At 41.5% G+C, this 140,051-nt stretch overlaps 11 protein-coding genes, 3 long non-coding RNA genes and 1 pseudogene across 43 annotated transcripts; 7 read left to right on the forward strand and 8 right to left on the reverse strand.

Annotated features, from left to right (window-relative positions):
• Nucleotides 1-1,955: 1,955 nt before the first annotated feature.
• Nucleotides 1,956-4,544, reverse strand: LOC115249564 (uncharacterized). The gene is made up of 2 exons (XR_003888239.1): nt 4,164-4,544; nt 1,956-2,830 (listed from the first exon to the last, which is right to left on the reverse strand). It is a non-coding gene; the product is annotated as an uncharacterized lncRNA (long non-coding RNA).
• On the forward strand, nt 2,692-17,441 carry ikzf1 (IKAROS family zinc finger 1 (Ikaros)). 3 transcript variants are annotated; one of them, XM_003963672.3, is made up of 8 exons: nt 2,692-3,025; nt 6,843-6,896; nt 7,017-7,130; nt 11,895-12,164; nt 13,506-13,673; nt 14,815-14,940; nt 15,459-15,593; nt 15,956-17,441. In XM_003963672.3, exons 1-8 carry the CDS (start codon nt 2,731-2,733, stop codon nt 16,651-16,653), a joined length of 1,860 nt encoding a protein of 619 aa, XP_003963721.3. In that variant the 5' UTR covers nt 2,692-2,730; the 3' UTR covers nt 16,654-17,441. The 3 variants fall into 3 exon arrangements, with proteins under 3 accessions (XP_003963721.3, XP_011601219.2, XP_003963723.3); XM_011602917.2 differs by lacking the exon at nt 15,459-15,593; XM_003963674.3 differs by lacking the exon at nt 11,895-12,164.
• A 2,273-nt stretch (nt 17,442-19,714) lies between these two features.
• fignl1 (fidgetin-like 1) lies at nt 19,715-23,031 on the reverse strand. The gene is made up of 2 exons (XM_003963708.3): nt 22,784-23,031; nt 19,715-21,977 (listed from the first exon to the last, which is right to left on the reverse strand). Exon 2 carries the CDS (start codon nt 21,958-21,960, stop codon nt 20,101-20,103), a length of 1,860 nt encoding a protein of 619 aa, XP_003963757.1. The 5' UTR covers nt 21,961-21,977; nt 22,784-23,031; the 3' UTR covers nt 19,715-20,100.
• A 585-nt stretch (nt 23,032-23,616) lies between these two features.
• On the forward strand, nt 23,617-30,790 carry ttl (tubulin tyrosine ligase). The gene is made up of 7 exons (XM_011602916.2): nt 23,617-24,313; nt 24,454-24,532; nt 24,655-24,887; nt 25,091-25,226; nt 25,304-25,573; nt 25,831-25,974; nt 26,858-30,790. The coding sequence occupies exons 1-7, from the start codon at nt 24,145-24,147 to the stop codon at nt 27,054-27,056; spliced, it is 1,230 nt and encodes a 409-aa protein (XP_011601218.2). The 5' UTR covers nt 23,617-24,144; the 3' UTR covers nt 27,057-30,790.
• A 3,855-nt stretch (nt 30,791-34,645) lies between these two features.
• Nucleotides 34,646-36,026, forward strand: LOC115249704 (E3 ubiquitin-protein ligase RBBP6-like). Its single transcript, XM_029835824.1, has 5 exons — nt 34,646-34,706; nt 34,791-34,887; nt 34,976-35,091; nt 35,163-35,329; nt 35,400-36,026. The coding sequence occupies exons 2-5, from the start codon at nt 34,879-34,881 to the stop codon at nt 35,621-35,623; spliced, it is 516 nt and encodes a 171-aa protein (XP_029691684.1). The 5' UTR covers nt 34,646-34,706; nt 34,791-34,878; the 3' UTR covers nt 35,624-36,026.
• Nucleotides 36,027-38,242: 2,216 nt separating this feature from the next.
• Nucleotides 38,243-42,913, forward strand: LOC115249641 (protein bicaudal D homolog 2-like; annotated as a pseudogene).
• A 6,471-nt stretch (nt 42,914-49,384) lies between these two features.
• LOC105416322 (uncharacterized) lies at nt 49,385-50,251 on the forward strand. Its single transcript, XR_003888155.1, has 3 exons — nt 49,385-49,440; nt 49,668-50,035; nt 50,198-50,251. It is a non-coding gene; the product is annotated as an uncharacterized lncRNA (long non-coding RNA).
• Nucleotides 50,252-52,020: 1,769 nt separating this feature from the next.
• Nucleotides 52,021-52,672, reverse strand: LOC105416321 (uncharacterized). The gene is made up of 2 exons (XR_964489.2): nt 52,524-52,672; nt 52,021-52,408 (listed from the first exon to the last, which is right to left on the reverse strand). It is a non-coding gene; the product is annotated as an uncharacterized lncRNA (long non-coding RNA).
• Nucleotides 52,671-54,027, forward strand: cox5b2 (cytochrome c oxidase subunit 5B2). The gene is made up of 4 exons (XM_003963671.3): nt 52,671-52,770; nt 53,477-53,547; nt 53,620-53,719; nt 53,800-54,027. The coding sequence occupies exons 1-4, from the start codon at nt 52,671-52,673 to the stop codon at nt 53,910-53,912; spliced, it is 384 nt and encodes a 127-aa protein (XP_003963720.1). The 3' UTR covers nt 53,913-54,027.
• Nucleotides 54,028-54,170: 143 nt separating this feature from the next.
• Nucleotides 54,171-68,633, reverse strand: herc4 (HECT and RLD domain containing E3 ubiquitin protein ligase 4). 3 transcript variants are annotated; one of them, XM_011602913.2, is made up of 26 exons: nt 68,441-68,633; nt 67,752-67,842; nt 67,016-67,105; nt 66,311-66,560; nt 66,062-66,221; nt 65,014-65,090; nt 64,703-64,924; nt 64,522-64,613; nt 63,580-63,710; nt 63,319-63,473; nt 62,388-62,464; nt 62,181-62,296; nt 62,009-62,068; nt 61,700-61,811; nt 59,615-59,804; nt 59,356-59,528; nt 59,163-59,282; nt 58,709-58,807; nt 58,444-58,608; nt 58,165-58,308; nt 56,887-57,053; nt 56,664-56,730; nt 55,418-55,500; nt 55,000-55,183; nt 54,796-54,898; nt 54,171-54,697 (listed from the first exon to the last, which is right to left on the reverse strand). In XM_011602913.2, exons 4-26 carry the CDS (start codon nt 66,534-66,536, stop codon nt 54,489-54,491), a joined length of 3,132 nt encoding a protein of 1,043 aa, XP_011601215.2. In that variant the 5' UTR covers nt 66,537-66,560; nt 67,016-67,105; nt 67,752-67,842; nt 68,441-68,633; the 3' UTR covers nt 54,171-54,488. The 3 variants fall into 3 exon arrangements, with proteins under 3 accessions (XP_011601215.2, XP_011601217.2, XP_011601214.2); XM_011602915.2 differs by lacking the exon at nt 67,016-67,105; XM_011602912.2 differs by lacking the exons at nt 67,016-67,105; nt 67,752-67,842.
• A 3,949-nt stretch (nt 68,634-72,582) lies between these two features.
• LOC101075440 (androgen-dependent TFPI-regulating protein) lies at nt 72,583-74,962 on the reverse strand. Its single transcript, XM_011602911.2, has 6 exons — nt 74,193-74,962; nt 73,994-74,113; nt 73,823-73,924; nt 73,253-73,368; nt 72,806-72,957; nt 72,583-72,724 (listed from the first exon to the last, which is right to left on the reverse strand). Exons 1-6 carry the CDS (start codon nt 74,343-74,345, stop codon nt 72,696-72,698), a joined length of 672 nt encoding a protein of 223 aa, XP_011601213.2. The 5' UTR covers nt 74,346-74,962; the 3' UTR covers nt 72,583-72,695.
• An 88-nt stretch (nt 74,963-75,050) lies between these two features.
• Nucleotides 75,051-83,565, reverse strand: fam83ha (family with sequence similarity 83 member Ha). The gene is made up of 6 exons (XM_029834624.1): nt 83,308-83,565; nt 82,227-82,675; nt 81,642-81,806; nt 80,932-81,056; nt 75,938-80,807; nt 75,051-75,858 (listed from the first exon to the last, which is right to left on the reverse strand). The coding sequence occupies exons 2-6, from the start codon at nt 82,665-82,667 to the stop codon at nt 75,847-75,849; spliced, it is 5,613 nt and encodes a 1,870-aa protein (XP_029690484.1). The 5' UTR covers nt 82,668-82,675; nt 83,308-83,565; the 3' UTR covers nt 75,051-75,846.
• Nucleotides 83,566-89,541: 5,976 nt separating this feature from the next.
• Nucleotides 89,542-94,997, forward strand: mlh1 (mutL homolog 1, colon cancer, nonpolyposis type 2 (E. coli)). 6 transcript variants are annotated; one of them, XM_029835030.1, is made up of 21 exons: nt 89,542-89,806; nt 89,881-89,973; nt 90,272-90,388; nt 90,595-90,685; nt 90,795-90,893; nt 90,963-91,036; nt 91,119-91,191; nt 91,278-91,369; nt 91,442-91,484; nt 91,614-91,702; nt 91,801-91,913; nt 91,993-92,086; nt 92,165-92,318; nt 92,394-92,710; nt 93,565-93,698; nt 93,812-93,920; nt 94,007-94,070; nt 94,139-94,303; nt 94,405-94,497; nt 94,574-94,684; nt 94,774-94,997. In XM_029835030.1, the coding sequence occupies exons 3-21, from the start codon at nt 90,282-90,284 to the stop codon at nt 94,927-94,929; spliced, it is 2,178 nt and encodes a 725-aa protein (XP_029690890.1). In that variant the 5' UTR covers nt 89,542-89,806; nt 89,881-89,973; nt 90,272-90,281; the 3' UTR covers nt 94,930-94,997. The 6 variants fall into 6 exon arrangements, with proteins under 6 accessions (XP_029690890.1, XP_029690891.1, XP_011601203.1 ...); XM_029835031.1 differs by having other exon boundaries at nt 89,885-89,973; XM_011602901.2 differs by lacking the exon at nt 89,881-89,973.
• Nucleotides 94,998-95,307: 310 nt separating this feature from the next.
• Nucleotides 95,308-113,388, reverse strand: lrrfip2 (leucine rich repeat (in FLII) interacting protein 2). 21 transcript variants are annotated; one of them, XM_029835009.1, is made up of 27 exons: nt 113,182-113,388; nt 112,022-112,177; nt 108,674-108,760; nt 106,519-106,578; nt 105,855-105,920; nt 105,709-105,744; nt 105,513-105,575; nt 104,409-104,456; nt 104,227-104,295; nt 103,933-104,022; nt 103,447-103,503; nt 103,054-103,107; nt 102,880-102,936; nt 102,447-102,518; nt 102,072-102,185; nt 101,654-101,695; nt 101,094-101,225; nt 100,604-100,708; nt 99,420-99,590; nt 99,118-99,210; nt 98,703-98,795; nt 97,481-97,582; nt 97,022-97,154; nt 96,672-96,842; nt 96,518-96,597; nt 96,326-96,430; nt 95,308-96,106 (listed from the first exon to the last, which is right to left on the reverse strand). In XM_029835009.1, exons 2-27 carry the CDS (start codon nt 112,109-112,111, stop codon nt 95,996-95,998), a joined length of 2,301 nt encoding a protein of 766 aa, XP_029690869.1. In that variant the 5' UTR covers nt 112,112-112,177; nt 113,182-113,388; the 3' UTR covers nt 95,308-95,995. The 21 variants fall into 21 exon arrangements, with proteins under 21 accessions (XP_029690869.1, XP_029690870.1, XP_029690871.1 ...); XM_029835010.1 differs by having other exon boundaries at nt 100,604-100,675; nt 113,182-113,387; XM_029835011.1 differs by lacking the exon at nt 106,519-106,578.
• Nucleotides 113,389-128,909: 15,521 nt separating this feature from the next.
• On the reverse strand, nt 128,910-133,283 carry dact2 (dishevelled-binding antagonist of beta-catenin 2). Its single transcript, XM_003963703.3, has 4 exons — nt 132,887-133,283; nt 131,641-131,773; nt 131,227-131,505; nt 128,910-131,140 (listed from the first exon to the last, which is right to left on the reverse strand). The coding sequence occupies exons 1-4, from the start codon at nt 133,181-133,183 to the stop codon at nt 129,279-129,281; spliced, it is 2,571 nt and encodes an 856-aa protein (XP_003963752.3). The 5' UTR covers nt 133,184-133,283; the 3' UTR covers nt 128,910-129,278.
• Nucleotides 133,284-140,051: the final 6,768 nt, after the last annotated feature.

Below are 140,051 nucleotides of genomic sequence, written 5' to 3' on the forward strand. Positions count from 1 at the left end.
TGCCCATAGTCTTCTCTTCACATCTGTCTCTAAACAGCAACCATCCAAACCAAGAGTTTCATTATTTGGGTGAATAATCAGATTTCATGGACTTCATGGACCCCCTGTTTGCCAATATGATTATAGTCAGACTTGAATCTCAAAACCCAGGTGGTGACGGGGAGACTGTGATGGGTTCTATATTGGAAACAATGGTGACAATCTGAACTTCATATGGAAGCAATTCCGAAACCTACCCTTTATTCTCACAGCCCCTGAAGTTACACTTCCAGGTCTCAACATTAGAAATGAAGCAGATGCAGGTCCTTTCACTCGAGGCTCATTCTCAGTGGTTTCCATTTATTTGGTGAACTAATGTCAATGGAAAAGTTCCGTAACTAAACGCTGAGCGTGAACGAGATGGTAAACGATAAATGAGCCTCAGCGATGTCCTGTCAGATCAGTTTACCCTTTAATCAGATTTTTACCTGTGAGCTTGTGAATATCTCATGTAGTGCTCAAACAACTGGTACAACCTGTGTTTAAAGCAAATAATGCTGTGATTTGTCTCACGGCACTCGTGACTACATTTGCTAAAGGAGTGTCGCTGCCCCCACCACAATTTTCCAGCCTGTGGACTGAATCTCATTAGTGACTTCTTTTCAAAACAGGCTCACAAACATCATGATTGATTCAGCCACTATCCTCCAGGATCTCTCAATGCCTGCCTGGGTTGCAGATTAATTTCTTTCCCCTCGTCTTAATTTTTACTCAGCGCCCTTCCAAAGAATGGCTAAATGTCAAGCATGCCTGACTCCTTCTACTGACAGGGCTATTCCAGCAGATAATTACCATAAGGAAATAGATGCTTTAGTGTGCAGAGGGGAATTTAATTTACTCTGACATCCTCACAGCATAATGCATTCCTAGAGAAAGGGAGTTTTTTCAGTTTGCAATTGACTTTTTAGATAAATTGGACTATTTAATGTGATTATCAGCCTTGAACGTCTTTGACTTATTAAGGTGCTGAAACCAATTAAGGGGTACATGCTGCTCATACTTCCAGATGTGAAACAGTGAATACTGCTTAAAGATCCATGAAATAAGAAGAAGCCGGAGCCTTTTGTGTGGTAGTGGAGCGATTACATTACCCGATGATGTTTTGAGACTTGCCAGGTAATGATATTAATTGTAACGACATGGTTTGCTCCAGGTTGTGGATTAACTCAGAGGAGTGGAGTGGTGCTTGGCTTGATTTGCAGTCATGGGTTGCAGCGCTTTAATGTAATCTACATTTAAATGCAGAGGAATTAAGTACATTTATCACTTTATAAAACACTTTTTGCAGAAAATTGCTTCAATTTGTATGCCTGTACACATGACCAGTACCAAATTATGGAAGAGTTTCTGGCATCAGGAGGATGATTGACAACCCCATCATTAGGGAATACTGATCCACCTGTGTACAGATCTCCAAACCCTCCTGACTTCATGGTGTTTTGAAGAAAACCAGCATGTGTTACTGCAGGGCTGAACAGTATCTCAATCGAGACCCAAAGGCGTCTGTTTTTGTTGATAATGCTGAGTCACATTGCAGTCCCAGCATTCCCTTTGGGTAGCCTCTGGAGCCACAGCGACAGATTCTGAGCAGAGGATGCAATAATGCTGACCGTGAGGCTTAAGGAAGTCGATGAGAATTGCTGCAACTTATATTATGGTTCTTAAAATACATGACACCACAGTCCAACTGCCCATAGTTCCTACTTTTGCAACAAACTGCCTGAATGTGGTGCTTCTTAGGAGATAAGGGCAGCCTCCCATGAAAGGTGACTAAGCAATCCAGCACAGGCAGCTTCTCCTGTGATAAGAGTCGCTGCTTGGGGCCTGAGGGCAGTGGAATAGAGGGAAAATCAACCAGAAAACAGACTGAAAAATCAGTAACACCAGCACTTAAGGAATTTAAATTAGCAATGAAATGAGGGTGACAAAAGCTCAGCTTTAATATTGTGGACTTGAATTTGAAACACCAATTACAGCAACGAAGATATAGGCAGGACAAGAGTCTGAAAATGATAGGAGAACGTATAGCAGCCCGACTAAAGGTGCATTACTTATTTACGGTTACAATCAATATTAATCCACAATTTACATTTATCTGAATAATCTCGAACAGATCAGGTAGCTGTCTTGCCCGCTTTTAGCACTGTGTGCAATTAAAAGAAAACAAGTTCAATGTTGAGTTAATACACTCTTTACATGTGCTGCGTGAGCCGTGGCTGCAAGAATGACAACTGGCAGGAGGGAGCTAAAGTTTAACACCCTCATCCAGTCATATGCACTGGAAAATAAGGTTAACGGACACAGTTTACCTACATTTGGAAAGTTAAGCACATCTTACATAAATCTTCTATATGGTGCATTAAATATTATAGTAACGGCTCTGTCTAGATATGCAAGAAGTGTCAATATTTTTTTTAATTTACATACTGAATAGATTATTAAGTTGTTTTGAGGGCATATAGAAACCCACAGAGGGGAAAAAAAAACAAAGTCAAAAGTATTTAAGACAAAAGAAGAATTATAGATTAAAAGGAAGCCAGTGCTGATTACATGTGCTTTAGCCTGCCAGAGTAGGTGACAGAAGGGGACATGTCCAATATGCAAGTGAGGAGACCCCGGCAGCTTCCCCGAGAATGAAATAAATAAACAATGAATGGACCACTCTCCTCTGCGCCTCATCCCATCTCATGCATGGCTGCCAGTAATGGTCTACTGGGTGTCAGCTTTTATTGGCACGGTACAAAGCAAGTGCCAAGGGTTTGGTGGCTCGACTCCCCGCCGCACACTCGGCCTGTGGATAAAAGCAAGCAAAATGCCTCAGTCGAGCTCAGACACCAAGTCATGTTGGGCTGGAACGAGGAAGTGCAGTGGAGAGGGGAGGGACTCCGGGCGCAGCTCCATGGGGCCGCCGCGGCGCTGCGACCTTCTGCACATGGAGCCGGGGAGAGTTGGAAGAACTTCATATTGCAAACTCAAGGAATAGCAGGTAATGTGACTTCCACCGCGTGTATTCTCTTAAGCCTTTCCCTTCCGAGACACAACACTTTAAAAGTCAAAATGAACTACTTTAATCTTTAAAAAAAAGGTTTAGGAAACATTTGCGCCTCGATGGAAAAAGACACCGCTCGCAGTTTCGGTGCAGGTGCGTCGCAGCATCAGATCCCGCTTTCTTCTGGGCTCCAACGGGACATGCAACTGCTTCACCAACAGGTGTATCGCTTAGATTCAATTCAATCAAATAGCAAAAGAGTATTTAAATGTCTAGATCGATTTATTTATTTTTAAATTACCAGCTTATTGGCAAATGAGAAATGTTCCCATTCTCCATGGGTTTTTTCTTTAGGAATATTTGGATTATTTTTAATAACATACTTTTATTTCTAAACCATTTCTTATCTCATTTATAAATATCCCGATCATGTTTTAGTTTTCAAATGTTTCCTATAATTTACACAGTAGCACCTGTTGCAACAGATGCGCGCACTCAGAAAATCTAAAAAAAAGTGTTTCCCTTTCGAAAACGACAGTTTAAAAAAAATACACATTTTTTAAACGCCAAATTTATAGTGATTAAAACTTTTTTTCAGACGTATGTGCGAGAAAGTCGTGCGCGACAGGATTTTCTGTCTGCCCGCACTGACGCTCTTTTCTGAGGATCGATTGATCTTTTCTGTTGAGCTTTGTTTTTATTGACCCTGTTCTAAGTTGCTAAACGTCTGTGCGGGATGGAAAAAACAGTAAAAACTGCAGGACTAAAGAAACTTTTTTTTAAAGGTGGTTCGTCACCTGACTCTCGAAATGTTGAGAAAATAAACGCGTTTTAATTTCTTAAACTCTTTGCAACATCAGTAGTTCCCAGTTTTAAAAGTTATGCAAAAAAATGGGTCCCGCGGAAGTAAGTTTAAGTGTTGGCCTGTTAGCACCAGTGCGTTAATCCTCTTTAAGTATTTAATGTAAACTTCCTTCTGTTCACAGTGAAATGATCAGTCAATGAATTTAAAATTATAGTGTCAACTTGTGTAAATTCCAGAGAACATTCAATAAAAATCAACGCTTTTCAAACACAATAGTTTGACAAAAATCGACCATTTATTTAAAACACGAACCAGTAGCGGCACACATACTTTTTCTTTATCGTTCGGTGGGAGCGAGAAGAGCAGATCTGACTGTAGACGAATCATCTCATCTTTCCTGAGCGTAGAAACTGTAGCAGGAGGAAGAGGAGGCGGCGGAGGGGCAGACGAAGGCAGACAGTTATTAAAATGATTGTACTGTCTGAATAGCTGAGTAGTGAAGTGTGTCAGATGCAAATGAAGGAAACTTCTCCTGCGAGCGGCCCTCGCCCCCCTCGGTGGCTCACCATAAACACCGACGCGCTCGCATGTGCCTTCCATGCATTTCTGATGAGAATCCTCACATGCGCGCGTATGAACAAAGGTGACAGTTGCTGTGTGTGTGTGTGTGTGTGTGTGTGTGTGTGGTGGTGGTGGTGGTGGTGGTAGTGGGGGGGGGGGGGGTCATCACCTTTTCTATATTAGAAGAAAGTGCCCAGTGCGCCCCCAAGTCCATGAACAGCCCCAATTATTCATAGACGTGACCAATAATCTTCCATAAATCTGTTTAAAGTGGAAACTTTAGTAGGAACTTTAAAGATGCTTCAAATTATCTCATTAAATCAATCCTGAGCTTTAAAGCAATATGGTGTATTTTAGTTCACTGTGTCCAAAGCAGAAAAAGTAGAGCTAAGTTACCAGCTTTGACTTCAACAATGTGATTCTTGAAATTTTATAATTGTGCATAATTATCTATTTACCTCACATGACAATTAAACAAAAATCGAAAACAATGAGAATACTTTAATCGTCTTGACCCATATTTATTGTCAAATGTGCAAAATACATTTTTATCATCTTTGTACACACCAGAGTTTGCAGCTTTGTCCTGGATATCCAAACTTTGCTGGTGTGGTCCTCAGTATCTGTATCTCTAACGGTTTTGCCGTTTCTCATCTCCACCCTGCTGTCTGGTGTAACTTTTACGCCTCACCCCCACTGCAATGCAGCACCAGCATTTCACACACACGCACACACGTACTCGCACACATACACACATGCACACTTCAACCCACAAGCCTCTTCCTGCCCCCACCCCACCCCCCACCCCCAAACTGCACATCTAAGGCCTGTTCTATCACTTCCAAAAAAACAAAAAAAACAAACAAAGATTCCACCTGTCACTTCTTACACATGGAGACACACTTCGGTCTGATTTGAATATGAGTCAGGGTGATTCCAGTCAGAATGAAATGTTATTGGCACAGTGCTTGCTCTTATCAAAATGCTGCCTTTGATTTTGGAGAGCATTTAGAAAGAATGTAAAGGCACCACTGTAAAAACCCACAAAACACAATTTCAAATCTTATCAAAGAATTAATAACTTGTTGAAACTAAACAGCCACTACCTGAAAGGTCTATGAACTTCTTTGCACGTGGCTACAGAAGTGGGTAGCAGCTGCATGTGGATACACACACACACACACACACACACACACATACACACACACACACAAACACATACAGATTCAGTTCTGTTGGAGCCCCACGCTGACACATCCGTGTTTCCCCTTGTACCATCTGCCTAGAAAAAGGGGCACATGAGAATATCCCCTCTTCCATCCCTCCAGATGCTAAAATGCTGTGCTGTGTAGTTGCAGCTCAGCAGATTAGCATGCAACACCCTGCTCAACAATTCATCTGCACCAGTGACCTTTGCCCCCCCGCCTCACACTTGTGTCCTGGGCGTCTTCAAGCCAGGCTTTTGACTTGACTCCGCAGATTGCCGTGCATTGCAACAGAGTGGCCTGGTTGCTTCCCACTATTTGTTCCAAATGTGTGGAGCCATCTGTCTGTAAAACAGGAAGGCCTTGGTTCCCCTTCTCCCTTGGGCTCGTTTCGCTATTTTCAGGAGCTTCACTTCTCCCTGAGTGGCTGCTGGGACTGGGCAGCAACCCCACCAAGGGCTTCTTGAAGTGGTGGAGCTGGGGCTGAGGCTGTCGGGCCCATCTGCTGCAGGCTTGAGGGCCATCCATTATTAATGGGGCCACGAGCACTGGTGACTCCTCAGATATTCAGCTCTGGCCGAAGGATCGCTTCTGAAAAATAAATAAAGAGAACTTGTCAGTCCTCCAGCCTGCTTTTCTGTCACCGCTCTTTTCTGCGCACCTTCCTGTTGCCTTTGCTCCTCTGACTTCTTGCCACCCAATCGCTACCCACCTCTCTGCCTCCACGTCCGTCTCAGTCTGTCTCTTATTCTCCCTCTCTTTGTTTCTCATTGCATCTCGTGTGTGTCTGGACGTGGGCTCAGTGATGCATGCTCAGTAAATTAGAAAGAACATGAGTGCAGATCAGCTGGGCTCGGAGGACGCCCGCATTCTTGTGACCCTGGGCCAGTTAATTTTCTGCTTAATTTTGCGGCAGTCAGTTTAGATTTTTGGATGATTACGTGGCAGGAAATTAACAATAAATAACAAATGTGGTCTGAAAGTCCAATCTTGGCACCCCTGCTCTACCAGTGGCTCTTATCTGAAGGGGCCACAGGGCTCTCCAATGATCAGTCTCTCTGTCAGACTTCTAATGAAAATGTCTGTGATTCTTTGTAATGTAAAGCGGTCAGACAGCAGCGTGTCTGCAGCGGCGACAAGAGCGATCTCGCCAAGGTGGCCCAATAATGCCAAGAAGTAACACTTTTTACTCCATGCCTTCACTTGATTAAACTTACACATGTCTACATCTCTCTTCCGTTAGAATACTTGCACCACATGGAGACAGAAGAGGCCCAGGAAATGACCCAGATGCCAGGTAAAACACAGCCACCTGATGTAGACACCACGAGCGCCAGTAAAAGACACAATAGGCAGCTCCAGCAGAAAAAGAAGTTTCTGATTGGGGTGTCTAATGAATGGCAGTGTGTGTCTGCAGGCAGGGACAGCCCTCATGGCAACGGAGCAACTGAAGAGGCAGAGGAGCCCATGGCTGTCCCCGAGGACCTGTCAGCCAACTCCATCCACCAACAGAACAACAGAGCGGACAAAGGTGCGTGGCAACTTCACGGCAGACAAACCCAGCACCCCATTGACACAGATTCTACTGAAGAAATAAACGATTACTACATTGGCCTGTCCCAAGAAATGATGTAACTCTTCCTAGAACAGTTAAATGGAAGTAATGTCAGTGTCATAGCAAATATATAGGGATTAAAGTGTCTTTTAAACGTAATACCATCCCGTGGGAGCTATCTGCCATTTCAAACAGCCGAGAAAACCCAATCAGAAACTGCAAACGGACACATTTAGGTCATTGGCACAAAAGGTTAAAAAACTCTTTGATCCATGGCATGTCTTTAATAAGATGAATCTTAAGGAATAGCTAATGTGGCCTTGATTTCAGTTCGCAAACATGAAGCCAGGGAATGTCGTGGTGTAAATAAGGATGCAGTGAGCTGGAGGGGGCTCACATGGGTGGTGTACATGTATGACAGGCAGTCTGTTCATGAATTACCTCAGAAACAGATGATCCAATAAAGTAATTTTGCGTAGAGGATTACTGTCAGGTGTTCATTCAGGTCAAAACCTAGTATCCACAAAACGCCAAAGATTCCAGATAAACTAAAAAGTAGCTTTGATTAAAAATAGGAGATCGAGTTATGAATACTGATATTCAACTGATAAAAGGGCAATAAAATGGATTCAATTGTTGTTGTTTTTCACGCAGACAATGAGATTAGAGGTCTTGAGTAATTTGAGAGAAAAATGAAATAGGATGTGTAAGAAGAACTTGCCATTCAGGAATGGGCCATAACACACACACACACACACACACACACACACGCCCACACACACACACACACACACACACACACACTCTGACAAAAACTGAGATGTCAGATGATAAGCTTGGTTTATGGTTTTATAAGGATTCTCTTAAGGTTAACAAGCAAGAGTTGCAAGCTATACTATTAAAACATGCTACACTAAATTAACGATACAAAAAGCTCGTCATCTCTTCTTTTTTAAATCAGTGCTGGTAACCAGAACCTGCAGCTGGTAGAGCACATTTACGTACTGCAGTTTCTGTTCATTCCCTACATATCATCACTTCACACATTTCTATATGGGGAGAGAGCAAGGGCCTAGATAGAGAAGTGCAAGTACCTGGTACATTTATGCATGGCTGCCTTGGTGATAAAAGAAGGAGATATAACTATCACACAGGCTCATGTTCTGCTCACTTCTCTGTTGTTAAAAAAAGCAACAAGCAGTGGAACTACATAGGAGACTGGACCTCAGAGTTTCAAGACTTTAAATCCTGGGTTATTTCCTGTTGCAAATGTGTGCTCTCAGTGTGGAATTGTCATTTCTGTTGCACATTTACACCGCAGCAATCTACACTGCTATAACTCAGCCCAGCAAACTTCCCTAACATGAAAACTGGAGTTTGTCCTCTTAAATTCCCACCTTGGTATTTCCTTCGGGACCTCAAGCTTAAATACAACTTGTTTTCTCACAAAACCTGAAAACATGACAGAACACCACTGTTAACATCCCAACGAGAACTCTTTAGATTAAAAAGGTCCCATAAGTTAGAGTTTACTTTGGCCTGAATGAGTAAGAAGATTGACCGAGATATCCCAGTGAGAAGACTATCAGATTCAATGATTCAGGTGGGGCCTTCAGAGACTGAGGGAACTGAGTCCAGTTCCTTATAACATGACACGGAGGTGTCTATTTTTAAAAAAAAATGCAAAATGTGGGGCGAAAAAGGGGGCCGTTTTTGGTGTTCCTGCAAGTTGTGTTGCTAACGCGGTTTAACACATGTGGTTCCACTATTGTGCACACAGGGTTATTTTCAGACAGTGCGAGCATAGTCAGTAACAGGAACTTCCACTGGGTTCCTGGTGTTTCCACTCTGTTGACCCAACCTGCTCAGCTGAAGTGGTGAAAAGTGACTCCTTCTAAACTTTAAATTCTCATCTCACTCTTTATTCTTGGCAGGTTATGTTTAGCAACAGGGCTGTTTCCTCTGTATTCGTAGCATTAGATCCATATTCAGATTATTGCAACCTCATTTGTTTGCTTATGTTGCTACATTTGCTTCCCAAAACGAGTAAATCAGGATGTGTGACTGAGACAAACATGATATAAAGTAAAGTCTTCTTCCTACTCCCGGTTCAGTTGCAACTTCCCCATATCCATGAGAAGTTAGCAGTAGCCCATGTATGGTTCCCTTCTGTAGGCTTTAGTCAGCTGACCTGATAGGGGTGAAATTACAAAGGATCATTGTTTCAACATCACTGCAGCATTGAAATTATTCATAGGATATGTTTGATATTTGGAGAATGTATTTAGGCACAAGCAACGCATGAGGAGATAAATATAAACAGCTAACCAATTAACAAGAGTGTTATTTCAGAGCCTCAACGTGTATTAAAATAGAAAAGAATGACAATATATTATTTTACTTCTACTGGTAAGCACTTGCAATTGTTGTCATCTTGGGTTGTTATTGGCTTTGGCGTGTTGTATATGTCTCATATTTAGTGTTTGCAGGTTAAATAGAAAGCAGAATGTGCTTTCTTTCCCTTTGCCTACATGTCTCACTGGGTCCTATCTCATATCGTGTCTTGTGTTTTTTTTAACCTACGATAAAAAAAAAAAGCAACTGAGGAGATTAGGCAAGCAAGTTTTAAGATAAATGCAGGAAGATAAACAATCAGAAAAGCATCTAGAAGTATTTCAGTGGCGTTAATCGTGTTCTTTCTCAAATGGGGAAACATTCTGCACATTGGAAGATTTAAGTTCTTTTGGTGACTCTCAGTGAAAGCAGGACTATCTTAAAAAAAAAAAAGTTTCAGTTACAGGCTGTTTTACAATTCCTTTCCCGTGCTTCCCTTTCTGTCACTTCTCCATAATTCTTGGTATTTCAGTTTGGCAGGCCTTCTTTCTGAAGCTTCCCCTTTTCCATAGATTCCTATATTTCATGATTTCCGCTTGTTCCTCTTCGGTTGTACAAAGAGAGATGGCGGCATGGGGAAATCAGGCTGTTGCCGTGACATGTAAACCACAGGCTGTTTCAGCTCGGGACTGGCACGACATGTCAGTTGTGCTGGTGAAAAAGTTAGGAGGTGAGGTGACTGAGGGGACACCTTGGGGACACCCGAATAAAAAGAAATAAGACACCTATTCTCGCCACAAATAAGTTTTTACCTTGATCAATTATGAATGATTTCCTTCCCTTAAGAAAAAGAGGCAAATATGAGCGTGTTGTACGTTTTCAGGTCGACACCGCTGTTGTCCCAACCCCTACACACAGTTTCCTGTGTCTCTGTTTCCTGTTTATCTTGTCGTTTGCTTCACCAAACTGTGATGGTGTGAGATTATCTGCATGTTTCTTCATCTCATCAGTGACATCCTTAAACAATCCACCTGCTTGTTCTCCTGAAATAAGGTTTTTGCGTGAAATACATATATATTTACCTAAATGTGCTTCACTTTAGATGTTGAATCCAGGTGGTAATTCAGATTAAAGTTTCATGTGGTAGACATAGTTTTTCTAGAGCTTCACAGCAGAGAATGTATAAACTAAAAATAATCCACCTTAATACTAACTGAAGTAATGAAGAAAAGTGTGTAAAATCCTGCAGACCATTAACCAACCAACCAACCGACGCACTCTTCATAAATGTTCATAAATAAATGTTCCAAATTCTCACAAAACAAACAAAATTATTCAATTCACTGTACTAAATGAAACATGAGCAGTTGTCACACTGTATCCAGGAGTTGTTCCAAATGGGGCAAAATAAATACCACCGAAGGGGAATTTGTTAGCGTAAAAAACAATAAGTGCGAACAAATGCAAAACTTCTTTGCATGTCAACCAAGGAAGTTAATGTATGGAACAAGCGTAGTGAAGAAATTAAAACTTTGTGAACTGAAAGGCCTATTTAAAGAAAATAGCATAGACAAATACAAGATGGATTTACATACAGTTTAGAGAAATATTTGAATTAATATGGTGTATCCTTTAGCTGGAGTTTCTTCTGGAGCTTTTGTTGTTTTGTCTTTTACTTTCATTGCTTGACTTGTCCTCTTGTTGTTGCTTTGCTCCTTTCCCTTTCTTAATGATATAATGATGAATCTGATTTTTTTATATACATAAAGAATTTAGAAAGAAACAGATAGATTAGAAAAGATACTGAATCCATCCTACTTATTTTTCAAACCAAAACATTGTCATGGCCAGCAGAAAACTTGCTGTCTGTCGTTTGCTCACATAAGTTTCTTTAGTTTGCTTTTTTATTTTAACCAGGTCAAAATAAAGTATAATGAATGAGACAGACTTTACAATGACATCATGACAGGTTGACGTTAACTATCATAACTTGAAATGAAATATATTAAACGTGCAAAACATGGAATGTTTTGTCAGTGTTATCTTAATATATTAAGCTTAATATAAAGATAGAAATTATGAAAGCAGGAATTTAACAGCGTTGACTGGTTCAATAACAAATGAAGGCATAGCAGCCACATTAGTGACTATTGAAGTTGAGGAAGAGGCTGAACTGTAAACAAAAAAAATATGAGTCTTCAGATTAAACAGGATTTATGCATTCAATTTCAAATTTCCCTCTCCGGATTTTAAAGCTATCACTATATTCCATCTGTTCCAGTGTTGCAGCATCAATGTCTCTCTGACAGTCTGCCCGTCTTTAGTGTTTGACATCATTCTAAAACCATGCTCGTATTCTAAACCATGGCCACCCATCCTATCCCCACCCCTTGCCCTCTTTTCCAGTCTGTAACATTAAAGTTGAGGCTCGCAGTGATGAGGAGAATGGGCTGGCCTCTGACATGAATGGCGTGGAGGAGGAGGAGTGCGCGGAAGACTTGCGCGTGATTGATGCTTCGGGGGCCAAGGTGAACGGCTCACAGTCGAGCCCCCAAGCCAAGGCCTTCTCCTCGGCCGGAGGTACACGGCTGCCCAACGGGAAGCTCCAGTGTGATATCTGTGGGATAGTTTGCATTGGTCCCAATGTGTTGATGGTGCACAAGCGAAGCCACACTGGTAAGCTGTCTGCAACACTTCTTGCCCTTTATTTGTACCCACATTCACTGTTACCAGCTTAGAGAGGGTGGATCAGGGTTAAGTGGTGTCGCCCGAAACAACTTAAATGAGAAATGAATTAATGTATAAAGATATATAAATAAAACAGCTGTGTAGTTTTTTTGCATTAAGACAAAAGGTTAATTTTCAAGTATGTTTGTACGTTTGCCATTAAAATAGTCTGTACGCACAACGCATGAAATAGACTTTGAACATGTCATTAATGTCCATTAATATTTAGAAATGACTGCAGAACATCTCAGGAAGGGAAACAACAACTGAGCGATAGCATGAATGTGGACATACCCACAGCTGAGAATCAGGATATGTGGTGAAATTAAATGGAATCTTTGTGAAATGACAATTATCTGAGTGGCAAAAGTTTAGTTTTTCAAAATTGATATTCTATTGTAATGAAGCCAAACCAGTGGTGGGGAACATCGCTGAAAAAGGCACTTAACTGTCAAGCTTTAGATTCTAATGAAACTCAAAATGGAAGAAAGGAACGCTAGACTGATGGAAATGCAAAAAAACTACAATAAAAGATATAATGAAGTGCCTCCTATTTAAATAGAAAATATTCTGTGGTGATTTTTGCTTCCAAAATGCATCTTTAATGATTTTCCCTTTTTATATATTTTTGCTGCTTCACTGGTGACTCTTATTTTATGGGGGAGGTTTAAAAAAAGTCATATTAAAACGTTCTCACAGAATGACACAACACTCAGAGGGGCTGGATATTGGTTTATTCCAGAGGCGCTGATCAGGAAGACTGGCTCTCAGCACAAAGTGTTTCCTTCGTTTTATTCAAATGAGGCTGAATTTGCATTGTGATGTGCAGCTCTTATTTTAGAGACGTGGGGGGGGGGATGAGATTTTCAGATCAAATTGACCTAGGCAATGGTGCATTACGGAGCTGGCAGGCTGAGTCTGAAAGGCTCTTGTTCGATCACAGTGGCAGAAGTCAGTGGGGCAGGCGAGAGCATGGAGAGATGGAGTCACACTGCTACCCCCCACCCCCCACCTCCCAAAAGTCTACTGGATCACACTCTGAGGTGCTCCATCATCCAGCTTGTTCTGGCCCCATGAAATCTTGTAGCGCAGTGTCCCACGGATTGCAGAAACACTCTTTCATCCACTTATTGTTGTAACCAACATGAGATTAGGGAGAGAAGTGCATTCAAATAAAAAAACATCTTTACCACCACATGTATAGTTAATTAACAACAATTTATCCCTCTTTCTTTCTTATTGATGTACCTTTTTTAAAACAATGTGCTCCTCCTTGTGTTGTGTCCTCAGGGGAACGTCCTTTCCATTGCAACCAATGTGGCGCCTCGTTCACTCAGAAGGGGAATCTCCTGCGCCACATCAAGCTCCACTCGGGGGAGAAACCCTTCAAGTGTCACCTGTGCAGTTATGCCTGTCGAAGGAGGGATGCCCTCACTGGACATTTACGCACCCACTCTGGTGAGTATCCCTGCTGCTGCTGTGCCCGTGGTTGCTCCGCAGCAAGCATGAGAGCATCAAAACCTTTAAAGTTTACTGAGACTTTTTTTTTAATTCTATACATTACAAGTACAGTGTGTGAAATGAAAATGTGGCAGTATTGTGTTCTGAGAAAGACTGAGAATAAGCTTTAATAAACAGTTGAAGAATTTTTTATAACAGCTGGCAGGACACTGTAGGAAAGGATTGCATGCACCCTTTCCCTGTGCAGTGCACTCAGAAGAGCACACACGGGTGGGTTAGTGGTAATTCTCAATTTAGTTATTAGGACAATTTAGATTCTAATAATACTTCATGCCTGTAGATATATTAGCATTAACTTAAAAACGGGAAAAAAACTGAAATGTATTTCAACTGTGATTCATTACATTTTAATGAATGTTTGTCTCATTAGAGAAACTACTTTAAAATAGAAAGTGCAAACTCTCCCAAGTTGCTTCCTGAAATCTTCCCCCAAAAGTCACTCCAAACTTTTGTGACCTCAGGAGTAATTCCAGTCATGCACATGCTGAATCAAGAAAAATCGGATTTTTGTGAAGAGTTGTTGTGGTCTCAACTTCCTCTGGCAATCAAACTACATGCTTATTTTATGTTTCTTCACACAAAATTCCCATAATCATCCTTACTCTTTTAGAGTCAAATAAAAACTCAGCGCTTTTCAGACTTTTTAAAAAAAATGCTCTTTTATACTTCAAAGAAAAGGGCATTATGGATTATTTTAAATCTCATCTCGTCAAATCTTCTCCCGCTTTATCACAAAATTTTAAATTACAATCTTAAATCTACATAAATATGATTAATAATATAATAATTAATACGATTTCCTCCCCATTACAGAAAAAGTGATGTCACAGACAAAAGAATGTGAGAAGTGCCATTATGAACTAGGGTAAATCCAAAGTCTGGGTCATGGGTTTGAATTGTGATGGAAAAGAAATAGATGGGATTAAAGTTGGAGAAAACAAATAGTATGTGCTAGGGTGAGAAACCAGGAACTGATTTAATATTAGCACATTACATCAAACTGAAACTAAGATGTTACATTTGAATCTTACAGAATATACTAAAGCCTATATTGTTGTTTGTTTATTTGTTTATGCAGTCGGGAAGCCTCACAAATGTGCTTACTGTGGGCGAAGCTACAAGCAGCGCAGCTCCCTCGAGGAGCACAAAGAGCGATGCCACAACTACCTCCATTACATGGGGCTGCAGAACAGTATTTACACAGGTTGGTGATCTGTGTCTCATCAAGCTCTTTAACCTCTCAACTTCAGCCTCCACCCAAACGTGACAACCTGTTTTACTGCAACCGTCTCCAACTGCGACCAGAGTTTAGGCCCCATTGCCACTAGCGTTTCTTTCAACAAGACCTTTCCACGTCAATTTGCCTTTGCCGAGTTGCACTCAAGTTGAATCTTGGGGCAAATGCGCATCGGCTCTGCCCCAAAGCAGGCCGGGGTGATGGTGAATGGCTGTCAACAAGCTATAAGCCAGCAAAACTAACACAACTCCCTGAGCGGCAACGTCACGGTGGCACCAACCAAAAAAATCCACACTTTACTGTGACTCTGTATAGTACACGGTACGGTTCGCATGTGTGAGTGCGCCCTAGAGACCAAGTGCTATGTATGTGTCAGAATAGTCCGCTCTGGGCTCTGTAAGTAGGAATACCATCCCCACTATAAATAAGAAAAAATACCTAAATAACATTGACTCTGAAATCCACTTTTCTGTTTTGCTTTCCAGTAATAAAGGAAGAAAGCAACCAGAATGAGCAGAGGGAAGACTTGAGCCAGACGGGATCTGACAGAGCCTTGGTGCTAGACAGATTAGCTAATAATGTAGCTAAACGTAAGAGCACTATGCCACAGAAGTTTGTGGGTAAGGGCAGAAATCTGCTTCCTTTGTGTGATAAAAATGTCTCTGCTTTTGGTTAGAACTGTATAGCGCAATCTTAGCTGCAGCTCTTTAATTTTGTTCAGCCTGAACATGAAATGGACTTTTGTATCTGTGTTGTATTTAACTGTTTTAGGTGGGGGGGAAAAGCGTGTGCTTGATTACGCAATAGTATATGGATTTAAACAGTATATGGGTTTAAATGAACATCTTTATTACTCAACATTTTGGAGTTCTTTCACTAAATAGGACAGAATAATATTTGAATTCAGGTTACCAGGATATAGACTCTTCACAGGATGTTTGTGAGCAGAGTTTAACCTTTAGATGGATCTTCTGCTCCTTAGGTGACAAACGCCTGTCAGATCTCTCCTACGATGGAGGAGCAGGTGAGCTGACCCAGCCGCAGGGCATTGACCAGACCATCAACAGCGCCATCAGCTACCTTGAAGCCGAGTCACTCCGGCCTCTGGTTCAGACCTCCCCTGCTTCCTCTTCTGATGTGGCCCTCAGCTCCATGTTTTCCCTCCACAAGACAGCCTCAGACGGCCAAGGTGGGACGGTCATGTCAGCCAAGGATAGCGCAGCCGAAAACCTGCTGCTGCTCTCCAAGTCAGCCTGCAGTGAAAAGGATGGCTCACCCAGCCACAGTGGCCAGGACTCCACAGACACCGAGAGCAACAACGATGACCGTCCAGGCGTGACAGCGCCTGGCCTCATCTACCTGACCAACCACATCACGTCTAGGATGAGAAACGGCGTGCTTCCTTTGGTGAAAGAGGAACAGCAGAGGCAGTACGAGGCCATCCAGGCCAGCATGGAGATGGCCTCTGAGGGGTTCAAGGTGATCACAACAGACGGCGAGCAGGTGAGGGCATACAGGTGTGAACACTGTCGTGTTCTGTTCCTGGACCATGTCATGTACACCATTCATATGGGGTGCCATGGTTTCAGAGACCCCTTTGAGTGTAACCTCTGTGGTCACCGGAGTCAAGACCGATATGAGTTTTCTTCTCACATAACACGAGGAGAGCATCGCTTCTGAGCACACATACTTTTAACATACCCCATCCTCATGAACATGCACCTGTGGCAACACAGGAACGTCCATCAATAAACGCTGTTTAATACAATGTATGCATGTTATCTGAATTATTCAATATGCATTTTTTTTTTTTATTATTTCAAATGTCACACTGGAAAGAAAAAAAAGACCATTTGATAATCAAGATAGTCGAGACAAAGCATCATCCTCTGTCATTGCCCTAATGGTCACTTGTACAAATTGTATAAATGTGTTTTGGAAAAGAAGAAGGGGAACAAGTGATTGAAAAAATGAACATATATCCAAAGTCTTACTTTTGAAAAATCTGCTCATTGAAAGGACTAAAATAAAGGAAACATTTTATCCTGCAGTGATTATCTGTGGAGTAAACAATGCTTAAACATGAAAAATAGTGATCGGTGTAGATAGGAACACGCGTCCTCCTATGGTCTGTATTTGTAACAACCCACACATTATTTATATGCATTTAAACACCTGTCTGTTTTTGTATTTATTACAGTAATGGATGTATGTCTGTAGAGTAGGAACTAATAAAAGCTACATCTGTTTCTGTCTGATTGTACTAAACATGTTTGAGATGAAAACATGACTGCTGCTGGAAGCTCATTTTTATTTTATCCTGTTTTTTATGTTATCCTGGCCTTTTGTTTCCTTTGTGATGACTGCAAATTGTGTCAGTCACAAAATGTAAAAATAAGTCAGTTTAGTGTTGAAAGAGCTCTATGCTTGCAGAAATATCAATAAAGAATATTTTATATAAATGCAGATTGGAGATAGTGTTGTGGTGTTTTTTAAATTAGTTTAAAGAAAATATGAATTTAACAGCTTTCAGTCTATCCACGGTGTTCTAAATATGAAAACCTTTTTGAAGCCTGCTATAAATACGTGCCAGGCTTCAGGTTTTTTGATGGAAAGTTTTACTACTTGATCTTCAGAACTATTATTTTTCCACACCTCGGAACCTTCTGGAATAATGGAAATAAAGTGGAATAAGTTAAGCCATTATTTACTGTCCTGCATTTTCCCGTCTGTCTAGAAAGAGCAAAAGATGAAATCAGGAAAGGCTACAATAAACACTGAAGAATTCAATCCTTCCTTTTGAGCTTGTAATTAATATTATTCTATAAATATTATTTAAACTATAAGACATGAAAGCAGCCAAGAATATTTGTTTTTAGGTTAATATCATTGTCACCCATCAGAAATAGTTTGGGTGGAGTTAAAACCCTGTCAAATCAAAGGAGCATTGACGAGCGAGCGTGCGCGCGCGCGCGCACACACACACACACACACACACACACACATGACCTGAAGTCACAGAGGATCAGGCACTGGAGCAGAAGGTAGGGGACGGAGGGGCTCCGAGGGGCCAACGGGCGTCCGCGGAGCCTCTGCCGTGGCCAGTGGAGCAGTTCAGTAGCGACGGCTTCATCCAGATGGCTGCTGTATGATTTAGCAGAAACAGGATGCAGCTGTGACCAACACTGGGTCCCACACGCACGCACACACACACACACACACACACACACACTTATCTGGGACCTAGCAGCAGAGGGGAATAATCTGGCCAAACAACTGGACAGAGTCCCAAATCTCTCAAATAAAAAAAAAAAGAAAAGTCCTTTAAGAATAGCACGGAACCACATTGTGCACCACTAAAACATGTCTTTGACTATTTTTGTGTTTGAGCCTTTTTTCCTGTCTGAAAGAAGGTACGCTTCATTTTACCTCCAATATCAAAAAGAAATTTAAAGACAGGGTTAAATTTGATGGCTGTTAAAAAAAATCAATGACATGAAAAATACACACAAAAGAAGCAAAAACAACAAAAGACATGTAGTCATCACAGATGTATAACCCAGCCATATAGACAGCAGTCATGTGTTGCATTTTATGTGACTGAAAAATTGCACCATATGGCACCATTTTAAATCCATACTTGTTCCAGTGAGCACCAGAGGAATCCTCTACATCTGTCCATAGTCCCTCTGTACAGAGGTGCCATGGGGGTGGGGGCAACTATTTTCACTGCCGGCTAATTAAACAGAGTTTTACTGGCCAACAACACATCTGAAATATTTATCAGGGAACTTGACAAAAAGATGAAAAATAAATGAAATTCCTTTTTCATGGGCTTCCAGATTTTCAAAGATCGTTGCATTAAAATAACATGAGAATTTAGTTCATGCAAGCACGATAACGGTCCTCTGCAGCTCGTGTGACATCAACACCAGCCAGGACCCCATGAGTATTAAAGCCAATGCTAAAGAGGGGGAAATACTGCAGCACTGAACTTTCCTGCTGCGTCCACCACTATCATAATGAGCAGGAATATACAAAACACAGCCATGGGGAAACCCCTGTCAGATGACAGCAATGATTATTGTTCTCCTTAGAGAAACATTTAAGGAAAAATTATGAGTATTTGTACAGTCCTTTGTGGCTTAGAGTGGGAGGGGGGTTGAGCAAATTGAAGCACACTTCCTCATGTATTCTACAGGTTTATTTCATTTTCGCTTTTTGAGGTTCAGTATTTCCGCTTGTCATATTACACCATTCAAACGTGCTTGAAGGCAAAAAAATTCTGATCTTCTTTCTTGTATAACAGAAAATGGAAATTCTTCAGTCATCATTTATGCACCAAGCCAGTGCAAAGTGGGTGATGTTTCAGAAAAGCCTTGGATTCCCAGAGGTACCTGGAATTAAAGGCAATTCTGATAAACAGCAAAAGAGGAAGCAAATGCAGGAAGAGTTTTGAGGTTAAAACGTAAATGATGCAGACGATACGTTTTCTCCTGTTGTCTCCTTTGAGGAATTGCACCCAAGGCAACAATTCAGATGTTTCCCTTTTTTCTTTACAGTAAACATCACCTTAAAATAGATTTTCTTGACCAGTGGAGTTTTATGTTTTAAGATGAGGTTCAATAATGATATGGATTTTTATAATAATTCAGTTCTTAATTAGAGGTTTTATTTAATAACAGATCTTGTATTTGTTCAGGATATGCATCAAAAATATGGCATGTACAATACAAACCAATATTGGAACACAGTAAAGTTTTATTTACCAAAAACAAAATTGGAATATAAATGTGAAACAGAATTTTTAAGCTGAAATTGCTGCATTTATAACACTCAAAACATTTAATGAGTGCAGCCACATTTCAGGCTCTTTCTTATTTCTTTACAGTTACAACAGGCTTTGAAGAAGGAGAAGACTATTAATACCTCATAAAACATCGGCCGTAATTTTGACAGATTCAAATAATCTGAGAAAATTTTAAAAAGTAGGAGTAATAGGGAGTTAGTAGTGGCTGAACAGAAGCTGCAGGGACTTGGGTGAACCCCCATTTTTGGTGTGAACAATTTTAAATTAGAAGACATTGTTGTGCCATCTTGCATCAATAACTTCTGGTAAAGTGTCCTTTACCGCCCGCATCCAAACGTCTTATTCCACTCATCATACAGCTCCAAGTCTTTTGACGAGACGCTGGGCCTGACGGTATTTAGGGCTTCCAGGAAGTCGCTATAGAGTATGGGTCTAACCTGTTCTGCAGTGATAGTAGTGATGTCACTAAACTGGATGCTGCGGATTGGCCCCAGTGCAGCCTCTCTACAGAGCTGAGTCATATCCGCACCAGAGAAACCCTGCGTGGCAGTAACTACGCTGTCCAGCTCTTGGTCTCTCAGCTGGTTCTTCTCTTGAGCCATCAGGTTAGTAACTATCTGCAACCTTGCAGTCGCCTCAGGCAGGGGAATGTATAACCTCTTAGCCAGTCGTCGCCGGGCAGCCTCATCGATCTCCTGAGGTCGGTTGGTGGCGCCCACTACCAGGATGCGATCTTCTGCTGCCGTGGCAGCCCCATCTAACTGCACCAAAAACTCGGTTTTTATTCTCCGAGATGAATCATGCTCCCCGTCTGTCCGCTGGGACAACAGGGAGTCGATCTCATCGATGAAAATAACAGCAGGCTGATGGCAGCGAGCGATGGAAAAGAGGGCCCGCACCATTTTTTCGCCTTCGCCCACCCACTTGGAAGTGAGCGACGATGCACTGATGCTAAAGAAGGTGGCACCTGACTGACAAGCTATGCATTTACCTATGAGAGTTTTTCCAGTCCCTGGAGGCCCAAACAGCAGGATTCCTTTAGGAGGACCACGGAGCCCAGTGAAGATGTCAGGTCGCAGCATGGGCCACACCACAATCTCCTTTATAGTGGTCTTTGCAAATTCCAGACCAGCTATGTCATCCCACACAACAGGAGGCCCGTGATCCATGATTTCACTCATGATCAGCTCAATTATCTTTGGTTCAAAGTTCTTGAGTCGTTCATCCAGGATCTGAGGTTCTTTATTGCTACCCGAAGTCTTCCCACCATCATCTTCTTCCTGTCGTTGAATAGGTGACACAAATTTTGAAAATGCACCACGTGGCCTGTTGGCACCGAGAGATTTCTTAACGGTCGCTGAGACCCCAGTACTCTGACCTCGCTGGAGCTGAGTGGAGTGTTTTTTCTGTTGGTCAACAATAAATTGCTCGTGAGCCGTTTTGAAGTTGGTTCCTGCTCTCGAGTCAGTGCCTGCTTGACCTCCACCATCTTGGTTGTAAAAATTCTTTCGCTTAGATCGATTTGAAGTGGAGAAAGTCGGGGGATGATAGTTTAGTGTTCCCTCTGCATGAACAGGATTCCCCAGAGGAGGAGGACTAAAGACAGGCTGATGTAGAGACACTGGTTTTGAACTACTCAAGGTCACCTCAGAGACTTTTGGCTCTGTAGATGTAATTTTAGTTATAAGACTGTTGGTGGTAAAATTAAATTCTGTTTTTGGCTGTAGTGGTCCTAAAGGTTTACATGGTGCCTCTAACCTGCCTCTGCTTCCTTGCCCCACGCAGATGTTCACATCTCCTCCTGCCACCTGGGAATCTCCTCCCTCTGCTTGCCTCATCCTCTGTAAACAGGGCAGATCCAGCACATTCTCCATGGTCAGAGATGACACCCACTTGTCACTGTGGTTCCTTTGACTACGAGCAAGATGTAGTGCACTCTCTGCATAGTTATTAAGTCCTGTGCGAGGGTCATCCGAGTCCATTACATTGGCATAGCGTTCCGAGTAGGTCCTGAACAAGACCGCCATGCTGGCCTGAGAGAGCTGAGAGTTTGCCCATGCATACTGAATGGAGAGTATATGGGCCCGGTAGGCATCGGCCGTCTGTTCAGGTGTACAGTTGCCAGATGAAATGTCAAAGGACCTCCTCTGCCATTCGTCCAGGTGTGCACCACTCATGCCTGGCCTGATCCAGTCTGATAAAGGAAAAGGGGGCAATGGTTATTAAAAATAAATGCTCAAAGTAAACACAAGAATAAATATCACTTTCCAATAGACAGAAAAAATAGTGTCAAACTACAAGAAAATATGTGATATTGCCTTAAAGAAAAGAAGCAGGAACTAAATATTAAATATAAAATAGAGAAATGCTGGCACCAACCAAGAAATGCTTAATTAAAAATAAGTGTATAGTTTGTGTTAACCATTTTGTAGTTAATAATAATACATTTTATTTATAGACATTGCGATGTACCCCATTCGACACAACCAGCCCATTCAACATATTTGGCAAGCTATTCAAATGTGTACTGGATATATTTATAAGAATACTGAATATGTTTCCTAAATTCCTGATGTTATTCTGTATGACTTTAGATTTCTAAATCACAAGAACTGGCTATTTTCTTTGCTGCTTGCAAATAAAGATAACATATCATGTCTTTCACTTGCAAGTCGAATAAATTTCATATATTTGAAGTTGTCTGAAACGTAATGTGGCAGGAAATAGTGAAGCATAAGTACCATACAAATGTTGTAAATGTATCTTACGTAACAGCATCACTATTATATGTACAATTGATGTCTAAAATGTTTGAGTCGCTGTTGCAAGGATTTTTGCCACATGCTACAAACAAACATCTAATTTTTACGGATGTGTTACTCTATTAGAGATTTTCAACAGAGGCATTGGCGCACAGCTACAAACAACGTTCACGAACCATGCAACAGGCAACAATAAACTACCCATGACGCGAAAGCACCAATGACTGACATGACTTACACGGTCTAAAGTCTTCTTATAACGATATCTGAAACATCAAACGCTCAAAAGTTAAAAAACAAACAGTGGTTTGTAGATTTATATTAAAGCTGCTGCCACCACACAGCGTGAGGATTACGGTTCGGTTAACCCGCCACTGGTTCAGTCAATATACTCGCACTTCCGGTAACGATCCATCTCGTTCTCCAATAACCTTGGTACATCGATTCCACCTAAAGTTTGTTATTGGGCATGACTTGACTTTAGGTACAATTCACATTTATTAAATTTATCTGTTACTAATTACCAAAGAAAAAAAGAGAAATTGTAAGGATTTTTGGCTGGTGAATAAATGGACCATTCTCGGAATGCGTCATTTCCGGGAGAGTTCATTCATCCTCTGTGTGGAAAAACAGATGTTAACGTTTCAAATTGGGAGGTCTACAAAAAAGCGTATCGTTTCAATATATCGGTTAACTTAATGCAGGTTATTACACGTAATCATTATTGGAAAATTGGCATTTCGTCTTATTGTAATGTCCTTTTTACGTCACTGTAAAGCCAAGTACGGTATATCCGGTTAAAGAGGTCTACTACCCCATCTTGTGGACAAATTGGGACATTACTAATAGGATTTGCTGCTTCGAAATACATTACGAAAAACGCAGAAAAAAATAGTTAATTACACTATTTCTGTCCTCATGATGTAGGGATAACAGACAAAGTGATCCAATTAATTTCAGTGATGGTAATTTACTGTCTTAAAGCTAAAAATAAAAAACGATTCTTTGATATATTACCAGCATTGTTCGGTGTCCATGTGTGAACTACACTACCCACAATGAAGGCAATTTGTTGACGTCGTCGACGCGGAAGACGGCAGCAGAAACCGCAGTGCCTCATAGAACGCCACCGGTGGAATAATAAACTGCGTGTGATGGTGTTACTAACGGGTTAACAGGTTAAGTTTATCGTTTCTAGACCTTTGGTCAAAGAAGTAACATCACAGAAATATTTCGTCAGTCTTTGAAGTCCGATAGCTAACATTAGAAGCTAAACCGGAGACCGGATGTAAGTAATCGTTAATCCAGAAGGGACCAACCCCAGGAGATGGTAGCAGCAGTCACACCCTAGTCTGAAGTTACTGGAGGAACCCTGCCTGCTACACAGAGTACAGTTACTACTTTACAGGTTGTATTGTTTGTTTGATAGGTTAGTGGGAAGTTCGGACCACCCGATTCGTCAGTATGGCACAGTCAGAGGGGACAAACCTCAGTGGTCTGTCTGCAGCAGTGCCCACTACATAGCTTCAAAACGCAGTTTCACAGCTAGTTCTTAGCACGTTAGCATTCGATATTACACTTTATAGTCAGCCCAGAGTCATGAATTCCCCCGTGTACACCTTTGTAAGCCGTGACGACAATAGCACGGTTTATGCAGAAGTTTCCAAAATCCTTATCTCAACTGGGCATTGGAAGAGGCTTAAAAGAGACAATCCCAGATTCAACTTGATGCTTGGTGAAAGGAACAGGCTTCCCTTTGGGCGCTTAGGTAAGGACTGTTCTCATTCTGGTTGTATTATTGCTCACAGCAGACAGAAAAGCTCGGGATATATTTTTAATATACTCGTGATGCACATCTTATTGTGACCATTTGGTGCGTGTTTTTGTTAAAAAGGTCTGTTTTTCCAGGTCATGAACCAGGATTGGTGCAACTGGTGAATTATTACAGAGGAGCAGACAAGCTTTGCAGGAAGGCATCATTGGTGAAGTGAGACTTTGTCCTTTAACTGAAAGCTCTTTGTTTTGTTCCATCTTGATGTTAGTTGTGAATTTTTCATATCCAAATAATTCAACGGTTGGTGCATTGGCTGACCCTTTCTTTCTTGAAAGGATGATAAAGACCAGCCTAGACCTTTCCGACTCCTGCAACTGGTTTCCAGAATCCTACATCATTTACCCCACTAACCTCAACACCCCTGTGGCTCCAGCCACAAATGGCATCAATCATCTGAAGAGTAACCCTAAAACAGATGAGCGAGAGGTTTTCTTGGCTTCTTATAATGCTAAAAAAGAAAGTGGAAATGGTTCTGTGTGGATAGCCAAATCTTCTGCTGGAGCTAAAGGTAAAACTCAGTAAACCACATTGAAGAGATTTATTGACCAAGTCGGAATTATTTTGTTAATTTTATTTTGTTGGAAAATCTCAATTTTTCCTTTTATTTGTAATAACATTTTAACATGTCCGTTCCAACTTTAAATTGCACAAAAATATATTTCATAAAATAATATATTATAAATATAATATTAATATATTGTAATTCCACAGGTGCTGGAATTTTAATATCACGCGACGCTAATGAGCTGCTGGACTTCATCGATGATCAGGGACAGGTTCACGTTATTCAGAAGTACTTGGAGAAACCTCTGCTTTTGGAACCAGGACATCGAAAATTTGACATTAGGCAAGTGTTTTAAGTTGAACTTGAACACAATTGGAATGTGCACTAGTCTGAACCTTTTCTGTGAATGCTATTCTTAGGAGCTGGGTGCTCGTGGACCACCAGTACAATATCTATCTGTACCAGGAAGGTGTGCTGCGGACCTCCTCGGAGCCGTACAACAGCTCTGATCTCCAGGACATGACAAGCCATCTAACCAACCACTGCATCCAGAAGGAGCACTCCCAGAACTATGGACGATACGAGGAAGGGAACGAGATGTTTTTTGACGAATTCAGGGTGTACCTGCTGAACAATCATAATGTGTCCCTGGAGACCTCCATCTTACCTCAGATCAAGCAGATCATTAAGTAAGTTCTTGTTCCAATTGCTTCTATCTTGTTAATATTAGGTAAACACATCACATTTTGGTTGTTTTCTTCCAGATTCATTGTGATGTTGTGTAAAATATTACAGACTCTGTGCATATGTATTTCCTTTAAAGTAAGTCTGTTAAAGAATCTATGGAAATTTGCAATCACGTCATTTTGCCTATTTGTCCTACTTGTACTACTGTTGTCCTCTGGTACTTGTCACATGATGGGACATCAATCTTGTGCTTTTGCAGGAGTTGTCTGACTTGTATTGAGCCAGCAATCAGCACCAAACTCTTGTCCTACCAGAGCTTCCAGCTCTTTGGATTTGATTTCATGGTGGACAAAAGCTTCAAAGTGTGGCTGATTGAGATCAATGGAGCTCCAGCCTGTGCACAGTCAGTAACATTCACTTCATTTTTCACATTAAAAGACATTCTTTAACACTGTTGTTTTACACACTCCCCGGCCAATTTATTATTTACATCATGATAGTTGAAAGTTGGACCTCATTTGCCTTCAGAAGGCAAAATTGGTTACTTCTATGTGAAGTAACCTTTCAGAAGGTGCACCCTTAAAGCAATAAAATTTATGTCACAAATAGTCTGCTGCATGTGTTAAGTAGGAACTTTCAACAAAGTGTTGTAGGCTATGGCTATATAGGAATGGATGAGTGTGCGAGAGAGTTTAGCTGAACTGGTGTAAGGCATAATAATGGGTTAATGCCACACCAGTCCTGTAATCAATCTTTCATATCAATCTTTATTTATATAGCGTCTGTTACAATCAAAATTGTTTTGTTGTTCACACCAAGCGGAACTTGAGCATCGTCAATCATCCGAACAACTCTTCCCATTCTCCTCTGACTTCTCACTTCAATGAGGCATTTTCCTCCACCCAACTGCCGCACTATTATCTATCCCGCTATTATGTCTTTTCAGTCCATTCTCTGTAAACTCTAGATGGTTGTGGGTGAAAATCCCACTAGATTAGCAGTTTCTGAAATATTTGGACCAGCAAAAGCCAGGACACAATTGATGTCATTTAAATCCTCTTTCTTCAGCTTAGGTTAGCTTCAGCATATTGTGTCGACCAAGTCTCCGTGCCTAAATCCTTAGCTTCGCAGCCATGATTTGCTGTTTGTCTTTACAAGGTGGGCCTGTTCAATGAAAATGCATTCAAAGCTCATGTGAATTCATTTTTTCTTTCCTTGGGGAATGTTTGCTGTTATTTAAAAGATGTGAGGAGACTGACAACTGTTTCGTCCCTTCACCCTGGCAGGAAACTCTATCCAGAGCTATGTCAAGGTATTGTGGACGTGGCTATCTCCAGTGTCTTCGCCCTGAACACCGGTGTTGACTCGTCATCTGCATCCTCCTCTCCTTATTCTTCCTCTCCATCCTCCACATTTTCCACCAACTCCTGCTCCTCTCCAAAACTGAGAGCACCTCTTCACGTGGGTCCTTTCACTCGACTGTAAGCTTTCAGATATTCTTCCCTCCCTCTCAGAAGCTCTGTTGTGCTTAGCACCCTCTCCTAACCTTATCATTGTGAGTAGCACATCCCAGCCATCTGAGACAACGTGCCTGTCTGGGCTGTCTGCACAGCTGCAGAAACAAATTGACCTGTCTTATGCATATTCCTACAGTGAGGATGGTTACAAAGGTTGTGGGTAAGAAGTGACGCCCTTGTTTTTAAGTTTCACTATCAAACAGATGGATTCAGCTTGGAAAGATGCTTCACCTCAGACTGTAGTGCCTTATGTTTTCACGCTTCCTTAATCAGACTGACATTAGCTCACTCTGTTACTGTGACTTATTCTAAAAGCATTTGCACTGTTCCCTGTAGTCATTGTGGTCATGAGATATACTCATTTTGCAGATGTAAGTCCTTTCAATTCAATATTTATTTTAAAGCCGCCTGATTGAAGACAAACTTTTTTATTTATTTGAATTTTTTTAATTTAAGACTAACGTCCAACATGTAGAGATAAAAGCAATTCTTGGACAATGCAAAAATGCCCCACAGTCAATCAAGGTAAAATGCAGCTGTAAACAAAGGGTTTATTGCACAGGTGGATTTCATCTTAGCTAGAAGTACTGATTTCAGGCAAAGTAAGTATGAAAATAGAAAGGGGCACTGATTTAAGGAGCAGTATGTAAGAAATGTAGTTAAAGTGGCCCTGATGTGTCAACAGAAATTAAGAATTGTGTTTATTTCAACTACTTATATCCCTGAAAACAGTAGTCCAGCCAGAATTTTCTCTTTTCAAAAGCAAATTGTCAGCCTATGAATGATGTCCATGTTGTCATTTGATGTTTTGGTCTGTTGTCCACCCACCACCCATCTCAGTAGCGCTTTGGCATCCATGTTGCCAGTCACCACTGAGCTGCAGGTGCAAAAGGTTCAAACCACAAACGTTACTCAACCTAAAAGGCCTCTTTATAATTTCCCAACACTGTCATAAACAAAGGGTCTGTGTAGGAGTTGCCTTTGAAAGATGGAGGAAAGAGCTGAAAAGAGAATTTGAACACTGATACTGAAGTTGCTAAATTGTCCGTTAACTTTAGCTAACTTAATTGTAATTTATATAGATACATTTCAAATGTTCGGTGCAGTCAAATAGCATTACGTGTGTTCATTCATAGAGCCCTAGCACATGAGAAAGAAAAAGCTAACTCATTGCTATGAGGGTGGGGGGGGCCAGAGGCTTTTCATTGAGTTTGTGGTTCCATCTTTGGCCACGAATATACATGCTGCTCCTTTATATAAGCAGTGATGGCCAAAAGACAAGTTTTAAAGTCAATTAACCGCAGTGGAAGGACCAAGTCAAGCTGATGATCATGTCACATGTTGGTGGATATTTCAGTACACATCAAGAGCTCCTTGTGTCCAAGATGTTAAACATGAAACACATACCGGTAATCAAATGTGCTAGAATTTGCTATATTTAGCAGTTGTGCTCTCAGTTGCTTATCTTAATGAAGACCTTATCGTCATCTTCACTGTTTTATCAGATTGCATTCATGAGGTAAAATTCTTTCTCATTTATGAATGCGTCAAACCAATAATGTCTCAATAATAAAAAGGACTGTCTCATAAAAAAGGACTGCCCTGAGCTTTGTGACCTCCCCAGTGGGATTCAGACTTGGGGTTTCAGATCAAGTTATAAAATCGTCTGAACAATCTAAATTCAGATCTGCCTCAAAGGTGATGCAAAATAAAACAAATAATGTCTTATTTAAAAATCTATTTGTTTTATTTTGCTAAAATTGAAATCGACACTGTAAATACAGGAGAACTTTATAGGTGTGCTATTAGTAAAAGTTCAGTAATAGAGCTCTTTAGCTAGAGAGTCAGGGAGAGCTGGGTCTGGGCGTTTTACAGTCTGTTGGCATGGGGGAAATACTGGTTATAAATGCTGCCTGTTGGAGAGCACATCGCACGGTAGGGGGGTGTTTAGTCCCAGACAATCCTCCTCTTAGTTCTGATCAGGCTGCAGCTTTTTCCAATGTCCTGGATGGACTAACGCCTTGATAGTCCTTTGGGCTGTCCTCACCCCTCTGCAAGGACTTCCAGTTTGTGACCTTGCAGGCTCCTGACCGTACAGCGATGTGGCTGAGTGTGCTCGCTATTGTCCCCTGTAGAATGCTTGAGAATGGGATGGAGAATGTGTCTCCTCCTCATCCGATGTAGGAAATGCAAATCTTGCTGGCCCTATTTGACCAAGTCCTCTGTGTGAGAGGAGCAGGAAAGGATGTTGATTATCCTCATTCTCAGGTCCCTGATGCTGTCAACGGTTTCCTCTGCAGGGTTCTCATCAAGGAGTAGAGTATGAATGTCAAGTCCTTGGTTTTACTGACCTTCAGGCTGAGGTTGTTGGTGTGGCATGATTCAAGCAGGTGGTTTCCCTCCTCTCTTTAGGCCAGATTGCCTCCCGTCTTGATTGTGATTAGAAGAGTTCTCAAAGAGTCATGCATCATCAGAAGAAAGAGCCAGTTAGTCCTTGTAAAGGGAGGGAATGACTGAAACAGGTGAAGTATAGAGTCAGCCAGGGCTTTTCAAAACGAAAATTAAAGCTGCCGGGAGAATAAAGGAAAATCTAATTTAAAGATTGTAGCTATAGTAAAGCCACTTCCTCCATTTCTGTGTAAATCCAAGAAGCTTTACTGGTTTTATTATGAGTTTCATTGGTCCCATTTAAACAATGTTTGATTGCTTCCCCCCCCCCCCCTCTTTCTTCTTAACCTTTTTTCCCCCTCTTGACTCAATTTTTACGAGACCCTAGAAGTGTATCGTAGTTACCTTCCCTGTTTGGACTATCAGACAGGAGCATTATATCTGTACATTTATGTTGTGCTTGTTGGAGCTGCATGTTGGATATTTGACCTGTCATTCATTTTAAACCGGTAATGATGGAAATGTGATGTGTTATTACTCTTTATGATTTCACGTTTTAGTTGATTTAGTATCTTAAGGGAGTGTTTATGTAGTGTTTTAATTACTGTGTATTTGTGTTTACATGAAGACTGAAGAGTGAAGGCTGTGTTACACTTTGAATAATCAGATGTGTGGTAGAACAGTGTAAACTGTTCTTTTATAGCAATGTGTTTGTAAATGAGGGTCTCTGAGAACATAGCATGAGTGAGTTTTATAATGTGAGCTCTGATTGGAAAAGAAAGAAATGTCACATAGGCTTTTTTGGTATTTGCTTAATCACAAGCAAAATAGTATTAAAAGAAATAAATTGGAAAATTTCTTTCCATGATAGGTAAGGGTGCCTTAGAGGGAAGCAGGAGACCTCCAGTATTTGAATGCGCCTTCATTTCTTTGTTTTGGCGTAAATCTGTCTAATAAGTATGACAGCTTTTTTTTTTTTTTTTTTTTTTTTTTTTTTTTTTAAAAGAATTATGCCATTTCTTATTTTGGAGTTGTGACTCTAGTTTGTTGTTGTTTTTTTTCCTCAAGTATTTAATGATTTTCCTAAATTTCCTCACCAAAGATTGATCTTTTGTGGCATCAGGGGATGATTTGTATGTTTGTTAGATTCTAGACATTCTCACATTATCTAGCCGTGTTGGTCCTACACACAAGTACCACCATAGGGAGATTTGTCTTTGTCTTTGTTTGCTCTACCATCTGGCGTGTACATATGTTTTGGGTTTTTTCCAGAAATATATGTATACTGTTCTAGAATAAAAACCTGCTACCACCAACATGCTCTTGCTTGGAGAGTTATTCCATTTTAACCAGATTCATTAGCAGCTTAGTACTATTTGGAGAAGAAATTGACAGCATTAGTCTGAAGAGAGAGGTAAAAATGGTTAATTTCCTTTCATATTTCAAGTTACACTTCAATGTACATATACAGGATGCCTTCAGAGCACTGCCAAAGTTTCAAACCAAGTTAGGTCACTAAGGTCAAAGAAGAGGGGTCTGTGTGTCTGTCTGTGTGCATACATGTGTGTGTGTGTGTGTGTGTGTGTGTGTGTCACACAGACTGCAAAAATGTTACAATTTTAGTTTAGAAGAAAAACAGGTTTAAGCCATCTGTCACAAACCCCACCTCCTTTATAGTGTATAAAAAGTGTTTAACACAAGGGTGCTCATTACATCGATCGCGATCTACCGGTCGATCGCGGCGTGACATTAAAAAATATCAGCCTATCATTCATCCCGTCACTTGATTGATAGACAGGGCAGCCAGTTAGATGACAACTGAATTTGACATTCAGGTGACCAATCAAGCGCAAACAATGGCGCTAAGTGCAGCAGAACTTACGATGTCAGCCTATCATCAATCCCGTTACTTGATTGACATACAGTCAGATGACACCTGAATTTTGACCTTTAGGCAAACAACGGCGCTAAGCTATTCAGCGAATTACCTCTGATTTTAAGCCATCGCTAAAGCTTATGGTCATCAAAATGAATGAGGGAGCGGGACCAAGTAAGAAGACAAAAACATCACTTTCATACGGAATGGGAGGTGGACTTTTTTTCACGATGTCAATTTCGAAGTGCGTTGAAGATGATTAAGTACATGAAGATTATTAAGTCCAAATACCGTTCCACCATGACTGATGAACATTTGGAAGTGTGCTTGAGGCTGGTGGTCAGCAGCTACTGTCCGGACTATGCGTCCCTGGCTGATTCAATTCAGTGCAAGTCATCAAAGTAAACTCTGGCAATTACAAAAAAAATGGTAATAGTTAATTATCATGTGTGTTTTGCAATATTGGCTCATTCGGTGATGCAAGGTACATCAACATACATTGTACATACAAAGAATCCTCAATACATTTGAAAATACTTACGGTAGATGTTTTGCATTTTTGTGGTGGGTGGATCATTTTGACTTGGTCATTTTGTAAGTAGCTCGCATGCTGAAAAAATATGAGCACCCCTGGTTTAACAGAATATTCTTCCAAAAAACTAATGCCAAGAATGCACCATGCCTGGACCAAAAATGGAGGAAAGGATTTGTCGAGGGGAATATCTGAAATGGCAAAGGTACAGCAGAGTCTCTTTCATCTTACATCACATCTTAATTTCATCAGTATTTTTAAGTACAAATATAAAATGAAGACCTGAGAGTGCCTTTTTCTCAATCCCAATTTGGTAAGTAAACCATAGTTGTGAGCTTAGTAAAGGGTGTTAGAGAAGCATAACAGGACATAATTTACAGATAATCCTGGGCAGAGAAGGACCATTGATTCCCAACTAAGCTCTCCACTCTGCCTCTTCAGGTACAAATGAAATTTGGTGCGAGACACGAAAGTGAGGAGGTGGATTTTTCCGGGATTTGAAGAGGACAAAATGAAATGAACCAGGGGCCAATTTGTACGCAGAAATGTTAGAGCTGCTAAAGCTTTGCATGTTTTTTAAATTTCTCAGAATATTATATTTTCTTAGACAAATCAAAATATTTAATGCATGCTTGTATATCATGAATACCAGTAGAAAATGAGGGGGAAATGCTTTTCTATTAGCGAGAGAGTCAACATGACCAGAAAGCTCCTTGTGAGGTGCTTGAACACGGATGGTTTAAAAGACATGGTTGACCTTATGAAAAGGTATCGGTAGAAGGATTCTTCCAACAGGCTGACCTTTAAAGTTGCAAGTAATACATTTATTTACCATAATATATGATGTGGTAGATCATGTTAGATCTGAAACAACAACAGAGTGGATTAAAGGAAGGCACTTTTCCCCACAGGAAGCCAAACACAGATGATTGATCACTTTGATCATGGACTAAAAGTCGCCTCAAATAACTGTAAAAATGTAATAATTGTTCTTTTCTTCCTCCATTGCATTCTGTGAATGACTTTTGACAGATCAAGGTTAGTGGCAAACTAATGAAAGACCTGAGGTGACATGTAACTAACAGCATTCCTGTAATTAAGAGTTCTTCACTCTGCATTTGTGATATTTACATTTAACTTTGTCATAATCTATGCGTATTTTCTTAGGATATAACAGTCAATGACGGATGACAGAACAGAATGATTAAACCGGGTTTAATTATTTGTATCCACTCACAGCTGTTAATGAGTCATCAGTGGTGTCATGGTAACTTGTCGCCAGTAGATAGAGCAGTAGGACAAGCACCGTAAATTATTGTGTGAACGATTCTGTTCTCAAAGAACGAGTGATGAAGTTGTATAGCGACACTCTTGCTGACGGTGTATAAAAAGACTGGGTCATGTTGCGTTGCTCAGGCTGAACTACGATTCCACTACTGAGCGGCACAAGGGCTTTGACCTGCTCCGTTGCCGACCTGGGTCGGTGCACCCCTCCTTAGAGGATCTGGAGGCCCCGGGCTCCCCCAGGAGCACCACATCTATACCGAACTTAGTGCGGACACCCGATCCACATAGTCGCTGAAGCTCAGAGCTCCTGAGCTCAAACGGTCCTCCAGCCTCAGCCTCCAGGTAGCGTTGGATTACAGATGCGTGCCACCGCGCCCGGCGACGGGCACAATAATTTATAAATGGTTTCCAATGAAAATAAAAGAATACTGCAGAAAACGGATTTAAACCCAGTCACCCTCCGAGGTTCGGCTGGGGGAGTCGCTGCTGTTGACAGCAAAAATCATCGAAAATACCTGAATCATGTCGAAAAATATTAATAGAATTATCTTACTGATGAAAAGTCACATTGTCTACTTACTTATTCTTTAATTTGGTGACTTTTGAAACTAAATTCAGAGGCTTTTACACTCTCATGAGTGTTCTTTGAGCTTTTAGTCCATTTCCCTATAGCATATTCATTGTGCTAGATATTCTGCAAGTGAAAATTATAAGAAAACGTGGGAAGGGAGAGTAGCTGCAACATGATTGTCTAGAGGGGCTTCTTTGATGTTCTTTGATGTTCTTTGATGTTGAGCATATAAGTAACAATACCTTACCACTCATTCCAGAGCTGCCATCAACTGAATCAGACTTGACTTTTCTCCTCTGATTGTTGATCACAACAACTTTTAACAGAAATGGCCTGTATTCACTACAGGTTTTCTTTTCAAACTGGCTACAAGTTCATTCCTTTTAGTGGACTTCACATGACAGTTGGGGATCTAAAAGCCCAAATTATGAAGCGAGAGCGCCTAAAATCAAACTGTGACCTGAAAATCTGCAATGATCAGGATAAAGGTCGATAACAAATTTGTCTCTCTATGATTGAACTGTCAGTTATTTGCTGTTTTTTCCATGAGAATACAGTGATGCAAAAGGGCACATTGTAGCACCAGTGTGAAGTAAGAATGTGATCTTAGTTTTTATATTCTTAATTTGCAGAATACTTTGATGAAACAACACTGTTAGAGAAATACTCGTGTGTGATTGTCAGACGAATTCCTATCCGTGCACCTGTACATAAAACAAAGGTAAGGTGATCGCTGTTCCTTTCCACTGCTAAAAATATGCATTTGATATCCTGTTTTAGTTTGTGCTGATTCTCTTGCAGACTGATCCCTCTGCATCTTCATCTATGCTGCAGTTTTTTGCTGCTTGTTTCAGTAGAGACTGTCTAAGTGCATAAAGATTTGGACTTTTGGGGTGCTGACCTTTCTCGTTTCTGTCTTTCAGACTGCTGACCTGGTGTCCTCCTGTTTTTATCAAGTTAAAGAGTCAGTACATTCATATCGTTACTGAGAACTTCAATGAAGCAACATATGCTATTGTTTTTAAATGACGACCATTTGTCTTAACAGTGGATCTCAGAAGTACTTTGGGCGTTCTTGTCCTCACCGTGTCTGTCGTGACTGTGGACAACCTGGGCGCTATGTCCAGCAGTGCCCAATGATGATGGTAGCTATTTTGTTTACTCTAGCTATTTATATATACTCTCAATTGTTGCAGTTTGCAACATTTACATGTCGTGTGTTTCAACCTTCAGGTCAAAGGTCAGAGTGTGAACGCTCCCCAAAAGATGGAGATGTATAACGGCCTTCCTCAGAGCATCAAAGCAGAGGAAGGGGCTAAGGGAGCCATGTTGGCCAGCACTGTATACAAGTACGTGCCAACCAAACACAACATTACATTTGACTTTTCATGTTCCCACAAGTATCTGTCTGTGGATACAGGAAGGGCCTCAAGCAAAACAAGAAGCGTCCTCTGTTTCATCCACCGATTCAACCAGACTTTAAAGTTGTGTCAACTGTCCCAGTTGAACTGATGTGTGTCATCTGCACACGGCTGATGGTGGACGCGGTGATCGTACCCTGCTGTGGACACAGTTTCTGTGACAACTGTTAGTTCCTCCTGAGTCTTAAACATTTAGAAAAATGTCATCAGCCTCAATTTTGCCTTTGTCTTTTCAGGCATCAGGACCACTCTGATTGAGTCAGAGGAAGGCATGTGTGTGGCCTGCCAGCAGGCTGCTTCCCCAGAGTGCATTTATCCCAACCTTAGCCTTCGACTGGCCATAACAAACTTTAAAAGCAACACTGGGTACATCAAATGCAAGAGGAGAAAGACTGAAACACAAGGAGACGAACAACAGTCCAGGTCACCCAGACACCCTCCCTCTTGTGTCTCCCATTGATCAGGCTCCCGTTCAACCATCTGTGAACTATCATATCAATGATAACATGAACTGGAAATGTTGAGATGAAGGATAAAATAATCAAAGAAAAATCAGATGTCACCAGTTGTTGTCACATGAGCAGAGGATGTTTTCATTAGTTTCTATTTTATTTTGGGAAAAAATGTTTTTCTTGAAATAAAAATCAATTGTATCTTGTCTTATAACAGAGAAATATCCATGGGTCAAGCAACATTAAGCTCCAACTGGATATTTTATGAAACTCTTTCAGCATTATTAAAGTTAAGAATGAAATAAAAAGAAATTAAATAGTTATTTTATTTGAATGATTGCAGATGGCTAAAGAGGTTTTCATGTAGAGGTTACAGGATCAGCAGGTGGCGTTTGGTTTTAGTTCAGTGTCACCTCGGGTCTTTCATTGGCAGGTGATGCTGGGGTTCAGCACTGCTGCAGCAGGTTCCTTCAGTAAGGATTCTTCCAGCAGACATGAGTGGAATAGATACCCTGCAATGGAAACAAGTAAGATTAAAGTCACTAAGGGTGACCCCTGTCATGAACAGTAGTTTTATAGGTAGGTTTGGAATCATGGGCCCTCTGGCTTTAGTCCTTTGAGGATCAAGGAAAGTGGCCATAGTACTTGATCTTAGTATCGCCTTATCGCATTTGCGATCATCCTAAACACATGCAAACAGCTACCGGTCCTCTGCGTGGACAAACGGCGGGTTGACAAGATGAGGGTTGTCCGATCAAATCAGAATTGTGAGGTGGCCTGGTCGATTGGCGGAATGGGAAGCTCTCTGAGATGGGTGTACTGTACTTCCTTTGCAATGCCGCAACTAGGTATGAGTGCTCAGTGAGGGCCAGACCTAGGGCAGTGAAGGTGTCTGAAATCCGGTACCTTCTCGACAGCCACAGTAGCGACTACGCCTTCAGGTAAACCGAGGCTCCTTGAAGCCACTCAGTGTGCTGGTACACAGTCTGTAAGGGTAGTGTCTGGGGCCTGCAGGCAAGGCAGATCTGTCACACCACTTCAGGGAGCATGATTGTTCTCTCAGCGTCGTCATCGAGTACAGCATAGGTCTAAATCCTCAGGGCACAATTGTGGAGGGTGACCTTGTCCATCTTCAGCATCAGTTTCTGGGATCCATACAACCATTCAAGTTATATCCTGGCTAGGCTGCTGACCATGACCATGAGTTGGCATCCTGGGCCAGCTCGTGCAGGACAGTGAGTTCCTGCATGAGATCAGATCAGACTGCTTCCGTGTGACATATACATGCTGAGATTAATCTTGAACATGCCCTTTATGTCCCCTCTGCTCCTCTGAGCTGGTCATCTAGTCACTCACACTCTCCATTGTTCCTGGTTTCCTCCTTAACCCAATATCACATTTCCTCCAGCTCCGTCAGCCTCACGTTCTCCTCCAGGGCTGCGGCGTGTGAGGGAGAGAGGCCCTCCGTAGAATAGACTCTGCCGGAGAAGCCAGAGATGACCGACCGCCTACTGGACCCTCCACGGGAATGCAGAGTCCTGCGCGACTGCTCAATTGCGATGCTGCTGCCATGAGAGGCGGCGACTAGTACAAGTGAGCATATTGACAGCTGAACACATCTGCTCATGGGGGACGACCTGCCCATCCACGTGCTTGCATCGGGAAGTCGTTCATATTTTACAGCTACATATACCCCTCAGGCTGCATTCACTTGAACTTGTTTTTTGCGCACCCTGGCATCTTCTCTGCCTTGTGAAAGGTTCTTCTCTAAGGCTGGAGAGGTTGTCTCAAAAAAGGAAATGGTTTAAAACCAAAAACTATTGAGAAACTCTTGTATTTGAATAAAAATGAATAAAACTTCCACTGTCCGTACATCAGTGTCCAAGATAATCCCTTTTCCTAGTTCCACCAAGCCCTTTCTCTCCTCTGATAATTACGCCCATGTCATTTTCAGAAAAACATTGCACAACCTGCCATATCAGGAGGATTTTACCACTTTGGAAAAAAATACACACAGAATACATTCAATGCACATATGCGATCATTTATGTACAAAAAGAATTTGGTCATACATTTAATAATTCATAGTCATTCCCATTGTAACTAAAAGGAGAGATTTGGAAAGGTCATGGAATTTAACCCCCAGTTTGAGGGCCCATAGCTCCGACCTACATTCACCCAGAAAGACCTTTCAAACTCTAAAACGTAGCCACAAGGTTCTGAGTCATCATGTAAAATATGAAAGCCCTGGGTCAAGAAATGCCCCCCCGCAGGAAAATCTTCCAAACAAATTGCCATAACTTTGTCCCACAAGCTCCTAGATTAATAAAAACAAAAATATATAATTTTGTAGATATAATTCTTGACTAATTTGCAATCGTCGTTTGAGGACGCTAAATTAACCAGCGCCGGCTGGTCCGCTCAAATCTCCTAACTCACACGGATGTACTTTCCACGTCTTGCGATTCCAACAAGCCTTACCTTGATAGAATTGGATGACGTTAAGCGGTCCAAATAGGCGTTTGAAAAATGGGTGGCTCTGATCGCGAATCTGCGTGTGGGGGAGGGATGGAGCAGATCACAGGCAGTGGGCATGGTAGGGGCTGCTCGCAGGCATTGTGCACAACATGGCGCTGCACAAAATGCACTCAATTGCCTTGGTGGAGGGGCATCAGGCAGACATGGTGGGGGCAGGAACCAGCCAGAGGTTGAGGCACACCCTCACAATTTCTGCAAAATTGTCTAGTATAGCTTTATAATTTATAAATTAAAGCCTAACTACTGGAATATGAAAGCGATTTTACATTGATGCTGACTCATAATTGCTTTTAACTTTGACATAATATAGTCCCTGATGTATCAAAGGCTTTGAAGGGTTAAATAATGTACATTATTTAAACCAGTATTCAACAATTATCCCAACAGACCACCTACCTCAATTATACAGGACTTAAGTTGTTAAAAAAAAAAAAAAAATAACCCAGAAGCACAAATTGAAATGATAGTTAAAGCTCCTTGTTGCCAAACTGAACGTTTTTGGAAAGAGATGGAACAACAAGAAATAATGGTCAAGTTTCTGACCGAAAGCGTTCTTTTTCAAATCTACAGACATGCACAGACTGTCCCTGTCAACAAAGTGGACATCAGTGAACGGCTGTTTGAAAATGTCTGGGCAGCAGTCAATAACACAAAGTTGGATCTCCCTCCAAAAACCTACAAGAAGCTGTCCAAGGAGATCTTAAGAGACCTGTGTGGGATATGGAGTGGTGCGCACCACCTGGTGTGTTTGATCAATTTAAACGATCCGGTCATTGATTCAACCATTGCCTCCATTTTCAAATTCCATTTGACGAAACCACAAAAGCCACCAAATGCTGTGCACCTCTTCTTCTCCTCTTTTGGTAAAACCATGTCCCAACTTTTCAGAGGACCAATCAAAACAGAAACTGAAAAGAAAATGTTACGGAACGGTTAAGGAGGCCAGGACCCAGAGTGCAGAGTGCAAACAAAAGGTTCTTTATTAACAAAGTATCCAAGGCGATCGAACAAAGTAACAACAAAACTCCGAGAAAGTAACAACTGAAAGGGCGAACGAAAAATCACCATCAAAAATGGGAAAAACCGACGGGAAAAGAAACAACAGAAAGAAGTGACGAAGCACTGAACAAACTCACTCGGCAAAGGAATAAACGATGCGAAGGGCTAGTGATCACGGGGAGCTGGAGCTTGGTTCAAAAGACACGAACGACAATCGGGCACCGGCTGCTCGGAGGGGCGGCCTTAAGTAGGTGCTCGTTAATGCGTAACAAGCTGCAAGTGCGCTGGAGGCTCAGCGCTCTTTAGAGCTAGGCCTGCCCCCGGATGCCGTCCAGAAACCGAACCACGACACAAAAGTTCCTAATTCATCTGCGCCCACTGGTGAGCTCCTTCATGGACCCGTTGCAGTTGGCCTACCAGCTGAACATCGGGGTGGACGATGCCATCATCTAACTCCTTCACACCTCCCTCACTCACCTGGAGAAGGCTGGAAGCACTGTGAGGATCATGTTTTTTGATTTCTCCAGTGCATTCAACACCATCCAGCCCAGGCTGCTGGGGGACAAGCTGCAGGTAGCTGGAGTGGATCAATACATCACAACATGGATTCTGGACTACCTCACACAAAGACCACAGTTTGTGAGGGTGAAGGGCTCCGAGTCACATCGGCTTCTCTGCAGCTCCTTTCCTGTTCACCCTCCACACAGCGGACTTTTCATACAGTTCATCATCATGCCTCCTCCAGAAGTTCTCTGACGACTCTGCTGCTGTCGGCCTCATCACTGATGGGGACGATTGTTAGGTCCAAACTGTTCATATAGCAATGCTGTAACCGCTTATTATCACTACTGTGCAGAACCCCGTGACCTGCTTTAACTGATGTTCTATCACCGCGGGATAGCAGGGGACAAGCTGTCCATCCTGTGACACTCCATCCCCCATTTTCTTATATGTTCCTTTTGTATATATCATGTTTTATCATGTGACGCTTACGCTTTATCATGTGACGCTTACACTTACGCTTATTGTAATCTTACATGTTCGTGTGCTAATATAAAATAAACCTTGTCAAGGCTCACACTTTGTAGCTAACACTGCAGACGTGTGGTTGCCCTTGCAGCAAGTAAACTGAAGCTTCCGTCTCATTCCTCTGAAGGCAACAGCACGGGGAGAAAACTGATCCTTTTCTCCCCAACATATAATTTGGTCCTTCGAGCCGGATCTCTTCTGAGCAAGGATGCCGAAGCCTGTCAACAGCCACTCGTGAGGACGGATAAGAGAAAGACCCGAGGACGTGAATTTGTTCCAGGCCGGCGGTTGGAACTGTTCCCAGCGCTGGATGGTGACCGACGGACGCATCTCCTCGCAACAAATTGTTGCCTCAGAGGGTGAGAACTGGTTAGAGTTAGCCGTAATTAACCGTGCTTAGACTTAGCCGTAATTAAGTGGGTTAGACTTAGCCGTAATTAAGTGAGCTTCACTTAGCAGCGGATAAGTGGGTTAGACTGTTGCCTGAAAAGTGGGTTAGACTTAGCCGAAATGAAGTGGTTTACACTTAGCCACAATTAAGTGGGTTACACTTAGCCGCAATTAAGTGGGTTATACTTAGCCATTAATTAAGTAGGTTACAACTTAGCCGTGATTAAGTTAAGAAAATAGGAAATTGTGTTTGTGAGTGAATGGAGGACTAAGCCATTGAAAGAGTTGATAGGAGAACTCTGCTAGTCCTGTGTTTTATTATTTTCCTAGAAGAAAACGAAGTACTGGTGATCAGAGGACAAAAGGATGGGTTCCGCCCCTGAAAACTGGCACCGCTGTGTGAGTAGCGCACAGTAGAAGGGCGTGTCAGTGTCCTTCCTCCTATTTGTGTACCAGAGAAGTTTTCTGACAAGACCCAGTAGTGAGAAGTTAAAATGCCACTGTTTATGGAGGGTTGTGTGACAGGGTCAGGAACAATAAGTCAAAAAAGGTGGAGAAGAAAGTTCAATTTTTCAGGCAAACTCTGCACTGCAGACATACTGGACTGTCGGTGGCACACCAAGATGTCTATGGAGGAGCAGGAATGTGCCGACGCGGTGCTTGTCACAGTGGCTTCGAGCCGAGGTAGACCGTCTCACCCGAGAGCTTCGTGAAACGACCCATGAAAAGATCCAGGCAGCTGAATATGGACTGGCGGTGCTGGAGGACAAGCAGCAGCTGAGGGAGAGATTTGATGAGTTGGAAACAGACTACGAGGCGGTTCGACACGAACTGGAACAGCTAAAAAAGGCATTTGGACAGGCTTACTCGACTCACAGGAAGATGGCAGCTGATGGCGAGAGCAGAGAAGAGTCACTGATCCTTGAATCTGCCAGTAAGGAGGCGCTTTACCAGCAGAAGCTCCTGGAACAGCAGAATGATCTCAGACAGTCCAAAGCCTCCTTCACCAGAGTGCAGGCTGAGTGTCTGGCTTCAATCATCCTGGACATGAGAGAGAATTCAGAGCTGGCAGAGTTGCAGAGAGGTCAGCTGCGGGATGAAATCAGAGAGTACAAGGTGCGGGAAGCTCGTCTGCTGTAGGATTACAGCAAGCTGAAGGAGGAAAACATCTCCCTTCAGAAACAAGTGTCTGTGCTGAGACAGAACCAGGTGGAATTTAAAGGTCTCAAACACGAGATCCGCAGGCTGGAAGAGGACTCCCAGTGTCTCCACAGTCAGCTGGAGGAAGCCGTGCGCCTGAGGGAAATCGGGGAGTGACAGTTGACAGAGGCCTTGGAAACGATTAAAACAGAGCGTGAGCAGAAGGCCACCCTGCGCAAAGAGCTCTCCCACTACATGACAATTGGCGGATCGGTGTACAACGGCTCATTCAGCATCTCCATCGACAACCTGAAACTCCATGAGGATCCCTCAGCCGCCATCGAGCCCGACAACGACGATCTAATCCGAGGCTTTGAAAATGGCTTATTGAAGGCGAGTGGAGATGACGAAGACAACAAGAGATTGGGAGCTTTCAAGCCGGCTCCAAGCCTGGTGGATGACCTGCTGAGTGAGCTCAACACCTGCGAGATTCAGAAACTGAAACAGCAGTTTATGCAGGTGGAGAGGGAGAAAGTAGTCCTTATCAACTCTCTCCAGGAGAGCCAGAAGCAGCTAGAACAAGCCTACGGGACAGTTTCTGAACAAAAGGAAACTGTCAACAGACTTACTGAGAATCTCAGTGCAATGAGGAAACTTCAGGCCAGTCGGGAGCGCCAGTCTGCCCTCGACAGCGAAAAAGACAGAGACAGCCACCATGACGGAGACTACTATGAGCTCGATATAAACGGGCCTGAGATTCTGCAGTGCAAGTACACGGTTGCCATGTCAGAAGCTGGAGAGCTGAGGCAGGAGCTGAAGACTCTGAAGGCTGGTGCCTCTCTCATTTCTAGTAACTTGGCTAATTTTATTAGACCCAAAGTGACCTGACAATCCAGGGTCCAGACCAGGATGCAGAGTTGTAGTCTTACACACCTCTCTGCTGCTTCCATAGAACCCTCATCCACCAACAATAACATATTTAACACTATAGAGGTAGTCTCTGTTCCACGGTTAAAAGTTCACCAAGCACAGAGCAGGGGAGCAGTCAATCACCATAATCTTATTAAAATTAATACCAAAGCACAAGTTGGGGAAACTAATATCACAATTAAGTGTGGACTGTTAAATATTAGATCTTTTTTGTGTAAATCCCTGTAAATTCAGTCATTCATTGTCTTACTGTCTGTGTCATAGATATTTGAAAGAACAAATTCTGACAGAGCTGAGGATCCCTTGAAGTACTGGGTGGCACAAAAGACTTTATATCCTACGCTGTGGAAACTTGCATGCAAGTATCTGTGCATCCCAGCATCATCTGTTCCCTGTGAAAGGATATTTTCCAAAGCTGGGGAAGCTGGTCAGCCAGAAGAGGAGCAGACCGAAGCCTGCAACAGCAGAAAAAAATGATATTTCTCAATAAAAACCTATGAAGAGGAAATAACTTGTCTGCTTCTGTGAATATTCATTCCAAATCAATCATACAAGACCCCAAATGACAAACCATTATTGTTAGAGCCATTATTTTAAAGTTATCTCTTATTTGCTTTTACCTTGTTATATTCTTTATTCTTGTTATATTGTTTCTCATTACTTAATGTTTCTTATTATTTGCTAATGCTTAATGTTCATGATGCTTGATATGTACTTCGAACTTCTCTGGTCAAGGGCGACAGAAATGCAGCTGCTGTGAGGAAGTGACATTGACTGGAGATAGAGCTGCAGGGCAAGACACAGGAGGTGTTCTTTTAATCTGTCTGATAGGGAAGAATGTGCTGTGTGCGAGCTAAGCTAATCAAATCAGTGAAGACCGACATATAATCTCACCATTATGATTTACAGTCTTTTGCTTTGTTTGGGACCTGCTATCTTGTGTTTTCTCCCTCCCTTTAGACACATTTGAATTCTGTGTAACTAGGGGCCTCCTATTTTCAATAAAAGAAGGATGGCAGGAGGTGTGCCTCAGAACGTGTTGGAGATCTGTAACTGAGCACATATCTCCGCTCTCCTTGCAAGTAAAATTCAAAACTGTTGCCTTTGCCTCATTTGTTTTTCTCATGTTTCAGGTCGTTTGAACCTAACAATTATCTTAATGAACAAAACACCTGGATGAGCACACAATGAACTTTTATTGGTGTCATGGGATCGAAACAGTGCCAGTGCTTCAGTCGTGCTCTTTAGAGGTTGCTGTGGCTTCAGTTGTCCACCAGATGTCAACATCACCGAAGTCTTGAAGCTTTGAATCTTGTTCGGCACAACTGTGAGGAAAGCCTCAGTGCTTCAATCAAGCTTCACTTGCCCACCACGAGGTATCGCAGATCTTTCCTGCCGGCTGCTGTCAGACTGCAGAATAAACATAATGCCCACTAGTCTGCAGACTAGCAGACATAAATAACTGCTTTTACCACTGGACTCACACAATAACATTACAATTCTCTAATAGCATTTCAACCATTCTGCACATACTGAATATTAGATATTCTGATGTGTATATTGTATACACTCTCTGTACTATGGTCAGGTATACAAAAGGCTGATTATCCATTTATCTTGGACACACACACACACACACACACACAATATATATATATAGAGAGTATATATATATGACAGACGGAATCGAGACAAGGGCAGCTGACCTGAGAGAGAGAATCATGGAGTCCTGGGAGAACTCAACTACCTCCCTGCCAAGGCTAACACACAAAGTACCAGACGAATCTCTACTGGAAGACTTGAACACGGCGCTGTCAACCATCCCTACCACTACCATCACTGAGACCAATCAGCTGATGTATGCAGCGGCAACGGTAATCCTACAGATGCTTGGCTATAAGATGAAGAGCATGAATGGCCATAAGGAGCAAATGGCCCCATGGAGGAGAAGGCTAGAGGCAAAAATCATGGCAACACGGTATCGCAGATCTTTCCCGCCGGCTGCTGTCAGACTGCACAATAAACATAATGCCCACTAGTCTGCAGACTAGCAGACATAAATAACTGCTTTACCACTGGACTCACACAATAACATTACAATTCTCTAATAGCATTTCAACCATTCTGCACATACTGAATATTAGATATTCTGATATGTATATTGTATACACTCTCTGTACTATGGTCAGGTATACAAAAAGCTGATTATCCATTTATCTTGGATGATATACTGTACATACACACACACAAACACACGCACACTATATATATATATAAAAAAATCTCTTCCTCGCCCTCCTGGGCGGTGCCTCCTTCCTTCAGACTCGGGTCCTCTACCAGAGGCCTGGGAGTCTGAGGGTTCTGCGCAGGATCTTAGCTGTTCCTAGGACTGCGCTCTTCTGGACAGAGATCTCTGGTGTGGTTCCTGGTATCTGTTGGAGCCATCTACTCAGGTTGGGTGTTATTGCCCCTAATGTCCTGATCACCACTGGGACCACTGTTGCCTTCATGCCCCACATTCTCTCCATCTCCTCCTTCAGCCCTTAGTACTTCTCCAGCTTCTCGTGTTCCTTCTTGTGTGTCTCCCACCTGGTCCCTGGGACCTCCAGCCCATACTCAGTGCAGATGTTCCTGGACACTATGCCAGCCACCTGGTTATGCCGTTCCATGTATGCCTTGCCTGCCAGCATCTTGCACCCTGCTGTGATGTGCTGGACTGTCTCAGGGGCATCTCCACACAGTCTGCACCTGGGGTCTTGTCTGGTATGGTAGACCCTGGCCTCTATTGCTCGGGTGCTCAGGGCCTGTTCTTGTGCAGCCATGATTAGTTCCTCTGTGCTGTCTTTCAGCCCGGCCTTTGTCAGCCACTGGTATGTTTTCTCGATATCAGCCACTTCCTCAATTTGTCGGTGGTACATTCCATGCATGGGCTTGTCCTTCCATGATAGCCCCTCAGGTTCCTCCTCCTTGGTGGGCTTTTGTTGCCTGAGGCATTCACTCACCAGTGGGTCAGTGGGGGCCATCTTCTTGATGTATTCTTGGAGGCTTGTTGTTTCCTCCTGGACAGTAGCTCGGACACTTACTAGTCCTCGGCCCCCTTCCTTTCGCTTTGTGTAGAGCCTCAGGACACTGGACTTAGTGTGAAACCCTCCGTGCATGGTGAGGAGCTTCATTGTCTTGGCTTGTCAGTGGCTTGTATCTCTTCCAGTGGCCAGGGTATTATGCCAGCAGGGTATCTGATTACTGGCAGGGCGTAGGTGTTTATGGCCTGGATCTTGTGCTTACCATTCAGCTGACTTTTCAGGACCTGTCTTAACCTCTGCAGGTATTTGGCTGTGGCTGACCTCCTAGCTGCCTCCTCGTGGTTACCATTTGCCTGTGGGATCCCCAGGTATTTGTAACTGTCTTGCACATCTGTGATGTTCCCTTCAGGTAGTTCAACCCCGTCAGTTGCGATCACCTTTCCCCTTCTAGATATCATCCGCCCACATTTGTCTAGCCCGAATGACATCCCAATGTCTTTGCTGTAGATCCTAGTGAGGTGAATCAGGGAGTCAATGTCAAGCTCGTTCTTGGCATACAGCTTGATGTCGTCCATGTAGAGGAGGTGGCTGACGATTGTTCCACTTCGGAACTGGTACCCATAGTCACTCTTGGTGATGATCTGGCTGAGGGGGTTTAGGCCTATGCAGAACAGCAGGGGGGACAGAGCATCTCCTTGATATATGCCACATCTGATGCTCACCTGCGCAATTGGCTTTGAGTTGGCCTCCAGAGTCGTGTTCCACAGCTTCATGGAGTTCTGGATGAACTCTCTTAGTGTCCTGTTGATGTTATACAGCTTTAGGCACTCTAGTATCCATGTGTGCGGCATTGAGTCATAGGCTTTCTTGTCATCAATCCAGGCAGTGCACAGGTTGGTGTGCCGCATCCTACAGTCTTGGGCGATTGCCCTGTCGTCCAGTAGCTGGTGCTTGGCACCTCTGGTGTTGTTCCCTATGCCTTTCTGTGCTCTGCTCATGTATTGATCCATGTGCCTGCTGATCTTAGCCGCTATGATGCCTGATAGGAGCTTCCATGTGGTGCTGAGGCAGGTTATGGGCCGGTAGTTGGACGGTATTGTGCCCTTCTGGGGGTCCTTCATTATGAGGACTGTCCGGCCTTGGGTTAGCCACTCTGGGTGGTCCCCTGATGTTAGCAGCTGGTTCATTTGTGCTGCCAGGCATTCATGGAGTGCAGTCAGCTTCTTAAGCCAGTAGGCGTGGATCTTATCGGGCCCTGGTGCTGTCCAGCTCTTCATTTTGGACACTCTTGTTTGGATGTCTGCTAAGGTGATGACTACTGGGTCTTGTTCTGGGAGTTGGCTGTGTTCAGTCTGTAGGTCTTGCAGCCATCGGGCAGTAGTGTTATGCGTTGCCTTTTTCTCCCAGATACTCTTCCAGTATTGTTCCGTCTCAGCCCTGGGGGGTCTGTTGTCATCTTGTTGCCCTGCCATTAAGAGTAGACCTTTGCTGGGTTAGTGGAGAACACCCTGTTTATTCTCCTTTCCTCTACTTCTCTTGTGTACCGCTTTAGTTGGGTAGCCAGGGCTGTGAGCCTTTGCTTAGCAGTCTCCAGTGCCTCAGGTATGGACAGTTTGTTGTACTTCTTGGGCCGCTCTGTCCTTAGTTTCACGCCTCTACTCAGCTCTGTTAGGAGGCTGACTTCTCTCCGTGTTGCCATGATTTTTGCCTCTAGCCTTCTCCTCCATGGAGCCATTTGCTCCTTATGGCCATTCATGCTCTTCATCTTATAGCCAAGCATCTGTAGGATTACCGTTGCCGCTGCATACATCAGCTGATTGGTCTCAGTGATGGTAGTGGTAGGGATGGTTGACAGCGCCGTGTTCAAGTCTTCCAGTAGAGATTCGTCTGGTACTTTGTGTGTTAGCCTTGGCAGGGAGGTAGTTGAGTTCTCCCAGGACTCCATGATTCTCTCTCTCAGGTCAGCTGCCCTTGTCTCGATTCCGTCTGTCATATATATATACTCTATATATATATATATTGTGTGTGTGTGTGTGTGTGTGTGTGTGTGTGTGTGTGTGTGTGTGTGTGTGTGTGTCCAAGATAAATGGATAATCAGCCTTTTGTATACCTGACCATAGTACAGAGAGTGTATACAATATACACATCAGAATATCTAATATTCAGTATGTGCAGAATGGTTGAAATGCTATTAGAGAATTGTAATGTTATTGTGTGAGTCCAGTGGTAAAAGCAGTTATTTATGTCTGCTAGTCTGCAGACTAGTGGGCATTATGTTTATTCTGCAGTCTGACAGCAGCCGGCAGGAAAGATCTGCGATACCTCGTGGTGGGCAAGTGAAGCTTGATTGAAGCGCTGAGGCTTTCCTCACAGTTGTGCCGAACAAGATTCAAAGCTTCAAGACTTCGGTGATGTTGACATCTGGTGGACAACTGAAGCCACAGCAACCTCTAAAGAGCACGACTGAAGCACTGGCACTGTTTCAATCCCATGACACCAATAAAAGTTCATTGTGTGCTCATCCAGGTGTTTTGTTCATTAATACCAAATAATGATTATATCGTCTTTACAATAAAATATGCAGATGCTCTCCCCCTTACTCTAAAACACATTTAAGATTAACCTAAAGAATAAATGCAAATTATATTAAGGGTTCAGTGTTGGTTAAGGGTTTATTGAACACTTTGAGATTTATTTAAAAACTGTTCTAAAATCCCTAACAGGATTAGAGATCCTTCCTACTCTGCAAATGATTATGTTGTTTGAATTCAGAAACATTGTTTTTGTGTGTGTGAAGTGTTTTTAAGGAAAACCTTTAAAGATAATGGTTTGTCATTTGGGGTCTTGTATGATTGATTTGGAATGATTATTCACAGAAGCAGATAAGTTATTTCCTCTTCACAGGTTTTTATTGAGAAATATATTTTTTTTTCTGCTGTTGCAGGCTTCGGTCTGCTCCTCTTCTGGCTGACCAGCTTCCCCAGCTTTGGAAAATATCCTTTCACAGGGAACAGATGATGCTGGGATGCACAGATACTTGCATGCAAGTTTCCACAGCGTAGGATATAAAGTCTTTTGTGCCACCCAGTACTTCAAGGGATCCTCAGCTCTGTCAGAATTTGTTCTATCAAATATCTGTGACACAGACAGTAAGACAATGAATGACTGAATAAAAAAACGGATGTTTCAACACAACATCTACAATAAATAGACACACACATACATATATACAGTATATATATATACACGTATATATTTAGCTTACTGTCAGGATTTACAGTGTTGACAGGGTCACAGGTTTGCTGGGTATGATTGTCGTCATGCCTAGCACGCAAGCGTCTCAGCAATCTATGATGTGTTGTTGCTGTAAGACAACTCTTGTGTGCATTGCAAACACCACACCTACGAGCAATTGTAATTTTGAGAACCATTTAAAAATTAAAAATACAATTCAATTATGGAAACATAAAATGTATGCTATGAACTGCATTACAGTATGACCAAATTCTTTTTGTACATAAATGATCACATATCCATTTTTTTGAATGTATTCTGTGTGTAATTGTAACACAGCCTTTGTGTTATAATGCGTTATAAAGCGTTTAATTCGACAAAATATGGTCTGTTGCATGCTCAGCTGTCAGAAATACAGAATTTCCGGTGTTTAGTAATGGGTTTGAGAACTCCGTCCTGCATTTCTTCTTCTGTGGTGCCCCTATAAAAGTGATGGCGATCTTTCCGCCTCTCCCCTTTAACGCAATACTCTCGTGGGAGAGGTGGGTGTCTCATTTTCCATCACGTCAGTTCAGATTAGTTACGTTTGGTTCTGTGTTCATCCATTTATGTATTCTAATTGAATGTTTAATGTGTTTGTTTATTCATGTTAGAAATACAATAGAAATATATCAGCACTTAAACATGATGTTTAGACAGTGTTGACCGCTAGCTTACTCGCCATGACGATTTTCGCTAATGTTCGTCTTCCCACCTTGTCTGTCTTTAGGAACTCGAGCGGGCTGTTAACTGTCGATCAATGTTATTATTTGTTGCTGCCAGAATAAAGAGAATCCTGGATACGAGAGTCTCATTAAACACAACGCAGAGTTCCACCAGTTACATAATTTCCGCAGAAATTGTGAGGGTGTACCTCACCCTCTGGCCGGTTCCTTTCCCCACCAGATCTGCCTGTTGCCCCTTCACCAAGGCAATTGAGTGCAGTTTGTGCAGAGACTGCGCAATGTCTGTGAGCATCCCCTGCCATGGCCACTGCCTGTGAGCGCGCCCCCCCCCCCCCCACGCAGATTTGTGATCAGAACCACCCATTTTTCAGCCACCTATTTGGACCACTTAACATCATCAAATTCTATCAAGGTAGGTCTCGTTAGAACCGCAAGACGTTGCAATACATCCGTGTGATGTTTCATAAGTTAAACAAGTTAGTCGAAGATTATATCTACAAAATGATGTATTTTTGCTGTAGATCCTAGTAAAGTGAATCAGGGAGTCAATGTCACGCTTGTTCTTGGTATACAGCTTGATGTCATCCATGTAGAGGAGGTGGCTGATGGTTGTTCAACTTTGGAACTCCATGAAGCTGTGGAACACCACTCTGGAGGCCAACTCAAAGCCAATTGTGTGGGTGAGCATCAGATGCAGCATATATCAAGGAGATGCCCTAAATAATGGCTAAATAATGCTGTTTGATGATGTGTCTTGAATTGCAGGAGTCCAGCAGGGGGCTGACCTGGGGTCTTGTTTGGTATGGTAGACCCTGGTGTCTATTGCTTATCCTTCCATGGTAGCCCCTCCGGCTCCTCCTCCTTGGTGGGCTTTTGTTGCCTGAGGCATTCACTGTGACTTCTACTTCGTCTGTTTTGTAAGTACAGTGGGACCTCTACTTACGAACGTCTCTACATGCGAAATTTTCAGGTTACGAAGCGTCTCAACAGGAAAATATTTCCTCTTGTTCCGAAGGAAATTTCAGGATACAAAGGTCAAAAATACGCTACCGTTGCTGCTCGCAGCTCGCGGAGTTTAGCAAATGCAATCTTGCTGGTAGCTGCTCTGCCATTGGCTATCGCCTAGCATTTTCCTGTCATCCCATTGGCTAGGAGGGATGTCAATATGTACAGTTTGTGTGTGTCCCAGCGTCGCCTTCGTTTAACTTTTATTTATTGTGGGTGTTCGTATGTTTGTCCATTAGATGGCGGTGTTACCACAAGTTTTAACGTTCGTTGCTAGTAATTACGGCTAATGTAAGATTAGCCTGTAATAAAATTCATTTTGTTCCTGGAGAAGCCTTGCACTGAATTCCTACATTTATTGTGCGGTAATCTAATTGTAACATGTATTTGTTACGTGTTTTGATGCATTTTTATGGTTTATAAAAAAAAGTATGTCCGAATTTTTGGGGGCTTGGAACGGATTAGGGCATTTACATAGAAAACGTGTCTCTACTTACGTAATGTTCAGGTTACGAAGCAACTTCTGGAACGAATTAAATTCGTAAGTAGAGATCCCACTGTATTATAAAAAGTTTGCTCTAATAGAGGTGCGCATGGTGAAAAAAATTCCTGTCTAATTTTTGTTTTTATTTTTCTTTATATCCATAGGATTGTCAGTTTTCTTGCGCTGGCACTTTTTCTTTGTGAAGCTATTCAATGTCTGTCAAGTTGACACAAACAAAATCCTACCATGAGTAGGAAAGGGGCATTATGAGAGCCTTTTTTTATATGATTTATTTTGACATTTTTGAAATGCATACACACCACCTTCGGCCATCAATTTGTCTCTCTCTCTCACACGCCCGCACACACACACTTAGTTGCACATACTTGTACTATTCTTTTACTCTTTTTTGGAAACATTTTGTGGAGAAAAAATGCTCATTTTGCCCACTGGGTCATACTGGTTTGTTGCCACACTGAATGTTGTTGGAAAGAAATGGAACAACAGGAAATATTTGTCAAGTTTCTGACTGAAAGTGTTCTTTTTCATCAAAATGGCGCTGTCTCAGGCGGCAGCCAGTAGTAGCAGCTCCCTGCACCCAATTGTTCTTTTTAAAGTTTCTTAGTGTTTGGTATACTTGTGTATATACTTTCTCTTTTGGTGTGCAGTATTGTACCATTGCTTTTTGTAAATATATTTGATTTGGTAAAAAATAAAGAATTGGTCTTGTGTACTAACTATTCTTTGTTGTGCTCTTCCTGCTCTGGTACAGTCCATCAACTGCTGACATTTAAATATAATATAATGCTCTATAATCTAAAATAATCTTTAAATATAATCAACATATTGCTGCGTTCATGACTAAATTTTATTTAACTGTGTGTGTGTTTTGTGTCCTTTCACAACAGTAATTTTCTGCTGAAGGTTACCAGTATTGGGATGATGGAGAGAGGTTGCGTCCTCATACCTCCCTCTTCTTCTCTTCCTCCAGAAGAAAATCCTGGGATTGGAAAGAGGCTAAACTGGTGTAACAGTCCCCTTAATCATGAAAGTGGGTTTTCCAAACATAGTGGAAAAAACATACAAACGAACATAGTGGAGTGTCCAGTGCTTACAATTCAGGTTTAATGACACACCCCAAAAAAAATAAAATAAATATATATATATATATACACACACACACACAGAAGAATTTTCTTCTTCCATATATTTATTTTCTTCCATGTTTTAACTGGGGTCTGGTTCCTCATCGAGAAACTAATGAAATCAGAGGAGGGCTGTCATCTTGTTTTATGTCTGTATATTAATAAATTGGATAATTATAAATATGATCAACAGTCACAACAGCGTTCATATATCGCGAAATAATAGCTTGAATGTTTTACTTTCACATTTAGCCGCTAATCCCCACCTGTCCGTGCTCCCTCTACTGGTTAATCCGAGGTCCTGGATCCTCTGATTGGTCGGACCGCTTGTCACTGTGATCGCTGTCGGGGTCGTTTCAGTCCAATTTGCCGTCATTTGCAGGTCATTCTCTGTACCTGGAAGTCTGACCACGATGGCGGGGCGATTTCTTCGAGCTTGTCTAACCTCGACGATGCAGTTAAGGCGCAATTTGACAGCCAGACCCCTCCACCGGGCGATGGCCACCCTCAAAGGTGCGTGTGACTGACGGCGACAGGCCGCGCAAGAAGCGCAAGTGACATCTGTGGCAACCTGTCCGTGCGCGGTACAGACTTTACCTTTGATTTGTCGCGCAGTTTACAAACTAAATTTCTCTCTGGAAGAACGAGTGTAGCACCCAGTGACGGATATTTTACGGGAGCGACTAACGTTATGAATATATTGCAAATACACATGTGTTTAGACGCAGTTAAAATGCGTTAATGTTGATTCAGAGAGGTCGGAGAGCACACGCGAATTGTCCACCTTCATACTGAACGTGCGGATCAAACACTGAAGGTCATTCGGACTTTAACTGGCAGTCAGGCCTTGGGCAGGTCCACCTTCTCTGGAACACACTTGGTTCGGTGCCAGAATCCTGATATGGAGCAGCAGCAGAAGGGCGGTGTGGATGGCGCAGTTTAGGGTGGCCAATAAAAAGGGGTTAGGGTGCGTGTTCGTCCAGTTAAGATAGGAGCCTTGCAAAGGAATTGGGTTAGGGTCAATAAAAATGAGGCTTTTACTCAGAAATGGAAGCCTAAGAAGAGGAAATAATAAAGAAATAGTAAATGAAAGAATGAAGTTAATTTGCAGTTGTTTTCCTACAAAAGCTGTGAACAGGGTTGCTGTGATAGTTTTAAGATGAATTATGTACATTTGTTGGACCAAATCAAATCAACATATCCAATGTGTGTATTTCAGGAATTCCCACGGATGAAGAGCAGGCCACTGGTCTGGAACGGCGCGCACTGCAGGCCCTCAAACTTGGAAAGGTATTCTACATGAGCAGCATTTCTCATGTAATTGCAATTTTTATACGCTAACTCACTGAATTTCATTTGAAGGATCCCTACAGCATGCTGAAGCCCAAAGAGTACGCTGGCACCAAGGAGGACCCCCACATTGTGCCATCCACTGTCAATAAAAGACTGGTGGGCTGTCTGTGTAAGTGGTGCCCATTCTGGATGAGACATTCATGTACCAGTATATTACAGACAGCCAAGTTATTATAGAATTATGTGCAGGTGAAGAGGACAACACAGCTATCGTGTGGTTCTGGCTTCATGAGGGACCGTCCCAACGCTGCCCTTCCTGTGGTTCCCACTATAAGCTGGTCCACCATGAGCTGCCCCACTGAACACAAACTGTACAGACAATACAGGAACCACGTGCCTTTGTCATGGCTGTATACACCAGGTTGTGGATATCATTTACCACATCATTTTGTCATTAAAATATAAACCTGACCTGAATTGTTTTGTCTGGATTTTTTTTCCATCATGGATTCTCATTTATTCAACTCTTGTAAAGAAAAAAGTTAACGTCAATTTAGGTTGACATCTTTTCATGTTAAATTTAGATTTAATGTGAAATAAAGCATACCAACCCAACTGCATTACTTAATCATCCCCATTTATTTCCGATGCCTTATTTATTTCAACTCTTTGAGGACTGCTGTGCACACTTTGTGTCAGTAGGTGATGACCTGATATTTGTCATAGCATTAATGAAAGCATATCTACATAGGTGCATAAAATTTTGCTTGCTGGACCAAAATTTGATAAAACAAAATCAAAGCTAGGCTTATTGTCAAAGCTTACACATCCATCTAACTATTTCTGCTGCTTTAATTCTTCTAACGGGATTTAAAACTGCAGAATCAAACTTGGGAATGTGTTGGGTCACTGACAGCCCAGTCACTGCATATGAGGGTTCAGGCAAGATTAAATCCTTGATTGTGATCTATAGCATGTAGCAGCTTCTCCCGCAGAGTCTCAGTACTGGTGTATTTGGGTAGATCCAGCAGGTTGAAGCAGGTGTGAGCAACAGGTAAGTAATGCTCCCCTCCACCAGTGGGCTGAATCACCAGCTTCAAGCTTTTCATGCCCAAGATAGGTATGCGGTCACTTCCTGTGAGGAACACTTAAGAGACCAGAGACATCGTTAATGAAATTATAAACTGCGCTTGGCAGAAAGTAATCCAATTTCTTTTATTTTTTTCATAAAGAGGGGACACTTACAGAGAAACTGTTTTTTCTTCTGTAAGGGGAGACTGTGGAATACCTCCCAGAAAAGCTTGATGGTGGGATGGTCCTTCCAGTATTCTCCTTTGTATTCAGTACTCTGGAGAGAGGGGACACAAATTGCACCATTCCAATGGATGAGTAAATGTTTCATGTTTATACTACATTAGCAAAAGGCAAAGAAACAGGTGTTAAAGAGACCTTCTCAAGCTCCGCCCAGTCATAGCTGGTGTTGCCAATGACCATGGCTTGCAGCTCATTCGGCTGGAACAGTTCGAGAACTTTTCCACCACACACCTTGTGAAAGCCTGCATAGAAGTACTCAAACAACGGCGCCACCGATGTGTTGAAAACATAGTCAACATATGCGTTGACAAACTCTTGCCTAGAGGAAGGAATAAATTAATAAATTCCTACAGTAAACCCTTTAAAAAAAGTAGTTCCTGGAAGAAAATGATTTGTTAAATATCTTTCAAAATTAAGCAGGACTGAGTTAGCAACATGATAAAGTTTTATTACTATTTAAATTTGTCATGTGACTTTCTATTTATCTGCGGTTGGATTGGGAATAAACATAGAGATAAATAAAAAGCTCCTAGCTGAAGCAGGAAACACTTACCTGTTTGATTTATTGACACTGATGTTTTCACCATTAGGTATTAGTTCAAAAACTTCTGTGGCACCATAATTTTCCTCTGTGATCTGAGAATTAATTAGATATTAATTATGTTATTGGCAAAGTTGTGTTGAAAATAACTGAAGTGTTTAGTAAAGTGAATAAAGCTTAAAATAGTTTTAACATTCACACAGGAACAAACATTAGGAACACTGCATATTTTTTTCCCAAATCAAGAAATGAAGAAAGGTGACTCAATTTTATAATTTTACAGAAAAGTTAAGAATCAGATATTTAGTGAGGACAATGATTGGAAAATGGAAACAAATAAGAAGTAGAGAAAATAATAGTTCAAATGACCTGAAATTGCTTCAAAATGACATCCAAAGCCAGAACAATGCGGAAGAAAACTGAAATCCATGGTCAGAATGGACGGACTAATAGGACAAATAGCAAAGACATCCAATGTTAGCCCTCGGGAAATCAGAAACAGCCATGATGGAACTGATTAAACTAAATTGTTCTTTTTGTGTTGGTCTAGGACCCTCAGTTTGCCAGATGACCCTTCAACACTGAATTCAAGCCACCGTGCAGCTGTGAAGGCTGTGGAGTCTGGCGGCAAATGCATTATGATCCGGGGGCGTATCATACTGCTGAGACTTGCCTGATTTAAGGGGTCAAGTTGCATTATTCCAGTTGAATGGGCATTTCAACAAGCTCATGACCCTGAACACATCAGTAAGTGAGCAGCATCCTGGTTCCAGACCAGTGTTATGGAGTGGCTAGGTCAGTCCCCAGAACACGAGCCCATAGAAAACAAGTGTGGTGATTAAAAAAATGCTGTTCATGAGACAAAACATGCGGACTTGTGTTGTAGTTAAATTGTTGGAATGCCTGTTCACAGTTGGAAGAAGTTGCTCAAGTCCATGCAACACAGAGGTCAAGGTTATACAAGTAAATGTTAGAAAAGCTACAGCTTCAAGCATTTTTAGTTTATACAGTAATGGATAAGCTATCATTTTAAACACCCCCATATTCCACTGTTTTTCTGTAAAATAATACAAATGATGAGTTTTCTTCATTTGAAAAGAATGCAGTGTCCCCAGTGTATTACCATGTATGAATTTAAAAGCTTTTATCAATATTTTATTTTTTATACACTTTTTTTAGACACTATTATTCTGAACACAACCGCATATTGGGTAATTATTTTACACTGAATAAACCAGATACAGTTGGTCAGTTTTACTGTAAAGTTTAAGCAGAATGTTTCCTCAAGGTCATCTTCTGGGTAATCCAGTAGTGCCTGTAGACTCCTGGTGTGAGAGAACACAAATATACACCTTTTACAATATTATTAGCAGCTCTTGTGACATCTTCTATTCTAACAGCAGCTTTAAATTCAGTTCAAAAGATACTGAGGCTGAAAGCGACACTCTAAACACTTCTAAAGTGTGTGAACCTTTTCTGACCTTCCGACATCTGGCGTGAGCTCTTTCAAGTCATCAAGTGTTGGTTTCTTCTTCAGGAGCTTCTTGTAAAGGGCAACGGGGAACTGGAGCTCCACTATAGTGAGATTGTAGATGGCCAAGCCACAGATGATCCCAATGAGATTGAACAAGTCAAACTCCTCAAAGGTCTGCAAGCAAGAGAGCACATCAGCCCGACAATATTTAGAGTCAAAATATTACACTGCGTTTTCATTAACTAATGCATATGGCCGCAACTACCATCACAGTAATAAGCCAATAATAGTTCTTGTTGCTGTATGCATTAGTTCAATCAATGTTACAATAATGAGAAGCATTTGAGGAGTGACATCATGACACAGTTTGTACAATGGATTCTGTTAGGACCTAAGAGATCATTTTAGGGTATCTTATCCACATTAGAGTGAAACGTTTAATTTGCAAGTGATCGTAAACTAAAAGGATCTTACAAATGGGTGTTTCACATCCAAAAGCTATTGAAACAAACTGGCACATATAAGTGACTGTTCCCTGGGAGCAGGAACGAGAGCCAGCTGTTTTGTATAATAAAAATAGAATTGGAAAAAATACAACAAAAGGTGGAGCACTACAATAGCAAATCCGGAAGGGAAACACATGACTGATAAGAGACTAAGGGCCTAATCTACTAAGATCTTAAATAACAAGCGCTAAATTGCACTTTAATATACAACGTACAACTGTGTTGCAGCCTATTTAAATGAGAATTTTGCGTGTACTACTGGTTGTCACCTTGGAGCAGAAATATTACTCTGGCAGCTGCCAGCAGTAGCTATGGTGACCGTGTTTCTCCATAGGAGATGTGGTTGATTTTTAGACTGGCTCCAAATCAGCCCTTCGGTCATCCAGGTGCAAAAACACCCGCCGAAATCAGTTTCAGATTTGGTAAATGAAAAACTCTGCACATCTGCACATTTTATTTTGCACATCCTGACGATCTACCGTACATACATACTACATATTCATGAAGGCAAACATGATAAATGGAGTGCGTGGGCTATTTTGCTCATTTGACAGATGCAATCCTCAGTGCACCCAGTTAGTAGATCACATTTTGTGTGTGCCATCAAGTTTACACTTGTTTTAACACACACAAGCCTTCAAATTAAAACTTAAAAAGAATTGTTCAATCTTTGGGTTTGCCAGGAGCTTTTGTAAACTCGTTGTTATGAATGTAGCCACAAACTATAGTTAAATAAATATTTAATCAGCATCAACACAAAAACATCAAACATTAAGCACCTTGTTAGAAAACCAGATGAGCCTGGACTCCTCGTAGTATCGAAACATTCCATATTTTGGATCCATTAGCTCTTTCATGATCAGGAGGAAGAACTCCTTTCTCACCCCTCCGGCATCAACTGCCTCCTCAGCCACAAAAATTACCTGTTTTGAATGACACAATACGCAGACAAATCAGAAGAAATTTTCTTCACATAAAAAAATTAAATCAATAATTAGTGAAGAACTAATCAGGTCTCATATGGAAAGCTACAAGCATTTATTTTAGGTCTCTTATACCTTGAGTGGTTTCTTGTAGTCGACATTCTTGGACTTCCTGAGCACTTCCATGGTGTCTCCCACAATATTATCCCTGCGTACGATGAGAATGAGGCACGGGTTGACCGATTCCACTGGCATGAACAAAGAGCTTAAGTTCTGCATCTGTGCTTGGTCCACTGCCATCTATCAATAAAATAGGACAATGCTGAATGCATCTGCAGAAGTCTTGGTCCATTGTAACATTGAATGAAACCAGTAAGACCGTCAAATGATTCACTCTTACCTGCATCTGTAAGACAGCATCAGTCTGAAGTAGTGTGGTTTTTGCTTGGGCATCAAATACAAAGGGATACCTGCACAGAGTCACCAAGCTGTCGGGACCCTGAGGACACAAAACTACAATCAGACAGTCAGTCAGTGAATAAACCCATAAAGGAAAATCAGAACTGGAATTCCAACCAAGTCTGGCACACAATAAACAGGACTTCACGTGTAGCACCCTCATTCTGGCACTTTCTCTTTGGATACTGAGCAGGTCCGGGAGAAAAGCAGTGGTACTTTATTTTAAAGATCATCCAACTGGTATTTCATCTAAGTTCACAGTTCCGTTCCAGTCTGGTACACCTTTTAATCATCCTCCATATCCAATTTCTCAGAGAGCTAAATATTTAGCAGTAAATGCTAGAGTAAAGAATGAAATTGTTGGAAAGATAACTGATGATCACCGATGGACTCACCGATGGGAACATCTGCCTCTGAAACCATGTGATGTAGTCATTCCTGATGTCTACCAGGTCATCCAACTCGTGGATGTAAAACTTATCATATTCAATGATGTGTCCTGCTCTCTCACTCACCTGCAGCAACAGGACATTTGTTAGCAATGACTTGCAAACGCTAATAATATTGTTTTCCCTTTCTTGTTCTTACAGCATGCAACATTTTCAGAAATCGGAGCGATGTGTCCAGGAAGCAGTTGAAAATTCTCTGCTCAATAGATGGAATTCCAAGTTTGTGCATCCGAAGCAGGTAGACCACAACTTCCTTGTACAACTCCACCAGCCTCTGAAAGAGCATGCCCTCAAATGTAGACCACCAATTTCCTGATGAGAACAAAGCAATCAATGAAAACTCCTAATTTTAAAAAGTTATCAACACATCATTTATGGGGAAAACTGGTTTTGCCTACCTAGCACTTTTAATGCAGCCTCTTTTAACATAATAATGGATTTGGCAAAAGGAATGGTGATGGTCACGTAATTATTTTGGTCACTGAAGAGTGGGCACTCTGGCAGGGTTAGATAAAGTCTCAGGGATTCGATGTCTGGAGGTGAGTTGGTTAGTCTAGGCAGTAGGTTCTTCTCCAAGCTGGCAGCAATCTGCAACCAGACAGACGTAGTCGGTTTGTACTTACGTAAAACCTTCTGTTGAGCCGCCCTCTTAATGAACACTACTGTTTATCTGCCAAGTGCAGATGGAGCAGGATTGTCTCGGTACAAAATACACAGCGGTTTTAGGGTAAACACATTTTAAATATTCAGCACTTTGGAATAAAAAAAAAGCAAAGTGAACTGAGTAAATATAACAATGTTCAATAGCCCAACTAGTGATCTGCCCAATATCCCAATTCTCTTATTTCACATCCTCTGGCAACATTATACTGTCAGCAATTAATCTTTAGCCTCCCAACTTACTGGCAATGATTTGATAAAGTGATGATACTCTCTTCTATTTACATGGGTGTTTGAGGCTTGCATTAGGAACAGTTAAACATACAGTAGGGGAAATGATTATGTAATCCTCTGCTGAATTTTAAGTTTGCTCACCTACTAAGAAAATAATGGTCTCAATTTTTTATAGATCATTTTTAATTAGCACTTATAGAGAAAGCTTGTTGGTCTGCAGAGATGAGCCAGATCTTGCAGTTGGTCACCAGATTTGCACACAGCTCAGGAGGGATTTTGGCCCACTCTTCTTTATTTAAACATTCTAAATCCTTCAAGTTTATTGGCTGTTAAGCAGAAACTCAAAGACTTTCTATTGAGCTGAGGTCTGTAGACTGGAGAACTCCATGACCTTAATCAGCTTCTTAAAGAGCAAAATTGCTTTCAAAAAGGAAAATGGGAATGCTGGGTGAAAACATTGTCTACCTGGTAGGAAAGAAAACCTGGCTGGATTACCGTTGGACACCCCGATTCTACAGTCACTCCTTTGTTGCCCTAACAGCATGTTTCAGGTCATTATGATGGTGAAACAAACCTCCACGAACCATTTTTAGTGCTGTTGGAAAGGAATTTTACAGAATATGGCCACTCAGCATGGTGAAGTCACCCTGTACCCTTTGCAGAAAAACAGCTCCCAATCATTTTTTCACTGTGCGGATGATGTTCTTTGGGTCTGACTAAGATTTATTTCATTCTACGTACACAGCTCATCTTGATGCCAAATAGCTCAACTTTAGTTCCATCAGATCACATCCCAAGCCTTCCTTGATTCATGTAGATTCTAACTGGCAAACTTATGGCAGGTGTGTATAGATGCCTTCCTGAGCATGGGGACCTTGAGAGCAGTTCAAGATTTTAGTCCTTAATGGCACATTAAGCTGTCAAATGTTCTTTTGCTGACTGATGCCACAAATGCCTTCATACCATTAAAAAGCTCCAGCTGTGTAGGTTTAGGCTGCTCCTTTAGTTTTCTCATGATCATCCTCAATCCGCATGAAGATCCAGACCAAGAGTTATTAATGGTCATTTTGTGCATCTTCCATTTATGGTGCCAATAGTTTTTACTCTCTCCCCAAGCCTTTTGCTGAGTTTTCGTAAATTATTCCAGCCTTGACATCTTCTCCCTGACAACTTTTGGCAGCTTTCTGGTCTTGCCAATGCTGGTACAGAGATTGGAATAGAAGAAATTGATTCCTTAAACAGATGTGCTTTATACACATGGAGCATTGGTGATTGGTTGACTGTACACAGCCGTGTGCCACATGGAGACCAGCCAAACTGTAACAGACAGATTTCTGGCTGTGTTCGAGGGGGTCAATATTTTTTTAATAAATAAAATGCACACCACTTTAGGACTTTTGGATTGTCTTTTATGCATTTTTTTGACTGACATTCCCTCTGTTACCATAAGTCCAATACCATACCAAAAATTTAATTGTGAGAGTGTTTTATTATAAATTAGCAAACTCAAAAATTCAGCAAGGATCAAATAATTATTTCCCACAATGTTTAAGACAATAATGGATCAAGTAGATACTGTGAGCACTGACCAGCTGACTGATCTCGGGGTGATCATGTTGGATCACTCTGTGAAACAACAGTCGAGCCATGTTCATATCCACCCCTGAAAATTTGCTGCTGGTATTGAAGTGATCTGGATTGCTGTGTAACAGAATAGCAACCGCTGATGTGAAAATGTACCAGCTCAGAAAACTACAATTAAGGACCTACAAGGTAGCACGAATATAGAAGTTATCAATTGTATAATTGTGTGTAAATGCATAAGGAAATTGAACACATCCAATAATTATTTGAAGACATGGGATTCAATAAGGGAGTCCAAATAAAAGGGGGATTACCTTGTTGCTAGAAAAGATCCATTGAGACAACTTGCTGAGGAGAACACAAGATCAATCTCACTGTAGGTCACATAAGACAGAGGCAAGGGATTAAATAATTTCCACATGGAGATTTTGACCATGTGAAATGATACACACAGCAATGGCAGATTGTTTTCAAAAAGGATTTTACCTGGAGATTTCTAGTGAAAGTCTTCCAGTGGAGTGACTCAACCACTTCTCTATGATATCCTCATTTAAGGTGCAAATACCTCGGTTGGTCTGAACATCAGTGATGGTCTGTGGCTTCTACGCAAAAGAGCAAATTTGCTAACAATGGTAATAGGCCATCTCATTTGAACAAAGATCTTTAAACACTCCAGATCGAAAAAGGACTTACATTAGGAGAGTAATAGTGAGCGAAGCTCTGGTCTCCTCCTGCATAAATTCTATGAATACAGAAACACTGCTCCGATTCTGTAAACCAATGAAATGTCAGCCAGCTATAAATGCATGGATGTGGCCCAACTTTCATTCAAATTTGTTAAGATTATGTATTTTTAAGGAATTTTTTTTCTCAACTGTGTATTGTAATGAGAGAACACATTGTTTGCCACGTCAGAGTATCCTACACCAGCATTGTTGCACAGGGGACCAAACAAGTGGACTTTAAACTTGTTCCGAATGATTCAGATTGATCATAGCTACTGATTTTGTCCAAGCATGAAAGGATTCACTAGTTCGACTCAGTTATAAACTCATCATTGGTTTAAGGATGAGTTCAAGGAGCATAAGACTGATCTAAAAACAGCTTTACTAGTTTGAAGAAGGCAAATGTAATGGAAAGTCCGAATAAATTATTGGGCCAGAAGAAACCAAGAAAATAACTTACATTAAGTAAAAATGTGTTAAGACTCCAATAAAGACTAAACTTTTTTTGTAAACACAGTGGCAAAAGTATAGTAGGGAAATTGCTAATCAGTAAAACATAGAGCCATTAAGAAAAGTCTTGGGGGCAGTTTGATACACTTGCAAATGTACACAAATCCCAAGCACTAATCAACTGTGAACTCAAGCAACGAGTCTGTGACAGGAAAAAACACTGTTTCAATGGTTCAATTCTGTCAGCAGAAGTGATAAATATTCACCAAGACACCTGTGGATGGTTATGAAATCACGCCCATGTAGGTTAAGATGACGAGACTGGAAATATAATGTTAGTGCAGCACTTTGACCCATTTTGTTTAAAGTCCACTCAATTTAGCCTCTGTTGGGAGAAGCTTGAAAGTCTGTAGTTGTGTCTTTTTATTAAACATGATGCCACTTCTTGCCTGATTCTATTGGAGCAGCGGAGGCCACAAAGGGTCCTTTAACGGGGGCAGGGCTTTTTCTGTTGCAAGTGGAGCGGGTACCAAGCTGGCCATTACCACCCAGCCCAAATGAGTACATCTTTCCAGAGGAGGGTGTAAAAGCCAGCGTGTGCTGCCTAACAGTTGGACAATTCAAAAATTGTTCAGTTTAAGGACATTTTAATGTAATCTATGTTAGTTGATGAAGGTAAAATACATACATAAAAGCATGAGGATAAATACCTTCCACATGAGATCTGCGTAACTATATTTCCCATGAGCTCAAACACTTTCCTCGGATTGATTTCATGGTTTGTGGAATTATGGCCGAGTTGTCCATATCCCCCAGCTCCAAACGTAAACACACCTCCTTCCTGTGAAACGAGACACACGCAACATGCAAGTTAGATACTGTGATGTCATTTGTTCCAGGTTTTTGTTTGAACAAGCCTGCTTGCTGAACAGCAGGATCATCAGAACCACGAAGGTCCAACTTGGCAGCAGGGGGGCATAGTGGTTAGGACTATTCCTTCACAGCAAGAAGGTTATGGGCTTGATTCCCAGCTACAACAGGCCTTTCTTCTGTTGAGCTAGGATGCTTTCTGTGTCTGTGAGAGTTTCCACTGGGTGCTCTGATTTCTCTCGCCATCAAAAAGTGTACAGGTTAGGTTGATCCACAGTGGCACAGGACTGATGCTCTGTCTGGCCCTGAATTTTCATTGTACTCAATTGTATACCAAAAAATAGAAAAGAGTAAATTTTGATACAAAACTGAACTAAACACAGCCTCCGTACAGTCAGAATATTGAAATCCTCTCATTGGTTACAGTTGATACCACAGAAGTCAAATTAGTTCAAAATACTTTTCCCATTTCCTTGTAGCTTTAACTTTGTTTTCACTTAATTGGAATTATTAATAAATTACTTGTTAAATGTTGATTTAAGATTATTATCCTTCACAAATACAATACACATAACCTGAATCTCCTTTAGTTGGAGTTAGGGCTGGCAAAATTAATGTTTTCATCCAGATAAATTCATTTATATGAGCAAGATTTATGTCAATGACACAGGCTTTATAAAGGTTTTGCAAGTTGCATCTCAAGGTGCGTGATTATTGAGAAACAATTCTTCACTACCATAAAGTACACATTGCAATCAATGACCAGAAAGATTATCACATGCCTTTGTCAGTGCTGCTGTGTGATCTTCTCCACAGGAGACATAAATTACTCTCTGAGATCTCAGCGACTTCAGAAGAGCTGGGAACCAACGGTCTGTGAAAACAAAACAAAAAAATCCCTTTAATTAGTTTAGAATCCAGGGTTTCAATGCATTGAAGTGTTTTCAGGAACTCAGCAGCCACCATTGGTGTCGTTAAGGCCAAGCTGACCAAACTTGTTCCGCCCCCAACCAAACACTGCGCCTGAGAGGGTGATGGCAAAACTGTGAGCACCACCTGCAGATAGCTGGGCAAAAGGAATGCCCTGTAAGGACTGTATGATCTGAGGAGTGGAGATACTGGATCCATGCATTCCCAGCCCAAGTTGTCCAAATTGATTTTGGCCCCAGGAGAAGACTTGACCCCCTATAAAAAGAAAAATAACGTGGACTGTCAACACAAAGATAAGGTTGAGGTGAATAAATACAGATATTACAAATACAAACCATCCTTACCTTTTGATAGTGCGTGCGAATGACGATATCCACAGGCTACCTGAGCAATTTGCACATCTGACAAGCACTTGATGTTTCTAGAAATGGAGAACAGAGAGAATAAGTGAACGTGTTTTGATGAGGGTCCACAGCTAACTAACCACTTCAATAGTTGCTCTGATATTGAGCAAATTGCATGTGTTGTGCATGCATGAGGAACCAGAAACAGATGCTGAGACAGATGCAGTCATGCAATGCACTTGTAGAAACTTCCAGAAGTACCAAAAATAACCAAAATTTGTGACTATAACTTCTTTTCCCTAAGAAAAGGACCACATTACAACACATATTGGTTGAATAAACCTCTATTCACACCTTTTAAGGGAAATGACCTGTGGTGATACATGTGAGGGACACCACTTCACCGGGGAAACCTAGTATTGTACCTCAGGGAAGACTCTTGCATGCTAAGGAAATATCCACCACAATCCGGTGTGGAAACTTTTTCTTAGGCAGTGCTTAACCCTTGGTCAGATAGCTTAACAAATAACTGGTCACATAAACACACACCTTGGTTGTGGTCTATACAGTCTATGTATTTCTCAGTGGCAATGTGAATATATACATGCGGGCAGGCCTCACATGCCACCACAGGTCATTTGCCTTCAAAGGTGTGAACAGAGGTTTCTTCAACACGAGGGCGTGAAATCCCATATATGTCATCCAAAGGGAATTGACAAATAGGGAACTGCACAATACAGCTACAAAGAATACAGAGCTTAAAATACAAAACAGCCATACAATTAAGTTACTTCACAGAATTCAATGTCAGAATCATTTGTCATATAACATGGACAGTTAGGTGCCCTAATAAATTGAGATGAAACTATCACTGCTTCTGCTATCTTCTGTTTAAACAAAATCAGTTCCTCTTCATACATTCTAATAATTTAATACAGTTTAATAATGTAAATGCTTTTACATTCACAAGCGTGAGTCCACGGTGGATTACGCAGTACAAAATATAAGTAGTCCATGCTCCTCAGGACCAAAACAATGCTGAATTTACCTAGGTACACGCACGCATTCCTCAAAGTTGTTGAGGCCCAACTGTCCATCTGAGCCAAGACCCCAGGAGAAAATCTGTCCTTTGTCATTCAGGGCCAGTGTGTGTGACTCTCCACCTGACACCGCCACAATGATCTGTGCATCCAAAGCTACGACATGTTCTGACAGGAAACAAAGAGAGAATGGTTTATGGGCTGAGGGCATCTAGCAAGAGGAATCATGACAAAAGAAAAATCAAGTTATTGCCCACCTGGTTTTTTTCTGGGCTTTTCGTGACCCAGTTGCCCTAAATCATTACAGCCACAGGTGTACACCGTCCCATCATCCAGCAGGAAGACTGTGTGCTTAAGGCCACAGCCCACGTCACAGACTTTCTTCCCGTGAAAGAATTCACATTTTCTTGGTTCAATCACAATCTCCTCATCAATCCCACCCAAACCTAACTGTCCGTAGGAGGCATTTCCCCAGCACAGCATGTCTTCCCTTTAAAATCTCCGTCCCTAAAAAATAGAGGCCTGACTTAATGCATACCGTTTTTAAAGATCCAAGATGAAGTTGAGCTGAAACGTATTAAATTAATTTATCATTACTGCAACATCAGTATGTGCCATATGACACATAACAAAAAAATTCTTGATCTGCTTTCATGTCTGACATGGCAGTATATAAGGCCAATCAGACAAAGCCTCACTATTAAATGCAATTATGATAATGACTGAGTAGGCAGCAGGTAATGTAGATTAGGACAATTGAACAATGATTCAATGGCAGTCTCTGACTAGGTTTGTCATCTATGGCAACAAGAAAAGTTTAAAAAGGGGGCATAAAAATGTGTTAAAATGAAAGTAAAAATAAACTAGGAATGCACATGGAGAGTGCAGACTGTAGACCTCTGCAGAGCAGCTCATTTCCCCACCTATTGTCATTTACACCTAAAACTAATTAATTAGAATACCTTCAATGTCTGCCTCCGTATATTGCTCGTCTTGAATTCCAGGTGTTAGCCTCAGTGAAAGAATTGCTGAGCTCGGCAACAGATTACAGACTATGATTCAAATTAGAGAATTAAGGCACTTGGAGAGATCTGAGTTCTCTTCCTTTAATGGAGGTTATTCAACTTAAAAATAAGCAGCTCGTTTCCCCACATATTGTGACTTACACTTGTAAAGTGTACAGCAGTATAATACAAGGTTAAATAATAGGTTACTTTATGATTAAAACCTCTTGACTTTGATCAACTATGATGCAATATTCTCCACTTCAAAGAAACTCCCGAGTGACTTGCATATAATCACATAATTTAGGTGTGCATAAAATATATCAATACATAGATCCAATGTCTATTCCACCTTGTTTCTACTGTATCCTGGAAACAAGAGACTTTTATATCAACTCAATTTACTCAACAATTAGTGTGGCTACAAAAAAGCTACATTTTAATCCTCCGATGGCCACAACAGGTTCCCCAAATCTTGAAAAAAGAGGTGGTTGAGGAAAGGAGGTAAATTCTTACAACAGATTATGCCAAATCTTGCACAGTTTTTTGAGTAATGTGGGTCTTTTGGCATTCAGGTGCTCCGTTTTCACATGTATGGCTTTTTCAACACTTATTATATTAGGTTGATTTTTAGATCATTTATTCTGTGAAAACGCTGGGGAACTTGTTGCAGTTTTTACGCACTTTACATTACCAGGATTGTGTGGAGGGTAATAACCAGGATGGGAGGAAACATTATTCAAGCAAAACTGATGGTAGATGAGAGTCCCTGGGTTCTGACATTTCTTTAAGACATTGAACACAACATTCATCAGAAACATTTACAACATAGTAAAACATGCATTACTGAGAGCTGTGAACCGACCATTAACATAGAGTAAAACGTAAATGACGGGATTTTTTTTTTTTTTTGCATGATTTTATTCATATTTATATGCTGGATTTTAAACAATCAAATGTTTAAAGTTAATCTTGCACTGTTATGAGGATCAAGTGTAAAGAAAGCTAGCACGTCCTAAAGGTATCATCATTACAAGCAAGACGGATTAGACTAGAATAGACTAGAATAGAGAACTTTGCCTATAGACAACTTGTTGTTGATTTGAATTTCTTGTTGTAGGGTTACATAGATGTTAAGGCGAACAGTTTTACAAATGCTCAACATATGAAAATAGTGCAGCTTTTGACGAAGAGTGCATTAATGTTAGCAAGCTAATGTCAGCGGTATCAGAAACACTTCCCTCAATATTGCACTGAGTGGTGTCAGAATAGTTAAGTGGAATCACCCAATGCTCTGACTATTTTAATTCTTCGTTTTAGGAGTTAACAAGTTAAATTGCAACCACGTTTTAGTTTTTTGGGGGGCTACATGGTAAATCTTACCAAATCTTCCAGCTCTGACGGTGTTATAGTCGTCCTCTGCTAAATTGCTGATTGCTCTGCTAAAAATGCACATAAAGGGACATTTTGAATGATGAATATCAAATAGTTGCGTAAATTCTTGCCAGGCCTCCACTTTTGACTGATCCGTCAACAACTGCTGCGTGTGAGTGTGGCGCTGAATGTGCTCCGAAGTCGTCAAGTTACCTGTACTAAATGTGAGTGTGAGGATTTTCTTTAAGAAATAAAACCAATGTCTTTCTAGTTTGTATTAACCTGGGGAAAAGGTTGATGATGTATTTTCTCTGAACAACTAGTGCCATAAAAACAATGTTGACGTACAAATATAAAGTGAAATATCGGTGTTGACTAAATGAAGGGGGCTAAATAGGTTCTTTTACTTTGAAAGCAGCCACACCAATCCGGAAGCAGTATTTCTTACGTACTGTTTATAGTAAAGAGAAACATCTTGACGTATTACAACATTCTAGAGCAGCACACACGCGCATGCGTGTTACATTCGCCACTAAAATTTAACAGAATAAGGTGTTAGACTAAAAATATACAGTGTCCATGTATAAAAAGAGTATTGGACAGCATATATTTGTAAATGTTTAGCTATTGTATTTAATCGAAAACTACTGTAGTATGTACATATTTCGAAGTCCACTTATTGAAGGAAAAAAAAACAGAACCCTAAAAAGTAATGACGATTAGGTTAATGACAAACTAAGATAAAATTTGCGAAACTAATACAAAATCTGTCTTTGGTTTGTCAAAGCATTGTCAAGGTTGTTTATGTCAGAATACTAAAAATCTATCATAGTGACAATAATAAGAGGGAGAGGAGAGGAGAGGAGATGAGATGAGATGAGAGGACAGGCATAGAGCACAGAGCACAGAAACACACATAAAAATACACTATACAGCGGGTCAGCGGGGCCGGAGGTCATCATGCAGCTCCAAAGGCGGCGATACCTGTAAATGAATAGAGAAGGGGGCGGGGGGGAGCAGAAAAACTACACAAGAATCAGCATAACTAGTCTGCTTAATGAGGAGGAGGAAAGGAGAGGAGAGGAGAGGAGAGGAGAGGAGAGGAGAGGAAACCAAGACCCAGTGGGGTGACAGAGGCCTGTCAGGTGATCATGGTTCCGGACCCCGGCAGCCTTGGCCTATAACAGCATAGCTAAGATGTGACCTAATGATTAGACAACCCCCTAACTATGATAATTTGTCTGTCTATGATAGTAACTGGAACTACAGAATTAGTAACAATAAGTTTTTTCAAAGAGGTAGGTTTTAAGTCTGATCTTAAAAGTAGCGATGGAGTCAGCCTCCCGTACCTGGACAGGGAGCTGGTTGCATAGCAGGGGGGCCTGGTAGCTAAATGCTCGGCCCCCCATTCTACTCCTAGAAACTCTGGGAACCACAAGTAGACCAGCATTCTGAGAGCGGAGCGGTCTATTGGGCTGGTAAGGTATCACTAGCTCCTCCAGGTAGGATGGAGCTAGGCCTTTGAGGACCTTGTAGGTCAAAAGAAGGGTTTTAAAAATTATTCTAAATTTAACAGGCAGCCAATGAAGCGACGCCATTACAGGAGTGATGTGATCTCTTTTGTCAATACCTGTCAGAACTCTGGCTGCAGCATTTTGGATCAGCTGGAGGCTTCTTAAAGAGTTGTTTGGACACCCTGAAAATAAAGAATTACAATAGTCCAGCCTGGAAGTAACAAAAGCATGAATTAACTTTTCAGCATCATGCCGCGTCAGTAGCTTCCTAATCTTTGTGATGTTCCTCAGGTGAAAAAAGGCACTTCTAGAGACTAATTTAATGTGTGAGTTGAAGGAGAGATTTTGATCAAAAGTTACTCCTAGATTCCTCACAGAGAGACTAGATGTTAATGAGATACCATCTAGAGAGATCATGTGATCTAATCTATCCCTGAGAGGTTCAGGACCAAACACCATGACCTCAGTTTTTCCTGAGTTAATAATTTGAAGACTATCTATAGAGGTTACAGATTCTACCTCAGGTTCCCAGACGTCTGTGCACAAAAGATATTTACTTTTCATATAGTCTAGAATATTATTAGGAACTGAACCAAATGAATTTATTTAAGTAAATATATTTGTATCACTGCAGACTTTGATGTTGAAACTGCAATTTTTAAGTCAACAAAGAAAGATGTTCAAATACTTAATTTTTTACCCAAATTTTTTAAGATAAACTTTGTACTCTCTTAAATTTCCTGTGAGGCTCAATTAAAATAGTCAAAGTACCATATTATTATATTATAGTGTTTTAGTTGTGGTTGGAACTATAATACTGCTAAAATATTGTTAATACATATAATAAAGATAAAGTTGAAAGTAATTCAGCTCCAAGTGTTTCTAAAGGTCACAAACAACATAAAGCTACCATGTTTCTAATTCTTGTCTATTATTATAATTTAGCAGACTGTTGTATAACAATGCAGACATTGTGTCCCTTTTTAATGTAACAGCCTCTTCTACGCAGGCATTTGCGCATGAAAGCACCTGTATGACGATTAACATCTGTCGGAGTAGGGCTCCTAGAAAGGCTGGGTAGCCTGCAGAGCCGGTTCTTCTTCATTTCTTCCCACTTGTAAACTCTGCAGTTTGGTGAGATGTCTCGCAGCCGAAGGTAACAGCCACAAATCAGGACCTACTTTACAGGCAGAGACATGTTGTACTGGCTGAGCGTAAGGAAAATCTTCTTTATATCTTCACATTTTTGAGTTGTGCTTTAGAATCAGCTCATGTTTTAAATTTAACAAATCCTGTGAACTGAAATGACCTGAAGAAGTTAAACACATTGTTCATATTACAACATTGGATGTTCCTTTTAATCCTCTGAGATGTCCTGGAACTCATTTAATGTGTTTAAGGATAAAGCTAAATTTTACTGATCAGCATTATTTAGCGGTGAACTGACAGCAGAAGATAAAAACTGAGTGACAATAAGTAAGACTAAACATGCATCATCAGGAAGATATAGTGAAATGATCCTTTGAGCTGCTATCAGTACTTGTTTGTTGCCTGATAGTCTTCATTTTATCAAACCACATATTTCCCATCATGGTTGCTGACTGGTGTTTGATTTTCCCTTCAGATTGTTGTTGGCCTTCTCCTCATCATCATGTGCTTTTCAAAAGGACTAAGCAATGTGAGTGAGCTTGTTTTTGTATGTGCATTATGTATGATTATTTTCCTCTCGAAATATCTGTTGCATAGCGACCTCAATACTATTTAAAGACCACAGGCAATAACCCAGTGTCCAGTGTGTGTTATAAAATGTGCTTTAATTGTGTTTAAACATAACTGATGATATTTTTTAGGAACAGCTTCAAAATTCACAACCAATTGAATCATCAGCCAACTGCAAAAAGGTTAGTACCCACAGTTCATGCTTTAATTATTGAGATTGGCAGGAATTAATAATATGTTAATCTCTTAATCAGATGGATCTAAGCAAAGACGATGTGGATTTATTGGCCAAAATCCTCTCAGTTGGGTTGGTGGATGCAGACCCCAACTATCTCCATCATCTTAAAGGCTATAGAGACCTGCAAGACAGATGAGCGCCTTAAAAATGACATGGAACTAATCAACACAGAGCATTTGGTTGTAGACTTATGAGTTCAAGGTCTAGGCTGGATTGTCAGGTATCCTTATCAATACTTAAAGATTTTGTAATGAGAAACTAAAAAAACCCACAACATTATCTAAGTGGCTGCTAGCATGGTCACTAGTGCCAGTCCTGAGGGGTTCATTTTATTGTAAATTCTGACTGATATATTTATTGATATGTGAAAATGGGGGGAAAGGGGGTATGATGATAAATAACATTTGATATTAGGATGTTTAAAAAGAAGACAATTTGTCAGTGGTGCGTGCTTCATTATGTTGTGATTTATTACCAGTCGATTGCTGAGTTGTCACTTTATTATTAATGTTCAGTTACGAAGCAAAGAAAGCAGGTAACAACATACAGTGACATTTGTGTGGCAGTTGTGGCTTGAACCTACAGGTAATTAAAATAAATACCTTCGTGTTCATAACAACTTTAGCAAGTTCTCATAGGGGGGGTATGATAAAAGTCCCTGAGTACATTTAGTTTGGATTACATCAGTTATGAATTCCACTTTGAATCTGTTTTGCAGAACATTACCTTAGGAATTTCAATCTCTTTCTAAAGAGAGTTAGTTCTGGTTGAAGCAAGGATGAATCATTTTGTTTCAGCAGGCAGGTCTGTGCAGGTTATTCCCTGCAGCAAAGAAAAAAGATCAGTTTTACAGAGACATTACAGAATGACCATACGGCACTTTGCTAGTTGCCAGTTTCTTACTCCAGACGTGGTGGTTGAGTTTCTCCCCAAGCATATAGAGCAAAGTCACCACTGACATGTTGAAAATGAAGAAGCCCACCAGACCAGGTGTGCTGAAGAGGCCGAGAAGGGGATACACCCAAATCCCAGTAGACAGAAACACCCAGATTATCCTGCAAACATGTTCAGGAAGAAAAGAAACTATCTGATCGCTCCTCTATCTCTGTGATCCTGTACTGTCTTGTCTGGCTTGGGAAATATTTATCGGTTTGAAGACACCCAGCTTTCTGAATGTAATTATTTTTCTTAGATAAAATCCAATCTGCCCTGATTAAAAAGAAACACATATGGAAAGGACTGAACAAGAGTATTAACCTGCTTTGTCATGAACTGAAGAGTAAGCTTGTACTTCAAATAAAGAATCATGAATGAAATGTCTTGTCATCTGAATGTTGACTCAGCTCTTACCAGAATAAGTAAGACACGCCCACAACGGTGAGTGCCGCCAGAGCATGTTTGGTTCGTGGATACATGTGAGGCTGCATCAGTAGTTCTCCAAACAGCACAGGAAAGACAAATGTATGCTGAGGAAAAAAATCGTTAGCTTCCTCATCAGAGCAGGGCGCTGCATTACAAGATCATCTAAATCAGTGGTTCTCAACCGGTGGGTTGCAACCCCAAAATAGGCTGCAGCCCTGTTCTGGATGAGTCATAGAGCTGGTCAAACAGTACATAATATTTAGTGTGCATGTAATGTTAGACATGTCTTATTTTTATTTTTTAATTATTTTGAAAGACAGACTTCAGACATGTGCCCTAACCAGGGTAACTACCATTGGATGGCCACTCACTTTAAGGTAAAATGGCAGAGTAAATATGACCAGAGTAATTAAAATGTGGATTTTTGTTCATTGAAGATAAGAGACAGAAACCCTGAAAGTAGTGACCATAGTATGACCAATGTGGGCCCCAGAGGGAAACCCGCTGAGAACCTCTGATCTAAATCACTTTACTTTTGAAGTGGAAGGTTCACCGTACCATAGCGTGGTTTATCCAGGGGGGGAAGAAGGTGTCAATGGTGGCCGGGTAGACTAACTCTCTATCATAGGCAAAGATAGACCAGAAGAGTAGAACAACAAACTAACAAAGGGAACACAGTTACCAAGCAGCATGATTCAGGTTGGAATAACAGTTCAGAACGGTTCTGACCATGCCCACAGGAAAGACGAAGACAGAGAAGAGGAAGTCTTTACATCGTTTCAGCATGCTGTCTGGATGTGGCTGAAGGTCATTCACTGCCGCCAGTCCGAAGAACAACATTTGCAATAGCTGAAACATCAAGAAGACTTTCATAGCTGCTATATATGTATGGATTCAGTCAGCATCTTCCCATTACTACTATACTTACCAAATTCAGAAAAGTAAGGTACTTCCAAGGCCCTCCATAAACAAAAATTCCAGGTGGCAGCTTCTGTCCACCTCTGTCAGCGAGGCTCTTCACAATGTAGGCATACCAGCTAAAAGCGGCGACGTGGTAGATCTTTCGCAAGGTGGAAGTCATCTTTGTTTTCAAATGGTCAGAACTAAACACTCACTCGGAGCCCACTCCTCCAGTCGGCCCTCCAAACTTGTCAGACTTTACAGATTAGTGTAACTGTGCAGAAGCTTATCAGGACGTTTGTGTAGTAGAGGCAAAACACACAGGGCCCACTGTTTCTTATATAGTGCTGGGGTTTTTCTTTCATAACTAACCACTGGGGCATGTGACTGGGAAAAGGAGAGAGTTCTTTTGAGTTTTGTAAGCTGCCCTGGGTTGAATTACGAAATTATTATGAGTTAAATGAAGCTGAACAGTAGTTGTGTCGCATTAGGAATCTATGGTGGGTGAGCCTGACGTCAAATCTGTCTTGACATAAACTCTAAATAAAATGCACCCCTGTAAACACCTACGTGCACACAGATGCAGCTCTTGTGGGTCTTGAGCTACAGTAATTTTTTTGCTATTAAAACGAGACCTGAAGATGACACTAGTGACAAGATAATCAGGCCTTTAGATGAATAAAGGCTTGTAATGATAGGAAGAGTACACAAAATATAAATATGGTATATCTATATATATAAAAATAGCTGAAACTGTGATGTAGAAGTAAAACATACGTATATACATTAAACTGCTAATGACATAAACCTTACTCAACAACCATTTTTGTATTTTTCACAAATTACAAAAGAAAAAGGTTCTAAAGAAATGATCTAAAATATATAAAGTGTTGATTTTTTTTTATTGTGTTATACATGGGGGAAAAGTATACTGCATATTTCAGATCAGAAAATAAGGTTTTAACGAGTGTAAAATCTTGTGTTTTCACCATACAAATTTTGTAATTTTCTGGTCACAAAATCTGATTATAAAAGGAGGACTTATTTTAAAATACTAAAATTAAACAAGTAAAACAATTTGGGGTATTTGGGCCATTTGCATAAGAGTGAATCTGGAAAAAATAAATATACAGTATGACAGTATTCAGTAGCAAAAAAAGAGACACTACAGTGGTAAAACTTTTGTAAATCATAACAAAAATAAAACTAATGTATGGATACACATTTGTACATCTGTTTGACAATCAACAATGTGTTTAACATAATTACTAAAATATCGCCCAACATATGTTACAATTGTACAGATCATTTTCGATGAGCTTGTTTTGTGTGTCCTAATGAGCCACCAGCACTCGTGTATCATCTGGACAGACGTCACCGGAGAAGTGCGCTGCTAAAACATTGCACGTTACCCATGCAGTCAAATACAAACTTACTTGATCGCACACAATCTGAGTCTGTGCACTCGTCATACTTGCTAGTTCATACACAGTATAAAGTCTTTTTTTGGTTTACACGTAAATATGACATTAAAATCCACTGAGACCACCCTAGTGTCCACGCCGGTCCTCTGGCAGCAAGTCCAAAACATCTGGATACGCCTTTCGTTTGGCCTTTTCCATTTCTTATTTAGTTTTTGACATGTCATGTGCAGTTATTAATCAGCGCTATTTGAAGCCCTATCAGGAAGCCATCTGTGAATATTACAGATGCAAATTAACAGTGTATAACCGTCAACCACTTGCAATAACAATGTTATTCATGGATTCACACCTCAAATCGACTGTAAACTTTCCTCTCCTTCCTCATACTCTGAATCCTCTCCAGCAGCTTATCACGCTCCTGATTTGAGTTGGGCTGTCCTCTGACGAAAGACCTAAATGCTGTCTCTTTCCTTTTTGCATTTTTGTCGGCTTTGTCCTCTTTCTCGTCGTCTGTCACGGCAGCATCTTTGCTCACTTCGTTCCTGCTCTGGCTGTGGGCAGAGATTTGCCCCAGGAGCAGCTTGGTGTCATCTCTGAGGTTGCTGCTGGAGATCACATTGGCTGTTGACGACTGGTAGCGAGACTGGCTGGATTGTGGCAGCTTGGACTGCGGAGATGGAGGAATGACATCATCTGGTGTGACCTCCTGTGGTTCAGAGTAGTTCTTTTTCCCTACTTGGTCATTTGTTCTCTCGCTGTCAGCTGATTCCTGTGCAATACTTGAATTATTTGTGGTGTCAGTAGTTTCATCTTTTTCCTCAACTGTTTCAGGCATTTCACGGCCATGACTGACTTCAGTCTGACTGCTCTCTTTACTATTTTGAGCAGGGACTTGTGGCTCAGGGGACTGATGTTCAGAAATCACAGCTTTGGGTAGTTTGCATGTCAAATCAGACACTGGTGGCACGTTTGAGGTAGACTCAGTTGGACTATGGAGGTCTGTTGAAGGACTTTTCTTTAAGTCTGTCGAAATCTGATCTGAAAGAGACGGATTATGTGAGGGACTGTGCAACGCAGATGGTGTTTCTTTACCCTCAGGGGACAAAACTGGTTCAGCTGAATCACAAGGAGCTAAACAGGATGCTGTTTCAGAGTGAGAAAGTGGGACAGGTCCGGTCAGGTTAGCTTCAGATGAAGGCAGTGCTGATATTCGAGGATCAGTTATATCTGACTGTGAGGCATTAGTTGGTGAATCTGGACTAGCATGAGACTGTGTTTCTTCTGGGAAGTCCTCAGATTTGGGGTTTGGTGTTGATGGAAAGGTGACAGTGAACTCATTTTGATCAGTTTCTGGAGGGTTCGGGCTAGGAGGTGTGCCATCAGCTCTGACTTGTAGTGTAATCTCAAGATTTTCATATCGCTCTTCAGTTACATGTAGAAGAAGGCTATTTTCTGATTTAGGAAGAGTTTCATCCAAATGGGCAGGATCAAGGGATTCTACAGACTCTGGTGATGATGTGTGCAGCTCTGAATCTCCCGTAAATCCTTCTAGACATAGCTCAGATGGTGCATGCTCAGAGTCATCTGCTGAAGGAGTTTCAGGTGATGTCAACTGGGATGCTGAATCCTGACAAGCTGGGACAGGCTCCTGCTCTGTTTGGCCAATACATTCTTCCTCCACTGCCTGTAAAGAAGAGTTGACACTGTGCTCTGAGATTTCAGGGACGAGATTTGAGGACACAGTCTCTGTTGGAGTGCAATGGAGACTAGAGCCAACAGGTAAATGCCCTACGTCAATGTGGGAGTCTGAATCCACTGAATTAGACAAAGATCTCAGTGCTGATGTAACCATGGAAGAGATGGTGGAAGAAATTTCAGATTCAGAGTTCTCAGGTAGCAGAGGTGGTAGTGCGGCTGGTTCTGCAGAAACAAAGAGTGTAGATGCAGCAGGGTTGTTCTCCAAGGTCATCATTCCTGGATCAGTTGAACCGTGGGTTTGTTCTCTGCAGATGCTTGCACTGGGGTCATTCTCATCCTCTGCATTAGTCTGATCACTGGATTTCAAATATCGAGTGGATAGACAAGATACAGTCTCACCTGTATTCTTGGATTCGCTGTTGCGTTCCGACACTTCTGCAGGAATTCTCCCAGCTTTTCCTTTTGGATCTTGTTCCTCATTTTTGACAGACATTAATTCAGTCGGTTGTGTCATCTGAACTTTCTCTTTGGTCTTTTCAGCTTCTGCAGGCTTGGTGGGTAAAGAAGCAGCAGCAAACGTTTCTGCCATGTCTCTCGCATCACTTTGCTCTTTTTTAGCACAAATTTCAGGTTCGAGTTCCACTGTTTGTTTTGATGGAACCTTCTCTTTGCCTTTCTCAGCTTCTGCACCACGTGCAGCTCCTCCAGGGGAAGCCCTCTGTCTGGACATTTCTTCTCGACCAGAGTCCTCCTCTTTAACCAAACTGATATTTTGTAGATTAGCAGATGGTTTCACATAAACAGCCATGGTTACAAGAGCTGTCTCATCTAGTGTTTCCTTTGGAAAAGGCTCCTCTTTTTCAGTTCTAGTATCACTCTTTATTCCCACTGGTTGTGTTATTGAAACTTTCCCTTTTTTCTCTCCTGCTAGTTTGGTGGATGTTGTAGTAGCTGCCTGTTTTTCTGTAGTTTCCTCTGTAGTGAACTCCTGATTTTTAATCAAAACATTGGTTTCTGTTTTCAGTGGTTTTACTGAAACCTCTTTGCACTCATCTTTTGGAGTCTTCATGGACAGAACACTAGCAGCCATCTTTTCAGCTGGTTCATTGTGATTTATCTCAGTTGTGAGAGAAATACTAGTTTTTTCATCTGTTGGAGGCTTGTTCAGTGTCTCCTCTTTCATAGTCTCGATTGGTGTCACAGCCTCTCTAATCTTTTCTATAGGCTCATTTGGATCCAAATCCTCCTGTTTTACAGAAAAGCTGTGTTTGTCCATCGGCTGTTTAACTGAACTGTTGCCTTTGCTCTCTTTTTCTTTTGGGGTCTCGGTTGATTCGGCAGTAGCTGACATCTGATCTGTAGTTTCTCTTAAAGCAGACTCCTGTTTGGTTGGGTATTTTACTGAGTGCTTCTCACTACTCAATTTGTCTTTAGCAGTCACAGTAGAAGCTGCTTCTTCTGGACCAGACTCCTGTTTACCAGAGCTGGTATTATTCAGTTCCATTGGTTGTTTAATTGAAATTTCCTCTATAATCTTTTCATCCTCATCACTTTTTGTGCATATCCTATATGGAGTGGCAGTTTCTGTCAAGTCTTCTGGGTCAGATGTCTCTTTTTTAACAGAAGGAATGGTTTTTATTACTGTTGGTTGGTCTACCTGAATCAGCTCTTGGCTCTTCTCAGCTTTTGCAGCTTTTCGTTTAGCTGCCAACTCTTTAAAAAACATAAGACGTGCATCAGGATCATTCATATCTACATAGGTTGAAGCACTGAGCAAAGATTTTTTTGGTTTTGTGTGTTTATCAGGACACTCAGGGTTAGCGGGCTTGGACACTGATGGGGAAGAAGTTGTCTGCTCTATTTGCCCTGCATTAAGTGGTTTCAATGATTCCTCATTGTTCTCTGAAGGATCCTTGGTGTTTTCATCGTTTGATGGTGTCTGACGATCCGCTTCACTCTTTTCTGGTTTAGATGAGTCTGTGGCAGAGTCAAAAGTGGCTGATTTATTAATATAGCGGCTCCATTCAAAAGGTTCCCTCGCAGTTGTTTTCCGCTGTCCTAACAAATGAGAGATGAGAGATTGTTTTGTTGGTTCACTTTCAGTTTTTTCACTCTCTTCCTCGTTTTGCCCTGGCGTAGATTTGGCATCCTGAGCATGCTGCTGATCCAGAGAGCTAAATATAAGAGAGGATCTTAACCGAGAGCACCTCGGGATTGCTGCATTGTATTTCCTGCGGAAGGAATCCTCCCTATTAGGTAAAGAAGTTATATGTTCTTTTTGTTCAGCCTCTTCCATCCTCTCCCCTTCAGTTGTGGATGACGATTCCGAAGGTGATGGGGTTGCTTTGGTTTCTTCTACCACTGACGATGACAGGTCATCCGTCAGTTTCCTTGGCAGCTCTCGCGTAGCGGTTTTGGCATAACCAGGGATTTGACTTGCTCTGGGCATTGCAGGCACTTTGAACTCTCTGACATTGGGTATTTTAGGGGTTGAAAAATCAATGCGTGATGTTATTGGTGGTAAGACTTTAGTAGAGTCTTCAAAAGGATCCGACACATTTGGTGGTTCCAGCGGCAGACCTTCGTCTCCTTTACTATCATATGCACTTAGGTATGAACTAATTCTCCAGTCTCTCAGCCCACGTTTTACACTGGGATCCTTGCGAGCAGGGTTGGGTTCAGGGAAAAATGCCTTCTGCTCAGCAGATTTTGAGGGGGCGGGAGACTTTTGACAGGCATATGGCTGACCTGAACACAATCTTTTAGGGTAAGCTGAACTAAATGGCAAATCTACAGCTTCAGCTGACAACTTATCTGAACTCTGGTCATATTCTACATTTCTGACAGATGATAAATAGTTAAGCACAGGTTCAAAGTTATCAGGAGGTTCCATTTCATGAGCCAAAGTAGGATCTGCATGCTGGTCTGCTAACTGAAAGTCTTGGTTCCAGAACTTGTCATAGGCATTGTACTCAGATTCCTTTCCTGGTCCTAAATAAGGATGCCTGTGAAACTGTCGTCCCTGGGTTTCAGGTTCTGGCATGGACAGAAATGGGTACCTGCCTCGACCACCTTCAGCATAACTGTGACGTTTAAAAGTGGGATTTTCTGCCAAGGGCATCCTAGAAGGGCTCTGTTCGAAAGATGGATCCATGCGCATCTGCTGGGAGGGAAACCTACTGTAGATGTCTGCAGGGCTCTGCAAAATCTCTTTTCTTTTTGGCATCAGTCTCCAATCCACATCAACACGTTCATCATAAGAATGCCTTCCCCATTCTTCTGAATGAGCAAATTCCGGGGACAAAAAGTTCCTTGAGTCTTTGTAAAGTGAAGGCCTCTCACTTGGGTACTGCCTACTTTGTGTTAGGCTAAACTCTTCCATTGGCATGAACGTGTTTTCGATGATCAGTGGCTCGGACTGGGCAAACAGGATACGAAATTCTTCATCAAAGGTCGACACCAGCTGTCCGAGGAAAAGGTGAGCCATACAGCGGTGAATCTTCTCAAAGGACCACATGAAGCTGGAAAGAAACAATAAAAGTAAAGTTTACATTGTTGGGATTCTATAGAGATTGAATGTCTTTAAAAAAAGACACACACGCATAGCGTGAAATGTACATTTTCCTGGCAGTTTAATAAGCTCACCTGTAGTTTCCACTAAGCACAGCCCTGCAGTCTGTCAACAGGAAGCGGTCCATCATCTGACCTTTGAAAGATTTCCCTGAGCGGCAGTGATATGTGATGCCAGACACAGTTCTCACACGTACAAACTGAAAGACCCAAGCAAATTTCTGTTGCATTTTAACTGTAAAACAAGCTAGGTGGCAGCACTGCACAAGCCTGACCATGCACAGAATTGAGGAGACAGAAAATGGCAGAATTTCTATCAATGGAACACTTACTGTCCTCAAATATAGGAACCACATGCAGCATATGTATCAATAGGCATGGTGTTGTTTTTATTTGGCACATAATAACAAATTATAGCACAAGTGTGTATGTTTTTTTTTTTCATTTTTACAATGATAGTGCCATGTAAAATTCAGACTGCGGGGCAAACTACCGGTAGGTCTAATTTTAATCATTAGTAAATTTCTTGTTTGCTTCGTAAAATTTGGAATATAATAATATTCACATAGCTCATTTAACTAAGTGGCAGTCACATGACATTCAGAAAAAGAAAGCGCTTCTCTTAGTAAAAATCTCCTACGTCTGAATGGGAGTACTTACTGTCAAAGAATCCAAAACAACAATTAATACTTTGGCTGGAATTGGTTGCATGTTACTGGAAAAGTTGCAGAAATTGTGGCCACATAATTGGCCATGTTTTAATTAATGACGTACTGCATACTCACTTGAAAGCTCTGTAGGTTGACCCTGCAGTTGGATACCATGTTGACGAAGTGATGTGTGTTCTGCTCATCTAGAAGGATGTAGACGGCAACATTCCTCATGGCAGCAGTGAGAATATCATGAAGAATGTCAACATCGGTAAACATGTCCATCACTATAGCGATCACCTGTGGAAAGCATGAAACACAGATGAGAAGTATAAAAACAAGCCCTGTCAAACCTGGGGAGACACAATAAACTCTAACGTTAATTACTTCCCAGTACTTCTGGGGCCAGCCGGAGCCTATCCCAGCTAGTGGGTACACCCATAAACTAGTTGCCAGCTCACTTATGATAGCATTTGGGGGTTCAACACCTTGCTCAAGTGTATTTAGCAGTGCTCTGCAGGTGCCTGCTCCCAAGTTTTGTCTGCATTGGGACTAGGAATGAGAAACCTCTGCTTCTCAGCCCAGTCTCCTACAGACAGAGCTAGCATCGCCACCTTTAGTTAGTAGTGAAGTCAAACATATTTCATTTTCAGACTGAGATTTCAACCATGCCCTGCATTTGTCAACAGTAATGCTTGCTTTCCATTTCAAAGGATCTACCTGCTGAGCATTCTTGATAAGGCGTCGGGCCTGCTCTTTGATGCTCGGCATGTCAGGCTCGGGTGGGTTGACCAGAGTGGTGATCTCTGTCGGCCCAATGAAGCTGTGCAGCTGAGGCCAACCAAGGTCCAAACCCGGAGCATCCAGGTCGGAGTGAATGGGCCAGTAAGTGTCAGAAGAACCATCCCCGTTAGTCTCCACGTATCGTTGTTCATTGCCGATCTCCTGAGGGAGCTGTACAGACTCCTGAATATACTGAATCTCTGGCGGGGACAGGAAGTCCACCACATCTGCTTTCTGGAGAAAATGATAGTAACCCTCCAAATCGTCCTCGATCAGCGCATCAATAGCCAAGCGGTACTCTTCCCGATAGTGAGGAGGGAGGTAGTTCGGGTTTAGGGGGTTATCCCCAGCAGAGGAACACTGAGAGTGACGTGCCATTCTGTTGTCTAGAGAGGGCAAAAGGACACACTGATATGAGATGACTGTACATTGTGAAGCAAGAACACTCACTGGCTGTCAGTGACTTACATCAAACATAAGTTCAGACATGTTGTATTCGAGTTTAATAATGGACATGTTCAAACAAACAAAAATAATTCTGCATCCAGGCAACATACATACAAAGATTCTGAAGTTTGTGTGAGGTTAGTAGTGTTTATAACAATGAATGAGGAGAGATAATAGATTAAAACCGATGATGGGTGTGGCTTTACCCTCTGCCCAAAAGTCTCCATTTACAAGTTCACAAGGACTTTTACAAGGACTGAAATATAGGAAGTAGGGAGACAAACCTATCGCACATTCATTTAAATGGTTAAAAACAACCCAAAACCAAACAAACCTCAAACAAAACAAAGAATTACGCGGAATCGAACTACCAACCTGACTCGTCGTCCTCGTAAAAGGCTTCGAGTCAAATCCAGACTAATGTTTTATGCAAATAACGCACCATAATGCCGGAAAAGAGCGGAGAAAGGCTTCGGCGAACATATGTTACATCGAAAGTAAAACTTTGTAAAAAATATATAAAAATTAAAAAAAAAAGTGGCAGAGGAGCGAGTCTGTCCAGGGAACTTACACGTCAGGCCGCCTGTCCGTCGTTAATGTTTAAACCAGTCATGTTGGTCTCTTCACCGTGTTTTCCTCCCTCTGTCTTTAGTCCAGGTCGGTCTTGTCGAAGGTTTTTTCTTCCATTTCTTTTTTCCCCCTCGTCGGCACCCAGCTAAACCAGTTTAATGTCATGCTTGAGGCATGTTGTGTAGAATGTTGGACGCAGCGCAGAGAAGCGAGGCAGCAGACGGAGCTGCTAGGCTGTGTTGGCCCCGCCTCTGACACCTCCGGGCCCCTAGAGATAAAGCCTGACTCCCAACAAACAAGATCAGATAAAACACAGCTTAACAATCAAACATCTACGCATTAATAGATTTATTGAGAACTAGAAGCTTTAAAACTGTCCAGCAGCAATAGTTTCTGACCTTTTTTTTATTGTTAAGTTTTTATTTGGGTGGTATTCAATTCAAAATGCCATTTAATTTATTGTCATTTGACTGGAAGAACATATTATGACTCCAGTGTGCTTCAGGAAAAAAGAAAGACCTAATAAACACTCCTACAATTTGAACTGGTATTTCAATGTAATTAAAGCTTTCTTCAAATGTGATATTATAGTCTCTTCCAGTCAATCAACAACCATAAATCCAATGCCATTTTGAATGTATATCTATAAACCTTGGTCAGGGTGTATTTTTCCAACATGCCAATGATGCTACCGAAGAACAAATGGAATGGAAGGGAAAACTATAAGGCTTTAAAAAAAGGTTTAAGTTTAAAGTGGGCCCAGAAGGGCTGTTTAAGACTTCATTATTTAGTCATAGTGTTTATTATTACTGTTTAGGTTTTTTTTATATCCTGACCTCCAAGCAACTGTGCTCCTCATGTTCAGTTAAAAACACAGTTTAACAAGTTAAACTTTGTGTTTGTATACAGTGATGAGTTTTACCAACAGAATTAATTATTAAACATGACATGGCACATGTGTGCGTGCGTGTGTGTACACACGTGTATGCGTGTCTGCATGCACGTCTCAGTGTAATTCTTAATTTTTCTAATCAACAAACTTCATTCACCTGGATGAACAATTTTGTTTAAAGTCAAATGGTCCTGCAAGGGGGACAACATATTTATACCTATTTATGTATTTTTGCATACTTATAATTATAGTCATATTTGTTGGACACTGATTAAAAGAAAAACAAGAAATAATTATATATTTAAAGGGGCCCGCCAATAATAATAATAATAATAATAATATTTTTGGACTCATATTCTACCCAATCTGTATCGGATTTCTCAACAAGTTTACAAACAAACAAACAAACAAACAAATAAACATCACATTTCAGGGGGGCTTCAGCCTAACATAAAATAGGCCTAGTGACACCACTGCCAGCTTCTCCATGGCACTGACTGGGCAAACAATAATAGAATAATTGATATTTGCAATAATAATGATAAATGAAAAGTCCTTTAGATGGAGGTTATAAGGAAACCAAGCTCACACTCCTTTTTATATTGTAAAAAAGGCTTACTGCCATCATTTAGTGAGGGTGGATATTAAAACAGCGAGAAATAGAGAAATAACAAGCTTGTTAAATAGTTTTCTTCTGCCAGTGACATTTTGGTTCTCTTTTCAATGATCACCATTAAAGGGCTCAAAGTGATGACCTCAGCAAACTGGAGGTGCTGTGTGTGTGGTTCAGAAAAGGAAGGGCATTGGTTGCCATGGTTTTGGTGACACATGTTTTGACAAACCTTAATAGGAGAGAGAGAGAGAAAGAGAGCAGCCTAAAATACCCATGAAATCACTCTTACCTACAGGAAGTGATGCAACGCAGCAGCTCAAGTGAAGACTTGAAGACAGTCCCTCATTGTTCCTAAGGAACCACCCAGTGTACACAGCACTCATGTACACTAGGTGTTAACATGAAAACAAGTGCCCGGTAATGTTACATTTGCTACAGTGCATGACACAACGGGGTTGGTGTTCGCCAAAGCTTGTTGGAATCTCTCTGTAAATCTCTGTTAAAAAAACACAGTGTACCTGTGACTGTGGCAGCTTGATTATGAAACAGCGAGAGGTAGAACGCTCCTGTTCATTCATCTGCAGAAATGAATCAGAGTATAACCAACTAGATTTATTTGATAATAAAAAAAATCACTCATTACCACTAAGATTTGGATATGACTCCAGTAACAACAGACTCGGTGGCTCTACCATCGAGTCTCACCAGCACCTGTCCAGGTTGGATAGTTTTAATATTTTTCTCAGGTTTGTTCAATGGCGATACAGTAAATTTTCTGAGACACTGATAATTATGTCCACAGGGAAGCGAAAGCAAAAGGTTAGAACTTGCAGCTCAAATGAGTGTAGGTGTAACCTGGGGCCAAATACCAGGGATTGAAAAGTTCCTGTTGAATCACTCCTGGCCTCTTTGTCAGCAATTACAGTACCAGCATCAGATTGCAACATAATGCATAAACACATTTTCATTTCATAACAAGAGATGGACATTTGAGCATCTGCAGGACTTCAAAGCGGTTCCTAAACATAAAATTATTTAAACATTAACCTAAACCTAAGGGTGGGTAGTACTGTTATACTTTATAGACCATTCTTGGACGCTCCTTACAACTCAAACAAAAGTAATTTACTATGATGCACATATTACCATTTGTAGGATGGATTGCACATGAGCAGTCTGGGGCCACTGATTAACATGGCTGCAACATAAAAATGCATATTTTCAGGTTATCATTTAGCTCAGATGTGAATATTAAACTCTCTGTCAATGCTTTGAGAATACATTTGCTGTGTGTTTTAGTTTAATTACACAGGAAAGGATGTGTCCATCTTCTGAATCACTGACGGTGCTGATGTACCGACAGGGAGCGAGAAGGAGGAGGAAGCGGATGGAAAAACAATGGAAAAGGGAAAAGCTGCAGAATCCATATCTAGACCTACATGTTTGCCTGAGCAAACAGGAAGCCTCCGCAGTTCTCAGGGAGATGAGATTATGTTGGTCTACAGGGACAATGAAGGAGAAATCGGGAGCATGATGAATTCCCCATGATAGCATCATTAATTACACAATTGTAAACCATATGTACTTTATCAAAATTATCTAATTAATGGATCAGGCCAAGGCAGAGGTGTTTTAGAATAAGCTCTGTAGCAGTTTCCTGCCAGAAAAGAAGAGATTTTGAGAGCAACTGCCCTGATTATGAGTAGCCGACAATCTCCTCTGTATCGGTCATTTGATGAGGCCATTACATTCCACAGATGACTTTATCTTCACAACAATTAGAGTCGCTACACATACTCTGCACCTTTCAGCGGTAGAGATGGGGTAAAATGGCATCAGGCCTTTTCGCTAAATGCATCAAACTCACCCCGATGTTAGGAGATAAATAAATGCTAAAATGGTCAAGATCTATCTTCAGCAATGAGACACATGAAGATGTTCTGCTCTTTCCACTTGGGTGAAAGTGACAGTGCATTTGTTCATTTGATAGCTACATACTCAATAAACTCAAGATTGTGAAAAATGAAGTGGTAATAGTGACTCAGAGTTCATTCTGATAGACTTCTACTTCTACTGAAAAGCTTGCGAGTGTGGAATGTGTCCTGGTTGGGTTTAATGATAGTGTTTAAGGTAGTGTTTGCTGGCAACATCAAGACTGCAGCTCTTAGGAACGACTAACCTTGTTGCTCACAATGGGTGCTTAGGAGCAAAGAATGCGTTGGAATCTGATAGGCATCTGTCATTTGGCTTCTTGGAAAATGTTATTATTTATACAGTGTTATTGTGTGAAACTTGTATGTGTGTCAGCAGCATGTACATGTCATGACTCACTTGAGAGGCAGCACAAAAAGGTGCAGAGAGAAACTACTGCAGAGAGAAACAGTAAAGGAAAAATGAAACCTCTCTGCTATGTTAGGTACACAAGGACCTGACCCCACCCAGAAACTTTGTTGAACACTTTTTACATTTTTTTTTCAACAGTAAATATTCAAAAATTGCGGAGTAGGTGTTTACAGGCACACAGTTGGCCTTTATGTTGATGTAGTCTTCATTTTCATGTATTTCACTTCTATGAAGCTACATCCTGAAGCACATTCTGACACCACAACATATACGGTACTGGAACATCCTGCACTGACTCAGATATTTGCTTCAGGATAGACATCATATCCTCCAAACAGACCTGAAATCCATTGACAACACAATGGCTAGTAGTTTCCATTGGATTAAAAGGGAAATGAACTAATCACCTAACGAATGAGCACACTGTCGTTTTGCTTAAACCATGTTGCTCAGCTGCAGACAGAGCACCTTTCAGGTTGTGTTCTTTGCCTTTGACTGTGGTCAACTAATTTGTGGCACAGACATGTTGGTGAAATCCCAGCAGAAAGATGCCAACTACACTGGGCCATTTTATGTCCTGCTTTACTTTAAAAAGTCAATAGGTTGCATGGAAATAGTTCAACAGCTCCAATCATTCTGTTCAAGCTAGTACACAAATGTCTATTTAGTGACACTTATTTATAATCCAGGTTATGGGGCATTCAAACCCATTGCTGAAAACATGTCTGATGGTATATACCAAGCTGGCTCTGCTCCAACTTCATTCTGTTCCAGATTCTACAGATACAGACATTGTAAAACTGTCATAAGCATTCTGAAGGGCAGTTAGCACAGAGTTATGACAGAACCTTGGACTCTGGGCTGTAGAATCAAATAAAATTAAAGCTAAAAGCTTACCCCAGATAAAATGTTCAATTTTAAGTCTGTGCTAGTATTTGAGGATAATTTGCTCCTTGGATGGCTGTCATTACACCAAAGCCTCTGCAAGTTCAGGTTGGACTGCATTGAGGAGCCTGGTCTTGACATCTGAACAGCGCCACTCCCCGGATGGCCTACATGAAACATTTTATTCCGTTTAGATCATCATGTCTAAAGCCAAAACTTTGCCCTGCAGCAAAGATAATCATGGTACTGACTAACAAATATGGTTCTTGACATTTCACCATAACTTATTGAATAAAGGTTTGGTATTTTGGATATATTGATAATCTGCAGCACTGGTGTCAGAAAATAATCAAAATTCCCAAAAAGTTCCATTAAGGTAAATATGGCTGGTTATGTGTTGAGAATCTCTCCTAAACCACTGGCATCAACTGGGAACCTGTGCAACTCCAGGTAAGCAGGTTATCATCAGGAAGAATATTCAATGAGTGTGTTCGCTGAGCTTTAGCAATCTACCGTAATCAAAAGACTGCATTACAACAAGCCACAACACTGAATGCCAGCACAATTACATAGCATATATTAAATGCCTAGCAATGATTGACCCACAAACTATTTTTTTTTCATATCCTTTCTACATTATACTGTATACTATAATACAGTATGTATTCGGCTACACAAGAAGCTTTGGGGACTTTGGGACTTGTGCTTTTACTTATAGGTGTTAGTTTACTTGTATGGCAAAATAAGGGAACTATGTCATAGATGCGTTGCACTGGATGAATATAAGACTATTCCAAATTAAGAAGCAGTGTAGATATTTTTCATGAATCTATGAAGAGAACTAGATACAGGAAACACACCAATTTTGAAGTAAAAAATTAAAAAAAAAATCAATAATACAACTCTGGATTTTGTGACTCAGATTTTGAGACTTTAGAACATATGTGTTTTAGTTTTGAGAAGCATTTTAAGACTGGATTTTGAATAGGACATTCAGCCGCCCAAGCTGGACTACCGGTACAAATATATGGAGTTATAATACAAAACAAAAAACAGGAAACTATGTGTAGCGCCTTAATTATAGTTGCCAAAATATTTATCCACACGCAAAGATTTATGAAGTGTCACCACCTGTGTTTAGTCTATATGAACGAGATAAGAAACTTTTATAAACCACTAAAATGTGTTAAATGTTAAATGTGTTAACGCCTTGAGTGTTTATGACAATCTTTTAGTTATTTTATTGACTACTTGATATATATGCTAAGTATTGTTGTTCTATGCATATGTGATGAAACACAGTCTAGAAACATAGCATTTATTATTTGAGTCTTAAGTGTAGAATAATAAAGTTTGAACGAAAAAAGAATCCGTAACTGCCGTAAAATGCCTCGCTAGGCTGCGAATGCGGAAGTGGCTTTGCACATGCGCAGTAAATAAGTACTAACCGCAATTTCTTTTTCATAATCAAGTTTTTTTCCCTGCCGATTAATAAATATAAAAAAAGTCTCAGGTCATTAATGATTTATTATGAATTGGTCATTAGAGTCATGCGTAGCTTCTCGCGTGCTGCCGCAAAGGAAGATGGGATATATCGGATGTAGGGCGTCATTTGCCCACTCACAATGCATCGTAGGAGAAATTGGGCGCAATAAATAGGGTATGGCGTCCTAACACCTCTGCAAAATTGCGTACACACTATTCTTGCACTATTTAGGATATAGGAGTGGTTTCGGACACAGCTGTAGTGACACGTTACTTTCACAGGTTAGTAACTTTAATAGAAATGAATGAAGGCTCCGCTCCGGTTCTCTGATAGATCCATGATATTTTCCGGCTAGCTAGAGCGATCTGTTTACCAACGAAGAAGAATACGTCACAGCAAGACGCGCCCACCCGGTCTCCCCGCGCAGTTTTAGCAAAGACTGTGTATGGTAAATAAGATGAGTTACCAGACTACAATACATTTGAGTGGACCGTTATTGTTGGTTTTTAATTGAGTTTTCAGACATTACAAAGGCTGTCTTATTTATGCACCCAGTTGATTTATTTGGTCTGTAACGTCATTCACTCTAATCGAGTGCGACTATTCTGTGACGAGCATATCACTGCTCCTATGTGGGCTCTTGTTCCGGCCTGGATAGGGATACGCTACTTTATAATAAAGCCCTACCTGATATATTTATTTATGTTATAACTCGTTGTTTAACTTCTCTTACATGACGTGTGCAGCGCTGCGAACATGGCAGGCGTTATCCGGAGGCTCGACGAGACTGTTGTCAACCGAATCGCCGCTGGTGAAGTTATCCAACGTCCTGCTAATGCCGTCAAAGAACTGATAGAGAACTGGTAACCAACTAACTAGCTGGCTATGTGGTAAAATTAATACTGCTACCAAAATATACGTGTGGGAAAGGCTACAAGCCACATTTTTTTTACACCGTGATAAGCCGCTTTTTAACATCTGTTTCCTAGTAGATGTGATGCAACAGACTTCTTGGGATACAGCTGTTAATGCTATTCAGACACCCCTGATGTGTTGTGAATCATTGCAGTCTGGATGCCAAGTCCACCAACATCCAGGTGACAGTGAAAGATGGCGGACTGAAGGTTCTACAGATTCAGGATAACGGCACTGGCATTAGGGTGGGTGACAAGTGACGGCGCTATGCTGCATAATTTCTTTATAATTAAATGAAGGTCTGCAGTAAATTCTGCAGCTTTCTATGATCTGACTGTTTTCTTTTGGAAGCAGAGGGAAGATATGGAAATAATCTGTGAAAGGTTCACCACCAGCAAACTGCAGACCTTTGAGGACCTCTCAGCTATTGCAACCTATGGATTTAGAGGAGAGGTGAGTTTCTCTTTCAAAAATCAGCAACCTAAAGTTTTGCTCCTTGACTCATCCCATCCCTGTTTGCAGGCCCTTGCTAGTATAAGTCATGTTGCGCATGTGACCATTACAACAAAAACAGCTGATGCCAAATGTGCCTACAGGTACACTGTCATCTGAACTAGCTTCTCATGATTTCTTTTGGAAGGGTTCTTGTGATGTAATGATGATGTTATGATGATGCAGGGCCAGCTACACCGATGGAAAACTGAAAGGACCACCCAAACCTTGTGCTGGCAATCAGGGAACTCAGATTCTTGTGAGTGTGAAGATCGGGGAGTGCAATTACAGAACCAGATTATTGATGTTCTGGCACTTTCATCAATCTGTCTTCTCTGGATACAGGTGGAGGATCTTTTCTATAATGTGTCCACAAGGAGAAAAGCTTTAAAAAGCCCCACTGATGAGTACTCGAGGATTGTAGATGTTGTCAGTAGGTATGTTGTGGAACAGTTTTGACCAAAACTAAATGTTTATCTGTATTCATTTGTTCACATGTCACTGTGCAGGTATGCCATCCATAACTCAGGAAAGAGTTTTTCTGTCAAAAAGGTGAGCCGTAAGTATTTTGTGAAAAGTTTCTTGAGGTCAAAAGTCTGAAGTAAATCATTTAACACTTTATTAAATGTGTAATGGCAAAATGTGTACTTAAGATCCAATTTTATTATATACTCTTTCCAGCAAGGAGAGACTGTAGCAGATGTGAGGACCTTAGCCAATGCATCTGTGGTGGATAATATCCGAGGAGTTTTCGGCAATGCTGTCAGCAGGTATTAAGCTTGTAAAGAAAAAATACAACTTTAAAAGTTCTCTGCTTTTTTTTTTTTTTAACTCTTCTTGCTTGACTGACCGTGTGGCACGTTCCTAGGGAGCTGATTGAAGTTGCCTGTGAGGATCAGAAGCTCGCCTTCAAGATGAAAGGCTACGTCTCTAATGCAAATTATTCAGTGAAGAAATGCATCCTTATCCTCTTCATTAACCGTACGTATCGCTGGAGAGCCTCCGGGCTGCTGAAGATGAAGAATTATTGTCGCTAAACGGAGATTGTTTAATGTGTTAGATCGTCTGGTGGAGTCGAGCATGTTAAAGAAAGCCATCGAAAACGTTTACGGCGCCTATCTTCCCAAGAACACGCACCCCTTTCTTTACCTCAGGTACTCAGCTTTGTATGCTTTTACTTTGTTGTGCCTTAATTCCGCCCTGTATTAACTGCTATGTTCTCATCACCCCAGTTTACAGATCGCTCCTCAGAATATAGATGTCAATGTCCATCCCACAAAGCACGAGGTCCACTTTTTGCATGAAGACAGTGTCATTGAGAGTGTTCAGAAACACATCGAGAGCAAACTTCTTGGCTCCAATTCATCCCGTACCTACTTCACTCAGGTATTGCAGAACAGCGTGACAATCCATTTAGATGTGTTGTCATCATTGGAGGTGATTGGTTGGATGTTTGTACAGACATTGCTCCCAGGGCTATCGGTCTCAGGTGCCAGTGAAGTTAAGCCTTCCATCGTGGCATTGGAGTCCGCTGAGCGAGTCTACGCGCATCAGATGGTGAGGACGGACTGTCGCGCGCAGAAGCTGGATGCTTTCCTCCAGCCAAAAGAAAAGCAGCTTCCTGAACCAGCCGGGCCAAGCTGCACAGAGGCTGCGGTTGATCCCGCCAAGTCTGACAGAGCTGACTTTGATGAAATGGACACTGCTGATCTGTTAGAGGCTGTTGATGAACAGGGGGGAGAGGTAGTAATGGATGTCAAAGACAGTAGTGCACAAAGGTAAGTCATCCTTGTTTAGGATTGTAGGTCCTGCTATGAAGAGTAGATCTTGTTGATATACCTTCATTTTTAATACAAAATTGACTTTATTATGCAGTTATGTCTATTTAAAATTATGTTAAATATATTGCCAAACCACCAGGAAAATAAAGAAACATTTAAGTTTAGAAGTTTTTTAAATTTTATTTAAAGATGTTATGAAAATGTGAATATCTTCAGGTTTATATGTTTGAGTTACGACCAAATCTATGCTGTCTTTTACCGTGAACAGATTTTACTATTGTTCAGCAGCAGATGACTTGGAAGAATCATTTGCTGCATCCTGATGGAAAATGTCATCACTATGGCCAGTTGCCGTTGAATCTTGTCGATCTCATTGATCGCTGCTGAACATGCACTAGAGCTGCAAAATTAGTTGGATTAATACATGAATATTGGCTCATTTACTGAATGAATTGCCAGTTCAACATTGCAATTCAGAACACCATGTAACTAAGACTGCTTTCATTTTATTTTCTTAAAATTTTATTTTATTGTTTTGATTTATGTCAGAGTTTAAATGCCCAACTAGCAGCATAGTTCAAGCATACTCACTGAACAGGGGTTTTGTAATAGAATAAGTCTTTGTAGTAAAGATTTTAATGAATAGATTCAATGTGTACAGCTAGCACGGGAGAATGTCACATTCATTTGATGTTCAGGTTTAAATGATTTTCTGTTGAGTTTTTTTCAAAGATTTTCATTAAATTCTGGAACTCTTCTGCCCTCGTGTGACTAAAAAGGCTAATGCATGCAGTCAAACTATGGCGTATCCAGCTTTCAGTATGTCTAAGGTTGTCTTTTTTGTGAGACAGAAAACGACCCCGGAATGAGCAGAACAAGGACGAGGATGAGGCGCTCACAGCTGCAGCCACACCCAAAAGACGAGTTATAAAACTGACCAGTATTAAAGAGCTCAGAGCTGAGATGTGCGAGAACACGCACACAGGTTATTCAAATGCATGCTTTTTTAAAAACAAAATTCCCCACTGTTGAGCAAAGCACAAGATGCTTTGATATATGAACAGTTTTTTTTCATGCTCATCAACATCTTTTCTCTAGGGCTTCAGGAAATGCTGCAGAACCACTCATTTGTGGGTTGCATCAACCTCCAGTGGGCTCTGATCCAACATCGCACTAAACTGTACCTGCTTAACACCACCAATCTCAGGTCAGAGCAACAAGAGGAAAACTATAGCTCAGTATACTATACTATAGCTCTTTTATTTCCCCTGTGACTCTTTGTGTCCATCGCAGCCAGGAGCTTTTCTACCAAATATTGATCTACGACTTTGGAAACTTTGGCGTTCTGAGACTCTCTGTAAGTGGCACCTCGCGAATAAAATTAAATGTGTGGATTGAAGTTTATGGTGGGTCAACTGTATTCAGGAACCTGCTCCGCTTTATGATCTGGCCATGCTGGCTCTGGACTCCGAAGGCAGTGGCTGGACAGAAGAAGATGGGCCTAAAGAAGGTCTGGCCCAGTATATAGTGGATTTCCTGAAGAGGAAAGCAGAGCTGCTGGGTGACTACTTCTCCGTGGAGATTGACCAGGTTGGAGTCCATCTGTGGGATCTAAGTAAACCTCCAAAATTATTCTTGAAGTTAACTTTCACTGCTGGTGTGTGTCCCCCCGCCTCCATTGTTGGTTGTAGGAAGGAAACCTAACAGGATTGCCATTACTGCTTGACAAGTACACCCCCATCATGGAGGGTCTCCCAATGTTTATCCTGCGCCTGGCCACTGAGGTAATTCTGGTCATTTGATGGATAATTTAGATTATTAAAAACTTGCTGGAAACTTGTACTCCCTGGTGTTGTGCAGGTGAACTGGGACAATGAAAAGGAGTGCTTCAGAGACTTCAGCAGGGAGTGCAGCATGTTCTACTCCATCAGGAAAGAATTCATCCTGGACGGGGAGCCAGGAGAGGAGCAGGTATGCAGCAGTAACAGACCTGTCTGTGTGACCTCTTTAGTGGGACACAGCAGCGAGGTGACCGTTGTGACACACGGTGCTTGTTTTAGGAGACTGAGGTGACCTCATGGCGGTGGAAAGTTGAACACGTCATCTTTAAGGCTTTCCGGATGCTCTTCAGTCCTCCAAAGAAGTTTAGCGAGGACGGAACTGTGTTGCAGATCGCCAACCTCCCTGATCTTTATAAAGTGTTTGAGAGGTGTTGAGCAAATTCTACATTTTTGTACTTGTACATACTTTTACACTGTAAATAAATAGTTTGTATCCAACCGCTCCAGATGTGATATTTTTAAGGGCTCTGTCAGAGAAAATCCTCGGTTAGTCTTTTAAAAAGTGCCAAGATGTCACATGGTTTTAGAAGCGGAACGTTCAAGACACATGCCAGGAAAAACTAGATCATAATTCCAAAACTCTGCATAAAATGTGCCAAGACACATTAAACTTCGTCAATGTTTCCAAATACTTTTGCGCAAAATCTGAACCACCTGTATCAACCTGAGTATTAGTTCCACATCCAGGACTGCTGTGCTTCTACAGCCATCTACACCATTTGACCGAGGCCAATCAGAGGTGACACAACACAATTGTATACGCTGATGTAATTTACACATTTATTTTCAAGAAATCTTAAATATTTGAAAAATGTCAATGAAACTGCAGCAGACAATTTGTTCTACATATTTTCAAATAACTGACTGCACTTTTTTTTTCCTTTTTAAATACATCATTCTGTACCTTTTAAAACCATTACTGTTTCACTGAGCAGTGCAAACCCCTCCAGTCTCCAAGTGTGAAAAGGCACTTCACTGTGTGTGGAGGGGAAGGTGTGGGTCCAGAGCAGCCGTGGGAGGGTGGGGGGTGGGGACTGGTTTAAAAGCAACATTATATTCATTCATGCAACTTATCAAAAAAAAACAAAAAAAAAACAGCCAAGCACCCAGCCAGAGAGAACCTTGAGGATAACATGATGTAGTACAAAGCTCTGAAAATAAAGTAGGGATGAGAAGTTTCCTCAGATGTCTCTTTTACATTTGGATTATTACGAGTCATTCCTCCCAAAACACCGGTAGACTAGACGAAACCCAAAACTTCCAAAACTTTAAAAAAAAAAAAAAAAAAAAGAGGCTGTCGAGCCTTTTGCCTGTGCTACAAGTTGGTTAGCTACAAAATCAAAGTGTTACAGCTAGAAATGGAACTGTGCTCCAGATATAATGTGGCAGTCAGAGGTCTGAGGTGTGTGTTTAAGGGCTTCCTTGGTGACGCTGCCCGGCCTCACTGCTGTGACAGAAGGGCGTTCCTGTTGGCCTTCATCTTCTCAAGACGCTTTACTAGATGGTTGTTGGTCATCTCCATCTCCTCTATCTTATCTAGAGCTGTGCGCAACTGCATAGAGAAGAACAGGAATATTTAACCTCATGATACAGTTGTAGTGGGAAGAATTTATCAATAAATTCCTCTGGAATTTCTGATCTGGTGGGCTTTTAATGAAGATGTGACTCGTTGCAGTAATGGTGTGTTGTTTTAAAGTAAGCAGTGCAATCAAAAGCATTTATGTCTGTGTTTACCTGTAATTTCACAACATTGCGGCTGCATTGTCTTTACCTCTCTTTGAAGTTTCCTCTTTTCTGCTTTGAGTTCATCTTCTATCTTCTCTGAGTTGTCTGCGGATGCTTTGTATCTAGAGACTTGACCTTCAAGTCTGTTAATCTGGAAAACACAGCAGTGAGAGCTGTTGCCACGCAAACACGCAAAGAACACCTGATTTTATTATTTATCTAAGAACTTTTGACTTACATTTTGTTCCATTGTACCTATTTCCTGTTCTGCCTTCGACAGCTTGAATTTATATTCGCTAATTTGCCTGTTGGCATCTCCTGTGCATAGAGACAGACACTTGTGAGTTTGAAAAAGTAAACTTAAATTGCTGGTAAACACAACAGCCACTCACTCTGCATCTCAATAAAGTGAAGATCTGTTCCATTTTCCATCCTCTCGCCATCTGTGTACAAACTGTCCATCTTTGAGTGTTTCTGCCGCTCCTCCTCCAGCTGATTTTTCAACTTCCTTATCTGAGCCAACAGTTCGTCTTTCTCCTCTGCCAATTTCCTTAGCCTGACATCTATGTAAGCAGAGGCAAAATGTGTTAAACTGGTGACGTTAACTGTCGGGGAAGGCTCCTTTTTCTGCTGTGGTTCACAGCACACATTTTGCTTGTGTAAATACTCAGCTTCTTTGCTCAGTTTGTCCAAATCTATTAATTAGCACTGAGTAAACCTCTTCAGTTCTTTGTCCACTCACCTAGCGGGCCTTCCCCTACAGACTCCAGCAGCTGGGCGGCCTCTTGGGAGACCACAGTGATCCCTGAGGACGGAGGCTCATGATTGACGTCTCCATTTGGTGTTCCGTCTGGGATGATAACCAGTCCATGTTTCTGCAAGAAAGATTAAAAAGAAACCCGCTATTGGTTACAATTAACAAGATAAGATCCGGATGTGACTGGAAATAGCTATACCACAATAAACAAAAATGAGGGATTTTGTGATTTCCTTAGTACAGAAATGTCCTAGATACACTAAACAGTACCGAAAGGCTAAACCAAGATAGAATCGTTTACAGAAGTTTGGGTAAGATGTGTAGCAGCACAGCAGCAGGTTTATATTAATGTAGACCCAGCTGGCCAATTTTCAAGCAGAAAACTGAATGCCATTGTATTGAAACATTTGATCCCTCTAAAGGTCAGTCGTAACAAAGACCTACCTCAGCACTTTTGGCTTTCCCCTTGATGTCAGCAAGCTCATCTCTGAGCTCATCTCTTTCCTTCCTAATGCAATCAAAGTACTCTTTCTGCCTCTCTAAGGCCTGGCCACAAACATGAGCAAAGACAGGAGAGGGCAGAAGAGGTAGAGGAAAAGTTGGAGAGTCTCAGAATACAGAACACACATGCAACACACATGCAGTGGGCATGTGTCAAACAACAGAAACACACAGTCCACAAACAGGAGAATGTGGCATCATGCTCACAGTGGGAAAAGTTAGGAGGTGTAGTAAAAAAAAACACACTGATGACATTTGGCCTTTAAGGAACGTAAAGGTCTCAAATAGCTGGAGCCATGCATGTCATGCTGCAATATCCAGCTCTCTAACTGTTGCACTGACACCTTATTTTCAGTTTTTATTTCCCGTACTGGTCACCATGCCAATGTGCTTGTATTGTTAGCAAAAAATAAAACAGTTATATCAACATGCCAAATTCCAAACTGGGAATGTGGATTGTTCCAGGAGCCTCATTAATAAATGTACAAAAAGAAGGTAAATTTACTCCCACAATAGAAATAATATATAACAAGGTAATTTCAAACAACCCCAGTGATTGGAAACCAGAGTGTTGGATGTAAAATCAATAGCAGTGTGTAAAATGAATATTTTACCACATGTAAACCAACACTCCTTTGTCTAAGGAGTCAAACCTGGAGCTGAATAGTGACCCATTCTTACAGTAGAACCTCCCAGTGTTGTTCTGTGGCAATACAGAGCAACACCACATCAACAATGACTGCATCATTTGAATGCCGTTGGAAGACAAGGGTTCTTGTATCTAAGGTTTGTGCTGAAAGAACTCAGTGTAGAATTTAACGTATGATCTCGACCGTTTCTGTTCATTTATCATTTTTTCCTCAATAGTTGTGTCAACTGTATAAGAGGCAGCTATTTTGGCTGCTATTTGTGAGTGTAAGAATTGCACATGCATGGCTATAAATCAGCTTACTTTGGTTTGTATGCACTTTAGACCCTTTGTGTTTTGTCTGTATGCCAACATTGTCACATTTCCTGCGCACACTTTTAGAAATGAGGCCCCAAGTATCTGCTAGTATCTACAGGTCTCCAACATGCAGCGACAGAATGAGACAGGTGCACAGATCTCAGGTCTGTGCATCTACTGCCTCATCTGCTGTCAGAGCATCCATGTGGGACCTCCTACCCCAATCTTTTTGTCCTTCCAGTTTATGGTTTCCTGGAGGTCAAACGCCTCTCTGGTGAAAGCGTCTAACTTAGTCTGCATTCGCTGGTTCTCCTGGAGGGTTGTGGAGGGGTGCAATGCCAAGATGACACCAAAGATAACAGGAACAGGAAAAGAGTGAATGGAAGAAAGACTGAAGAAATAAAAATGCACACACATACATACAGATACAACACTGAAGAAACTGGAGAAACAGAGTGAGATGATACTGAACAGAGGTGCTGTTCTTGCTGAGAAAGAAATGATGGTACAGAAGTAAAGGCCAGTGGAGATCAGTTTTAGAGGATACTCACACAGGCAGACAGGCCTTCCAAGCACTGCTAGATTTAACCATCTACTACGCTTAATACAGGTTCTCCAGCGAGGGTGAGTTTACCTCTATGAGCTCATCTCTCTGACGGATTCCTTCTTTCAGTTCTTCTTGTTTATGCTGCAGGACTGTGCATGTGTGCTTCTGCCGTTCAAGTTCCTGAAGCCGCAGAGAGAACAGTTTAGCTACAACTGTCCAGCACAAAGTGATTTAAGGCATCTGGACACCGTAGAGAAACAATTTCATGCTCTTAAGACTCCGAATGATGACGACAGGCAAAATAACACTTACTGGAAGAAGACAAATTGAGTTACACATTTGCACAGACTTATACAGACACATCCTTTTTGTATTTACATAGACCTCACCTTTGACTTTTCTTCCAGCTCCCTCTTCATCTCAGCCATCTGTTCCTCCATCTCCTCTATGACGTCCTTTAGCGTGTCGACTTGATAGATGAGGTTGGCTTTGTCGTTGTCCAACTGTGCATTCGATACCATCGCTTTCTTATACTTTTCCTCCACCTCTGCAAGTGACTCCTGATGAGTCAAGGACATGTGGGTTAGTGAGATATGGGGAGCGAAGACACGGCACACCTACATGCACCATTTCTCGTTGCAAATGTGACCTCATTTTACTAAAACCCTTTAACACATGTTGACCAAATATACAACACAATAAATTAGTTAAAAAATATTTTTTAAAAAGCAAAAATGTGGCACTATTCGAGGCATTCTTCTTGTAATTTTTGTATGAGGCTTCAACCATCAACAATTTCTAAAAACACAGATTGCTAAAAAGCAATGCAAGTCATTTGATATTTTTGACTGAAATATATATATTTGATCTATAACTATATCTTATACAATGTGCCAATCTTTGACTTTTTACCAGTGCACTTCATATCTATGTTTGCATGGCTCTTTCCTGACTTTGTTCTGATGAAAATCAATAAAAGTATGTTCTTGTTTACTTTATTTGCAGTGCATTGAGCTTTCTGTTAGGAATCATACAGTTGGTACGTATTTGTGATAAATAGTTGCTGATACTGAACACTGATCACAATGCTAGTTTTTAAAGCGAACAGCAAAAGCAGGAAAACAAGATCTAACCAGTAACCCAGGAGGTATGTTGAAAAGTCAGTTATGGTGCACCGAGTAGAAAAAAAAAAAAGCTAGGCTGGTTAGTAAACTACTCTAAACAATAAAACAAGTGTCCTTTTAAAAGAGAAAAGAAAGTGATGGTAAAATTCTGCCCGGAAACACATTCTCAAAATCGAAAGCATGTTATTCCTCGGCATGGGAAGCATATTGAATCTTCTTCTCACAAATCTACATCCAGCTGCACTGTGGGAGTGTCTTCTTTTCAGGTCATAAACAACAAGTGGGATCAAAAAATGAAGAGAAGATCATGCAAAGAGTAGCACACAAATACAAGGCATTATGGGGGCTACGGGGGGGGGGTGCAGAGTAAGGAGGAAAAGGAGGGTTAGTGATGCCAAACTGCTCCCAGAGAACAAGAGAAGGCATGCTGTGAGCTCAAGCCCCTCTACCTTCAGCTCTTTAAGCCCTTGCATGTACCGCCCTTCTACATCCTGAATCTGGTCCTTTAGTTCATAGATATCCTGCAGAGGACATGGAAGGAATGCTGGGTTGAACTGGAGATCAGAGAAGGTGGGGAATGTCAAGGAGAGATAATTAAGCACCCATGCTGCCATCTCAGAGACAGTCCAGCAAACATACACATGATCAGCCCACCCAGACATACGAGCAGAGCTTCATAGGACATGATAGATCCCTTCCTCCGTGCACACATGAAGGAAAAAAAGGGTAATCCAAACACTGAGAACAGCTGGAACTCACAACAGGGGAAACTCTGTGGCAGATTCAAGTAGGACAGCGAACAAGGTGTAAACATGTTACCCAGACTGGGTTTGCATTTCAGCTTGTGCGATCGCCTAAAACCTAGTTCATATTCTGGCATTTTTTTCAGCCATTGGAATGGGTCATGTTTAAAGAATGGTGAGACCGTGTACACCTTACCCTCAGCTCATTCAGACTGGTATCGGGGTCGTAGATGCTCCCCGTATCTGTGCTGCCCCTTCGAGATGACGTGCCTCCCAGTGAAGCCAGTGTGGCTGCTGAGAGGCCTGGAGTTGCACATCTGGAAGATGGCTGAGAAATCACACACACCCACACAAACACCCCAAGTCAGAAAAACATGAGGAAACCACATCTCCAAGTTGTTATATAACAGTCAAACTATTCCACAGAACACCTACTTTAGAAGGAAGCACTAATGTGGAAAAGTTTGCTTTACAGACTGGACAAACTAGTTCATGTGTGCCCACAAGTCAAAAATGGAATTGGCCAAAAAACAGTTTATTCAGTATTTCATATACTGTACACCCGGTTCTTAAAGAAGATGGAAGAATATGCATTTCATTATTCACAAGGATAATAAAAAGTGCAAAGATGACCTTTTGTTAAAAGTCAGCTTCTGGCTAATTTCAGTTTTTTTTTAAAAAGACTTCTGGCTAATTTCAGTTTTTTTAAAAAGACTTTTAAAAGTCTTTTAAGATGCAAAGCAACAGTGAACTTACCCGACTATAATCTGAATACTGCTTGTCACATTTTTCATCCAGCTGAAAGAAACAAACACACAAACATCTGTTACAAAATGAATTACAGGCTGCGTCACACAGGGCCATGCTGTGAATTATTTCTTCATCTGTAAATTAGAGTCAGAGTTAATAATCTGAAGTAAATGTTGCACGTTCTCATAAAGAGATCACAAGCAAGTGAATGAATCATACACCTCCTTCAGAACATCACATTTTCCAAGTCCATGCTCTTGCACCGCTGCAACCACTTCAGTTAAAAGTACTCCACAACCCTATTTTCTATCATTGGCGATTATAAGAGTGAGGGAATTAGTTATTTTCTGCATCATGCATCACTTTTAAAACAGTCCGCCGGGCACTGGTGTTGCACTGCAGCTTGGAGAACACAGCCACTTACAGCATCCAGATCTGGAATGCTCAAATCATCAAGGTCAGAGACGATGCTGCCTCGTCGGTTGGAGCGGCTGAAATAATCAGCAGCTGACTCACTAATGTCAGAGAAGTCAGACGACTGCTCACACACACACATCAAGAGTGGAAATAGTGAAATTAACAATAAGAAAACATCCACAGGGAAAAGAATGATCAGCCAAAGAGAAAACGACAGATGGAAACAACAGCATACATAAAGAGATCACTGCGTAAACTAAAACATTTTAAAATCATGATGGCTTTAAACTCTCTTGCAAACACAAACTTTGATAACGTGTTCCCATAAGTGTGAGCAACAGAACATTCTGACTTTCTCACAGCTTCCGACCCTTCAGCTCACCACACTGTCTCTGCGGCCTTTGCTGGCACGTTGCTGGGAAACACTGCTGACAGTGTCGTCGTCTGAAGAACACTGAGAGGAAGAGTTTACACAAACACACACACGCGCACGCACGCACACACACAGGCACATGGTGAGGAAGAAAGTCATTACTGCAGGCTCAAGGCTCTTTCCGACAGCAACCTTTATAGGTATTAACATCCATTACTTCATTTAAAACCATTGCTCAGCTGTCAGCACGCAAGAAAATTAATTTCGTGCAATTAAAACTAATATTACAAATGAACTGCAGAGGAAAGTGGTTATTCTCACTTTTCACTAATATTTCTACTACTGGAATCAGAAATGGGAAGTCTGGTCCTGGAGGGGGGGGTGTTAATAGTGGGCGCGTATGTGTGAAATGTTAGTTGACATGCAGGGTGATTGTGCTCACCACAGGGCTGCTGCGGGTGGAGCTGGCTCCAGAGGAGTACCAGCTGTATTCAGAGGGCTGCGGATCAAGGGGTCAGAGGATCAACAAAGAAACTGATCAGGCCACAGATTGCATTTAGCTGCAGTGGTGTTAACCTTTTCGTAATGTTTTCTGACAAACATTCATTGGACTTACAGCTCTGGAATTGTAACCCGAGCCATAAAGACTGGCGTCATCATAAATAGAGGCCTGGGGGCATATGGGGGAGATAATACAGAACTCAGCAAAACAAAAACATCTGTAATGCAGCTACACAGGTAGGCTGTTGAATAGGCTGCTTTGTATGGGTCATGCAAAAACAAACACACTTTGCCTTATCAACATAAAGTAAGCCGGTTTGTACATATTAAAAAAAAACCTGGCTGAACACAATGTCCAGCAAACCTCAGATGGCAAATGTGCTCAATAATAAACAGTAGAGGAATATAAGCTGTCATAGCCACCCTGGACATTTGGTCACATGTCCAGGGGCAGGTCTACTTTTGCAGACTAACATGCATGGAGTTGCTGGCCACTAAGTGAACTGACCATACTGTAGCTGCGAGACAGCCCTGTGCCAACAGTGGAGGAAGAGGATGAGGTAGCCTGTCAAAGAGGAAAGAGGAAAGTAGCAGAGGAATATCTGGTGGATAGAAGAAAGCTTAGGCAGGACTGTGAGGTGGAAACAGGTAGACAATTTTGCTGATCCTGTACAGTTTAGGTGCAAAGTATTGTAATGATGCGGAAGGTGATTGTGTTGGCCATTAAAGTGCTGTCAGTTATGTTAAGGCAACCAGATGTTAAATAGAATGGAGAGATTTCTTCACTATACTAGCTACAAAGCAAAACTTTTAAATAACAAAATACAAATACAATCCATTATTGCAGATATACCAGTGCAGTAAAAATATTTTTCTTTGCTTTTTTTCAAAAAATGTCTCATTTACTGACCACAAAGACAAAAATTTGCTGCTTCAAATGGCTCTAAAAATCAATATTTGAAAGAGCCGGCAGCTGGCTGCCAGGAGGACCAACCCGAGGCTGATAGATGGAAGTAGAGGGGGAAGGCAATGGTTTGGTCTTCGTAAGGCTGGTATAGTTCCTCTTATCATGGTACAGTCCAGTCTGCAAGAGCAGTGACCTCTCATCAATAGGGTATTATTCACATATTCAACATGGGATCACTCCACACAGTCATGAGATGGTAATCACTTAGGGAGGATATCAAAAATAAACTCATAATCATGCACTTATCAAAAATAAATGTCCACCACAAGCCCACACAGATTAGTTTACACTCCCTCCATGCTCCAAAGCATTAACACTGACCAGAAGATGCTTCTTGGAGGAGCTGGAGGAAGCCCTTTTATGGCTATGCAGATCATTGTAAACGGAACTCTGACCAGCCCAGAAAAGAAGTGTGTACAAAGAAGAGCTATATGAGACAAAAGATAAAAAGTGTACCTGCAGTGATACATGAATTTTGACAAGCACGATTTGTGGGTACATACGGTGGAGCGGGAACTCTTGAGGGTGGAACTAGTGGTGAGGCCATCAGACTAAAGTGGGAACAGGACGTTTGATCAGAAGTAGACCAAATATCTGAGCTGTAGTGCTTGTGCTGATCTAACAGCAGTAACAGATGCTGGGACCTGTCTCACATATCTGTGGCAGAATGTGAAAGCTGGTGTTGCATAATTTCCCACTTGTTGAAAAAGTGTTTACCTTTGCCATTTCTTTTATGACCCAGGATTTTCCTGCATGAGTGTGCATTTACTAAACACGCAACAACCAACCAGCAATCTACTCTTACTGAATGTGTGTTTATATGTCAGCATGATAACTCCAGGTGTCAGGGGCTGACATTCAACACTAGCAGTCATAATCCTACGCTCGCCATTAAGATGATTTAGGCTAACTCATTATTAGTGTATGTGATTCTAAACACAAACCCACATCATAGCTAAAGCCAACACACAAAACTTACTCTATTTGTATACATTCTATTTCTATAAATGTATACATGAGTAGAAATGAATATGTGCTGGTTGGTTGTTACTAAACACGCAACAACCAACCAGCAATCTACTCTTACTGAATGTGTGTTTATATGTCAGCATGATAACTCAAGGTGTCAGGGGCTGACATTCAACACTAGCAGTCATAATCCTACGCTCGCCATTAAGATGATTTAGGCTAACTCATTATTAGTGTATGTGATTCTAAACACAAACCCACATCATAGCTAAAGCCAACACACAAAACTTACTCTATTTGTATACATTCTATTTCTATAAATGTATACATGAGTAGAAATGAATATGTGCATCTGTTTCCACTTTTTGTGTTTGTCTCAAATTAATGCACATTAAAGGCAGAGTTCTGTGAGCGGGTCAAGGAGCTTTGCGTGCTAAGCACAGCTAAGCAGCATGTTTGAAAAAAAAGAAAAAAGAAAAAAAAAGGTTGCTTCATGAATGTCTGCAGAAAAGCCACTCCCCATCTGTCCAAAATTACCTGTGCTAACACAAAGCTTGTGTGAACTCTGCATGCCAAGAACGCAGGTATTCAATTAGCTGCCAAATGTCTCACGCATTCTGTGCTCTCACAATACGCACCAAGCCATCTTTTCTACGGGAGCTGGAACGACTGCCCGTGTCGCGTACTGATGATGAGGTTGACTTAAAAAAAAATAAAAAAAATAAAAAAAACAGGACAATTTTCATTCATTATTTTTATACCACAACCCAAAATCAAACAGCAGTGTGCCCCAAAAAGAAGATAATCTTATTAAGATGGCAGGGAAATACACACCCTGTAGCTACTAAGTGACATGACGTCATCATCCAGCTGTCAATGAGGAAATATGGAAAAACATGGATGAGAGATTATCTACAGGATTAAAACGGAGGATAGAATGTAAAAAATAAGCAAAAGAGAAAATGTGTGTGTATACAGACCTGTCGATGACGGCTGGTGGACCTACTACTACTACTACCAGAGGATCTAGCTTTTTCTGTGTCAGCCTGAAGTGAACAATGAAAGGGGGAAAAATTAGGAGTAAAAATAAAAAGGCTTAGTCACAGGGGTGAGTAAGGTGAATGCAACAGTAAAGAGTTACTATGCGAACCACAAACAATGCAAAACAAATTCTACCATTATGTTTATAGCCAAATTGATGTCATAAAAATTCACATCTATTACCACCCGCAAGGCACCATCAAGACTAGAAAAACTGCACTATCACTTTCATTTTGATAAAAAAGAATTAATACACACACCACATCTCTTTCAATCTCCTTCATATATATATATTTTTTTTTTTACACCAATACACACAGATGCATGCAAAAGTTTGACGTTTATTCTAATGGTAGCTGGATGAGGCGAAAGACTCAAAAACCCTTACTGCATATGGACTCACCCACTCCAAATAAAGTCAAAGGCCAATGCCTCCACTACAAATACATGCAGTCACAGATTATGGACTCTCCAAAGCAAATACTCTAGAGCATATTTTCACAGTGAAATCTGCGAGTCAGTGCTTGGGGTTGACTGGGACCCAGCTCCTCACAACAGGCTGTTAGTGAAGTGTGAGCTTGCAAAATACTTGCACTAGCCTACCATCCACTGGTGGATCTGACCCCATTTTCTGTTGCTACTGCTGGAGGAGTGGTAAGAAAGCTGGAGAAAGGGAGTGGAAGGGAGGAACGTGCCAGAAAAAACATACAATTATGCTTTACTTAAAACTGCTGAAATGTAAAAAGCTGATGACATTTCAGGAATAAGACATTTGGTTTTGTCTGTGGACATGAAGCACTTTTCTTTTCCATTCCGTGGGCACAAGAATTATAAACTTCATCTTAAACAGTATTTCAATACAAAGTCAAACAGCTCCCCCCATCCCAGGGAGTAGGGAAAAGAGACATTTGCAATTAAGCTCCAAAATAGTCCAGAACAGAAGTAATAATGTCCCATATGTGTTGAGTCAAGGTCAGGTTGTTGGTATGAAACATTCTACCTCTGTTGCCTTCATTAAAACTAAGGCTGGGGCGATTTGCCTGACGTGTCGCATGACAAGTACTTTTACCTTTTGTCCCAACTTTAGCATCAGGATTATTATTTTCTGTGTTTCTGTTACAATGCCATTAATAACAGTAAAATGTGGCAGGTTATTATGAACTGATATCCAACAGGTCTTAATCCAACCTCATTTATCTGCCCCATGGCCACAGCTGTTTGGCAGCTGGTGACCAAATTAAATGACCACGATCATGCTGATGTCTAGGGTGACCAGACGTCCTCCTTTGCCCGAACATGTCCTCTAAAAATGTGCCTGAGCTGAATTTCAGAATTGTCCATCATTTTATTCTAATACGGCCTCAAACATGTTTACACTGGGTTAGTGTCTATGTCCTTAAATGTATACACTGCTGCAATGAGATCAACTGAAAAATTACAGGAGTAGGAGTATAGTTTTAATAGATCAAAAATAGGGCTTTACACTTGCAGTGCAAAGGTAGAGCCCTGCAGGGATGCACCTGACATTGTACTGAAAAACTTGTTGGGGTGGAAAGACAGTATTACAAGTATTTCCATGTGACCTGTATGAGCAGTGGCAACAATTGATGAACTCATGTCAGATCTTGCATGCTGATATCTTTAGTTGAAATAAATGCATCACCAAGCTCAATATCTAGACTTAATTAAAAGGGAATAATGAAAGAAAAAGAAAGACATGTTCAGACCATGAGTGGTATGTTCTGCCATCATTTATGGTTTATTAAAACAGCTTGTTGCCTGGTTGAAATATAAAGGTTTCTTTTCAAGACTGCTCTGTTACCGTATTTTCAAGACCATAAGGCGCACTGTATTAAAAGGCGCAGTCTCAGTTATGGGTGCTATTTCTGTATTTAAAACATACACAAGGCGCACTGTATTATTAAGCGCATGCTGAAACATACAGTAAAAAATGACAACGGAAGTAAAACAGTGAGTTTCGACATATTTATTGAACAAAATATTCATTCTTCCGCCACAAAACCATCAAAGTTTTCATCTTCTGTATCTGAATTAAACAGCTGCACTATTTCAATGTCCAACATCCCGAATTCCTCTTCTTAATCATCTGAATCGGACTCACCGCCGCTGCCTCATAGTCTTTGTGAAGGAGTGTTCGTCTTCCGTCATCCAGCGCTCTGTCCGTTTCCGTGGCAGCCGAGAACCACGATGAACGACGACTTCTCGTGCCTCGTTGTGTGTATCGCCACCGTGCTGGTCCCTTTTTCTCCACTTTGTGGGTCAAAGGGATGTCAAAAGTCAGAGGGATCTCATCCATGTTGGTGATGTGGCTGGGTGCGGTTATCTTGTCGCGGCAGTAGGTGCGGAAGATGGACACCCTCTCCTGGTAATCCGCGGGCAGCCGCTGCGCAACAGTTGTCCTCGCGCGTATGGCGAGATGCCGCCGACTCATAAAGCGAAAACACTACGATTGCTCGATTACCATTTTCAGCCGCATATTCGATGGCCTGCAGTTTAAAGTACGCCTCATTCATACACGTCTCGCTTGACCGGCGCCATTTTAGGGGAGCCTTACGCGTAGGTGTGCCGCTAATTGATTGGCGGAGCGTTTACCGTAGTGCACCCACCAAAGGCGCACAGCAGATTTTGGAACTCAGTCCACACACAAGGCGCACCATATTATAAGGCGCACCGTCGATTTTTGAGAAAATCTCAGTGTTTTTGGTGCGCCTTATAGTCGTGTAAATACGGTATATACCTCTTTTTGCTGCCGTTCCAGTTCCCTCATTCGGATATCCCGTGCCTCTGCTCGAGCTGCCCTCTTTGCTGCCAGTCTCGCCTCCGCCTGTGATACACAAGCACACACTTGTTAGTCATAAAAAGAAATCTGTAACAATGTCGTTTTGCCAATGACACACCCAAAAAGGGAAAGGACTAAGCACACATCTGGGCAACGCTTCAAACACACACCGGATAATTCACAAGTATATTTTGAGTATTCAAGTCATCTGTGGTCAGTTATCAAACAACTGTTATACAAACTGAACCCCTGAGAGCCTATTGAATACAATGACATTATACCCTTATCTAATAACTTTACCAGGTTTTCTGCTGAAAATGCTAAATTTTACTGTTTCCGATTTAATAGAAAACAACATAACTTACAAATGTTGTATTCAAACAGATGGTATTCATTTAATCAAGCTATCTATGCTTTTAATTTGGTTGGCTTGATGGATTTATTTTTAAAATGATGATATGACCGGATGACTTATCTTTTTCTGATAGAGCTATCAATAGTGCTGGACAGTGAGTTGATGACCAATTTTGTCTGTGATTCACAGCTTCAGAGTCCTCTGCCATGGCTTCCGTGGATTGTCAACACCAACAATATATAGTAGCCATAATTTTCAGGAGGAATGATTTGAAGAGCTTGAAGGGAGGTATGCCAAAAACAGACAGGGAAGTAGGACATGAACGAAAACCATTGAGCGGTGTGGTCCTCTGGGAAAGAAGCCATGCTAAAACACCAATAAGGTTAATTTAAAAGGCCCAAAAAATATCCCAGGTGAATTTGAACAGGTAATTGTACAGATGCCTTTAAAAGAGTGCAAATTTCAGCAGGTCATACGTCCCTTACCACACTTCTAGTACATTTATGTTTTGTGCTGTTAAAGTGACAAGACAAGAATGGCATGTGTGCACAAGCAGTCAAAGTCTTTATCTCTAACTAAGGCTAGTCCATAAATACAGTGTGGTGTGTGTTGTATCTCTCTACAGACAAACACTGTGAGCATTCCAGCAATTTCTTATCTAGCCTGTCAGAAAGTCTGCCTGTGGGTATCTCTTCCTATTTCAACAATAGCCTGAAGTCTAGAAACCGTTTCGCAATTGTTTTGGACCGATTTTTCTTAAGTTTTTGGTACACTTAATGTCGTGTTAAGGAGGTCGGACATCTGTGGATTCAACAACATATAACTGTGTGTAAGGTAACCACAATGAACTCAAAGTATAAGGAAATGACCCACGTACAGTTCGACAAACCAGTTTTAGTGTAACAGGAGCAGAACAAACACCTCATTCCAGAATGGCTGGACAACTTGCGTTCCCATGATCAACTGTGGTTATGCAGCAGAAGAAATGTACAACTCCTAAAGGTAACCAGCAAGTAAGAGCTGGCTAGATAAACAGCGTGGATATTAGATTCTTTGGCCCGTTTTAAAAGCAAAGTTTAAGCAGATTTATACATTAAACAAACTGGAGGTGACTTTTATATAGAAAGGTAAAAACAAAGTGAATTTGTCCTTCTATGTGGGAAGATGGTGGTTGCGTTCTGCACCTGTTGAGCCGTCTGACAGTATGACCTGGTCTGCACAGCAGCACAGCTGAGCTCTCTGTCTCTGGCCTATCTATAGCCTGGCCCATCCGGCCATCAATGCCCTGACAGCCATATCGCAGGCCTGTGAAAGTAACCTGAGCACCAACAGTACACCATCAAATTCGCCACCTCCAATCTGAAGCCTGGCAAAACACCGTGGAATCACCTGGATAACTCCAGCACCTCTGTGTTTGAGCTGCTCTAGTTTAAAATCACTCTGTGACAATATATTTTAAAAATAATGTGATAATATGGACTCCAGTGGAAAAACACAAGTATCATCAACAGCCATTACAGAGTATTTAATTCTCCTAAAACAGAAATGAAAATACACTTAGTCAAATAAGAGCAAATACAAGCTTTGGATTCAGTCACGCTAAATGTGTTCTGCAGATGGTGTCCTCAATAGTACATCAACACAAACCCTCAAAATGAGCATGTGTGTTCTTTATGATAAAATATTCTCGAAGCAGACTACTTCAATTAAATAAGTTGCGCTGCTATCAAAAACAAAACCCTGGAAATAAAGCTCGATCAGGCTCGCAGTTATTGTTCGTTAGCTGCTAAGTGAACCTGCAACCTGCAGATAAGAACACTCAGCCACATCCACCCAGACCAGCTGACCTTTTCCGTTGCAACAATAATATCTTGGTACCACAAATGAATTCTAAAATTTGGCTTGCTCTTAAATCTTTACACTGGTATTCAAAAAGCCGGACCACCCAGTAATATAAGAGGTCTCAGGCCTCGGTCGGTGACGCCACAGGCTCAAATTCATTCATGGTCATTCTCAGTCCTGATCTGTGCCAAACCCAGGCAGGCACTCAGTCACTGTTGGACAGACAACACAGAACAGATGCTGAAACGTTGTGAAGATTTTTTTTTTTTGGGGGGGGGGGGGGGGGGGGGGGGCAGTGATGTGCAACAGGTCAGACAAACCCCTGCAGTTGATCTAATCTCTGGTTTGCTCCACAAAGCCATTCAGATTTAGGGCCTGACTGGGAGGGTCAGATGACTCATGATTCTATGATCAGCCTCTATGACTATAAAGAGAAATGCACCCTTGTGCCAAGGGCCCAAGAATCTGTGCTTTCAAACAGTGCAGATAAAGTTTTATTTAAATGGGTCAGTGCATTACAAGTGTTACATTTCCTGCTGAAAATGCAAGGAATGACCTGACCTGATCATAAATCTGCATGAAATTATTATTTTATCAATGTCTAGCATATTTAAAACATGCTCAAAAATTCAGAAAACGAGCTCAGCCTTTCATGCTGGTGGCCAACCCAAACTGGAAAGAGGTTAAGGAATGACAACCAATCCTGTGTGGAACAACATGGAATATTCTCAGGGCAAGTCCACACATGCTAGGCGGCTTCTATCCTCAGCCTGAGTTTCTCTCTCAAATGAAAATGCTCCAGGTCAATCTCTCTGGGGTCACAATCAGCTGCCTCTGGTAACATAAAGGCATTTCTCCTGCATGTACTGACCATGCACATGCATGCATTTGGAAGACAAAACAATGACATGGGTCAGTCCCAGCTTGTTCAAACAACTTGGTGTTGAATACCAAGCCAGATTTGTTTCTATGGTATACACTTGGACTCTTTCCACAATTAGAAGATCTTTCTAATCCAGATGAAGAGAGAGTTCTGTAAAACTCTATGCAGGAAAGCCCAGACAAAAACAATGTATGGCAGGTCTGTGAGTGATGGAATAGAAACTTACCTCTCGAGCAATGCTACTCAAGGCCTCATCCTCTGCTGAGAACCGGTCTTTCAGAGGAGCTCTCTTTCTACCAGTGCCTTGTGTCCCCATGCTGTGTGCAACTGCGGCTCTTTCGATGTGTTAAACCCAGTAATACAGAAAATTGTGAGGCAATACCTTGAAAACAAACAAAACAAAACAAAAAAAACAGTCATTTGAATGGGTCGGTAGACCAAGCATAGGGATAATAAGTCATTTTCCTAAATTGTAGCAAAAATGTAGCAAACTGGACTGCTGCAACCTAATGAATCAGCATCAACAAATCATATCCAATATAGAGGAATCGTACAATGAAAGGGTTTTGCAACTAGGATTGTTAGCTGGGAACGACTGTATTATTAGGTACTGGATTAATTTCTTCAATCCAATAAAGCCCATGCGGTCAGTCTGAACAATATCAAAAATAGCTGTCACTAGTTACAGCCAGTGAAAGGGAAAACGCCTAGTTAAGGTCTCGACTGGCTGAACGGATCCAATCGACACATGATAATGTGAATATCACACACGTTGAATGATACATTTGTTCCTGTAGTCCCAAAAGAAATTCTAGGATTAAAAATCTCTTGCACTTGCGCCATGCTCGATTACCAATCAGATAAGCATTAAAATGTTCGATCTGATCTAAACGCGATTGTTGATCCACCAACTTAGTTAACGCGAACTTAGTTAAATAATCTACATTAATTGGTTCGGAAAACAGCGTGCCCTTTCAAATGTACAGTATAATTTAGCTTCATTACTAATGATAGCTACGCCAATGTTGTACCACATTGTCTAAATATACTAACACGAATATTGGCTATGGTTAGCCAGTTCATACGTAGGCTAGCTATAAATGCTAACTTGCATTTCGCACAAACGGAATTCGAATTAAGATGTTACCATTTTAGGTGCTTGTTAATCGGATGATAGTCATTTCTATATGTCACAATTACCGCAACAGACCATTCCCCGAGCAATGAGCTTCAAAATGTTCAACAATTTAGCACCAACGTTACGCAAATCAGTTGGCTGGCTGTTTAGCTTCGTTAGCCAGGAGAACTAGCCTCCACTCTGAGGAGAGGCAGACAGGGCAAACTGGCATTGATCCTCCGTAACATTCCCAACCCGCAAACGATTACCTTCGCGACACCGTTAAAATACCCGCGACGCAGCCAAAGCGCTGTCTCTTTTCCCAGACGGTTTATGTGAGATCCATTCGGTTTCTTTTCAGAGAATTTAGGTGTTTTTGTCTTCTCTGACAGCTGTCATCGGTCCTCCGCCTTTCCACCGCTCTTCACTGCCCTCCTTTCCCAGTTTCCACACACTGGTTACGCTAAAAGCCCCGGATGTAGGAAAACTAGGGTGTGATGCCTTCACGGGACGTCAGATATATCAGCGTCGGCTGCTGTTACCAAGTGGACATACAGCAGTTTCTTATTTTTGGGTGGTCTAAGGACAAAATTGGCTCTACAGCGCCATTTATCCATATGTTTCCGGAGAGGCCCCCAGATATGGTCTGACCTGCATGCATGAAATCTGGTAGGGCTATGTAATGTACCCAGATGTACAAAGAAAGTCTCCTGGAGCCATGTTCCAAGTAAAACAAGAAGTGTACCCTTTTGAATTGGAAATGTGATTTTGACCCAATTCTTGTCATTTTTGGGCCTCTTACTTTAGCCAGCTCCGCCTGGGGCTGTCATTGGATCTTTTTCATCAGAGAATGTGGCTGTGGCGATGAGGCACTTTTGGTCTCACCAAAGAAGAGGGAGGAGCTGTCACTCAGATATACTTTGTCAAATCAGTGCCAAAGGTCATAGGTATGGCGTGGTCTGGGTCTGAGCCAAATTATTTTGCAGGTTTTAATATGGGGGCAACAGGAAATGGCATGTTTGACACTGTCACAGCTTGGTCTGCATGTGCCGAGAACATTCATCTCAAACTGAGGAATTCAACAAGATCTTGATGACGCTTGTTGAAAAACTCCCAACTTTTCAGCGCTCGTGGCTGTGACGGCGTGGTGAATGTCTCCACATGAATTGATTTCTATGCAGGTTCTGCTGGACCTCCTCTGCTGGACCTCCTCTCTCTCTACCCATCCAGCCATCAGCAGGAGGGTCGCCCGATATGAGCCTGGTCCTGCTCAAGGTTTCTTCCTGTTAAAGGGGAGTTTGCTTGCTTGTTGTGGGTCAGGCACTGGGATTCTGTAAAGCGCCTAGATACAATTTTGATTGTAACAGATGCTATATAAATAAAGATTGATTGATTGATTGATGAATGGAAAAGTTATTACAACTTATGTAAATGTCTTCCAAGCTGCCGCAGACTTCCCAGATTTTACCAGAATTTTGACCTGAACATATACGAGTTTCAATATTTGCTTCTCTTACAGCACCACATTTAACGAAGCAGGCACTATTTTTGTGAAACTTGGCGTGCCTGAGCAACATCACAAAACTCTGTATGCTCTGTAGAATCCCTACATTTTAATGAATTGATTAACCCTAAAAACTACATTTGATTGGCACATCTAAAAAAATTTGTACACTTTTGTAGAAGCCAAAAACTACAAAAAGATTCTCTTGGACCTATTACTTGACAGACCGTATTTTCAGCTATTTACAGGCATCTTATTTTTTTCTGTCTTCCTACAGAATAAATCTGATTCGCTTCAGATTTGATCTGTATCTTCTAGATACCGGTACTCTTGCAAAACATAACAGCAAAATACTGGAAGTTTTTTGTTAAATATCTCCAACTATGGCTGTGTGGTGTCTTCAGATCGTCTTCTCAATTTAATAGCTTTTTAAGACATGGGTGGTGCTAAATTGCAGTGGTGTGGCAAATTTAACTGTCTCTCCTTTGAACAGGAAGTAAATGTAACTCGGACGAACATCATTAAATTAGTCTGAGTTCACATTTATTATGGATTTCTCAGTCTGAATATATAAACAGAAACATTCAGTAATGGTAAATTTCTGCTCAAATCATCTTTTCTCCATGTGCCTACTGTCAGGCCTGCTGTTTGTTGCCTGACATGCAGCCCCCAACAGGCGTGGGGTGCGAGGGCCTGCACATTTCTGCTTTCTGCTTTAATGACTGTTGTTTTTAAATTTAATTGAGAAAATAAAAGGTAACAATATCTTGAGAATGAACCCATGCAAAAATTACTTGTATTTTTTAAATATTTGTACGTCTTGGTCTTTTATTTCTTTGGAATCAGGCATATAACCAAGTAGAACGTTTATAAACTTAAGATGTGACAGCACACTTTCAATAAAAATGGTTGAACATTATGTTACTTAGGAATTTCAGTGCTATTTTTATTGCTACAGAATTTGCTTGTTATTGAGTGTAATATTTATATTTTGACTATACCTTAAAATGGACCCATCTTTATCTATGCCTTTCCAAAAAAAGAAAATAAGTTGCTGTCGAAAATTAATATTAAATACTAAATACTAAATAATTAAATACTATCTTTCACTTAGCATAAGTGTAGCTAGAATAGTTTTATATTGAAGTTACATAAGAAGTTATCCACCGCTACCTGTATTGAAGATGTAAAGATCTAAAATCTGGTTCTCCTTTAAGTGCCATTAACAATCTGTCCACGAGGGGGCAGCTCTGATCGCTGCTCTCTGTTGGCTGCCATGCAGACTAGGACTTACAGGAGTGTTAACTCAAAGACTCCTTCAGCCATACAGGCTTCACTCTATCACTGCTTTGCAAATGTTCAGTATACCGAGACTTTTTAAACAGTACGGTACACAAACAACAACAACAACAAAAATCTTAACTTTTAAGTTTTATTCTTGACAACTGACACTGTTTTTACATGTGGAATTATGTGCATGATGAAGTTGAAAAAGGTGCCCTTTGCGACTTAATTTGTTTCAGTAAAATCATCCGTCATAAATTTGAAAGGTACACGTGGATGAATTTAGAATCGGGAGAAAAACAGAAACCCCAAAGGCAGCCAGACAGTGTCTAATGTGTTTGCCTAGTTTTACGACAACTCATAAAAATTCAAGATCTTGTCTTGTTTTCCTGGGATGAACAGGCACGGACCCAGCTGAACCTATGCTGAAAACCTGTCCAATTCTTTCTTAAACATTTTTCATCCTTTCCTCTCTACAGCTGTTCTTATTGCCCGAAACAGAACAGAGTTTGCTTGGATTTGAATAATTCTACATCACCAGTTGGTGTCCAGTGGCTGGAAGCACCTCCCACTGAGCTAGCAGATCTGACTGAATTGTTAACTGAACTGTCTCTAAGCGTGACTCTCCTCAGAAAAAAAAAAAGAATAGGAACCATGGAGCCCCAACTTGTAATTACCACATGGAGGGCAATGGGGCTCTGTCTCTCTCCATCCCCTCCAGAGCCCTTTGAAGGTACCCCTTAGGGAGTTGGCTGTAATCAGGACACATGACTCATTGATTACTCCTTTGCAGTCTTCAAGGAACACAACACAAGGACTGGACACAGCATGGGGAAGTAGGTCCCATAAGACTGTACAGAAACAGATGCAGGGTCGACAGCGCGTCTCGGGCACAAGTTGGATGCTATAAACAGTGTGATGTGCATTGTTCTTTAGGTGGTTAGCTGGTGTACTAAAGAGGCTGCTGTCTGGAGTCAGGATGAGCAACCATATGTCAGTGAACACCCCGATTTTGCACATTTTCGTTCCTACAGCAATACTTACTCGTTCCTAATACAATACTAGTATTTTTCAAGGTAAAAAGAAAATATTAGATGCATTTGCTTTAGTGTTGAAAGAGTGGATTGATGGATACATGAATTTCATGCATATTTATTCACATGTATATTAAAATGGCATTTAAAACTTGACAAGAACAATGAGTGATGGTATCATTGCAGGGTCTGATAGCCAGACTTGATAAAAAGATCTGTGATGATGCTTCATTTAGCATTATCAAAGACTTATCTGATAAATGCAACAGTCAAAGCAAGTAGACCATAAAAAAGATAATAAAAAATGCCTTTTGATGTTTCTGGGCTTACTTGCTGGACACCTGTGGGGTTGAACCCAGTGACTGCCAGTCCTATGTGAACATGAGTTGGGCTAATGGGGTCATTGCTTGTCAAAAAGCCAAATTAAAGCCTGTAGTGATGCTTTAATCAGCGTAAAGGTGTATCAATGCCTCTATATAGACACGAGCAGAAAAATCTATGCGATTGTGGCTGCTTTTGTTGTCGAATTGCTAAAACTGACTGAAAACTTTCCCACACTTGAAAAAAACTGTTGAGAGGCTGCAGTCTTTGAGTTCTCTTTGTATGAAAATGGTGTTTGGAAGTAAAGCTTGGTGAATGTCTTGGTTGGATATCTCCTGTCTTCTCTGTCAATGTTGGGTGTGTTGTCCAGGCCTCTTCAGATGGCAAAACAACCAGAGGTGTGTAAAAGTGCAGACAATCTGCACACACCCGAGTTGCTGCCTGTGACCATGCTGGAACAATCCTGCAGTGGCAGAAAAGGCATGCAGCAGAGAAAGTTCAAAAGCCACTGAAGGAATGCTGCTATAGTGGTTTGTTGGTCACATTGTGCCTTTATCTTGACAGAGATGAGTACATTTGTGCTAAAGGTGATATATTAGTTTCCCCCCATTTTTCTTTGATATTTTCAAAGTTAGCATTTCAGTGCAAGAAAAAAAGATCTTGCTCATGCTGACCATGTTTGTGTATTTGTCTGCATGTCTGAGCTCTATTTGTCTGGATTTAAAATGATTAGTATTGTATTGCGAGGCAACCATTCAGGGGCCTATAATCCCTTATTTGCCTACATTTAGCATCTTCTTGCCTTCCACCCTGTATAAAGACAGCACTTTGCCTAATCAGGGTTTTCTTTGAGGGTGGGCTGGGTGTGTTTGCAATTGACATTTGGTGCGAGGACGTGAGATGAAGAAAGCGCCTCACACCATGAGGCAGAGGCCTCACACCAAAACTCATTTCAGACATGTTGTGCTTGTGTGAAAAGAGGATCTTGTGTTTGTCTGTTGGGAGCGTCTCATTTCATCACACACTGTCTGAGGCGTGTGAAGTGTCCTGATCCACACCCTCAAACTATTCCCTGAAATTTTGTGAATTGAGCTTGGCAGTGTTAGCATATTTGCTTCTTTTTCATTCTTTTGACAGCATAATGGGATGTAATTACATGCTGATAACCTATGTTTGAAACCTGTTATCTTTGCATTATCATGAGAATGGCACAGGTTGATTACCTTGCCGACCCTGTAATTACTTATCTGAAACAACCAGGCAACTACAGGTGTGTAACATTGATAAATACCGGTTAAAATGAAGAAAATATGTCAACAGAAAATATGTCTCCTAAATTATTTTTTTTGCCACAGCTGTTGTTTAAAAAGATAATATTTTGAGCTTACATCTGCTCTACATTTCAGAGATTCAATCAACTTCAACCACTTGCACACTTTAAACTGTATTATGGACTCAGAGTTAGGGCAAGAATGCTGAAGTACATGATGGGAAAAACAGGCCTAGGACAATCTAATCTCCTCATTAAGCAAGAGAGTCATCCACGGATTGATGGGACTCTGCAGGGGGCCGCAGTGTCAGATTTGCTATGAGGAAACACTAGTGCACTCGGAATGTGTAGCCAGGCGAGTCTTTGAACTGATTTCTTTCTTACTCTTCATTGAACACTCTTCACTTTCCTCCTCGCCTTGGAAGCGTGCAGTGTCTCTGCCTTACTTTAGTTTTTACACTTACTGAGGCACGCTATTAAATACATAGGGGCTGGAATAGTTTGTTACCCTACTTTTCAGTTTAGTTGAACTTTTGTTAATGCTGTTAATGTATTATTGTTAATGTTGCTGTTTGATTTAATCTACTTATGCTTCAAACTAAATGAAAGGAATGTGTGAATACAATACAAAACAACATTTAGGCCTGTGAGGTACGCTAAAAAAAATCAAATACCTTCCAGCCTCTCCAATTGCATCTCCTAAATTATTCACTTATAGTGATAGGCAATCGATTGATCAATCAGTTTTCTGGTTTTGAACCTTTGTTTAGTCAGACTAAGATACATGAAATAAGTAAACTCCCACAAAAGTTTTCAACCGCATGACTGGTAAATCATCTACGTAATATGCAGGTATTACTTTGTCTTGTATTGTTGTAAGCGGCAAAGGGAATGACCCCAGGTCAACAGGTGCTGCATTTGCAAACATTTCACACACTTTTAACCAGGGTGGGATTTCCCAACACACTCTGGCAAAGAGACACTCAAGACCTTTTCAAGATTCAAGATTCAAGATGTACTTTATTCATCCCCGTAGGGAAATTGAACTGTAGTAGCAGCCTAACGTGGATTAATATAACTGTAGTAGGTTTTGTATTTACAAAGTATAAAAATAGAATAAATAAATACAAATAAGATTAGAACGTTATAAGCATATATACAGCATGTATTATAAGCATATATATATATACATAATATATTATTTACATATTATATGCATTATAAGCATATACATAAATAGAATAAAATAGAAATATAATTACAACATAAACAATAAACAATTATTGTTATTGAATGGGTTAGGATAAATTATAGAGTCTGATGGCGGACGGCAGCAATGACTTCCTGTACCGTTCCTTAGAGCAGCGAGTCTGCAGGAGTCTGTTGCTGAAGCTGCTTCTGAGTTTGTCCACTGTATTATGGAGGGGGTGGGAGGGATTGTCCATGATTGTCCACAATTTCTACACCATCCTGTCCCTCACCACCTTGTCCAAGTTTGCAAGTTTACAGCCAACAACAGACCCTGCCTTTTTAATGAGTTTGTTAAGTCTGTTGGCATCCTTTGCTTTAATGCCTGCTCCTCAGCACACTACAGCAAAGAAGAAGGTGCTAGCCATGACAGACTGTAAACAAAGTATGTAAACAAGTGTAGCGAACACTAAGAAAATTTAAAAAAAGGATAATTAGGTGTAAGGAGCTGCTACTACTGGCTGCCGCCTGGGACAGCACCATTTTGCTTTATCTTTTATCACCAGGCATTATCTATGTATAAATACCACAGAATTGACCTGTGATAAAAGACAGTAAATGTCTGGAAATGATGAATAGAGGAGAAGGGTTGAGTTCTCATTTAGCTCAACAACAACCCACATAGATGTTTATAGTCAATTGAGGACAGTGTGTCACCACTCCACCATTATGCATGAAAGACTTTGTCTGCTGTTGGATGCTTGGTGAGCAGAACAACTGGGGAATTGGGTTCCCCTGGAATAGCTACTTCTGACTGAGATAGAAGCTATTTTAGCTGATGTCTGGCTGGAGGAGATCAAGTTGCTGTCCTTTCATTCTTAGAGCCTTCTGTAAATACAAGCCAGGTTCCTGGTGTACAAATCCCCTTTTGAAACATCTGTGATGTCCTAATCTCGAAATTTTAAGCCCTGGACTCCTGTCTACTAATGCACAGGCTGAGGAGAGTCAAATGATTAGAATTTTCTCCAGTAAGATGGAAAACACCGACTTAAATGTTGCACATAATTGCATCCCGAATCAGTTTTCTTCCTCTGTCCTTGTGTGTTCTTCCGCTGAAGTCTTCACTGCTGCCATTGTGGATTCCAGCATCCCTTGTTTCACTACAGCATTACCCGGGATGCTTGGTAAACACAGGAAACACAAACCCTCAAAACACATCCCTTCTGTGTTTGGAGGACTGCCATGACAACGCACAGTGGACTCCTAGAGAGATGTAGTGTTTGTGAGGTGGATCCCTACTAGGATATGCCCGAGTCCTGCCCTTCTGACCAAGAGCATGTAGCTGTAGCCTATAAACTGTCTGTCACACTGGAAAAACTGAGGAGCTTCTCACTGCAAGAACATAGAGTTTTTTGAGGACAGGAATTTGTTCTTGGCTCTCCCAGCAAGCCTAATTTAGCAGGAATGTCTGGATAAAAATCTCAACGAAAAGTAAACACTCTAATCTGCTCCATGAATCCTGACTCTGCGACTATGAGCTTTCATAGCTGCTCTCTGGGCTTTTGACACAGCATACCTACTGTGGCCTTTAGGTTGCGTGGCTGAGCATTTCCAGACAACCAGAACCGCTCTCTCTCTCTCTCTCTCTCTCTCTCTCTCAACAGAATCAACTGTCAAGGCTAATCTATGCTGCAAGCACAGGTCATCTGGACTCCAGATCCACACGTTGAGCCAGCATCAAAGCTGGCCTTGATAGTTTCTACCTCATCATTCTTTATTCTTTTTTTTTTCTGCCTTTGACTCAAATCACACAAGTGATGGCAGAGGCGGAAATCTCCATCCTGCAGAGGATGTCGTTATTGTTACTCATCTCCACGCTGGAGTATTTTCTGTGTAGAGCAATGGAAATCGATGTGCATCAATTCAACCTGAGAATTCCCAGCTGTGATCAAAAGAATAGATCTGTTAAGGAGCCACAGTGGTGTGAGATGGTACACTAAGGAACTTGAATATTGGCAAGGAGCCTGACATGAGCCACACAGGCATTTGTCATTTTTTTGACTACATAATCCTCCCTCAGGTGAAATTGTAGGGAATTCTCACGGAAGACACAGCTAATTGCTGTTTTGACCTAAAACACCATACTATCAAAGCATTATAGAACCACAAGTTATAATTGTCGGAAATCAGCATTTAAGCTGCAAAAGTACCATTCTGTTAGCTAAATATCTGTGCAAATATGTGCTGTTTTGCTGCGAAGACATTTTGCGAAGACTTTTTGCTTTATTTCTGAATAGCATGTGTAGAGGTGTCTATATTTAGCCTCTAAATCAAGCTGTTAACATCTATGAACTGAGAAAAGAGTGACTGTCACAACAAACTGAGCATGTGGTCTACTTATGTGAAGGTTTCAAGACCCTTTGTTGTTAAAACTTGGACTCTTGGGATAAAGCCTCAATCTCATCTTCTCATCAGCAGTATCAAATTTTCTGTCTTCGTGAAACTCATCTGTTTTTGTTTTAACTTTCCAGTATCAAAAGACGAAGTACCTAAGTTGCAGTTGATTTCTTTTAATCTTCTCTCCTTCATGTGCAAATCCTTCCACAAACCACCCCTAAGGTGTCACCCTTGGTTGTCCTGTTCAAAGAAACCCCAGGGTCAAACCTACCAGGTCAACCGCTCAGAGAGCGACAGATTCTACCCCCAAACTCACCCCCTTCCCTCTAAAAACACGCCAAGCCTGAGAGAGACTGTCATCCTTCCTAACGCTGCAGGACCGCAGTGATTTACTGCCTCAGTACACAGCCCTTATAAACATTTCATCCACATGTCATCATCCAGGCCTCCGGGGGCGACTTTAAAAGAGCTGTGGTCTGCAATTCAAAAATCCATCCACTCCACACCTTTTAACATGACTAAACATTACCCATGCTGTGTTAATAATGGGATTTCTTCATCGTTGTCACCAGAATGTGGCTTAAATACTCCTCTTGTTTTATCTTGAAGCACATTCACTGTCAGGTGTGAATGTTTATCTTAACAGCCATAAAGGGAAGTTCAGCTGCCACCCTTTTAACATATTTATGTCAGGAAGGTGTGGTGCAAACACCCAGCAGCAGATAAAGGAAGACATGCCATATGTTGCCAGTAAAAACACTCTGTCCATCCTTTTGAAATAATGAAACAACACAATTTGCATTTATTACCAAGCATTTCTCGTACCCCTGTTCACAACAACAACCATTCTGGAGGGCTTCTCCTTTAACTTTCTCTAATACCCCGGTACAAAAGGTTAAATGAAGCCCTCCCCCATCAGCTGCTTTGTGTCATGTTTCAAAGAGCCATTCATCAGTATAATCTACACAGATGACATTACCCTGCATCATTTCAAAATTTTACCCCTTTCAGCTTCGAATCATTATGTTTCTCATGACTCTAAACATATTTTATTGGAAAAAATAGCTTTATAGAAATTATGGTAATGTTTTGGCTAACATTTTGGAACATTATGCCAACAAGTGTTCAGCAATATATTGGGTCAGCTCAGTGTTGACATGCAGTTATTTCCTAATACCAGGAAACTCTAAAAGATCAAAAATGCTTAAGCGTGATATTCCTGATAATATACAGCAGTATTATTTGTGTGAATGTAATGACCGGATTATATTGATACGCAGCAGCGGATAAAGATCTTTTCTGTCGATATACCTCACAAGTCACTTCAGACTGATAAATCCATTTTGAAAATTGCAATCAATAACATCTGAAAATCTGTTTTTGTTAACCTATAATGAAGACAACGGTAATCCTGCTTTTACCGAATGCCTTTAAAAATGGTTGACAGCTGCCTGAACCTGTCTTTGTCTCATCATCCTGTATGTGCAGTGGCTTAATACCGCAATGTGGATCAGTCTGTTCTCTGCATGACCTCCTGACCTGTAGCAGAGAGAGGGGCTGGCTGTCCATTCCAAAGATGAGACCTCAGGGTGCTTTGCTGTGCATTAGTGGAGGTGGCTGAAATTACATGCATTTACTCATCAGTTACCCCCCCCCCCCCTTCCCATGGACACACACACACACACACACACACACACACACACACACACACACACACACACACACACACACAGCGCATGTTGATAAAAGAAACCCTTATTATTTTTTTATTTTTTCCAAACTTCTCACTGTTGGATGGTTTCTACTGTAGCTGTGAGCTGGGACTTGTCTAACAATACCTGTGAGACAGAGGCCAACCACTGACCCAGAGGAAATCCTAAGGTTAGCCTCATAACGAGCAAACAGTAATTGCACACTCTTTTGGAAAGATATAAAAATGAATGTTTGGGCCAGTAGGTAATGTTTTGCCATTTTCATATAAGTGCTTTAACAGTGATAAGGGCCATACAACTGTAAGCTGAGAATGATTTTGTGTTGAGAAAATTAATAGAATTTTGACTCTAGAATGGTCCCAGCTGAGTCTATGCTAAAAAAGGAAAACAGGGACAATGTTTTACAGAAGACATTTTTATAAGGTGTTAAACTAGTCCATCAGGCATGGAGCTATATGGAGCTGCTGCTTTCAAGTGGTCATTGTGACCACTCACCTAAAGAGTTTATGGCATCTCAGGCAAAGTGCAGACACACATGAAGGACAGACAAATGGTGAGGGGTGCCTTGAGTGGTGGTGGTTTCAAAACAAAGCTGATGTGCTTCCGTGGTGAAAGCTTTTAATAGAAATAAACGGTATACACATAAAGGTTCACTTTTTAGGAAGCAATAAATATACTGAAGAGCCACAAGGGAATGAGCATGATGGCGGGTGAGGGACTTGTTAATGACCATATGGGAGCAGCAGGATGGGAGGGAGGTACCTGTGAGGTCCCATGTTCTCCTGATCTTATCAGGGGCCCTGACCAAGAGGAGGACCAGCTGTCACTCTCTCCGCTCTTTTGATATCCTCACCACTTCAGCGTCAAGGCTTGTTTTTGTTCATAATGAGGATTGGTGGCTTTGTTGGTGAGCCAGTTGACAAACCCCACAGTGGAAGCAAGATAAAGCAACACAGTCACAGCTCTCCAAGGATATGTGGGGGCCAGAGCAGCTCAGTTTAGCTCTTTAGAGCCTGAGGCTTGACAAAAGAGATGCAGACTGGGGAATGGAAGCAGGACATCCTGCTCATAAAACAGTCAGGATGTCCTCACAGAGATACTGACACTGTTAAGAAGGGAAACATTGTTCATTCATCTGAAACTTGTCTATAAATGCACTTGCCCACCATGAGTTGATGTGTTCTTTAGGAAAGGTAAACCCTGGACAGAAGCGTGAGCATTTGCTTTAACAAATGACATGATTGAAGATCTTTGGCGTCCAAGTAGCACTAATGTGTTCCACTGAAATAGGAGCAAACAAATTAATATGGATAATTACTAGGTTGAAAATCTTTTCCTTGGTGCTTGAATGTGACTGCTGTTTTCTAATTAACCTTATCTTGGCATGCACTAAAAGCTATGTCAATCTAATATCATAGCAGAGATTTTTATGGTAATGAACTTTAAAGGACTCAGAATAATGAGGTTATTATAGAATTGATTCCTAGTCCTGAGAGAAAGGGAAACTCATTTGGATTGGCCCTGGCACCCTAGTTGAGTTTTTGAGGTTGAGGTTTTGTGTAAAATATTTTTGCATTGTCATGAAATAAAGTTTTGAGCATGTCCCCGAGGCTCAAGGTTAAAGTTCAACCATTAGTGTGATTTATGTCCAGTTTTCTGCAAGATAAAATGCATTTCAAGTCTCTGTGATTTGTGACTCTCTGGAAAGTAATGTTTCAAGGCAAATTTCAAAAGGACACTTGTTCTTTAGAAAGCAACATCCCTGATGCATACAAATATATGAAAAGTGCATATTATATATATTTTAAGATATAAAGGGCATATTAATGTTCAGTAATCTGTCCCTAAATGTTACCTGGTTCACTTCAAACAAGTCACTGAAGTCAGACTCAAAAGCTGGAGCCCAAAGATTTTCTGGACTACACAGAGATTTCTCTGTCTCTTACAATTGCTTAGCAGGAGCGAACCCACTCACAATGCCCTCTGTTGTAATGAGAGTGTGTGCTTTCTATACGCGGCGAACTTTTGAACCACCTCTTGACCACAGCTTGAAGTGAGCTGAGACAATGGTTAGTAAACATACTGCAGTGAATGAAGGGATTAGGCATTAAATGGCAGGATGTTCTTAAAGAGAAGCAGGTGGTGGTTGAGGAAGAAGCAGTTAAGCCCTTGCAGGAGAATAACGTCATGCACTTCCCAGTGTTATTTCCCCTTCATCTTGCTCTCTTCATCTTCATGCTCTGGTTCTGTTGCTCTCCATCTTCCATGGTTGTCTCTAATCGCTGATCATCATTCTCAGTTTCCTCAATTTCTGTCCTCTGATCTCCTCCTTCCCTATCTCCATTGTCTTTTTCTGAGCAACCAGAGAAGCCTGCTTCTTAACTGCAGGCCTCAGACAATTGACATTCATGAGGTTGGACATTCCGGTACAGCCCCATTCATATGTACAGTGAGCAAAGGGACAAAAGCCACCTCACACACCATGGAGCCCTTCCCCCACGTGCTAGGGGTTAGAGAGGAGCAGTTTCCTTGATTTACTGCGGAATGATTGCTGGCCTCAAATGATAGTACAGGTTGCAATTAACTAATTATTTTTATGCCAGCATTTATTTTGATTTAATGTGATAACAAATCTTCCATTAGAGACTGAATTTCTATTGAATTCAGATCAAATTGGTGAAATGAGAATTCACATGACAGTAATGTTACATTACAGCACAATTTCCAGTAAACTGTGTGTGACTTAGATTTCCATATCAAACTTGTGTACGCTGACTATATGAATTAGCTATGTTGCAATTTGTGCTGGCACAAATCAGGCTTTTTGGCTTTGCCTTAGAAACACTTGTTGAAAACCTCACACTGTGAATGATGAATGTGACAGATTTTGCATGTGGTTCACAAACATTCAACTGTCTTCAGAAGAGGAAAAGCACATTTCTGGATAAGAGGGAAACTTTGAATTGCATCATGCATGTGCAAACACATTATAATGACTCTAACTTCACATGTTTTCATAAGCAGTTCTGATTCATGGCCAGTATTTAAAAAGTCAAACTAAACATAATCCTTGTTGCTTCATGGGACCTTTGTTTCCAAAAGTGTATTATGCGCAGGAGTGGAAAATTTCTCTCATCAGGGTGGTAATAAGCTTCTAAGCCCCTCTTGTCATCTGCAATTTATAGTGAAGAATAGAGGTTTACATGTAAAAGGTACCGTCCCAAACATGTAAAGTAACACGGCACAAATGAAAGCAACCCTTATTTTAGCTGGACAGAAAAACTGTGACTATGAGAAGCCAGAAAAGACAAAGACCTTTAAGAAAAAAGCTTTGATAAAACATGGACAGCTTGATAGGGTATTAGGTGTGTTAAAAATGGAGACAGGGAGGGGCCATTTTTTCAGATTATCTCATGCACAGAAGAAGTGTGCCCTTCCTCCAACTCTGATATAATGTGAACCAGCCAAGTTTAATGAGCAGCTGCCTCTTGTGCACCTTTGTCTGCAATTACTCCATTTTGTCTGCAGTATGTCTATTGTACATCATCTATCCCTAATGTTTGATTTTTATTTTTTGGGGGGAAGTGATGAAAACAATCATGGAAGAAAGAAAAATGGTGATCTGAATTGTAATAAGATCACTACTGCAAAGAGCTTAGCGGTGTACGTTTACCTCTCTATGTTGGTATTCAGCTGCACTAGTACTCAGAGTAGTTTGTCATTGCACCACCACATATTTATATCTCCCTGGATATTAACAATGTCCTACTGCAGTCTGATTTATAAGGAGACTTCCCGTGAGTCATATTAAAGTATTTTTATTTTTCCTGGCTAATATAGCCTCAGCAACTTTCATGGTTAGGTAGAGCAAACAGTATCATTTCAGATTTTCTGCTGCACATGTGAAAAAGTCATCAGGTTTGTCTTGATCAGCAGCTGTGGTGTGTCAGCTGAGACACGTAGGATCTTGATTAGATGAGACTGTTTGCTCATGTGTTCTCCTGTAATGTAATGAGGTCCCTCAAGTCCTTCAGCATGACCTGACAGAAAACCACAGGGAATATTTCACATGGCTCCTCTGCACTCTGCTTTATTTTCTATAAATTAAACTTACTTTACAGATTCACCTGTACAGCTGTAGCTCAGATTCTCTATTCCCCTGACAAATTATAAGAAAAGAGCCATAAACAGTCAAATACATTTTACAACATTGAGCATATAAAAGGGAAGCCCACAGAAAGGTACAAATCCACCCCTGACCTCTCTATTGTGGGTAGATCTGCCCTCAGTGATGAGGCAGCACATCAGCAGGAAATGTTGACATGGCGTGCAAGGTCAAGCCGGTGCAGTCTGACTATAGTCAACATCAAAGGCATGTCTAGTAGTGGTCATGCTCACTGAGATGCATTGAAAACAGCATTGCTAATCCGAATGACTACTCGCTCTGGCTCTTTGCGAAGAGGACAGAGAGTTGGATGTATAAATCCCACAAAACTGATTTAACTGTTTCAGCTTGCTAAATTTAAAATGCTGTATTTTATCCCAATTAAGAGTTCTGCCCTTTAGACCCATGTAATGCCTTTGGTGGCAGACATTACTGTTAAAGGAGAAAAATACGCCTAAACCAATGATCCACAATTCTTAAACCTGAAGTCTCCACACAGAGATTAAATCAGCGGGGTTGACAACTTCAAAGAAATTTTGATGATTTTTTTTTTCTCAGCTCCATAAGCCTCTTAACTAGTAACTCTTTAAGAACATGTAGCTTCCTAATGGGAGAAAATATTAGTGTTGATGGTTGATTACTGCAACCTTTTGCTCACCCCATTCCTCAAAAATTACAGGAAATATATCAAAGCAGCGTTTTGGCAGTGAGACTATTATACAATTCAGTGCAGTTGCCCACTGTCTAATCTCATGACAGCTCATAAATGAGGAACCTGTTATCATCTGTCATTCCTTTTAAATCCCATTTGCCCCTTAAGAAACTTTAAACCTCTCCTCAGAAACCTGAACCTACATAACTGCTGTCTGTTTGTGAAATTGTAGTAGCGTGACTACAATTGTGTGTGCTTTATTGGCTTGGCACAGGCGTGTTTACTTCAATTTAAATGACAAAATCAGATAAGTGCTCCCTTTAATTAAACACTGCTGTCTGGACCTTTTGTAGGAGCTGCAACTTATTAAACCTACAGCTGGACAGGAAACCAGATAAGGAGCTGTGAGCACTATCTTTGCTAACTTAACCAACCGTAGTCGGACATTTTTAAGCATTTGCAATCAGAAATGTGAGAAGACAGATTTTTATTTCTTCAGAACATGTAGTTAGATCACAAAAATGTCTATAAAATGCTCAATTGTTGCCACATGCTGATATACAATAAAAACACAAGTATTTACAAAGTAAGTGTAATGACCGAGTCATACATATCTTTTTCCAATGACCTAATTTGTTAAATATCAGGTTTAACAAATGGTACCAATTGAAACATATTTTTAACAAAGGTTATCAGTACACATAAGCATTTGGGTTGAATTGCTGTGTCTGTGATGATTAGGGTTTTTGTGGTGAAGGACCAGGTGAGGTCATTCAGAAACGGTTCCCCCAGCCCTCTGTGTTTTCTCAACAGTTCTCATCTTGCCTGGGGATCTGCTGCTAAACCAGGGTCATGACCTTCAGGGAGGCTGGCTGGAAACGGCGAATCTTCTTCTTCAGGGCTCGGGAAGCTTTGATGCGACACGCTGATGGCTCAGGGCGTGGGAGCTGCTGCAGTCCTGCAGCAGTGGGGCCAAGAGAGTCTTCGGCCCATACCAGATTTCTTTCTTCCCCTTGATTGTCTACCTGGTAATCCTCATCCAGTGAAAGGCTGCTGTCGGAATCCGAAAAAGACAGGAAGCTCTGACTGGACTCGCTATCTCCAAAGCGGTTAGTGGTATTATCACTCATTTCCCCCTCACTGCTTTCGGCGATGGTAGAGTGAAACAACGAGGCACATTCAGCCGAATACTCTGACTCACATCTGGGTGGGTAGTGCCTAGACATGTGGAAGGGTGATGGGGGGTATCTGGCATTTAGATTGTGGAGAAAAGAATGGGGAGACACGGGGGTTTGGAAAGAGCCTGGAGGGCCCATCCACTGGCCTGACCTGGCATTCATGTGGACCATTTGCATGCTTCCTTGTGCCTGAGGACCTTTTGACCTGTAATGCTGAGAGCACGAAACGTGGAACATCTCAACATCTGAACTTCCCTGCTTCTTCTTCCTCTGTTCTAATGGCTGTTCATAGTCAAGGCTCAGAATCCTGTGGTTTTTGCTGGATTTGGTCACAACGGGTGTGGGATGTGTTTTAGGGGGGACCTTGTGTGTGTACATGAGTCCTGGGCTAGAATGGCTGGATTCTGAACCCGAACCCTGTGTTTGCTCCTCTGCATAACATGTGGTGAATTTTTTGGTCACCTTTCCTTTGCCAGCTCTTCTCTGCTCCCCTTTGGATCCACCACTGGCCTCTCTGGCTTTTTCCCCAGAGGAATAACCATGCTGCTGCCTCACTGCACGAGGCTTCTCGTTGCTTTTTCTTCTCAATTTCACAGCTTTAGTTTTATGATCTGCCTGTCTCACTTTGACCCTGTGGGATCCAGCAGGCACAAACTCAGCATGGACAAAATCAGGGGATGTGATATGACCAACCTTACCCTCCAAACACTGGCTCTCCTTTGTACTTGAACTGTGACCCATTACTATTTTTTGCCTTGGACCACTCCTGGTTTGTAGTCTTGACTCTGGTTTATCCACACATTTATTCTCTGAATTGTTTTTCACAACAAGAGGGAATTCTCCTTTAGAATTATCTTTCTTCCTCATGGATGAAATGGTAGACTCCTCAGTGGTGCAGTCCCTTGACCTGGCAGGATAGGAGTACCGGAACGAGGTATCTGGGACTTTCACTGGCTGTTTTACGTTTGCGTTATCAGCTCTCTCTTGACTGGAGTACGTCATGCAGTTTCTCTTCTGGCTATTATCTAGCGAGCTGCTTGTAGTCTGGACTGAATGAGGCTGCACCACAGATTTGTCTCTCTGTGGGACTTCAGGGACTACAGTCACAACCTTCGCCAGGTTTCTCTGACATTCACTGTGTGTCTGCACATCTTCTGGGCCTGTATCAGTCTTCACTTTGTTGAAACTACGTACAAGAAGCCTGTCAATGTAAGTCTGGGTCATAGTTTCATAACCCATTTGGGCTTTTTGAAGAGTGTCTGAACTGTTTGTTGGGGGTCCTTGGCCCTCTAGGAGTCCGGGTATGGTTGGCTCACCCCCAACAGAAAAGATTGGGCTTTGGAGAGCCACAGCATGCAGAGGGCTGGGGTAGGGGTACACTTCAGCCCCAGTGCGGGACACCAGGTTGCTCTGGAATTTGGGGTCCACTGTGGAGCTCTTCAATTTTGGGCACATTAATGGTTTCCTTTGATCCACAAACATAAAGTAGCCCAGCCCCTGAGTCAACATTGCATCAAGATCACCTAATAGGCAGATAAGAAATAGTGATTAATTTTTATTAATTTCATTGATAGGTGACTTGATATGATGTGGTATGTTATTGGTTTACCAGTTGACACAGGCCTTGGCCGTTTCTGTTCAGCGTTTACTCGGATCCTGCTGCTGCCCAGGTGGAGGCCTACAGCTCGTGGTGGGTGGGGCTGGGTAGTGCTTTCATCAGCAGAACGCTGGTGGCATACGTCTACTTGTGCCGGAGGGTTAATGTGTGAATTAGCAGGAGTAGATGGGTGTAGAAGGCTTGTCTGGGAGGATGACAGACACTCACTGTACACAGACACGCAGGAGTTTGACAAAGAGCAGGAGCCACCATCGCTCAGCTCATAGAAACCTGGAGAGAGCAGGAACAGTGAGCACATTAATATAGCTTTTTTTAGGATTTAGGCATCAGTTGATAGTGCCTCGAGTGAGTATTTTTTACTTTCTATCAAACTGTAGGGGTTTGCTTGAGTGTGTGAATACACACCTGAGCTTGGCCTGCTGTCACTCTCCATCTGGTCTGTGGAGACCTTGTTCACGTCTAGCTTTAACTCGTTGATCTGTTGATCCAGCTGTTGCAAATGTGTCTTCAGGCCCACATCCTGTTTTCGAAGACGAGACTGTAAAAAAAGAAAAAAGGATTAAGACTTATTACTCCCCGTTGAAAGTCCATGTGGATTATCTTAAAAATCTTTTTTCCACACTCATCAAAGCATCAAATTATGAGGAAAATTAGCCAGAACACAGAGTCAATCTAACGACTGCAAGTGGTGGATTATAAGACTAACCACGACCTGTTGTCCAGATAAAAGATACTCTAATGTACAGCCATCAGCAAAACAAAAGTGCCTCAGCTGTGGCTGATGATTAACCTCAGCAGGACATGGATGGGGCATGGAAGAATCAGCAGTGGGTAACTCATTTCTCCCCCACAGCGTAGAACTGGCCATTGTATAAACTAGTAGAGGAGTAAATGTCGGAGGGGGGGTGGGGGTTTGGGATGAAATGCTATTTACTTTGCCGTCAGGCCAAGATATTTCCAGTCACTGTAAAAAAAGAAACCCATTAGGAATAACTGCTTCTGTTCAATTAGCACATTTGTATTACATCTACAAAGCAAATGTTGATTTTAAAGATCTGTGCTTGGTCTGCTGTGGATCTGTTTTGCACAAATTTAAATCATATTGTCCCTCTTCCATACAATAAGTGCTTTGACACTGCTGCATACAGTTCTACTAAAACTCTAGGACCTAGCACCTTAATCCCTGTGAACAAGCAGCCTACATGGAAAAACCCAATAATAATAATAATAATAATAATAAAAAAACCTAGGGCATTCAGTTGTCTCTAGAGGTCATAAGCCTCATGTGTCAGATACCTTTACAAGACCCTTCTAAAAGAATTCTGGCATTAATAGTTAATGATTGAGGTTTCCCTCCCCTACAGGCAACACATGCACGGTGTACACGCACGTACAGAGAACTCTGGGTCTTGCAGTCAACCTTGATTTATGACACCTATCCTACTTCCTACCCCCAGCTGTGATCATGAAAGTGTCTGGTGAAAATCGAAGAGGGAATGAGCATCAGCTGATGAAAAATCCAACAACAAATAAACAAGCCAAAAAAAAAGAACAAAAACAAATCAAATTAGAAATTAGAAGGCGTGAGTGTTGCTGTATCTTCAAATTACTGATCATTTATTATTGAAATTGAAATTCAGAACTGTCCTACCAGCTGTTGCTTCAGGGCTGTCAGCGTGGCCCCCAGTCGCTGTTCTTTAACCCTCATGTTGGGATCCTCCGTACCTGCCTGGACAGAGGAGACGGGCTCCTCTCGGTCGACCCTCAGCGCCCAGCTCACCATGTCGCTCTGCCTGTCCTTCAGCAAATGCAGCTCCTGCAACCCGGCCAGAGCAGCCTGCAGCCTCTCCCCGACCCTGCTGCGATCCACTCCAGCAAGAGCAGCACTCATCCCCGCACAAGAACCCTTCCTGCTCAGCATGCTGCAGAGGAGCCTCGATTCGTACATGCACAACAACCCAAATGCGCTCGGTGAAATGATCCACAGGACACACAGTCTTGCTGCTGCGTCTATTGCTGATTTTAAACTACCTGTTAGAATAAACCAACAACAAGCGACGCAGAGAAGCTCAGCTCCTCCCACATCTACAAATGTCCCTCCTTCCTATTGGCTGGTGCACCGCGCTGTAATTAACATCTGGTTTTTATTCTTCCTGTGGAGCTGCCCAGACATGTATGAAGTTCATCTACATAATTCCCAAGATAGGCATATATGACGATGCTATTAACAATATTGTATTCTGTATCCAACGTTCTTTTGTGTGTTTGGAAACGCTCAAGTAAGTAATAGAAGAGGACAATTGGAAAATAACAGGTATGTCGTAAACTTTACAAACCAAAACACAGTATTGCCTATAAATTAACAGCTTAAAGATGTATAACACAAAGACTCAACATTCAGGTGAATCTACGCGCAAAACTCGCACCTATACATATTTACCTAGGGACATTTTAAAAATTAGCATGCAAAGGCAGTATTAATTACTTGAATGTTTTTCCAGTATAATGTTAAAATGTAGGCTAATTATTAGCATAAGAATAAAATAGAACGTTGGGGAAAAATGAATGAATAAAATGCAGCAGAAAAAGAGTGTCTATCTATGGCAACCAATGATAGTTAGATGCCTCCCTCTGATGGTCGTAACGAATACAGCAGCTTTAGGGCATTTCAGGGTCCTGCCTAGCCGCTTGTGTGTCATACCAAGTTACCATTTCTAAAGGCTCGCAATAGTTAACGAATAGCCAGGTACATTTGAAACTGTGGATAAAAGAAATGCACTAGAAAAAAAATGTATTGTTACTGTCTCCCACAATACTTGTTGAATCAGAATGAGAACATCTTCATACAGACAGACAGACAAGAAAAAAAGATACTGAATAGTATTTTAAACGTAGGAAACATTCACACAACAATGAACCATCCAACCCACATATAACACTTGCAAAACTCATATAAGTCCTGTTTTTAAGCCCTTTTGTCCAAGAGTAGAAGTATCAACAGCAGATGATGTCAGGAGTGCTTTCCTCTCGAATGACAGCACACACACACATACACACACACACACACACACACACACACACACGCACGCACACACACACACACACACACACACACACACACACACACACAGCATTGTAATTGAAACCCATCCTTTCATCTTGCTCACTCAGTCGATTTGTTCTGCCTGCTCCCCCACTATTAAAGGCATGTAAGCTGGTGCAGTTTTCAGTCAGCCTTGACCAGGGAAGTGACTCAGGATCTGCTTTTGATCCCCCAAGTATGGATTAAAAGAAGATACCAAATTGCACAATCAAGAGATCAATAAAGTGTCCACTTTCTGCTCCTGCTATCTGGTCAATAGCAGGAGTCAATTTGAAGCTGACCTTTCAATATGCTGTTCGGGCAGGGGTTAGGGTTAATGTCAGAGTTAGGCTAAGTTTTAGAGTTAGGGTTAATGTTCAGGTTAAAGTTAGGTTAGGTTAGGGTTAGGCTTAATTCAGGTTAATGTTAGGGTTAGGGATAACGTCCAGCTTCTGTGGCTGGACTATAAGAGGCAGCTTGAGTTGGACGGGATGGAGGAGTGCAGCAGCAGCAAGTGCATGATTGAGGGGCTGAAGCAGGTGCCTGCTACAGGCCTGGTATCAGCACAGCTCCAGAGGAAGAGGGAAAGGGAGAGAGGGTGGCAGGCTGCATCACGATGATGTGTGGGCAGGGTTGCTGATGAGTGGGTAGGGGCGGAATGCTGATCCGGTGCCATGTTGGAGCTTGGCAGGGATGGAGGAGTGCAGCAGCAGCGGCAGGTGCATGATGTTAGGGTTAAGGTTAATGTTAATGTTAGGCTTAATGTTAAGGTTAAGGTTAATTTGGTTAATGTTCTGGTTAGCGCTTGGGCTAGAAAAATGTTTCGGGTTTGGAAAGAGCAGAGTGATATAGCAACTCAGAGACTCTCACTACACACTAGACAATGGTAAGCCACAGACGCATTATAGCCCCCAGTCCACTTCCCACTTGCCAGCATGGGCCATATTAGAAGAGAAGAGAATAGGGTATTAGAAAGAAGGGGCGATGTGTGTGTGTGTGTGTGTGTGTGTGTGTGGGGGGGGTTAGGAAAAGGGGTGGGGTTAGGGCTAGGAAAGGTGTGGGGTTAGGAAAAGCATAGGGGTAGGGTTAGGAAAGGGTTAAGGTTAGGGGTTGATGAGTAATAAAGGAGAATAGTTAGAGTTAGGATTGGAAAAATTGTAAGAAATCAGAGAAGATAATGTTTAGGTACAGTGTGGGGAAGGTTAGGATTGGGAAAGGGCACTTGGGATAAAGTTATCGCACAATAAATTCAGTAACAAGTTATACGGTTAAGTTCCTTAGAAGCTAATAACTGTAAGTGGTGTGAATAATTGAATAATTGAAGCCTTTGATGTGAGTAATTTTTTGATTAAGTCAGATGAGTTAAATGAATCTCTGTGCCTAAGAGAGCTGGGACAGAGCAGTGTGTCTGATCCATTCGGATATGTTGCTGCAACAATCCCTCCATGTGGTTCGCACCAGTGGAGCCCAACTGCTGCTGCTAGCCCGTTTTGCAGGTTTTGGTACTGGAAAGTGCTGGAGTTGCCCCCAAATCACCATGCCAATATTCAGGAGCTAATTGAGATGTAGCTTTTATACCTGAGACCCTTTGTGAGCAGGGACACCAAGGTTACACATTCCATGTGCCCGGCGTGCAGACAAGTGGTCGAATGAGACAGTTGCTTGAAAGGCAAAGGGATCATGCCATCATGCCAGACTTATTAACCCACCAATGTGCTGGGAGCACTGTTGTCTGTATTTGATGTTATGGGGGCTTTGTGTTAGCCCACAAATCCCCAGCTACAGGGAGCCAATTACATCCCCGGTTGAGCATCAGTCTGGAATGAAACATTGCAATGCCCAGGCTCCCTCATGAGACACATCACCAGTTCTGTGCCTTGAGGTCTTAGAATGTTTCGACTGCTCACCACAATACACTCTCACCCAAGGATGGTCCCACCCAAGATGTGCTGTCTCCGGGGTGTGTCTCACTTTTACCTACAGTACACTAGCAACTTGTTTTTAAGATCTGATTTTTCCAAAACATTGTTTATTATTATGGTTAAAAAAAAGAGAGCAAAAAAGGAGAGACGAACTGGGTATGACTCCGGTGCATTAACGGCTCCGTCTTTAAGTTTAGGCTGAGGGATGGGCCCCATACAAGACTGGGCCACATTTAAGGTTCTGAAGCCCTGAATCACCACACCCGCAGTGCTCCCCTAAAGACGGGACATGGGGGGCCGCATATTTACCTCCTGCTTATCGTGGACTACCTAGTTAACACCGCTAGGTAGCCGTAGTCAAATTGGACAGGGTTGGGGAGCATTGTCTCCTCTTGCCGGTAGAGGGTTAGGACTAGCAGGTCATCCCAGGTATAGTATAGTGGATGTTCTGTTGAGAAGGGGTAGAAAAAGGAGAGGGGGATGATGAGGGAGTAAGAATGGGGGAAGGAAGGAAGGAAGGAAGGAAGGAAGGAAGGAAGGAAGGAAGGAAGGAAGGAAGGAAGGAAGGAAGGAAGGAAGGAGTGAGTGTAAGTGGGGAAAAGGAAAAAGCCACTGATGGCAGGCTCTCAGGATGGTTCTTGTCCTTAGTCCAGTTTGAGTTCAGTTTTGGGAAGCCAATACTTTGATCCACCTTTATTCCTGTTTCATCCTGCAGGCTGGGCCAACTCTGATCACTGGAGTGTTGTTTCAGTTCCCACTTGCTTGTCCAGGTGATGTCTGATCTTGTATTTCAAAGATATGAGTCTTTCTGCCAGGCTTAAGAGCTGGCAGAGCCCCCACCATGGGTTGCAGGGGATTTTTGATATTAATTAAAAACTGTGAGGTCAGTAAAAGTAGAACTATGAGAATAAAACTAATTCCCTCTTGGGGAAGAGGTTAAAAAAGGGAGATTTAAAAAAACTTTATTCAGATCCTGAATAAAAATCAGGTGAAATAAGAAAGTCTTCTAAAAGAAGATGAAATCAATTAAAAGATGAAATACTAACACGGAAAAGAGCTAACAGTCAAGAGCAGCACACCAAAGTTTCGCAAAGATACTTCTTCCTCACGAGATACTCGAGAATGGCCTGACCTTTCAGTGTGTAAGACGTTTAGGGAGGGTTTGTCCCACCCCCAAGGCAGGGTGAGTAGTCTTTTACTTTTGGAGGGAAAATGTGTGAGGAGGGAATGGACTGGGTGTGGTAAGGGGTGAGGATTCCATTTTTGGAGGTACACTATGTGATTGGGTGGATCAGGGGGTGGCTTGTCTGATAATCTCCTCCCCTTTGGTCTGTAAAGAGTCAGTTTGATACCAGGCTTGGCGAAATCATAACATTTTCTGAGAAGGGCAGGTGTTTGATGTGTTAATGCCAAGATGAGAGAATCCATTTTGAGGAGGAAGGGGAAAAAAGAAAATGGAGGAGTTATGTCTGTCAGTGGGCTGTTGAGGTGGTGCCTGCAGACTCTCAGGAAGAGGAAAGTTTGGTTAATTAGTGTGGTGGGCTTTAGATCAGTGGCACGGCCAGTATTGGGCTTGTGGTTGGGGTTTTGGGTTTTGGGTTGCAGCTCATTTGGACTGGTCTACTGACCTGGCAGGCATGGGTGAGTGGGAAAGCTGCAGTCACTCACTGGGGGGTCTTGGGTTCACACCCAACCCTGGGCAGGCAGGAGCCATGCAGTCCTGTTGGCCACATCATCAGACAGTTTCTTTTTTTAAATGAATAATTAACTTGGTAAAAGAGTAGATTAATATATGAGATGATAAGAGAGTGTTTTAAGAACAATTAATTGGCTCTTGGATAAAATTAGATTAAGAAGGAATAGGATTAGCATGATAAAATTTCAAGGTTGGGGTTGGGGTTCTGTTTGTGGATGGAGTTTAGAGTTGTGGGTTGCAGTTCATTTGCACTGGTCTACTGACCTTGCAGGTGTGGGTAAGTGGGAAGGCTGTAGGGGCAACCCACATTAAAGACCAAGCCTAGGCAGGCAGGAGCCATGCAGACCTGTTTGCCACATCATAAAACAGTAAATAACTTAAAGTTAATTGGCCATTGGATAAAATTAGATTAAGAAGGGTTAGGATAAGGATGATGAAATTTCAAGATTAGGGTGAGAGTTGGAGTTGGGCTTGTGGTTTAGGGCTTTGGGTTTCAATTCATTTGCACTAGTCTGCTGACCTAGCAGATATTGATGAGTGGGAAAGCTGCAGTTCTTCACTAGGAGTCCCAGTTTCAAGATCAAGCCTGGGCAGGCAGGAGCCTGCCTCATTATTTTCTTTTTTAAATAAATAAATAATCGGGCTTGTGGTTGGGCTTTAGAGTGTTGGCTTGCAGTTCATTTGCGGTGGCTTACTGATCTGGCAGGTGTGGATGAGTGGGAAGGCTTCTGTCCCTACTGACCTGGGAAGGATACTGTTTAAGGGTTGGGGTTAGGCTTAGGTTTCTTCCTATTAAACTTGATTCTATATGTTTGCTAATAATATTCATGCTATTTATCAATATCCTTTCTCTTTTAGGTTAATGTCCCCAACTCTTTCTTGATACAACTGATTTTTACCTCTTCTTCTGGCCTCTAGAGGGCAGCCCATCATTATCATTGACAATTCTAAATCATAATCCTGCACCACTGGGATTGTAAAGTGTGTAACCCCAAACCCGAATCCTAACCCTTCATAAAGACAAAAGTTTCATCATAGGTCACTACTTTTTTATGTATCTCGATATGAGTCACAACATCAATTCGGATTTAAGGACACAAGAAATATTTAAGGTGATGAACCCTCTCATTCTAAATACAAAGCTTAAGAAGAGACATGTATTTCCTTGCTGCAAAGAGATGCAAGACAACATATTTGGTGCTATTATTTTGTCACCAAAACAAAAATTTTGTAATATGACATCATCTCAACAGCTTTTCTTTCTTGCAATCACTATGAAGTGGTTTTGAAAACCCTGGAAGTCACATGCAGCAGGACAAACTTCAATTAACACCTGTAAACAGGGAATCCGGCTCAGGCCTCAGGCTCAGATTAGGAGCAGGTTTCAGTCTCCATTACTTGCAAGCGGGACTCATCGGACTCAGGTGATTTGAGGGTCATGCAGCAGTACAGGTTTTGTCATCTTTTGTGACAGTTATTTCTGCTTGCTGATTGCAGCAGATTGAAAATTGTGTCAACAGATTTTCCACCTTCGCATGTGTGTTTGAGCTTCTTGACCATGTAAGGAAGTTATTTACAGTATGTTCATTTAAATGGGACTAAAGAATTTTAAAAAGTAGTTTATTTAAAAATGACAGCATGACTGTTTTTCTAAAATATCTCACTCGCAACAGAAACATGTGTTTTTTTTGTTCCTTATAGATAAACTTAAGCCTTCTGTTGATGACCAAATAGACTGCTCAAAAAAATTAGAGGAACACTTCGAAAACACATCAGATCTAAACGGGAAAGGGGGGGGGGTGATATTGAATATCTTTCCTGATAAACAGTAGGTGATGTATTCGTAACAAAATGATGCCACATAATTTGATAGAAATAAAAATGATCACCCTATAGAGGTGGGCAATAAAAATTAAAAAATGAAAGTGAAAAAATTATGCAGCAGACTGGTCCATTTTGCCAAAATGTCATTGTAGCAACTCAAAATGATTCTCAGTAGTTTGTGTGGCCCCAACGTGCTTGTACGCATGCCTGACAACGTCGGGACATGCTCCTAATGAGACAATGAATGGTGTCCTGGGGGATCTCCTCCCAGATCTGGACCAGGGCATCACTG

Source organism: Takifugu rubripes, chromosome 4 (genome assembly GCF_901000725.2).
Source record: "Takifugu rubripes chromosome 4, fTakRub1.2, whole genome shotgun sequence".
NCBI classification, from domain to species: Eukaryota; Metazoa; Chordata; class Actinopteri; order Tetraodontiformes; family Tetraodontidae; genus Takifugu; species Takifugu rubripes.

Bases quoted from the DNA above. Each gene is read 5' to 3' on its own strand.
- dact2 (XM_003963703.3), bottom strand. From the start codon at position 133,183: ATGTACGAATCGAGGCTCCTCTGCAGCATGCTGAGCAGGAAGGGTTCT. The intron at 131,774-132,886 runs GTAGGACAGTTC...CTTTTTTTACAG, and splicing joins CAGCCCTGAAGCAACAGCTG to TCTCGTCTTCGAAAACAGGA. The intron at 131,141-131,226 runs GTAAACCAATAA...TCTGCCTATTAG, and splicing joins GCCAAGGCCTGTGTCAACTG to GTGATCTTGATGCAATGTTG.
- cox5b2 (XM_003963671.3), top strand. From the start codon at position 52,671: ATGGCGGGGCGATTTCTTCGAGCTTGTCTAACCTCGACGATGCAGTTA. The intron at 52,771-53,476 runs GTGCGTGTGACT...TGTGTATTTCAG, and splicing joins GGCGATGGCCACCCTCAAAG to GAATTCCCACGGATGAAGAG. The intron at 53,720-53,799 runs GTAAGTGGTGCC...AATTATGTGCAG, and splicing joins AAGACTGGTGGGCTGTCTGT to GTGAAGAGGACAACACAGCT.
- mlh1 (XM_029835030.1), top strand. From the start codon at position 90,282: ATGGCAGGCGTTATCCGGAGGCTCGACGAGACTGTTGTCAACCGAATC. The intron at 91,037-91,118 runs GTACACTGTCAT...ATGATGATGCAG, and splicing joins GATGCCAAATGTGCCTACAG to GGCCAGCTACACCGATGGAA. The intron at 91,703-91,800 runs GTATTAAGCTTG...GCACGTTCCTAG, and splicing joins TTCGGCAATGCTGTCAGCAG to GGAGCTGATTGAAGTTGCCT.
- ikzf1 (XM_003963672.3), top strand. From the start codon at position 2,731: ATGGCTGCCAGTAATGGTCTACTGGGTGTCAGCTTTTATTGGCACGGT. The intron at 12,165-13,505 runs GTAAGCTGTCTG...TTGTGTCCTCAG, and splicing joins GCACAAGCGAAGCCACACTG to GGGAACGTCCTTTCCATTGC. The intron at 15,594-15,955 runs GTAAGGGCAGAA...TCTGCTCCTTAG, and splicing joins TATGCCACAGAAGTTTGTGG to GTGACAAACGCCTGTCAGAT.
- herc4 (XM_011602912.2), bottom strand. From the start codon at position 66,536: ATGCTGTGCTGGGGAAATGCCTCCTACGGACAGTTAGGTTTGGGTGGG. The intron at 59,805-61,699 runs GTCAGTGCTCAC...GTCTGGTTGCAG, and splicing joins ACCCCGAGATCAGTCAGCTG to ATTGCTGCCAGCTTGGAGAA. The intron at 55,184-55,417 runs GTAAGTGTTTCC...TCCTTCCTCTAG, and splicing joins AGTGTCAATAAATCAAACAG to GCAAGAGTTTGTCAACGCAT.
- fam83ha (XM_029834624.1), bottom strand. From the start codon at position 82,667: ATGGCACGTCACTCTCAGTGTTCCTCTGCTGGGGATAACCCCCTAAAC. The intron at 81,807-82,226 runs GTAGATCCTTTG...TGCTTTCCACAG, and splicing joins TTATCAAGAATGCTCAGCAG to GTGATCGCTATAGTGATGGA. The intron at 81,057-81,641 runs GTGAGTATGCAG...TGGGTCTTTCAG, and splicing joins TCAACCTACAGAGCTTTCAA to TTTGTACGTGTGAGAACTGT.
- ttl (XM_011602916.2), top strand. From the start codon at position 24,145: ATGAATTCCCCCGTGTACACCTTTGTAAGCCGTGACGACAATAGCACG. The intron at 24,314-24,453 runs GTAAGGACTGTT...CTGTTTTTCCAG, and splicing joins GCTTCCCTTTGGGCGCTTAG to GTCATGAACCAGGATTGGTG. The intron at 24,888-25,090 runs GTAAAACTCAGT...GTAATTCCACAG, and splicing joins ATCTTCTGCTGGAGCTAAAG to GTGCTGGAATTTTAATATCA.
- fignl1 (XM_003963708.3), bottom strand. From the start codon at position 21,960: ATGAGTGGTGCACACCTGGACGAATGGCAGAGGAGGTCCTTTGACATT.
- LOC115249704 (XM_029835824.1), top strand. The intron at 35,092-35,162 runs GTACGTGCCAAC...CTGTGGATACAG, and splicing joins TTGGCCAGCACTGTATACAA to GAAGGGCCTCAAGCAAAACA. The intron at 35,330-35,399 runs GTTAGTTCCTCC...TTGTCTTTTCAG, and splicing joins ACACAGTTTCTGTGACAACT to GCATCAGGACCACTCTGATT.
- lrrfip2 (XM_029835009.1), bottom strand. From the start codon at position 112,111: ATGGGGACACAAGGCACTGGTAGAAAGAGAGCTCCTCTGAAAGACCGG. The intron at 105,921-106,518 runs GTAGGCTAGTGC...TGTTCACTTCAG, and splicing joins GTCAGATCCACCAGTGGATG to GCTGACACAGAAAAAGCTAG. The intron at 104,296-104,408 runs GTATGTACCCAC...TGGGCTGGTCAG, and splicing joins TCAAGAGTTCCCGCTCCACC to AGTTCCGTTTACAATGATCT.
- LOC101075440 (XM_011602911.2), bottom strand. From the start codon at position 74,345: ATGACTTCCACCTTGCGAAAGATCTACCACGTCGCCGCTTTTAGCTGG. The intron at 73,369-73,822 runs GTACGGTGAACC...TTTTTTCCTCAG, and splicing joins CCTGGATAAACCACGCTATG to CATACATTTGTCTTTCCTGT. The intron at 72,725-72,805 runs GTAAGAAACTGG...TCTTTGCTGCAG, and splicing joins ACTCAACCACCACGTCTGGA to GGAATAACCTGCACAGACCT.